The 104701-nt window shown below is 38.5% G+C and overlaps 6 protein-coding genes across 18 annotated transcripts; 3 read left to right on the top strand and 3 right to left on the bottom strand.

Moving 5' to 3' along the window:
- Nucleotides 1–18188: 18188 nt before the first annotated feature.
- LOC119483563 (homeobox protein engrailed-1-B-like) lies at nt 18189–24673 on the bottom strand. Of its 2 annotated transcripts, none has more exons than XM_037761794.1 (2): nt 23921–24673; nt 18189–19028 (listed from the first exon to the last, which is right to left on the bottom strand). In XM_037761794.1, exons 1-2 carry the CDS (start codon nt 24366–24368, stop codon nt 18694–18696), a joined length of 783 nt encoding a protein of 260 aa, XP_037617722.1. In that variant the 5' UTR covers nt 24369–24673; the 3' UTR covers nt 18189–18693. The 2 variants fall into 2 exon arrangements, with proteins under 2 accessions (XP_037617722.1, XP_037617723.1); XM_037761795.1 differs by having other exon boundaries at nt 18189–19016; nt 23921–24672.
- A 14557-nt stretch (nt 24674–39230) lies between these two features.
- Nucleotides 39231–43723, bottom strand: LOC119483567 (complement C1q-like protein 2). Its single transcript, XM_037761799.1, has 2 exons — nt 42806–43723; nt 39231–40266 (listed from the first exon to the last, which is right to left on the bottom strand). The coding sequence occupies exons 1-2, from the start codon at nt 43370–43372 to the stop codon at nt 40087–40089; spliced, it is 747 nt and encodes a 248-aa protein (XP_037617727.1). The 5' UTR covers nt 43373–43723; the 3' UTR covers nt 39231–40086.
- A 5304-nt stretch (nt 43724–49027) lies between these two features.
- LOC119483526 (metalloreductase STEAP3-like) lies at nt 49028–55882 on the top strand. Of its 9 annotated transcripts, none has more exons than XM_037761716.1 (7): nt 49108–49175; nt 49894–49950; nt 50064–50306; nt 50724–50990; nt 51070–51594; nt 51677–51844; nt 54075–55882. In XM_037761716.1, exons 3-7 carry the CDS (start codon nt 50079–50081, stop codon nt 54360–54362), a joined length of 1476 nt encoding a protein of 491 aa, XP_037617644.1. In that variant the 5' UTR covers nt 49108–49175; nt 49894–49950; nt 50064–50078; the 3' UTR covers nt 54363–55882. The 9 variants fall into 9 exon arrangements, with proteins under 9 accessions (XP_037617652.1, XP_037617651.1, XP_037617644.1 ...); XM_037761719.1 differs by having other exon boundaries at nt 49118–49171; XM_037761721.1 differs by having other exon boundaries at nt 49140–49175; nt 49894–49975.
- Nucleotides 55883–56177: 295 nt separating this feature from the next.
- Nucleotides 56178–59423, top strand: LOC119483579 (acyl-CoA-binding protein-like). Its single transcript, XM_037761815.1, has 6 exons — nt 56178–56335; nt 56656–56688; nt 56844–56861; nt 56980–57097; nt 58879–58941; nt 59059–59423. The coding sequence occupies exons 1-6, from the start codon at nt 56330–56332 to the stop codon at nt 59130–59132; spliced, it is 312 nt and encodes a 103-aa protein (XP_037617743.1). The 5' UTR covers nt 56178–56329; the 3' UTR covers nt 59133–59423.
- A 782-nt stretch (nt 59424–60205) lies between these two features.
- LOC119483535 (secretin receptor) lies at nt 60206–64361 on the bottom strand. The gene is given in 14 exon segments (XM_037761750.1): nt 60206–60641; nt 60724–60765; nt 60850–60988; nt 61124–61215; nt 61435–61504; nt 61594–61654; nt 61761–61914; nt 62025–62157; nt 62241–62350; nt 62647–62753; nt 63219–63332; nt 64119–64218; nt 64289–64333; nt 64335–64361. Coding segments are annotated over 14 exon segments (1380 nt in total). The 3' UTR covers nt 60206–60455.
- Nucleotides 64362–65565: 1204 nt separating this feature from the next.
- Nucleotides 65566–97395, top strand: cfap221 (cilia and flagella associated protein 221). Of its 4 annotated transcripts, none has more exons than XM_037761666.1 (25): nt 65566–65723; nt 67477–67655; nt 67841–67941; nt 68396–68482; nt 68588–68683; nt 68882–68982; nt 69172–69275; nt 71165–71324; nt 73218–73347; nt 73970–74096; nt 74290–74401; nt 74635–74722; nt 76530–76619; nt 77756–77851; nt 79185–79272; nt 79517–79605; nt 80001–80081; nt 81362–81469; nt 81599–81763; nt 81880–81965; nt 82178–82256; nt 82794–82894; nt 86497–86589; nt 86677–86784; nt 88636–89126. In XM_037761666.1, exons 2-25 carry the CDS (start codon nt 67526–67528, stop codon nt 88763–88765), a joined length of 2550 nt encoding a protein of 849 aa, XP_037617594.1. In that variant the 5' UTR covers nt 65566–65723; nt 67477–67525; the 3' UTR covers nt 88766–89126. The 4 variants fall into 4 exon arrangements, with proteins under 4 accessions (XP_037617594.1, XP_037617597.1, XP_037617595.1 ...); XM_037761667.1 differs by having other exon boundaries at nt 65598–65723; nt 67423–67655; XM_037761668.1 differs by lacking the exon at nt 65566–65723 and adding an exon at nt 66597–66700.
- Nucleotides 97396–104701: the final 7306 nt, after the last annotated feature.

The following is a 104701-nucleotide window of genomic DNA, read 5'->3' on the forward strand; positions in this document are numbered from 1 at the left end:
GCTGACCTGGCCTTGGCATGTTGGCAGTTCATGCAGCATGTGGCACTCCTGGTAGCATGTCTATTTATTGTTTATGACGAAGATGCTTTTTTAATTTTAATTTTAGCACATTTTATAAAGTTGCAATTAAAGACGACCTATTATACTTATTTTCATTTTCATACCTCGACGCTCTGATTGGTCAGCTGGTCCACTCTGTTGTGATTGGTCAACCTAACCAAACTCTTCGCACTCAGCACCAGCTCCACTCTAACTAGCTTTGTTTGCCAAACTAACCGCTAAGCAGGTATTATGTAGATGTGTTATTTGGTGACATCACCACGTTACGGAAGAAAAGGCATTGGCTTGGCATTGGCATTGGCTACCTAAGTCAGTGTTACATGAGTCACTCATAGGGAAGCTTTATGCAACAGGTACATTTAAGCGTCTATAGCAAGTCTGGCTTATATTTACGATAAAGACTAGGTCTATTTTATGCAACTGGCTCCAGTTTGGAGGCGGCTTTGTTTTGGGTGTGAGTCAACACAGTCTGGTCTGCGTTTTGGGAGCCAAAGTCTGCTCCGAGGGTCTTTAAAGGTCTGTGAGGTCGCTGAAGGCTGAGTCGGGCTGAACAGAGAGACATCTGTCCGGGCCTGGAAGGATTTCACGCTTTCTGGCCGTCCAGATGATTTGTTAGGCCCTCCAGGACTACCTGCTGGGAGAGGCTCCCAGCGGGTTAACCTGACACAGATGGATCCCCACGCCAGAGCTGAACACACACATGGAGAACACACACAGACACACACATGTGAGGGTAAAGACAGATGCAAGTGGTGGACATCTAGGAGCAGAAACACACTAACATACCGATTATACACACACACACTGTAGAAACAGAGAGGGGACAACTCATAGACATTTCACAGACAGGCAGATTGATGTATGTCATACCACACAGGCTGTTACTTAAAGCACAAGTGGACACAGAGAAAGGATTAAAACTTATAATGATCTCATCTGGACATTGTACCTAGATACAGTTTTTTTAATTGGTTTTGAATGCAATTTAAATTGTCTGATTAGCTTTATTTGTCAGATAGTCGATTGCAGTTAAAGAATCGATTGATTACATGGAGTAGTCGATTACATCCAATCAGCATTTTAATCATCACCGTTCAATTTCAATTAGCTACATTTTGACAGCCCTTTCTTTTAATTTATCTTAATGGGAAATAATAAGTAGTATAGTCAGTGATTGTGACCTTTTTCTTTTACAGAATTAATTTGTTTTCTGATGAGAAGATCCATACTATATCTAAAGGTAAATATGAAAGCTAAAGCCAGGCAACGGTTAGCTTAGCTTAGCATAAATACTGGAAGCAGAGGCGTTGCGTTGCGATGCGTTGCGATGCGTTGGCGATGCGTTGCGATGCGTTGCGATGCGTTGCGATGCGTTGCGATGCGTTGCGATGCAGTTGCGATCAGGTTGCGATGCGATCAGTTGCGATGCGATCATTTGCATGCGATGCCTTGCCGGTGCGATGCGTTGCGGTGCGATGCGTTGCTATGCGATGCGTTGCTATGCGATGCGTTGCGATGCGATGCGTTGAGTTGCGATGCTTTGAGTTGCGATAAGATGCGTTGCGATAAGATGCGTTGCGTTGCAGTTCCGTTTAAGAATTTTCATACAGGTTAAACATACACTCACTGTACACATATAGATAGATAGATAGATAGATAGATGTACTTTATTGATCCCAAATTGGGAAATTATTGAAGATTATACATATGACCCTTTCGTAGATGTACAAAACACATTCAAACAGTTATGCAATTAGACATATCACATTATATCTTCTGGATTCATATCTTATTTAGCAGCACACTGGATAGACTGATGTATAAAAGAATTCTTCAGCCTGGTGCATTTACATTAAGGGGACTCAAAATCACCTATTGGAGGGCAGAAGTTGGTATTCTCTGTTTAAAACATGCGAGGAGTCAGAAAAAGAATACTGGTAGCATGTACTGCAGAGCAACATGATGCTCTGAATCACTGATTTAAAAAACAGAGAAATAATTTGGCTTTCTGGCTCCAAAAGATCTTAATCTACAAAGGAAGTAAATGCACTGCATGTGTAAAATAGGTGGTGTGGCCCTTTAATAGAAGTAAAGGAGCATTTAACTACTGAAAACAACAATTATTCAATACTCAGTTTTTCAGGACACAGAACTTCAGTTTTATTTACAGTAATGTATAATATTACAACATTCTCACTAATTATTTTCTTATTATTGTTCTTACGGTTCATCGGCTCAAACTACTGCAGTAAATGGTCAAACCCTGAGCGGTGCTATTGGACCGGCTTGCTAGAGCCCAAGCCACAATAAGAGTTTGAGATTTATTTTTTATTATGACACAACCAGCCTTTAGCATTTAGTGATGTTTTAAGATGAGAAGTTATATTATATTTAGTCAAATCAAATACCACCGGTTTGAAAAACTAAAAAAAAAATCAGATTTTTTCTTTAAACGGATAACTAAATTTGTCCAGTGGGATTGATTTTCCTCGTCCCAGTGGTCTCTCCTAATTCTGTAAAAGCTGGGTATAGAACTTCCCTCGGTGGAGTGGCAGGGATCAGCAACATCTGGCCAGGACATCAGGAACGCCTCTCTCTTTCTCTCTTAACACACACAGATGAAGGCACACTGGTACTCAGACGTGCACTGACTCCAGCGAGCGTGAGCCTTCTTGAACATCTGGCTTCCCAGACTTCCCCTACAGGGAATCAACTTTTTGGTGTTTTTAACCAACTGCCTCTCATTTGGTCTCTGGTTCTTCTCTACTTAGAGTCCACATAAATTATGGACAAACTTACTGTTGTCTTATTTAGCATTCCTTCCTGCTAAACTGCAAGAGAAACACTGCTCCTGAACTGCCTGAAACGCCTCGCTTGAAGTCCCGTCCTTTTCTTACGTAACGTGGTGATGTCACCAGGTAACACATTTGCATAATACCCGCCTAGCGGTTAGTTTTTGCACGCCCTCAAACAAAGCTAGTTAGAGGGGAGCTGGTGCAGAGTCTGAAGAGTTTGGTTTAGCTGACCAATCAAAACAGAGTGGACCAGCTGACCAATCAGAGTATCAAAGTATGAACCTGAAAATAAACATAATAGGTCCTCTTTAATTGCAACTTTATAAAGTGTGCCTTATTAAAAATAACAGCACTGTGATTTCTGTTGCAAAAAATATTGGAGACTCCCAACGAGCAAATATGATTATAAACTCACATTTTCTCTGTTGTATTTTCAGTTGAGTGTCTACAAGACAAAGCTCAGAGTACCACAAACACATTCCCCCCCTCAATTACACCCCCCTGCTTAACTCATCTGCTTAATCTCGCTCCGAGTCTGTGGGGCCTATTTGGTTTCTTTGTGAAGCAAGTGAGCCAAATAAGCAGTGGAAGCGAGCCGCTGCGTCGGGCCTCCTCGGGGGAGCGCCTCGCTTCACCATTGGCCCGTCGGGGGCCTGTTTCTACACACATTAGTGGTTAATTATTATCAGCCCGCAGCCATAATGAGCGCCGCATCGACCTGTGGCTATACGTGTAGCAGTGATATTACTTAATGGAAAAACAATCAGCCAGCTCTTCCCATTGAGCAGCTTAAGGAGTTTGCATAGATAACAGTCGATTTGATTCAAGAGGAAATAAGAAAGTATTTGTGTGTTTGTGTGTGTGTGTGTGTAAATGTAAAAGGGCACTAGTGGGTATTTTGTTCGGATTCGGATTTGGGCCCCACCACCCGACTTCTTTTCTCTGTTTTCTTCCTTGCGAACCTGAACCGGCTCTAGTCTGCACGTGTTGGAAGTTTTTCGGGCCGATTCAGCGTGTTGAATCGGCGGCGGCGGCGCCCATCAGTGAGAGAAATCACTCAATCGGTGCACGAAAAGAGAAACAGACGTGAGAAAAGCAAGCCAACAAGTAAAGTCAAGAGGACACCACTGAAGGCTCTTCTCATTTGTCATCTTCGTCTCATCTGATCATTCCAATACTCGGATATTTTCACAACGACATCTGGAATGAATGAGTGGTGAGAGACAATGGTGTGAAAATGGTGGGTGAACGCGGCTTTGTTTCATGTACGCATCATGACAACAGCTTGTGTATCCGCCGTCCTCGGTCTTCTAGTTTTCCCTTTTTGAATGACGAATACAGACTACCGCCGCCTGCTGGTGTGGAGAGTTATTTCCTCTCACGCAGGTGCAACTGGCCGTCGGCTGTAGCTTTTGCCGTGTGTTCAAATGCAACTTGTCGGCCAAAACAAAGGCGACGTTAGGCGATGCAACAGGCGGCCTTCGTCGCCGCTAGTTCTCTGATGTCGGGTTGGTGTGTCCCCAGCTTGAAGCCGGCCCTGGCTGCAAGGCTGTCACTCTATTGAATGAAATTTAACTTTCTACCTGCTGGCTTATTATTCTTCACTTAGAGCAGAATGGTGGAACTAGTGAGAAAAGATGATAAAAAATATGAGAGAAAAATTAAAAAAGGAGCAATGAAATGGTCAATAAAATCAGCATACGTTGAGAACTGGCCTCCTAAACCCACTTCTTAGATACCAACACAGCCCTGCCTGCCTTCCTCCAACATATCTGTGACTCGGCTCGGTCAGAAGTCAGCGAAACTCCAAAGAAGACAAAATGTGGCCTGACTTAACACTATAATGAAAAACTGTGGCGTTTCACATCTGTCTTCAAATACAGCTCTAACCAAGAAAAGATTTTTGCAGAAAAAGAAAACAAATGCAAAATGTGGCTTCAAATGCAGCCTCGCATGCTATTCATTTCTGTCATTTGCGAAATCGGGACAAAGTTCCCACCCTGAAGCCGTTTGGCCGGCTGACGGTGAACGTGACTGGGCTGCTCTTCACATGCCAGTGATCCATTACGGCCCATCCACCCATCAACACCCGCTGACTCTCAATCTAGTCAGTATTATGACGAATATCATCATCTACATTTTTATTATGATGTTAGAACTCTCATTTTGTAAGGAATGTATTTTTCAACCACTCACACGTTTTCAATTTAATTCAACCTTTTTGCTTATTTAGGTTTACATTCAACTCCAGGCAGCTTTCATACGAAAAGCCAACGTGCAACAACAAAAAAAGAGAAAAAAATAAATAGATAAGTAAAATAAAATAAAATGTATAATATGTAATAGTGATAATAATATATTTTATTTATTATAATATATGTTAGAGTTATTTTTTTGCACATTTAAAATTGAGTTAGCAGTAAACTGTCATTGTCAGTGGTTGAATGCCACTTAATTACATTTACTCAAGTACTGTACTCAAGTACAATTTTAAGGTACTTGTACTTTTATTTTTAGTATTTCCATTTTCTGTTACCTTATACTTCTACTCCATTACAATTCAGAGGCAAATATTGTACTTTTTACTCCAATATTCTATCTATTTGACAACATTAGTTATTTTGAAGATTCAGATTAATTTTAACAAATATAAATCAACTAATAAATGATGATGTATTATTATAGATTAAACTACCCAGCAGTATATAAAATAATTAAAATGAGCTTTACTAGCTGCAACATTTATGTAATGAACACATTAATGCATCAATAATTATAATCCAGTATTACAATATATATTATTCTGAAATGGGCCATTCTGCATAATGAGTACTTTTGCTTTTAGTACTTTAAATATATTTTGATGCTTATACTTTTGTACTTATACTAAGATTTTGAACGCAGGACTTTTACTTGTAACAGTATTACACTGTGGTATTACTACTTCCTTTGCTTAAGTAAAAAATCTGAGTTTCTTCTTCCAACACTGGTCATTGTAGTTGTTGTTTTTTTCTGTTGTAGTTCAATTAGATGTATTTTGTTTTATTTTTCTGTATTTTTTTTATGCTAAATGCAGTACCTGTGAGGGTTTCTGGACAATATTTATTATTGTTTTGTGTTGTTAATTGATTTCCAATGATAAATATATACATACATTTGCATAAAGCAGCATATTTGCCCACTCCCATGTTGATAAGAGTATTAAATACTTGACAAATCTCCCTTTTAAGGTACATTTTTAACGGATAAAAAATGTGATTAATTTGCGATTAATTGCAATTAAATATTTTAATTGATTGACAGCCTTAAGTAATATCTGTAGTAATAGGAAATGCAGAATGAGTACTTTTGCTGATGATACTTTTACTTACATATATTTTTAACGCAGGACTTTTCCCGTAATGGAGTGTTTTCAAATACTTTTACTTAACGAAAGGAGTACTTGTTCCACAGCTGAACTAGACTCGATTATAATACAAACCCCTCATCCACATGCAAACCCACACTGACATGTTTACCGGTATCATATGTCCTTCTTTGGCAGACTTTGGTCATTTCGAGTTAAACATAAAGGCGTAACTAGAATGCTATTCTTGCACACAGCATGATAGAGCAGCGTCACACCGCTGTGAAGTCTGTATTTGCGGATGCCTGTGGAGACACGGGGGGAAAATGCATGTGTACAACCTCTGGATTCCCATCCACCAACCCAAAATGGCTGGCATTTTTTTTTTTTTTTTGAAACGCTGACATTTAAATTTGTCTTTGATGGGTCTTCACCGCACACTTGTCATAACACTGGGGTAACGTTCCTCTGCTGGCTCTGCAGTTAGCTATTAAAATGTATTGTTGTCATTCCTTCCTGAGACTTGTGGCTAATGCTAGGAACTGGCCAGCCTTTTACTTAGTGGATGGTGGCGAAGAGCAGTTTAACAATCAATTCTTAACAAACTATAATAACTTTTATTTCTTGTAACATTTAATGTGATTTCTAACCACCAAAAAAATCCAATTTGGACATAAAATCACTTTTTTAAATCATATTTTTCCCTCTTCTGAAGTGTAAATTTTATCCCAGTGAGTCTGGTTTCAAGCAGCGTTGCAGGAGGTCATCTGCGCACTGACACAAATCTGATCCCCGACCAGCTGTTAGAAACGGCTCATCCTCTGTCGACAAACATCTGCGGTTCATCTCCACAGTTTGACGGGAAATACAGGACTTTCAGCTCCCTTCTGCTCCTCTCTTTTTCCTCCCCTTTCGCTTCGTTCCCCGTTTCTCTCTGATGTTTTGTTTTTCGCCTCGCAAACCATCTGCTCCCGATGATTTCTGGAACACGGAGTTCAATGCACAGAAGCAGGCGGAGGCGAGAAGAAAACTAATTTAGTAGACGTTTAAAGCAAAGCGTTTTTCTTTCGTCTATTTTATGTTTTATGAATGACAAAGAAAATCGTTGCATAACTACTTGGACATTGTGTTCGTAGGGACATCTTTCACATAAACATGTCTTCCATGTCTGAACTTTGACCCCTTTGATTCGCCACGGCCCGACGTGCAGGTGTTCAGCCTCACACCTGTTAGCAAGAGGTGGGAAAGCAAAGACACACAACGTCCTTCGACCAAAACACTGATACTTTCAACCAGACAAAATCATTCTGCAAACTAGAGATGATTCATTACCACAGTAAAGACGCTGAAGCCTATCATTTGGCGGAGTATTTGAGCAGCGGTTCAGATTAACATTCCAGCATTACATGACAACATTATCAACATTTTATAGTGGCAGATTTAGCTTAAACAGGCCTCTTTTCAGATGTTAAAAGAAGCCAGAGCGTGACTTATGCTCGATTTTTGCAGCAATATTAATTGTAAACAGACACTTACATTTTGTTATGTAAGAATTGTGGACATTTTTACAGTTGAAAAATAGACTTGAAACTGGCACTATGTAACTGACGAGCTGAAGTTAGGACCGTCACCGAAAGTGCTTTTAAGATTTTGTCGGCAGCTTTCTCCATTTGTTTTTTTATGTACAGTTTTTTAAACAAACTTTTAAAATCCAATTTTCATCCTCCTTCCTTAAAACACACATTTTTTAAATATTATGCAATATGAGCAGACCTCTTATTGGCAGTTTTTTGTAGTAACTCTTTTATTTTTTTTAATCACAAACACCTCCTGTCATTAGATACACAACTTTCAGCCTTTAAAGAAAAATAATGCCCCTTAATTGTATTTTCCCACAGTTAACCACTATCCTTTTTGTTTATTTATTTCACATATTATCATACAAATAATGCTTTATTATTTAATTAAGATAATAGAACATTGCAGTACGTGATTTTAATATTTTAAAATTGCAGTAAAAAATAATTCAACACAGAAAATGAAGCAATCTAGACAAAATCTAACTACTTCCTGTTTAGGCCCCGCCCATATTTGGATGAATCCAAATTCGGATTTTTCGGACATGAACAGATAAGAGCATTGAGTTACACCGCTAACTTATATGCATGTTTCAGGACATTTTATCCCCCAAATGAACAGATGAATCACTCCTACGTATATTTAACATAATGTATAACATATAAATGCGTTTTCTGCTTTAATGGGTAAATATTAACGCATGAAAAAGTAGAGATAAATATAACTTAACAACTTAAACATGCATGATATGTGTGTTGTCACCATGAACGAACACTGCTACAATAATAACATCTACAAAATCATAACTGCAAAAGTTATGTTTTGTTGCATAGATAATAAAGGAGATAATAGATAATGAACACACATACTTGACAGCAAAACAGGATGATGAAGATGAAACACATGCACACTGAGAGACTGACACACATACACACACACACATCCAGACAGACAGACACACACACACAGTTATGCTTTAGATGGTATGTAACAGACCACACATTGTGCCGGCTGTGTGTTAAAACAGTTATTCACGGTCTCGCATTCTGCTGCACAGATCCAGAGATGAGTTGCCCTGGTAACCTCAACTTCTGGCCTTCGTGTGTGTGTGTGCACAGCATATGATAATGTGTGCATACATGCATTTAAATATGTCTTTAAGAGTACATATTTAAAAAACAAAAAACGTAATGTGCTTACTGTACATGAACTTACCTAATTGTCCACAACATCAATTGCACTCAACTGCAGCGAATTGAATTCACCGTCATAGGTGGAGCAGCCAGACTCACTGAATATGGGAAGCTTTACTGTCTTTTGTCAAGCGAGGCTTCATAAATAACTTAGACTTCCTCCTCTGGATGCCTGCCAGTAGGCTCTTCGCTATAAACCTCACAAGCTCCACGGCTTTCTCCGAGCAGCCGACTGCAAATGGACTGCCGGCTCTTTGACCCCTCGAGGAGTTCAGAGCCATATTTGAGCTAATATTTCTGTAAGGAAGAGCTAAAGCGTTCGACCACCCTCCTTCCCACTGCCTTGTGTGAGCGTGCATGTGTGTGAGAGTATCTGTACGTAACTCAACTGAGTGATTTATTGATTAATAACTATATGTGTGTAAATTTGGGGTCTTTTCCGCCATGTAATGAAACCGTGTTCATGTCATTACGGTGGAGGATGATAAAGTTGAATAGAAATTAGAATTGTCCTCACTTTGTTAAAGGAAGCTATTGTGCACATTTTTCCATTTTTCAAAAGAAATGTAGCGTGACTGGCTGCAGCACGTCATAACCCTGTCGAGCCTATGAAAGATTTTTCCCCCCTTTTTTTTAATACGCTCACATAGTGTTGGTTATGTATTAGTTAGCTATTTACAGTAAAATGTATGCCCCTTAACAACGTCCAACATTTGGGACGACCCATTGGGCTGTTGTGATTGGTCAACCAAACCAAACTCTTCGGGCTCCGCTCTAACTAGATTTGTTTGCCAAACCAGCCAATGGCAGGTATTATGCAAATGTGTTACTTGGTGACATCACCACGTTACAAAAGAAAAGGCGGGACTTCAATCAAGGCAGTTTCAGGCAGTTCAGGAGCAGTGTTTCTCCCTTTGGCGTGGACTTTGTCGACCTTTTACATGCACAAAAAACTATGTAACACACTAAAGGACAGGGAAAAGCACAAAAGCATAATAGGTCCTCTTGCCCTCTTAAAAAAACAAAAAAGTGATTATGATGTAGCTCTCTTAACACATTCTTAGCTGTTTATTGGGAAGTTAGCAGTTCCAATTTCTTGTTCATTTTGAGTTTGAATGCACTTATTGTTAAGTCACTTTGCGTAACGTAAAACTGCCTTGCATGCAGATAATGGAAGCTAGTTATTCTGAAATTGTAGCTAACTGTAGTTAGCCTAGCTTGCGAACGTAGCGTAAGCTGTTACCCTTTCATGGGTGCAGTGGTGGCATAGACTGTACATAAGAAGTGCACGTAGTCACAGTGATGTCAACTATTGGTTTGTGGACTGCCGTTTTGAAGCCTCGAGTACGGCATTTTGGCCATCGCCATCTTGGTTTTTTTTTGCAACCAGAAGTGATACGTTAAAACTTAATTAATAATTACAATTTTTACCAAATAATACACTTATTACAGTAAAAACAAACACTAAGGATCTATATACTGATGTCATAGCAAAACGTGTTCATTTTAAAAATAAACTTCAGTTCAAATATAAAGTATTTTACTTGGCTGCTGTTATTCAACATAGTGCCAATAATATGATTTATACATGCACAAATTTCACAGCATACACAAACACACACATGCACACTAAAGTGCCGCTCCACATTCATCATACCACTTGAGCAGTGATAGTGCTCCCCCCCCCCTTCCCCTTGACAGCGAGAAGTCTTCCCATACGCCGGGTGGCCGCAGAGGGCCCCACGCACGGATGACATCAGCGCTCAGCCCGGAGGAGGCCGTGACAGCCGTATGTAAATTGAATATGACTAATCGCTTCCCCGCATCACCTCCGGGCCGCCGCGATGAAAGACGGAGGAGAGAGAGGGGAGATCTCCACGAGCGCGTCCGCTTTTGAAGTGCCAGAGAGGGTATAGCAACCAGACGGACAGCAGCCATTGTTTGATTATTTTTTTTTTAAAGTCTACAAAATGACGCCACAAATAATAAGAAACACAGGTCAACAGGTCAATGCTTGTGGCCACTCAACACAGTGCTGATCTGTACCGGGGATGGTTGTCTATGTTCTCATCACTTTACGGCCGAGTTGACCAACATGACAATCTCCCCAAAATATGTGGTGCATTTTTAACAGCAAATCCTCCTTTTCTTTGAATACCTCTCAAGGGGGCAGCAGATGGGAGTGAGTTAAATTGTCAACGATGACCATCTTCTTCGCACAGCTTTGGTTTCCTCAAGTGAAGTGGTTCACACACACAGAGTAAGAAGAGAGAGAGGCGGTGGGAAGATAAAGTGCTTCCACATGTAGAAGGCATGAAGAAGAGGCAGAGGTGCATGTGACCACCCATACAACAGGGGGAATCCCAGGTGTCCTCTGCCTTTGTTCTCGCTGCGTTTTCACACAACTCTCACGAAAAATCATTTAAATTCACACATCTTTTCCTCTTGTATCTCCACACCTCCTCCGTGTTGTTTTGCAACCTCCCACTGATTAATGTGCTGCATGTGATGACTTCTTCTTTTTGACACACATGAAGCAGATTAAAAAAAAAAAAAAAAAAAATAAACTCTCGCCCAGCAGCTCGAGCCGAAGTGTTGTCTGCCACATAGCTGTGGCTGGAGATGCACTGTCATTTCCTGACGCTTGCTTTTTAATTAGAGCGGGATAGCTGTCCCCGACTGCGCCGCCTTCTCGGTAGCACGCTATATATTGGGGAAATTACATCCTTACGTTGTGGATCATCTTACAAAAAAAATATGGAGTGAGTTGAGGAGCTCACAGGGACCAAAAAACACATTTTCACCCCTATATGACATAGATTTTTGTAATTTAAGTGCTATTTAAACACTCGCTTCATGCCAGACTCCATAGGAAAAATTGCAGTTTTTACAAAAATAGAAACCAGCCCTTCATACACAAATTTTTTAACATTTCTAGAAGTTTCCCTTCTCTTTTAGTATGCATTATATACAGTGTGTTAGTGATGCCCCCCTCCACCCTCTCCACACCCACACACCCCCTCAAATCACCCCCTGTTGGGCAGAGTAAACAAGTGGCGCTGTGTATATCCTCCATGTAATCTGGATTTAGCTCGGTGAGATCGCGGCTGTTGGAGCCGAGGGCCCCCCTGGACGCTCAGCTGCATTGTGGGAGGTTCCCTCTCAATGCCACCTTTGTCTGTTTGTGCCCGTGTGTGTGTGCATGTGTGTGTGTGTTGGAGATAGTCCAGTTGACAGCCCACAATAAGTCATGAGTAAACTTCCCCACGGTGAGAACCCATCATGGTATATATGTGTAGTAGTCTGGAAAACAATCTGGGTTTTTGAAAATCATTCTGCTGATTGGTCTGACATGCGTGCTGTCCTCACACACACACACACACATACACACACTGTAAATGTTATTCTAAGTCAAGTGCAAAGAGGTCTTGACCCCTCCTTGGTTCACAGACAAACCAACACTTCCTCTTCTTCTCCCAAGTTAGAGCTGTAATTTATAGTTTCATACATTTAACCTATTGATAAATTCAGATGCAGTCTTCAGTCCCCAAGTGAAAATGCAGCATCTACATATATATATAGTTAAGACTGGAATTTGACCTTTTGGCGTGTATTTTACCATATAAGAAATTATTTTGCCGTAAAGATTTATAATTTCTGTGAAAACAGCATGCTAATCTGGTTTGGTAATCTGTGGGCCGTCACACTTGCTGCACTCTCAGCTGATAACAGCTAAAGCAAGAGAGCTACATCGTGTTAAGATAGCTGGTGAGCTAGCCTATGGAAGCCAAAAATGTTCAATATTAAATAAATAAATAGAATAAATGGAATAAATAAATTGTGTCAAATGCTGTTCATATTTACAGTTATTTCAGAATTACTTCGGCATTGTTGTTCAAGCTAACAGGTCAGGCTGTTCTCATTACACCGTACGAAAAGTAATGCACTGTAATTCGTATATATATCGCACAAAATAATTTCGTATTTAATCAATGTAATCATGAACCAGGAAGTATAAAGAGCGACAATCGCCGTGTAGGGACGAGGTCGGGGTGGATGGGTGGGTCAAAAAAACATTGGACTTTCGCCCAGGAGACCGGCGTTCATACCCCGTGTGAAACCAGAAGTCAACGTTGATTTATTTGTCACATAATGTCCGTACTTATGTTACGCCACTTCCGTAGTTATTTTAACCCAAACGTTGACTTATTTGTCACGTAATTTCCGTACTTAAGTTACGCCACTTCCGTAGTTATTTTAACCCAAATGACTATTCATGACTAGTCTTTTCCTAAACCTAACTAAGTATTTTTGCTGCCTAAACCTAACCAAGTAGTTTCCTGTGAAGACTGTACACATGTAATGAACAGAAATTGACTTGTGTTGCCGGATATATTTCGTAGGAAAACTGGTGAAAAATGAGGAATAACTTTTCATGAGATATCCTACAAAGGAAGAATTCGTTGAGCTTGCTTGTTTCAGAGGCAGGAGGCTCGTGATTGGCTGAAAGGCGATGCTGCCATGCAACAGTGACATTAAGAAATAAAGTGTGTCATTATGAAATACAAGTTGAACTCTGACTGACTGAACAGTCTGATCAACACATGAATACTGTGTTGCATCATACAGCTGGATGAGCTGCATATAATGTCACTCATTTTCTACATGTCAGTCGAGGAAGACAAAATAAATAAGAATAGCCATTCTTCTTGCTCTGCAACTGCTTTCTGTTTGTGCACAGCGTGGCAAATCGTGCAATTTTGTACGCGGTCTAAATCCAAAAGGCCAATCTGATTTGGGGCATCTACAGTAATTTAGGGAGAGAAAAAAATAGTTGAAGAGACATGAAGGACCTCTCTTTTTGTGTCCTCACTCGTCCCATTATGGAGGCAGCAGCTGGGAAGGAATTACTCTCTCTCTACTTAGCACCACCGACCGTCACAGGGCAGTGATCTAAGAGGCTCTTTGGTCTCTTTTCCTGCCTTTTTGCACATGCTTGTATGTCTCTGCATGGGTGCGTTTTCATTGTCTCTGCAGCTATAATAGTTTTCCCCCCAAAAAAACTATTATTCTACTTCCGTGTTGACATTTTCCAGCAGTGCGCATCACACAAAATAAACACTGATAGTTTGCATGGACTGGTGAGGTCACCCCACCACCAGCACCACCACCACCAGCAGCACCCTCTTTGTTTGAATGACAGGTGGTTAGCCTGCATGTTTCTCAAGGGGGCCCCAGTTTGTGTACTATTTGCTCCTGTATATCTTATAATAGGAAAAAAAAAAACATGGTGATAGAAAACTTTTTATAGCTTTTTTTGCAGTGCAATGTTGCATTTCATGAATGCAACTTTCCTAATAACACAAATCATATTTAATTAGCTAACTTCAACAGTGGTGCATGGATTCTAATGCAATCTTTGCTGCAGTTTGTGGATATTATATAACATTGTGGGTTCTGTGCATACCTGCTCCGAATCCAACTCTCCCCTTTTTAGATTTCCAGTGTGTATTCCCCTTTTTATTGCTTTCATTTGCATATAAATTAAATCCATATTGTGCCTGCGAGGCAGACTATGCTAACTATGCAAACGATCCCTGGCTTTTCTTTGTTTTACAGATAAACCCTCGGCTTTTCCTAAACGACAAGGTGGGAGGGGAGGGAGAGGGAGAGAGAGATCCTCTCTCTGGTTTCATAATTGTATGAATTTTAAATACATTGTGGTAGGCTCCTCTTCCGCATTCACAGCGGGGTGTGAAACTATCATTATAATATTAAAGCTGTAGGGTTAGCTGACCGTGGAGAGAGCCAGCCACCTCTGTTCACACATGCAGGCCAGATGGTCAAAGAGGCTGCATTTAGGAACGCATTAGGCCTGTGTGTGTGTGTGTGTGTGTGTGTTTTCTAAACATAATCACAACCTCTTATTTCTGAAGTGCGTTAGAAATACTTTAAAGTGTGCAAAATACTTAATTTTGGCATAACAAAATAGACCCATTTAAAAATAATGTTATATAATTAGATTTTGTGTCAAGCCCTATGAATATTCATTCATAAATTTCAGTTGCATTAAATTATTCCTAATATTGCAGAACCCCTGGAGGTTTCCTGCTGCAGAGATGCTGCAGGGCTGACTTTATAATATATATATATATATATATATATATATATAAATAAAAGACAGTTTAGCTGCACCAAAGCTTGACTCTGCTGCTGTATTCCATTCACGATGAAAAATGAATGCATGAGCTATGGATTATTTACAAAAAAGAAATAGCAATAGTATGATTCAAATAATGTTTTTAAGCCTTTTTTCTTTGACGATTTAATTCAATAAAATTACATTTTGCACCATTAACAGGCGCATTATTGTCTGACAGTCTTCATAAATAAATAAATAAATAAGGTCTTTTTTTTTAAAGATGAAAGGATAATTAAATCTGAAATAACCATGCCTTTTATAAACTAACAGCGACTCCCTGGTCGTCTCGTCCTTATTGAAATCAATTATTACCACGCTATGCGGTGCGCTTATTAAATCTGGTGCTCTATAGGCCGAGCCGAACCCAAACGCACCACTTGAAATAATTAAAAAGCCTGAAAACGCGGAGGCCGTGAACTCCTCCTCTCTCCGCTGCTGCTGCTCGTTAGTTAGCTCTTAATTAAATAATCCGATCCGCCATCAGTTGTACATAAGCGACGGAACAAACAGAACGTTCTAGAACGCGTCAGAGTGTGTTGCTGGTTTGGAACGTTCTAGAACGCGTTAGTGTGTGTTGATGGTTTGGAACGTTCTAGAATGCGCGCCATAAATCATTCACTTTTTCATCAATTAAACAATAAAATCAAGGTGGAATATCTTTTTCGGCATATTTATATGTGTTATCAATTAAATCTGTATCATACTGTCATGGCGAATTATTCGGCATACATATTAGAAGCTTTGGATATAAACCCTGACTTCACGGGCCTTTTTTAAATATAAATGTAAGCCTCATTTTATGCACTTGCGAGATTTTGCAATAGGAGGATGGGTTCATATAGTGTCTAAAATTAACAGGATTGAAACGTTGAATATTGGTCATAATAAATTTAAAATACATAAACGCTGAACTGGATGAAGTGAAAGTGAGGGCAAATGACAATTATAAATGCACCCTAGTAACTGACTTACAATATAATATAAATATATTTTACCACATTGCTGGGGATTAAAAGGGACAGCTTTCACCAGTAAATTAATAATAATAATAATAATAAGTGTTACTCTGAATATAATGTGTTTTTCCCTCCCACTTCCCCTTCAAAATTTAAATTAAATGAAAAAAGCTCCATGCCTTGCTGAAATAATCAATAACAGCTATAGTGCAAACAGCTTTCACATCATCATACCTTTCATAATATAAATATATATCTATTGCACCACATTGCTGGAGATTAAAAGGGACTGCTTTCAGCATTATAATAATAATAATAATAAGAATAAGAATAAGAATAATAAGAAGAAGAAGAATAATATTAATAAAGTGTTAATCTGAATATAATGTGTTTTCCCCTCCCACATCCCCTTAAAAATTTAAATTAAATGATAAAAAACTCCATGCCTTGCTGAAATAATCAATAACAGCTATAGTGCAAACAGCTTTCACACCCATCATACGTTTGTATGGTCTGCTCTCACTGACCTTGGAGTACTCTCACACACACACACTCCCAAACACACACACACGCCATGTCACAGGGTTCACCGCCAGGCTCTATCAAACCTGAACCTGAGGTCACATGAGGCCAAACGGGCCACATGTAGACCATGTTTCTCCCCTAAAGCACCAGACTGAGGACGACACTGACAGCTTTCCTCAGTAAATGTATTCATTTCATTTAAACTCCTGCAAGAGCTTCTGCATGAGTGAAAGTTTACCAGAGATGTTAAATCTTGTAAATGCCCAGAATAGATTAATAGGTGAAATGTTATCCATTATGGAGAAACAAGCAGCGTCTGATTATAGTGAAACATGAACTGTGAAACAGGAACTCTCTAGTGTGTGTGTGTGTGTGTGTGTGTGTGTGTGTGTGTGTGTGAATGTGTTGTATTTTTGTATTTCTGTCTCTGCCCCATCGTCTCAAATATTTAAAAAATATTTAAAATTAAATAATCCAGTTTTAACCATATAGTCAGCAATTAATTAATAATGTACTAAGTTTTTCTATTTTTAATTTATTGAAATTGAATAGTTTTAAGAATTTAAAAGTATGTTATTAATTACGGGTTGCTCCTTTAAATTTTCTTTATGGGAAGTCCAGTTAAACCATGCTGGTTGTGTAGTTGAAGTGACAAAATAAAAAAAATAATTAAAAATTAGATACATTTTTAATTAATAAACATAATTTTCTCCTTATTCATTTCAATCAGAGTATTCAAAAATAAATAAATAAATAAAAATCAGTCTGAACTCGACCTGAATAATAATAGTAATAGGTTTAACATTTTTTTTATCACCAAAAACGCTGTCTAATTTATTCAAAATTTTGTAATTTAAATGCATGTTATTAATTATGGGTTGCTCCTTTAAATTTGCTGAGTGAACTATATATTTTATGTTTATGTGAAGTCCAGTTAAAGCCATGCTGGTTGTGACAAAAGTGTCAAAATAAAAAAAAAATAGATTGTACAACTATCCATCATAATTTTGTCCTTATTCATTTCAATTAGGGTATTAAAATTAAATAAAAATGCACTTAACAAAAGATCAGTCTGAACTCGGCCTGAATAATAATAATAATAATAATATTAATAATAATAGGCTGAATAATAGGTTTTAACATGTTTTATCACCAAAAAGGCTGTTTAATTTATTACATTTTTAATAATTCAAAAGCATCTTATTAATTACGGGTTGCTCCTTTAAATTTGCTGAGTGAACTATATATTTTATGTTTATGGGAAATCCAGTTAAAGCTGGTTGTGTGGCTGAAGTGACAAAATTAAAAGAAAATAATTTAAAAGAATAGATAATAATTTTAATAATATAATAATCATAATTTTTCTCCTTATTAATTTTAATTAAAAAATAAATAAAAATCCACTTAACAAAAGATCAGTCTAAACTCGGCCTGCATAATAATCATAATGATAATAATAATAATAGGTTTTTAACATTTTTTATCACCAAAAACACAGTTTTGTCTGTGGAAACGAATGAAAAGAAGTCCATATATATCTACCGTTCTCTTCTTTATTTCAGTCTACATGTGAACATATTAAAATCTTTGGCTTGTTTTGAGTCGGATGTGTTGAAGGAAAAATGTGTCGCATGTAAAGTATGAAGGGGGGGGGGACCACAAAAAACCCTATAGAGCCAATTAGACAGAAAACAGACAGGAAAAGACCCGGATGAGAGGTGAAATTAAATATACTGTATACAACATGATAACTGTTTGGCTATATAAACTTTAATAACGACCGTTCATTTATATAATTATGTCCATATACTGTCACCATAAACAGAAATCTGTGTTTTTTTTAAATAGTGTTCATTTTTTTATCTCCAGAGAGAGTCCAGTTGTGTCCCCCATGCATTGGGGACATGTCTCATTCACTGTCCTCCTTGTCCTCCATGCATTGGGGACATGTCTTATTTACTGTCCTCCTTGTCCCCCATGCATTGGGGACATGTCTTATTCACTGTCCTCCTTGTCCCCCATGCATTGGGGACTTGTCCTATTCACTGTCCTCCTTGTCCTCCTGCACGGTGGTCGTGGAGTGGTTGTACAGTCCTTGCGCCATGAGCTGCAGGGCCAGGCCGTTCTTGTAGCCGGTGGCTTTTTTAATCTTAGCCCTCTTGTTCTGGAACCAGATTTTGATCTGGGACTCGTTCAGGTTCAGTTCCTGAGCCAGACTCTGTCTCCGCTGCTCCGTTATGTACCGGTTGGCCGTGAACTCGGTTTTCAGTCTCTGCAGCTGCTCGGCCGTGAAGGCAGTCCTCGGCCGCTTGTCCTCCTTGGTGCTGCTCTTCTTCTTTTTCAGTTTGCGTGTCCTTGGGCCTGGCGTGGAGACAACAAGGGGAATAAAATATTTATTCTACTGCTGGAAACGCAGCAGGCGCGTATAGTGCTCAATATCATCAAATGTAGGTCAGTTCATCATTTCACCATCATCTGCAGCGTAATCCAATGTCCATCATTTCATAGTAGCGCTGTCAATCGATTAAAATATATGTTATGTGTTTTGTTTTTTTTGTTTGCTTTGTTGTTGTTGTTTTTTTTAACTCTACTCTTTCTTTTTGTCATTATTATTATTGTTATTTCTTTTCTTGGTTTTGGTTTGGTTTTGAATGTTAAGGGTACTTGATGGGTTTGTCTGTAAAGCTCATCTACTTAAAAGCTGGTTTATAGACTGTTGTAATTACAAAAACAGTGGATTGCATATATGAAAACACAAACATTTTTTATCTGTTCAAAATGTACCTTAAAGGGAGATTTGTCAAGTATTTAATAGTCTTATCAACATGGGAGTGGGCAAATATACTGCATTATGCAAATGTATGTTTATATTTATTATTGGAAATCAATTAACAACACAAAACAATGACAGATATTGTCCAGAAACCCTCACAGGTACTGCATTTAGCATAAAACAATATGCTCAAATCATAACATGGCAAACTGCAGCCCAACAGGCAACAACAGCTGTCAGTGTGTCAGTGTGCTGACTTGACTATGACTTGCCCCAAACTGCATGTGATTATCATAAAGTGGGCATGTCTGTAAAGGGGAGACTCGTGGGTACCCATAGAACCCATTTTCATTCACATATCTGGAGGTCAAAGGTCAAGGGACCCCTTTGAAAATGACCAGGACAGTGTTTCCTCACCAAGATTTAGTGTAAGTTTGGAGCGTTATTTATCCTCCTTCACGACAAGCTAGTATGACATGGTTGGTACCAAAACTGAGCCTGTTACAACCCAAAACATTGCAAGTTGCATTAATGCATTAAAAAAATTAGTGGCCTTAAAACGAATTTGCGTTATAATTGCGTTAACTTTAACAGCCCTATTTCATAACCTTTAAAACACAAATGGAATATAGTAACACACTCCTGTTAACAGCAATAGCAGATCAATAGAAACAGAATTATAGTCTAGTTTTTAATCATTTAAAATAGGGTGAATTAGCCAGATTTGGGATGCTTTTTTTTCATTTCAGATTTCTGGAATATAATGCGATAAGAAGCCAATATATTAAATCACACCAGTACTGAAACCCCAGGATGTGTCCTAGTCAAACCAAAAAAAGAAAATGCACACTCTTAAAAGAAATGGTAGACATGTCAGTACTCTTAGTGCCAAGTTTTATCAGACAAATCTTGATTTTCTAATGTAGGACAGTCGTGTCCGATATGTGGGACACTGAAAAGTCTGTGAAAAGACCTAAAAATCACCTTAATTAATTCAAAACACTGAAGGCTAAATGTGTAACCCCATGTTCAGTAATTTAATGTTACTGCTGTTACAAAACCTAGGCTTGTAGGTGGATGTTACATGGAGAATCGAACATCAATAAAACTATAAATAATAATAAATAAAGACTATAATAGTTTTGAAGCATTTAGGCATATTAGAAAGACATTAAATATCAATAGTTTTATTGACTTTTATTCATTTTAGGAAGATCTACACCCACTGGAGCTTAGGTGTCCCACATTAGGCAGTGTCCCACTTTACGGCAACTCACCCTATTATGAATATATTGACTTTTTCCTCCGCCATGAAATTTAGGCCCACTAAAGGTCTCATTGAGACTGCAAAACCCTACATCAACGTGTGATTATTAATTTATATTCAGCTAATATTATTGAATCTGAGGAGTTCATGTGTGTGTTCATGACTTATAATGTGGAAGATAATTAATAGAAGAAAGAAAAGAAATAAATTAATATTAGGTCAGCAATGTCCTGTATCCTTATAACACCAAATGATTTTAAAAGTGTAATAGTCTGTTTTTACTCGTGCCCAGAATTAAATTGCATTCATGGATTAATAAAGTTGTATTGTATAAAAACAAAACATTACACAGTACAAAGCACAGCACACAGGGAAATTTAGCTTCTGCATTTAACCCATTATTAGGAGGATTGGTCGGTGCCTTGCTCAAGGGCAACTTTTGATTTGAATTGGAGGGAAATGGTGGAGACAGTTGCAGAAAAAAACAAAAACAAAGAAAAGTTGTTTTCATTGTTGTAATAAAGACATGTGGAGGTTTTGGTGTGTGGATGTGGTGTAGCCTCCAGGAGATGCGTTAAAGTGCCCATGCATGTAGCCAAAACAAGCGAGTCTCTCTGCAGACTTCACAGATCCACATCATCAAAACCTCTCATATACTATTAATGCTGTCCATGCAGGCCTTTATGGGTTACTTCATTATAAACATGGCTGCAGCGCTGTGTGCACAAATCAGACCGAGATGCATGCACCGAATACAGCAGAAATGTGTCATAACATACTGTAGTTATTCATCTGTATGTGTGATATTAAGACGCTGTAGTTTATGCACTGATTGTTGATTTAATGCAATATACGACACACTTAAAGGGAAGCTTGGATAAAGCGTTATAAACGCACAGTCCGATAAACCGGATAGAAAAGAAAAAAAAGAAAAATCAAATAAAAAAGCATCCCTTGTCCATTAAAAAGCACCTTCATCATGAAAAAAATATTTGTATTTATTTAATATTTAATATTATTATTATGCAAAATTATACTATCGAATTCAGACATCGTTCTGCTGTTATTTTTATAATTATTATTATTATTAAAAAAACACTTATTTCAGCTGTAAATGACGAGCTTTAACTCTCCAATTTTGTCTCCAGACACTGAACGCATCAACTGCACCAATTCAGGTTAAAAGGGGATTTTTGGAGCGAATGAAAATATATTCTAGCCTAATTGTTTTGTTATAATTTCATTGTTTTTCAAAAAATATAAACCACAACAATGACCACTCCATCACCTTTATTTAATATAGTTTTAAAACCACACTGAAAACCATTTGCATTTGATAATAAATCCTTTTTAGATCATATATTTTGGTAAAATTGGTTTATTATAAGCTAGTACGTGTGATGGTGTGACGTTTACAAATCATAATATCTGTGCAATCCAACTATTGTTTATTATTACCATAAATGACTGTTATTTTTGTTGTAATACTACTACTAAAATATCTATTAAAATATGACAGAACTGCAGTATTTGAGCCATTTTTTAAAACACATAAGACACATTATAATGCAGATGAGCAACGAAAAAAACAAACAATAGTAGCCTATTGTTATAGCTATGATATAATCCATAATTATCAGCTTTAAATATATGAACGTATGCTGTCAAAAGAATACTTCTCACCCATTATTTGGAGGCCTAATATCTCTTTTTATTACTCAAAACCTTTAAGCATAATGTGATTAATTTGTGCACCGAATTACATTGAAAATGATGCCATTTTGAGCCATTTTGTAAAACATATAAGACACATTTTAATGCATATGAGCAAAGAGAAACCAGACAGAGGAGCCTATTGTTATAGCTATGATATAATCCATAATAATGATGAAATTGCACACCGAATTACATTGAAAATTATGCCGATTTTAAGATGACATATTATACAAGCTATTAATAAATACCCTGCAACAAATATGAGACACTATATACCATAATAAGCTTTAATGTTTCCAATCGGCTTGTGCGTAAAAGTGTCTTTGTGCGTAAAAGTGTCTTTGTGTGAGAGAGAGGAGATACACTCTATTTTCATATTTTCAAATGTTTGTTCCTATTTTATTTCGTAATTGCATTTATTTTCTAAAAATAAAATCCTGTGTTTTGATTGGCTGGCCACACTTGGACGCACTTGGCTACAGAAACATTAGGGTTTCTAATTCTTAGGGTTTCTGTTTCCAATCGGCGTGTGCGTAAAGGTGTCTGTGCGTAAAAGTGTCTTTGTGTGAGGAGAAAGGAGATACACTCTATTTTCATATTCATAATCATTTTATTATGGTAATGTTTGTTCCTATTTTTATTTCAAATTTACATATAATTTTCTAAAATAAATAAATAATAAATAAATGTGATTGGCTGGCCACATTTGGACGCACTTGGCTACAGACACATTGAATATTGCTCATATGAATACATTTAATAAAACTGTGGAGGTGCGTGAAGTGTCTTTGTGCGTAAAAGTGTCTTTGTGTGAGAGAGACGAGATACACTATTTTCATATTCATAATCACTTTATTTTGGTAATGTTTGTTCCTATTTTATTTCAATATTATATATATATATTCAATTATATATAATTTTCTAAAATAAAATCCTATGTTTGATTGGCAGGCCACACTTGGATATACAGAAACATTGCTTATTTCTCACATAAATATCTTTGCATTTAATAAAACTGTGGAGGAAGTGAACCATGCGTAGAAGTGTCTTTGTGCGAGGAGGCATATACACTCTATTTTCATAATCATTTTATTTTGGTAATGCTTGTTTCTATTTTATTTCACAATGGCATTTATTTTCTAAAATAAAATCCTCTGTTTTCATTCAAAAGTAAAAGTGTCTTTGTGTGAGAGAGAGAGAGGAGATACACTCTATTTTCATATTCATTGTCATTTTATTTTGGTAATGTTTGTTCCTATTTTATTTCAATATTATATATATATATATATAATAATATATATATTCAATTATATATAATTTTCTAAAAATAAAATCCTGTGTTTTGATTGGCTGGCCACACTAGGACACACTAGGAAGCACCAGAAACATTAAATATTTCTACTATAAACAACTTTGCCTTTAATAAAACTGTGGAGGAAGAAGAAGGGTAAAGTCCCCCAGCCCTCCAGCACCCCAGTTGGTATAACTCTGTGACTATTATCGCCTTACCAGATGAGGGCCGGTCCGAGTATCTGGTACAGTAAACCCAAGCTGGCCACAACATGGGCTGGCTCTCCTTGGTCCTGGGAGGAGGAGATCCTCCATCATTCCTGCCACTCACAACCCTAATAGACGAGCTCGGTTCAGCCTGTTTGGACGAGTTCTGCTTGTTCGACGGCGAGGAGGACGTGGAGGAAGATGAAGAAGAGGAGGACGAAGAAGGTGATGAAGAGGTGCTGTCGCTGCTGCAGTTGGAGTCCAGACACGCAGCTTGCAGACGCGCACCCAGCAGGTTCTCCTTTCTGCAGCCGAAGTCAGGTCGCAGGATGTTGTCTATGAAGAAGTTGGTGGTTCTGTGGTTCTGCTGCTGTAAAGCTTGGTGGGGTAAAATCACAGGAGGAGATGGGAGGTTCATGCTCTCCTCCTCGTTGGTGGAGTCCTTCTGCTCTTCTTCCATAGCTGGGAGAGAAAAAAACTCCACTTGTTGCACCACCTCCTTCAGGTATCCAATTAATTAGAAGAACAGCATTAAAAAATATATTTTTATTATCCTAAAAGCCTCCCTGGCATAGCTCCCCGTTAGTCCCTCTCTCTCCGGTGCACCATAATATCTGCCTCCCTTCCTAAACTCTCTCCTCCTCCATGTGTGTGTTTCTTTCTGTCTCTTACACACACCCTCAGACAGGAACCACGTGTGCGAGGTTGGACCAATCAGGAGCTGAGTTCGGATTCTGTCACAGGTGATGGCGTCCAATCAGGAGAGAGCAGCAGAACTAGGGATAAATGTTACAACAGAAACTATGTTTTTATATTGAAATACTCACTTTTAAATCACATTTGGGGGTTTTTATTTTTTTTATACTTTATTTTTTCCTTTTTTTCAAGGCTGTTTTCATATATGCAATCCACTGTTTGTAATTACAACAGTCTATAAACATTTGGGTTTTTAAAGACTATTATTTACTAATATGCTAAATGGAGATTTGTTTTTAAGAAAAATATATTATTAAAATGACTTATGCTAATGAGAATTTTAAGTTTAGTTTAAGATAGTTTGGGGTTTTTAAAGGTCCCATATTGTCGTTTATATTATGAAGCGGGTTTAAGTGCTATATAAATACTGTTAAACTATCAAAACACACAGCCCGTATTCAAAAATTGTGCGTTTGAAACAAGCCGTTTCTGTCCATTTGTGATGTCACAAATATACACTATTTAGACCATTACACATTAAACGTAAACATTCTAAATGTGTCCCAGTTTATTTCCTGTTGCAGTGTATGTAAATAACATCAGCTGACAGGAAGTAAACATGGACCAAAGCTGTTGCCTAGCAACACAATTCCGTTGCAATTCCATTGAAATGTGCTAAAACGGAGCGTTTCAGACAGAGGGGTAAATACAGGTATATTCAGGCAGACAGTATGAGGAAAATAAAGGGTTTTTTTGAACATTACAGCATGTGAACATGTTCTATTAGACACAAAATACAAGTATGAACCTGAAAATGAGCACGATATGGGAACTTTAATGACTATTTTTTGCTTATATGCTAAATGGAGATTTGTTTATAAGAAAATGAAGTGTTGTTGACTGGCTAACACGGCAGGAACATTAGCTATAGGCTAAAATATTCCCCAAATTAACCTAACATTTGCACAAAATGTTGCTTTTATAAAAAGTATTAAAGCTAAAGGTCTCTAAAAAGGTCTAGTTGGTCATCTTCACTGTCACTAGCAATTTCATTTCATTTTTCGCCTCTTTGTGACGCATTTAGGGTTTAAACATCCAGATTTTGGACAATTTTGGCAGCAGGACAAAAATAAAACAACAGTGGGATAAATGACAGAAAGTATGTTTTTTCATCAAAATATTCATTCTTAAATCACATTTTTCTTTTTTAAAAGACTTATTTACTTATTTGTTAAATGGAGATTTGTTTATAAGAAAAATGTTATTTAAATGACTTATGCTAATGGGAATTTTAAGTTTAGTTTAAAGGTCCCATATCGTGCTCATTTTCAGGTTCATACTTGTATTTTGTGTTTCTACTAGAACATGTTTACATGCTGCATGTTAAAAAAAAAACTTTATTTTCCTCATACTGTTTGCCTGAATATACCTGTGTTTACCCTCTGTCTGAAACGCTCCGTTTTAGTGCATTTCAATGGAATTGCAATGGAATTGCATTGCTAGGCAACAGTTTGGGTCCATGTTTACTTCCTGTCAGCTGATGTTATTCACATACACTGCAAACAGGAAATAAACTGGGACACATTTACAATGTTTACGTTTAAAACTGTGTAACGGTCTAAATATTGTATATTTGTGACATCACAAATGGACAGAAATCCTAACGGCTTGTTTCAAACGTACAATTTCTGAATACGGGCTGTGTCTATTTCTTCATATATTGAGTGTTTTGATAGTTTAACAGTATTTATAAAGCACTTAAACCTGCTTTATAATGTAAAAGACATGAAAATCTCACTTTTTACAATATGGGACCTTTAAGATAGCTTACCAACTAATACGCTTTGACTTAGGCTATGCTCGTGTTAAATCACATTTTGGGTTTTTTTAAAGACTTTCATTCACTTATATGCTAAGAGAAGATTTGTTCATAAGAAAACTATATTATTAAAATGACTATTTTAAGTTTAGTATAAGCTATTTTACCACTTAATCAGGCTATGCTCATGTTGTTGAGTGGCTATAGGCTAAATTATTCCCAAAACTAAGCCAACATTTGCACAAAACGTTGTTATTTTAGAGAAAAAGAATGATAGGTGTGCCCTATAAAGTTAAACACCTCTAAAAGCTTTTCACTGCCACTAGCATTTTAATTTAATTATTTTTAATTATTTTTATTGGCCTTTTATTGTCATTCTTTCGCCTATATGTGACGCATTTAGGCCAATTTGTATGATTTTGGCAGCAGGACAAAAATGCACTTTTTTTCCACTAATATATTAAAAAAAATATGAGTGAAAAATAAAGATTTTAGAAACACAATGAGGCGTAGAAAACACTGATAATAAAATCTCCAGAATAAGAATAAAATTGCCACCACAGCTCTAATTGGCGATTTGAAATAATAATATTAATAATCATAATAGCAACAGCATGAAAAAGTGGGGACGTGTTGATGTTTAACACGGTGAAATCTTTATCCCACAGGCCGGAGCGAGGGATTCATGGCTACTTAATTAAATTCCAATTAGGACAGTATCAATATGGTGTTTAGCCGCAGAGCCATTGTGCGTAAATGAGCACTCAGTCTGCTCTTATCTGGGGCCCGCAAAGAGAGGCTCCTTGAGAGGGGCTGCAAAAGATAATTTATAGCTTTTAATTAGTCTTCATTCCGCCCGATCAGGCCGGCGTTCATCACTGGGAGCGGGGCTGAATAAAACCCGGGTGAAAAGCGCTGTCACCGGTCCCTGGCAGGGCCCTTAATCAAAGTGAAGCAGGGGCCACGCTACAAGCCGCGTAATTTCCAAGGTGCTGATAAAGCGCGTTGAATAATAGCGGGGGCCCTCGGAGACACCATTTACAGAAATGACTTTATTGACGGCTTAACGTTGGTAATTCATTTTGCCTTTCATGTATTGGGAGCCGGATTTGTCGCCGTAATAGGATGATAAATGCACTGACGGATCGCAGCACCAGGTTTTTATTGAGTAGCCTATATAGCCTGGTGCTTCCTAGTGCGCACACACACACACACACACACTCACACAAGGTTTATGATGAGGCTCTTGTTGAAAAGCTGTCTGCAGTAAAGGCATGACATGTGCAGACTGAACCAGAGCTGCTTCTATAATAATACAGAAGAAGAAAATTCCATATTTTTAGGTGTTTTACTTGATTATTTCCTTCCTGTGTGAAGGATTGGATGAAATAATGTATGGAAAACTGTCTTTTATATATTCTACATTTGATTTATTGACTATATCTTTGTTCTTGCTTTTGCCTTACATCTATTATAAGAGTTCAAAACAGCCAATGCTGTTGTAACACAGTTGCTTTAATCTAATTTCCTACGACTATGGATATCTAAAGAGTGTGTTTGGCATTTCTAAAAAGGTAATACATTTGTTTTAAATTTTTTCATAAAGACAAAAAGGTGTTGAGTTTAATATTAAATAAAAAACCCACACACTAAGCCCATACTTCTTATAAAAGCCAGTGCCAGGGCACAAATGAAACATATATAAGTCTAAAATATAGGTCTAATTTTAGCCTTAGCCCTGTTAAACACATTGAAACTAAAACAGGAGCTTCATCATCACAAAATATTTACTTTAATCAAATATTCGGCCTTCAAATTTAAGAGGATAAATGATTAAAATAAACTTTAAAATGTATAACCTGCAGTGAAAGTTAAACTCTGCAGCTTGTTTTGTGTCCACAAAACCTAAGAATGCTTCATGTCAGTTTGTGCATAAATAAATAAATATATTTTTTAAATATTTATTTATAAGTTTTCAGTTTTGTAAAATGCATCAAACATGTTTCATGTTTCAAATGACAAAATAATAAGGTGTGATGGTGTGAGTAAAGTTTGGAGTGGATTCTGTCTCAAGGTGCTGCAGCTGCATGCTTATGATGCCACCTAGTGGAGGAAGATGGGAACTAGTGGTCTGTTACAGTACTGAGTAATAAAGCACAGAGTATTGTGGTTTATAGGAGGCTCTGTGAGGTTCTGTTAGCACATTTTGATGGGTTTTAATGCAGTTGTTTTTAGTTAAAGTTGACATAAACAGAGGATGTAATAATGGTATTGGGTAAGGTTTGATTCTCACCTGTCCTCCTTAGTATAAAGACATCAAGGGCTTTATTAAGTTGAACAAAACTTGCATTAAATCAGTTGCTAAATCCAGATAGCGTATATTTATGGGATGTTCTGTGTGTGAACCTCTGGGCTCAAGTATCCACATCTGGAAACCCAGAAAGTCAAAGTATAGAACTCTGGCACCATCTAGTGACTCTGATGTGTATGTGGCGTAAACATTTTTAACCTGTGTTTCACTTTGGATGTGACATGTTAGTCTGTATGGCAGACATCATATACTGTAGAGTAATAAACAAACCAATCTGCTTTTTAAATTAATATCAGGTCTTTATATTAAAAAGTATTTCAGCGATACCTTTTATTTTTTTTACTTATAGAGAGACTAAATTGGAAGAAAAGATAAATAAATTAAAATAAATTCTAAATAAATTAAATATATTTAGCTTACATTAAATATTAATTAAGGCTAGGTTAAGTTTATTTGTATAGCACCTATTCAAAGTGCTTTACATCAGCTGAAGAAATACATTCAGAAACAATAAAAACAAAACAAATCTGAAAAAATATAATAAACACATTTTTTTCATATAAGTTAATATAAGTTTAACATTTTTTTAAACTAATCATGTATAATTTTATTTTGAAATATCAGTAGACCCAAATATATCCACAATAAAATGTAGATTTCAAAGGACACTTTGTTGGGTAAGATATGTTCACACATGACATATGAATACAAACATCCGAAATATTACATAATATATATTTTGTGACAGTGATACTATATATATATATATGATGGAGGTATACTGTACTGTATATCGACAAATTCTTCCTTACAATACTGTGCGTGTCCACTAGATGTCAGAGTAAAGCAGCTGGAAAAAATTAAGAAACACAATTTAAAAAAAAATCTGAATTAATAAATTAGAAACAACACTGAAGTTAAACATTTTTTAAATATAATTTTTTATTTTATTTTTCAAATACAACAACAGTAGATCTAAATATATTCATATAATATTTTCCATTATGTTATCCATTTATATCGACAATTTCTTCTTTGCAACATTGTTCTTGTCCACTACATATCAGAGTAAAGCACCTGATAAAAAACAATAAAAAAACTTAAATATAATAAAATTATTAATAAATTAGAAACAACACATAAGTGAAACATTTTTCAAATAATCATATTTAATTTTATTTTAAAATACAGTATCAGTACACCTAAATATATTCATATTATATTTATTTTGTGACAGTGAAACTGTAATGTATATGAAAATTTCTTCTTTGCAGTACTGTGCTTGTCCACTAGATGTCAGAGTAAAGCAGCTGAAGAAAGACACTGAACTGTTGTAACCATCTCACTATAACTGAGGAGACACTTACAAGCAAAAAAGAAGCATTAATCAGCAGAGATGCAAACAGGATAAACAGGCTCACGTACAAATATTCGTCTCCCTTCATAAAAGCCAATAAAACCAACAACTAAAGCATTTTCTCATTTAAACAATAAGTTATGTTGGTTTTAAAATGTCAGCGTTATAATGCCAAATATCTCAACTTGTCTGAGACGTCTAAACTACAGCATGCGAGGCTGTAAAACCATCCAAGAAACATCCGATGAATAACGACCGACTGTTTCCCACTTTTTCATTGTTTGACATTTCACAACTTTGTGCCACAAGTGTCAAATTTAAGCAGATTTGTGGCGACGCCAGACAAATGTTAAAGAGGTATCACAATCAGGGATGGATTTTAAATGGTGATACTCTCAACCCTGTCACTTTGTGCCATAGTATTGACATGCCAGCGATGTACAGAGGACATGTTTGCATACTAAACGGTGATTATCATTCACTGAGTCCTCTCTCTCTCTCTCTCTCTCTCTCTCTAAGGTTCAGCTCTCTGCAGTAATAATACATGAAGGGCTCCTCTCCTTCATCCATTAATCAGGAGGGAGGCTGAGGTAAAGGAGGGCTGATCTTTGGCCTCCACACACACACACACACTCTCACCTATCATTAATAATTGAAGGGATATTAATGCAGATAAATAATTAAGCTTGGGGGGAATCTCTTCAGAGTCCTAATGAGGAGAGGGGGACAGATTGCTCCTTAGTCTTATTACACCTCGCTGAGAAGTTTGCGAAAGCTTCAGGTGGTGATAAATGAGCCCCATTTAGTAATTGGCAAATTAAATCGATGCACTGACACTTTGCTGGGCTTGTGTTAACACAATTAACCGTCTTGCTTCATGGTGTTGCTAAAATGTGGATGATGTGTTTCTACGGCTCCAGGGATGGCCAGCGTAAATCTACAACTATGGGATGGATATTCAAATATACAGACATTCATGGTCCCCAGAGGATGAAGCCTACTGTTTTTTCCATACTTGCCAACATTGAGATCTCAAAAATAGGGAGGATTTCAAAACCAAAGTGGGGCGTCTGGGGGTTTGAGACTAACTAAGTGTGAAAATAACAAAATACTAAGTACACCGCAACAGTATTTTCTTGTTAAATAGGCCTACTTTTGATGTTACTTTTCACTCTCAGGAAAGAAAACTGAATAATTTGCCCATCTGGCGTGAATTTGTGTGAATCTCTGGTATAAAGGAGGCTAATATTCATTAATTTTTTGATGTGCTAGAGTATTTCTTTCTCTTAGTACTCTCCATTTCTCTCTCCGTCTCTCACTCACTGAAGGTCCTTTCAGACACAATGCTACAACGGCACCACTGTGCTCTGAAACCCATTATTTCCAGTGGCTGTGATGAGCGGCGAGCACAGTTCAAACCGCGCCGGGATGTCGTGAGCAGCTCTCCTTCGCCGGTAAAAAGACATTTGGCAGTAGCTTTATTGTCGTCCGGGTGGAAACAGTAGGGCAGTAAAGTCAGTGCCAGAAACAGGTTGAGATAACGGAAAGGAAATTCATTTTCAGTCGAGGCAGACCGCCGCGGTAGTGGTGCTTTTTTTTCACATTCGAATATAAATTTTCAAATTCGAATATCTATTTTTTTTTACTATTCGAATATATATTTGAATTTAGAATATTGGTTGATAGCCCGAATCCGTATATACCTGTATTCACCCTCTGTCTGAACCATGTACCATCATGAGGTATTGGAAATGTTTGGATCACACGAGTCTGAAACAATCCTTTGCAGCCACCTCTGGAATCTAATTCTACTAATGATATACTACGAATAATACTTTTGTAGAAATTATTACGATGTGCAAATCTAATTTTGACAACTTAAGAGCACACAAATCTTGGCGCACTCGCTGTGATCTTTGGCGCCCCTCTAAGGGGGGCCCAGACCTTAGTTTGGGAACCACTGGTCTAAACATGACCTAAGGGCTGTTTCATAGAGACAACATCTTTGCTCATTTGTTTTTTGATGTCATGAATTCATGATTATTATGTATTTTTCCCATTTTTTCTTTTTTAAAAACAACTCCCATCACCTCAGCGTGAGTGTATTTATGGATTGTTTATCAGAACACATCAAGCAGCAGCGTATGAAAGCGTGACTGAAGCGCTCTCAGCATGTGTGTGCTCTCATCAGCCATGCTGCCCGGGGCCACTCTAACCTTTCACTCGACTCTCTGAGGATCGCCTCTCTCTCATCTGGCATCCTCGGCCTGTCACTGTCGTCAGCCAGAGCCGAGATGAAAGATATAGTCCTCATTGGCTTTGTTACAATAAAAAGCCGCCCGCTCCAATGACTTATTTCCTTAACCTTTACTCCCCTATATTCACAAATGACAGATTGCATGACACGGGGGGATTAGAAAAAAACTCCCTTAGAGATATGGTGATAAATTAATGATATCTCGGACAAGTCGTTATCAGATTTGAAAGCAGACGGATGACAGCCATTTTGAGTAATATAAGGAGGCAATGACTCTAACAGACAGAAAGTAGAGCTTTATAAATAAGTAAACTAGAAATAAGCATCTGAATGAGGTGGATGGTGAACATATTTTAAAGGCTCTAAAACTCCTGTCTTATGATGAGCCGAGGGAGGCAGCAGGACATAAATAATGACCATATAAATGTGCGAGAGGAAGAGGGGATGAGGGGATGAGGAGACGGCAGCAGGCAGGGAGAGGTGGATGATGGTTGACGGGATAAGAGGTGTGTGTGTGTGTGTGTGTGATTGATTTCTGCGTAGGCTCTTTTAGCCTCTCATTATGGCCCGGCCCCGGGAACAAGACAGGGATGTGTTTCTGACACTTCTGCCATTTTCCTTCTCTGCCTGCAAATCATCTGTGTGCATATGTCTTGTATTTCTGGCTGCTTTCAGATCAAATGTCCTCACAAAAGATATACTGTAAATGTAATTTCCAAGAGAATATAGTTAAAGTCAGGGTTAAAGTAGTTTAAAGGAAAGGAAAAAGGAATAGTTTGACATTTTGGGGAATATTCTCATTGCTTTCTTGAGAGTTAGACGAGAAGATTGATACCACACGCTAACCATCTCCTGGCCCTATAGCTTCATATTTAGCATCATGCTGCAGTGGTACCTTCATGAGTATGACATCACATTACAGTAGAGTTATCTTCAGAAATTAAAAATAATTAGTGCAAAGTTGAGGTCCTATATAGACGATTTCTTGCCTTGCATCAGGATGAAATATCACATAATTAAATTATTTTTTCATTATGATTATGGGATGCTCCTCTCTGTCTTATTTAAGCCAAGATATGCGCATTAGGGCTGCAGTTAATGATCATTTTCCTGATTATTTTCTTACTTGTTTGCTCTAAAAAATGTCCGAAAAGAGTGAAAAAGACCCATGATGATTTCTCAAAGCCCAAGTTGACTTATTGAAATGTCTTGTTTTGTCTAACCAACAGTTAAAAGTCCAAATACATTTAGTTTATTATCATAGAGGGGGAGAAAAATCAGCCAATAGCCATATTTGAAGCTGAAACAAAATATAGAAAATGATTTAATTGATCTATTGATTATTAAAATTGTTGCCTTCGCAGCATAGCTCTCATTACGATGTTAAAATGACTCAAAGAGCAGCTTTAAATCAATGAAAATCACCGTCTACTAGCTGCCACTGCAGCCTTTAAGGTTTATTTCCCTTCAAGTGTAACAACAATAGATATCAGAGAGTCGATTATAATGACTCTGAAGTGCGCAGCATTTTGACAGGAGATATGTTCACGAGCCTGGAAGCTTATCGTCTTTGCAAAAGCACCCACAGCATCATATTATTTACCAAATAAGCTTAACCCTGAGTTTAAACCCCCGAGGACTCATTTGTCTTTTTTTGTATTCTTTTATTTACTTTCTTTTAGGAAAGTAGTTCAGTCTGCTATTTTATCCCCTTCGCTGTTTCCTTCTCTTTCGCTCTCATCTCTCTGTTCGCCAAGTCTTTCCCTCGTTTGGCCGATTAAACCACAAAAGAGATGTAATTCTCAAAGTGCAGACTGACAGATGAAGTGAGTCAGCATTAGGCTGAATCATTATCCAGCGTATGAATCGTAATACTGGGAATTTATTCCGCCGAAGCGAGATATGCATGAGCGCCTCGGTCTCGGTTTCTGTTTTGGCTGTGCATTGTTTATGTACAGGACAACTGATCTTGTTTTTCATATGTTGTATGAATATACACTTACACTGGCATACATACAAATATTATGGCAATATATTATAGAATGTATCGAATCATATTTGTCTAATATATTACAAAACATATTATTGTCGTCTTCCATATACAGTCAGCTAAATGTACTTAAAGGAACGGGTTAGACTGTTATCAGGCCATTAAATAGGCGTTATCAGCCCCATAGATGTGAGTCAATAGGGGCCTACTACACCCGCTAATATGTTTTATCATCTATTCACATGGTAGATCACTGAAAGAAGGATTAAAAGAACAAAACAGCGACCTCTAGGGACTGTAGTAGTAATTATGACAGGCTCAGTAGTAGTAGTAAACCTAAAGAAACCGTTTTGTTTGAGTTCAAAACGAAATGTTTCATTCCGTTTTACAACGTGGTAGAGCGTGTTGTAAGGTAGTAGGCGTAATAGGCCCCTACTGACCCACATCTATGGTGCTTATAGCAACTGATAACGCCTATTTAACGGCCTGATAACAGTCAAATCGGGTGCTCTATTGGCAGAAATGGAATATAATATTAATAAGTATGTTTTCTTTAGTGTATAATCACCTGAGAATAAGAAATTGTTGTGTTTTCGTTATCTTAGACGTAGCCGTTTATATCTACATAGGGCCCAGAATGGACAAACCAAACACTGGCTCGTGATAGGGACATTCACGTTTTCACGTTTTTGCGTTAGTCCCCGTAGTTCTTCTACACGCTCGGCACATGGGAGAAGTTTCAGTTGGTTGCAAAATGCAACCTCACTGGTCGATGCTGCTGGATCTTACACACTGCTCCTTTAAAGTATCAAAAGTATACATACTTATTATGCAGAATGGCCTCCTTTCAGTGTTATAATATATTATACTATTTGATTATTATTGCTGGTTTTAATGTCCCCAAAAAGAGTTAGACTTCCGACCCTACAGCAAAAAGAAAAATACATATATTAATTTGTGTACAGTCCCTAAAACCTTAGTGTATTCCTTATACAAATGCTCAAATACGCTTTAATCTACCAGACGGTATACACAGTCCCATCTCTAATGCACCGGCTCTCCACTTTTACCTCCTTTCTTTTATTTTCCGGTGAGGATGTACTCCTCTCCCAGCTGTGCGGGTTGCGAGCGCACCAGCTTGAATAAGACTTACACAACAAACAAAAGAGGGAGATAAGCAGAAGGTTTTTAGGTGTCAGATTCACCCTTCTCTGCGGGTCCCTTCAGATGTCCCTCTTTTATATTTCGCTCATGCCACGCTGGCATTTGCATCTCAGGCATGAGCAGTTACTCACGGATCAATCATCGCGGGGATAAAATCAGCGGAGTGAAAGAATGAGGAGAGGTTTTAAAAATGTCCCGATGATTGGCTGCCTGTGCAGGGAGCTTGTCGGCTGCAATTTTTCACGTCGATTCGACAATCAGGCTGGAATCAACTGAGGCGGGCTGCTTTTTACTGCTGGAGACACGTTTGGGCAGCTGGCTGGGGTGTTTTGGAGTTATCAGATTGTAACTTTTAATTGTAATTAAAGAATAAAACTTTACTGCATGTACAACAAGGCAAAACACACACATACAATGTGGTGACACATGCTATCATTACTCCAGCATGATGCCTGTTGCTCAGCTGCCTGTCAAGCTGCATTCCCCCCAACACAATATGCGTGTGTCCCACTTATCTCATCCATCAGAGAATTTCACTACTCCGTCTGTCAGTCAGCAATCCCTCACTGTCACCCAGACTAGAGGGACTGATGATCATCTATCGGGTTGTTATATTTGTGTGTGTGTGTGTATGTGTGTGTGTGTATGAGCATCCGTCTGGCAGCCGATGACACGCACTGCTGTTGATGTCTCAGTTGGTGTCAGCAGCTCCACTTTTCATCTTAAATGTGTCTGCAGTGGGGGCCGAGAGCCTTTACACGACCATCACGCTTTGATCTTTAAACAGTTTTAAAAGGCCTCTGCACGGTGACGTCATCGCTCCGGCTCACATTTGGAAACCTCCCCGAACAGTTAACATCTCAAAACAGGAACACAAAAAACTTAACACATCATGATAAGGTTGTAATTTACTTTTGCCTTATACTCATTTTTACTGAAAAGAGCCTGAACACATCATAATGATAATGCATCCTCCATTAACATTAGCTCTGTGCAGGACCGTGCTGCCCACTGGCTGCAAACAGCTAAAGTTAACTAGCTGTCGTCCTGCCGACTTCAAAACGGATTTGTTATTCATAATGTAGCATTATCTGGACGCGCCGATGGGGAGTTTACTGCGTCCTTTCGGATATTAGATGCCGTTAGTCTTGAGCCTTGGGTACTGTAGAAAAACGAGTATGTCACGTTTTCACAATTTGGGCATCGACTTGGCAGCGAAGTATCAGTTCTTGTGCATCCCTGGTGTTGTCATCTCTGTTCATCTCTGTACTGCAGCCATCTAGGATCTACTCTTGAAGGCATACTATGCCAGAATTGTCACTTATTATTTGAAAACATATCATTCAAAGTTGACCCCTTCCTCCCCCTCGGCTCAACGACACCAGAAGCGCCCGTCCCCTGACCGTAGTTGCCAGAACACAGCCCTGTGTACCACCTGCAGCATCACGTACGGCAGCCAGAGTGAAAGCCAACCCCAGATTCACTCTCGTTTTGGAACACGCTCTGTCTGCTTGGCATTTCGCCTCAATACATTTGTGTTTTTTTCGGCACCGTGTCCACAATTTTTGTAGCTTCCTTTTGGATGTGTGCTTGGGTGGAGGCTACACACCCAGTGCCAAAAGGCTGCTAAAATAGGCAGAGCAGAGGGTAGTATCTCTGCAGATACAGACACTGCAGCACACTTCTAGTGGGACGATTGAGAGGGATTATTTTTGTACGACTCTACAAAAAAAATCCTGCAAAGTATATCTTTAACTAACTTAAAGGAAAATTCTGGTCTATTCCCAATAAATGTGTCTCTATGGGTCATACTAACTTTGAACCTCAGTTGTAGAGATTAGAGAAACCAAACCAAAACTATACTATCTAAGACTAAGCCAAAATGTGTTCAAGGCTTTCACATGATGGGCTTTTTCCGTATATGAACATTAACTGTGCAATTTTTCATCATAAAACTATGATCTACCTCTTTTTGTTTTAATCGAGCAGCTCAAAATAACACGTTCCCTTCTGAGGAAGGCCGTGCTAGTTTGTAGAGTGCAGGAAAATAAGCCAACACCTTAATAGAGGTTTATCTAACCAGACATGCTAATATTTGTTTTCCATGATTTCCATTTAAATTGACAGGGCTGGTGTGTAAACAGCTGTTTTGTGCGTGTGTTTTGTGTGTGTTCCTGAGGGGGGATGGGGTAAAAAAATAAATAAACACAAAACAGCCATCATCTTAATGAAGGCTTACAGCCATATTTGAGTCGGGTGAAGCATTTGCAAATCTTAATACAAGTTAATCAGAAGTGAAACACGGGAGCCGGCAGCCATCGGCTTCTATACCCAGTTAGTTTTATAATCTGATAAGATCTGAAGAGACACATAAAGCATGTTATTTATGTTTCCTCATACTGAGGACTCACACAGGCAGCGTTTTGCTCACAATTTGGTCTTTATTGCCACTACGCCATCTTGCTGTCCTTCAAAATAAAAGCATTAAAGTTACACAAGTAGTGGTTATAGCTAAGAGATCCATGTCAAAAATGTTACTTTTAAAAATTATTCATTTGTCTTACGCAGCACCTCCTCCTAATAACTTACTATTAATAACAAAAAGCAAACTTTTTTTGTCAAACAATATTTATTTGCATATATGACAACAAAATATAACCGATTCAATATCAATGCAAGACATCCATTTGTATCTTTGACGTGTGGTTATTGGGTTATTTAGTGAAACATTGAACACGACTCAAAGCACCACGATGTTGCTCGCTACAGCAGTCAAGATGGTCTAGATTTATTGCATCTTATCTAATGCATTTAGAATATGTTCCACTGACGTAATCGGACCATTTAAACTGATCGTATCTTCTGAAACAGGTCCAGCTCATCCAGTTCAGGTGCATGACTGTGAATCGTGGGAACATATACTGTATGTACAGTACGCCTGTTTAAGTTGTTGCTCCCATTTTGCCATTACACTGATGATGTGCTTACTTTAGGGCAAAAAAAAAGGTGTCAATATTTTAGTTACCACAGTAAAGGCCTGGTATAGAGCTATAACCGGACCCAATTTCCACTGTAAAAAAATAAAACCCCATACATTATTCATGACATAACGCAGACTATAAGGTCTGCATTTTAAAAAATACATTAAAAAATTAAGAAATGCTGGGACATTGGTGCAAACCCGCCCCGATTCAAGCCGAAATTACAGCCTGGACCAGCCCCAACCCGGCGACCAATTGGGTTTGAGAAGAGAATCAAAGCACCAGAAAAATGGCACATCTGCACATCAAATATTTTGTTGTAGAGGCTTGATGACGTAGTGACGACTCGGTGAACTACTGTAGCTGGCAGGTTAACTGCTAATTAGCCTCTGAGGCTTCTAGACACCGACACAAAGAATATTGCCAAGAAGTGAAAGTCAATTGTTCGTTCCATTGCAACATTAGCGCCCAGCAGCAGATGCCATTTTGGACTGAAAGTGACTACCAGACGACAGTATACATTTTATTTAGTGGCGCCCAAGGACAAGGCCCTTTGGGGCCGAAGAGAGTCCCTCTCTGGGGGGTAAGCTGAGTGTGGGAATGACCCTGAAGCCCCGGAGCCCGGTGCGGGGGCCCTCTGGGGCCGAGGAGAGTCCCTCTCTGGGGGTAAGCTGAGTGTAGGGATGACCCTGGAGCCCGATGTGGGGACAGTAAAACGTCCGCCTCCGAAGTGCCGTACAAAAGTAACACTAAATTATTTCTAGTCTGTTGTCATATTCTACCGCAATGGCCTGTGTTGAACAATACAAATATTATAAATATGATAAGTGTTCAGTCCAAAATGGCAGCAGCGGCTGTTGTCTAAAAACACTGTAGTTGCGTCTCTTTACTTCTATACTTTTTGCCCGACAGTAACGTTGTTATTGTTGTTGCCTAGCAGCGGTGCTCTCACAACATAACCACTTGAACTCCAAGCATATTGTGTACATGACTTCCCATGTCGTAACCACAAGCTCGCAAATTCAATTTGAAGGCAGCATATGTCCCCAAAAAGGTTTACTGTTGGTCAATGGTGCAAAGGTCTGTGTCAAAGTTCACTCAAATTATAAAAATGTGAAAAATTAGCATGTATTTTCCACTGATAGTGGTGTTTTCATGAAATGCTGGTGTGACCGGGCTTCAAGTCCAAACACTGCTGCCTAAGGTGTACTCTGAAAACAGCTGATCTGACATTGATTTTATCTCTTGATTTCAACAGATTTCTTTCATCGTTTGAGCCTGAAATATTAGATTAAATGAATACACACAGTGAGCAGCCAGTAAGGCCGGTGCTGGGGCTCATTTCCCCTGAAGCATTTTAGAAATGTGTCAAAGGAACTTGACGCTTTCTCAGCTCGGAGCGCGTACGGGGTGTTACTGTAGTAAGATATACTCTGATGAGCAGTTGAACTTAATCAAACACTATACAAAAGGTCTCTCACTAAATAAACAGAACGTACAGTTGCAGATAAGCCTGTGTGTTTGTGGCACCTATTTTTAAAAAAGAGGAGAAACATATCGGACCGTGATGGAAACAGTTCTCAGTACAGTCCGTGGAGCCGCGTTAGTCGGGGTACAAGATGAAGCCGGAGAAGGTGCTGTACTTGTTGTTGTTGCCTCCGTGGGCTTTGCCGCCGTCCAGCTTGACGTAGATCTCGTCCCCGGAGTCCAAGTGCAGCACGGCGCTGTTGCTGGCGTAGTCGTAGTTCTGGTCCGCGTCCTGGGCTATGGCACTGGCCCGTACCTGGAGGGAGGGGGAACGGGGACAAGACTTCCTGTAATAACCATCAGCTAATAGGACAACAAAAATAGATGCTGAGGAGGAAAGTTCATGTGTGCCTGAGAGGCAATAACAGCAGTTGGTGCAGCATTCAAAATAGACAGTCAGAGCAGGGCATGATGGGTAAATTGGAGGTTAAAACCCCTACCAACTATCATAGAATATTAATAAATATAACTATAGAATCAAATTATCCAAGGTTGAATTTAAACCCTTTGCAGCATCTATAATGAACACTGATGATGTTAAGACTCATATCTGATCCAGCTCATCAAAAATATCACTGATGTTACCCTGAAATCATGACATATACATTCATTTTAAAGCTAGAATGAAGATACTGATGTCATATGAAACTAGAAAAACCTAATGAATCCATTGGTACCAACCATGTCATACCAGCTTGTCGTGAAGGAGGCTAAATAACGCTCCAAATTTGCGCTAAATTTTGGAGAGGAAAAACTGGCACGGCCATTTTCAAAGGGGTCCCTTGACCTCTGACCTCAAGATATGTGAATGTAAATGGGTTGTATGGGTACCCACGAGTCTCCCCTTTACAGACATGCCCATTTTATGATAATCACATGCAGTTTGGGGCAAGTCATAGTCAAGTCAGCACACTGACACACTGACAGCTGTTGTTGCCTGTTGGGCTGCAGTTTGCCATGTTATGACATATTTTTTATACTAAATGCAGTACCTTTGAAGGTTTCTGGACAATATATGTCATAGTTTTGGGTTGTTAATTGATTACCAATCATAAATATAAACATACATTTGCATAAAGCAGCATATTTGCCCACTCCCATGTTGATAAGAGCAAAAAAAGAGAGAGAAAAAGAGAAAATACATTTTGAAAAGATAATGTGCAATTGTAATGCATTGACCATAATAGTATAGAATAGAATTTGACCCAGACGCTTATCCAAGTTATAATTGAATCCTTTTGCAGCATCTAATGAACACTGATGATGTTAAGACTCCTATCTGATCCCTTCATCCATCTGGACCTTGAGACACTGATCCAAACAGGGTTTACACTCACAAACAGTGCGTGCACATATGCTTGAATTTCACCAAAAATATCACTGCTGTTACCCTGAAATGATGACATATAACTAGTAATAATGTGCAGTTATATAAGTCGTATTATAAAGAGAATAACAGATAAATCCTCATGCCATGTTGTGCGCTTTTTGTGCGTAAAATGCGTAAGTGGAATTCTACCAAGTTTGAATCTAAACCCTTTGCAGCATCTAAAATGAACACTGATTATGTTAAGACTTATCCATTTGGAGCTGGAAACACTGATCCAAACAGGGTTTCCATGCACAAACATGCTCAAGTATCACAAAAAAATATCACTACTGTTACCCTGGAATCATGACATATAAATAATAATATGAATGGTATTAATAAGCAGTTTTAAAGAGAATAACAGATAAATCCTGATGCGATGTTGTGTGCTTTTTTGTGCGTAAAAGGTTTTTTTTTGTGCGTAAAAGCCTTTTTTTGTGAGTAGAAGGCGTTTTTTTGTGCGTAAAAGGCATATTTTTGTGCGTAAAAGGCATATTTTTGTGCGTAAAGGCGTTTTTTTTGTGCGTAAAAGGCTTTTTTTTGTGCGTAAAAGGCGTATTTTTGTGCGTAAAAGGTGTTTTTTTGTGCGTAAAAGGCGTATTTTTGTGCGTAAAAGGCGTTTTTTGGTGCGTAAAAGGCGTTTCTTTTGTGCGTATTTTCTTTAATTTTACGTGGAAATGTTACTTTAGATGTCTGTAAAGGTGTTGTGCGTTTTTTTGTGCGTAAGAGGCATATTTTTGTGCGTAAAAGGCGTTTTTTTGTATGTAAAAGGCGTATTTTTGTGCGTAAAGGCGTTTTTTTGTATGTAAAAGGCGTATTTTTGTGCGTAAAGGCGTTTTTTTGTATGTAAAAGGCGTATTTTTGTGCGTAAAAGGCGTATTTTTGTGCGTAAAAGGCGTATTTTTGTGCGTAAAAGGCATATTTTTGTGCGTAAAAGGCGTTTTTTTGTATGTAAAAGGCGTATTTTTGTGCGTAAAGGCGTTTTTTTGTATGTAAAAGGCGTATTTTTGTGCGTAAAAGGCTTTTTTTTGTGCGTAAAAGGCGTATTTTTGTGCGTAAAAGGTGTTTTTTTGTGCGTAAAAGGCGTATTTTTGTGCGTAAAAGGCGTTTTTTGGTGCGTAAAAGGCGTTTCTTTTGTGCGTATTTTCTTTAATTTTACGTGGAAATGTTACTTTAGATGTCTGTAAAGGTGTTGTGCGTTTTTTTGTGTGTAAAAGGTGTATTTTTGTGCGTAAAAGGCGTTTTTTGGTGCGTAAAAGGCATATTTTCTTTACTTTTTACGTGGAAATGTTACTTTAGATATCTGTTAAGGTGTTGTGCGTATTTTTGTGCGTAAAAGGCGTATTTTTGTGCGTAAAAGGCGTTTTTTCTTTACTTTTTAAGTGGAATTGGGTTGAAACTCCTCAGTGGGTGTCTATAATCTCACCTGTCCGTTTTTGCACAGGTCGGCCCACATGCTGGTCCCGTCGCCTCCGCGCATCAACACATGGTAGGTGAAGAAGTAGATCCCGGACACATGGCAGGTGAACTTCCCGGTACCGGCGTCGTAGTGGTTCCCTAAGTTTGTAATCACGTCGTCAAACTTCAACACCTCGTACCCTTCGTGCGGGTTCTTCAAACCCACGTAGAAAGCGATCCTGAAGCTGCTGGCTGTGGAGTTAACACCATCAACTTCTCCTCCTTCAGCCGCACCACTCAGGAGAGACACTTTCCCGTCTGCGCGCTCTCCCGGTGGCCCTCTCGGACCCGGTGCTCCTTGCTCACCCGGTGGACCTCTAGACCCCGGTTTCCCCGGTCTCCCCGGCTCCCCGCGGCTCCCCTGCGGCTGCGGACTGTTCTGGATCACCTCCATGGCTGTGGCGCCTCCTGGTTTCGGTGTGTACGGATCGCAAACCATCCGACAGGTGCCCATCATCTCGTAGTAGTGCGCCGAGGTGTCCGAGGTGCGGAGCAGAAGCAGCACCATGGTAACGGAGAGAGCCAGCAGCACCATGGCGACGGCGGTTACCAGGGAGACCACCGAGCACTTCCTCCTCCGACTCCGACGGACGGACGACAGGAAACCCGCGGAGTTGGGAGTCTGGGGGGGAATTGTGACGGAGGAGAGGGACGACAGGAAGGAAAGAGAGATGGGAGTTAGTTAAGAGAGCATCTCTCGGGTCCGGGTCATCTAATTGGTGGCTTTGGAGCCTCTGGGCAGCGGCTGTGGCTGCGCGTCCTGGCTGGATGGAGATGGAGATGGAGATGGAGATGGAGAGGTGCGTCCAGCTGCAGCCAGCTGTCAAAGAGAGTGTGGATGAGACCGGAAGATAGGGGGCATAGCCTTCAAAATAAAACACTCAGGTTAAGATTGCGCTCATGAATATAGAATATGGGTTATGTGAAAGAAAGACAAAACTTGAGTAATTTAAAGGTCCCTTATTATAAAAAAGTGAGATTTTCATGTTATTTTATTATAAAGCAGGCTTAAGTCCTTTATAAATACTGTGAAAGTATCGAAACACTCAATCCACAGGGAAATACACACAGCCCGTATTCAGAAACTCTGCATTTGAAACAAGCCGTCAGGATTTCTGCTCATTTGTGATGTCACAAATATACAATATTTAGACCCTTTGCACGGTTTTAAACGTAAACATTCTAAATGTGTCCCAGTTTATTTCCTGTTGCAGTGTATGTGAATGTCATCAGCTGACAGGAGGTACACATGGACCCAAACTGTTGCCTAGCAACGCAATTCTGTTGCAATTCCATCAAAATGCGTTAAAATGGAGCGTTTCAGACAGATGGTAAATACAGGCATATTCAGACAGACAGTATGAGGAAAATAAAGTTTTTTTTTTAACATTACAGCATGTAAACATGTTCTAGTAGAAACACAAAATACAAGTATGAACCTGAAAATGAGCATAATATAGGACCTTTAAAACAGGCATATAATCTGTAGACTATTGTTTAATGACACTATGGTACTGCTAGTTCATTTTTAATAAGCATTAGGATCTCAGGTTGCACTCTCTGGGTCCTGTTTATCATCTACCATATTTAAAGGGACTGTTTGTAAGAATCAGAAATGCTTGTTAACAGCGACACCTGTGGCCGATATGTCAACGAAAGTCAGCGTCGGGCTTGCGCTTGCTCGCTCTACATCGACATGAACGAGCATCGCTCAAAACAGTGAGGCGACACACGTCAGCTAAAACCACAATATCACTCTATATTTCATCTGCTTGGCAGTAATGTTAGCTGACCAGACGAAGGTCTCTCCATAAATCACTGCTGATCCTAGTGTTGGCTTTTCCTGCCTCAGCCTCCGGAGACGGTAACGTTTCTCGCTGCGGAGCCCCGTCACTTCACAAGACACGGGAAACCTCTGTTGGTCTGGAGGAGCTGCAGCATTTATTTCTGCACAAACGTCCACTGTACATTTACTAGATATTCTCAGAGCTACTAACTCTTCTGCAGTGTGGAGTGAGCACGCATGAACGTGAGGTGGAGCGAGACATTGAGAACGCGCGCAGTGTGTGAGTGAAGGCAAGCAGGCAGAGGAACAGACTATTGAAATAACTTTTTTTAATCATATTTGCTGCATTTCTACCTACTTTAGCTTTAAGCGTACATTATATTTAGAATATTTTCACCGCTTTATCTTGCCGTCAGACAGCCCTTTCCTCCCACAAATATCCAGAGACATAATATTTAGACATAAAAAAAGATTGTCAACAAGGCTTTTATTTTGAAATGTGCAACAGGAAGTCCTGTATTTTAGTTTATGTGACTTGACAAGAGGACCAGTCTGTGCGTAAAGTTGAAGTCTGCGCAATTGTTATTCAAGAGGGCATTATAAATGTTTATTATGATTCAGCACTCAATATAAAATATCTCAATATTATTCTTGCATATATACATATACACAGCCTTAAAATGCCAAATGACTGCATATTTATTTTTCATAAATCTCAACGGTATAGAGCTGTTTATGTATTCTTATAGGTGGAATACATTAGAGGGCACAATTACCATACAGTTTATTCAGAAACAGGTCCATTAATTCCTCTATTATGAGACTGGGGATTTATTATGATAAGAAAAAATATTTATTTTTAAACCTTTTTTTTGGGGTATCATGCAACCCATTATATTCCATCCACAATGACATCCAATAGACCAATACATTAATTAATAATATCAATATTTTTATATTCAATATTAATAAATCCACCTTGACAAAAATAAAGATTAAACTTGTGATAACAGCGACTAAAAACATCCAAATATTTGACTCAGATCATGAGGGGTCTTTTCAAAGTCAGAACCAAATTGCCACAGGCATTTTCACTGTGGTGACATCAAATGACCGACTGCATTGGTCACTTAACACACTCACACATGCAAACAGAAAGGGGGGTAGCAGGAAAAGCAGACAGCGGTGGGGAGAAAGCAGATAATAAATGCAGGAAATGGACCAAAGATGTCTGACGGCTGTCGACACCTTCAGCTCCGAGCTCCCCGGCAGCTGCGGGGACATATTTGATGTCTTGTTTCACGAGGTGGGGAGAGCCACGGGCCTTGAATTTCGATTCTTCGACAAATTAAAATTCCTCCTGCGCGCAGACAGCCATTACTCTATTGCATACAGATTTGTCTTAAGCACCTCTTTAGCCTCTTTTGTTTCTTTTTTTTCCCCAGCGAGGTGCATTTGTTCTAACCATGAGCACTTCAGCTGAGCTAGAACAGCACTCGCAGACCTCCCACATAAATGGGAAAATAATGCGCCCCGTTTTTTGGATACACTCCACATTTTATTTGGTTCTTTCTCATCCTATGCTTCACCTTTTCACCAAATTTCATGAAAATCGGGTTAGTGGTTTTTCCCGTAATCCCGCTGACAAACAGACAAACAAAAACAACCTCCTTGTCCGAGGTAATGAGACTATTATTTATGCCTTTCATCAGTTATTTCCAAAGAGTGCAAGCTATTGAGACACTCAATAAAGACAGCATTTGCTCATTGAAAATAAAAGCGTCTATTGATTTGGTCCTCAAGCTCAAAAATCCCCCCCCGAAGGACCTGAAATACTTCAAAAGTGCGCGTTGGAGCCATAAGCACCTGGAATTGGAGCGCAGGCCCCACATCCACAACAGAGGCTTTAGAGCTCAAGGCGATGTTGAGAAATCTTCAGAGGCCGGAGACAAGGCTTAGCCGAAGCCCCTACAGTCACACAGCCCAACCCCCCAACCCATAAGCAATTTCAACTCGTGCTCAGCTCAGCTTTAACTCCCCAGAACATGGCTCCAGCCGTGTCTGAAGGTGAGAAAGAGCAGGACGAGTCATGAGGGCTCGGTCAAAAAATGAAATTGGGGTTTAAATTTGAGGACAGTCCTGGCAAAGCTGGAAATTAAATAAAAATCTGACAACGCACTAATCATCTGCAAAACAAAACCCTGAAAATCAGTAAGCACAAAGAGAGCATTACGCTCCGCTACATGACTGCAGAAATGACCTTTACTCAGGATTAGTACAGTGGATTGTATCTTTAGGCTGTGGTGAGCCACGCACGACACACTGTCCACATTATGCACCGCAGCCGCTGAGATTACCCGGCCCCGCGGCGCTGCCGGGCCTCTAATCAGGCTACACGTTAGCGGACCGCCGCGTCATCATACACACGAACCATACGGTGAGGCAAATGAGTCAGTCCGTCATTAGCTGCCTTTAGACTTTAAACTGTATTCAGGTAAACACTGAAACATGAAGACTGTTTGTAATAACAAAGAGGGAAATTTAAGGACAAGGAGTAGGGTGGCCCTGAGAGAGAACGGAAAAAACAACCAAATACAGACAACAGCAGTGGTGGGAGGAGTATTAAGACCTTTTACTTAAATAAAAGTAGTGATATCACAAGAAAATAATATATAATACTCTATTATATGTAAAGGTCCAGCATTCAAACGTTAATTTATTCGTCATGTAACTTCCGTACTTCAGTTGTGCCACTTCCGGAGTTATTTTAACCCAAACCACGATCTTTTTCTAAACCTAAGTAGTTGTGACGATGGAAGTTTATCTTGAAAAGACTGGATGCAAATTGACACATGTTTCAGGACATTGGTAAGAAAACTAAAAATGAGGAATAACTTTTTCCATAACTCAGACATTATTGCTGACAGTAAGTAACGCCACATGTCAGGATGTGTTCATCAGGTTTTAGAGTTCCTGGAAACTTATTTTGTTTTTTAACTTTCGTTTTGTTCTGTTCAACTGTGCAGTGTTTCATCATTTGCTTGTGTTTCCTTTACCCTCTGATTAATCTGTGACTCTAAACATACTATGATTTTATTTCAGGATGAATTATAGGCAAAACAAAGTTATTACATTCATTCAGGATCAGCAAAACATGCCGTGTTTACTCTGTGTGGGAAACACTCAGAGAGAAGACTGCAACATCAGCTCCTGTCTCAACATGTGTCCCTAATCCCCGATGAAGTCCACAGAAGACACCTCAGTCCTTGAAAGCACAGAAACAAACGTCTTCCTCTATGTAGCGTTTAGACAGTGAAGCCCTGTCAGATGTTTACATGGCTGTACCTGTCGGCCTCGGGCTAACCGTTTATGACCATGCCTTCACATGATATTTACCATCCAACTGTCTAATTGCTGAACCTGAAAGCAGCATCAAAGGTCAGGAAAGGTTAAGACACCCTGCTGTGTGCTACTATTTGTTAGTTTAACATTTTCAACCCAGATCAGCCGGCTTGTTTAAAGCAGAGTAGTAAAATGAAATCTGTCCCCACCGGATCAACTTCAATTGATTTGACTTGTAAGATTAATGGGTTACCACATCGGGAGACACCAGTAATCGATAGCTATGAATGAAAAAATCTCAAAATCAGATATGTATGTCAAGGACTGTGACCTTAAGCGTTGTAAACAAACACGAGGCCGTGGCCTGGAGAGAGGGAAAGAGTGGGTGGTGGCATGCATGCACTGTGTGTGTGTGTGTTTGAGTGTGTGTGTGTGTGTGTGTGGTGACACTGATGCAGCGCTGCAAGCCAGGGGGGTTCAACCTTTTGCAAGTGGCAAAGGCAGACTTGATGAAGTCATGTTGACAGCGCGGAGCCCGCGGTCGGACATCTTTTTAGCGCGCTTTTGCTTTTTTGTGCTGATCCCAAGGCCAGTTTATCAAACACACCAACAGCAGCAGATGGAGTCAAGGGAGGATCTAGCTATTAAAAGTCTCTAATGAGACAATAGGAAAATTATTATTATATTATTTTCCAACAGAAGACAACTAAACCAGTGATTTTTCTGTTTTAATTGGCTTCTTTATTTATTTATCTTTGTATTAATTCCCTCTTCTGTTTAACTTATTTTCTATTTAATGGATAAATACATATATTTAAAAATAAATGCAAAAAAGAATAAATACATTTAAAAATTAATAAAAAACGCATAAATAAATAAATAAAAGGTCAAATTAAACAGAAGAGTAAATAAATAAGGGAATTAATAAATAAAGAAGCACATTAAAACAGAGACATCAATTTATGTCATATTTTATAAATTAATTAATGACTACATTTATTTTTAATATTATTTTTACTATATTTAATGACATATTTATCAAGTCATTTATTTATTTATTTATTTTAAGTTTTGGCAGCTTTCATCCTCCATACAACAGTTTATCTCCTGCACACACGTGGAGGCGTGGTAGGGGCGTGGCTTGGCAGCTGCGTCATCTTATCAGGAAGAAGCGCTCCAGTTTACAGCGAGGAGAGAAGAAGCGCGGTGAGTAAGTGACTTAAAATAGCTAAAAATACCGCTTTAAGTACGAACAAACGTTATATTATCTTATATAAACTATTATTGTATCCAAATGTACCTCTATGTTTGCCTGTGTCGTTCTGTGTGTTAAGGAAAGTAACTTTATTCGAAGTTTCCACGAGTTCAGTCAAGGACAACAAGCAAGGTGGCGTCTTGTGTGTTGAATTGCATTAGGATTTCTTGCAATTTAAGGTTTATCGCTTGTCAATCGGCTTTAATAAGTGGCACAACATTATTTGAGACTGTTTCTGAATGGTGGCAGTTTTCTGGTTAATTCGGCATATATTTTAATGATTAGAAAGCAGCACTTCTATATAAAAAGTACATTTTTACTGTTTCCACTGCTACTATAAGTACTGCACGTTGAGGGTTCAAAGCATGCTTAAAACAGTGGAATTCTGAATGAAGTTTTGCATGAAGGGCAAACTTGTTAGTTACTATTATTTTAACATTATGGCATCTGAGCAAGCTGGATAGACTAGTTACAGAGTTGGCTGCTGCTGTCTTCAGGGTGTGTATATAATCCTTGGATGGATACACTGCATGCTTTGACAGTGCAGAGTTACTGTGCAGATCTAGGACATGCCAATTGAGACACAAGGATAATGGGAATCCTTGAGCAGAGATATGGCAGATAAAACTGCATGTTTTACATATTTTATCACTAATAATTAATTTTATTTTAGGTCTTATGCTGGATGAAAAAGCAAGTCTCTAAGGTCCAGACCTAACAATCACAGTCTGTAAGTAAATAAGTAAAATCTAAAGGTTATTACTTTATATTCTCCTTTCTATTGAGGTAATATGAATGCAAATAAACAGAAACTAAATGAATGATCATGTCCTTTCTCTATAGATTCATCAGTGCATTATGCCTGATGAGATGGCGAGGCCCTTAATCCGCGAACGAGGCGAAGGAGGAGGCTCCAGACGTCTCGAAGCCTCCGCGTCTGAACTCGGCGCACCAGTCATCGGCATCCTGGGCACGGGCGACTTCTCCCGCTCGCTGGCCAGAAGGCTGGTGGCCTCGGGCTACCAGGTGGTGGTGGGGAGCCGAAACCCCAAGCGCTCTGTGGCTTTGTTCCCTGAAGAGGCCGAGGTGACACACACACACACAGTGACACTGACACTCGCACTCCACCACGTAATTAATGTTTTGTTTTTGTCCCTGTGGTGGTAATTATATATTCACTCTGGCTGTATCCACAAGGCATAATAACTGTTGTTATTATCCTGAATAGGGTTGAGTTAAGTCAATTGTGGTATGGGAACAGAACAAAGCAGTTACATGTTTAAGGCTTCCCCTTTACATCATCAGACTGCCTTTATTTGCCAATAAGGATTCTTATAAATGCATTTTTGTTAATTCAGTATCAGCATCAGACAATATCTGATATTGACATCTTCAAAATATATTTATTAAGGCATTACTAGCCATTTCAATGAAAATGTGATGAACTATATCCCAATATATTTACTGAAACTGCGTATATATACTTCTATCTGTGTCCTCCAGGTGACGTCCCAGATGGAGGCGGCTAGCCAGGCCGACCTGGTCTTCGTCGCGGTGTTCCCCGAGCACCACTCCACGCTGGTGGAGCTGAAGCCGACACTGGCCGGGAAGACGCTGGTGGACGTCAGCAACGGTCTGAGAATCAACCAGGACGGGCCCTCGAACGCCGAACAGCTGGCCGACCTGTTTCCAGAGAGTTCTGTAGTCAAAGGATTCAACACCGTATCGGCCTGGACGCTCCAGATGGGACCTCGGGATGGAAGCAGGCAGGTAGGGTACATCAGCTGAGCCTTTGTGGTTTAGAGTCATACAGATTTAGGGAATCTCTGAACTCATCTTCTTTCTCCAGATTTTCCTGTGCAGTGACAGTAGCAAGGCCAAGAGCTCGGTGATGCAGCTCTGTCGCAGAATGGGCTTCATCCCCGTCGATATGGGCCTCCTCTCCTCTTCTCTGGAGATCGAAAACCTCCCCCTCTATCTATTCCCCTCCTGGCACGCCCCGGTCCTCTGCACCCTGTCCCTGTTCGTCTTCTTCTACATGTACAACTTCCTCCACGACGTCCTGCATCCCTACCTCAAAACAAAAGAGAGCGCCTTCTACAAAATGCCCATCGACACCGTTAACGTCACTCTTCCCTCCGTGGCTTTGGTGATGCTGTCGCTGGTCTACGTGCCTGGTTTGTGCGCCGCTTTCCTCCAGCTGTGGTGGGGCACCAAGTACAACCGCTTCCCTCGTTGGCTGGACCGCTGGCTAACCCGGAGGAAGCAGTTTGGGCTGTGCAGCTTCCTGTGTGCGGTCCTCCACGCCATCTACAGTCTGTGTCTCCCCATGAGGAAGTCTGCCCGCTTCAAACTGCTCCTCGCTTTCAAAAAGGTATACAAACACTGATTGTCACTACATATGTTTGCTAAATACCCTACCCTGAGGATTTAGTTGTTTATTGTGTGATGTCCAGATAAAGGAGGGGTCGGAGGAGGGCTTGTGGGACAACGAGGAGGTGTGGAGGATGGAGCTGTACGTCTCAGTGGGCATCATGGCCCTCGGGCTGCTCGCTCTGCTGGCTGTCACCTCGCTACCCTCAGTGGCCGACACTGTCAACTGGAGGGAGTTCAGCTTCATACAGGTACACACAAACACACATACAGGCAGTAATGTATGGGGGAGGGTGGTAATATATTAAAAAAAAAAATCTGAATTTCCGAGATTAAAGTGTCAAAATTACGAGAAATTTACAATTTTAATCTTGGAGATTTTTCTCTGAATATTAACCCCCGTCCCTTGGCTCCGTAATTATTATTTTTTTACCTCCTGTGGCTGTCGTAGTGACGTACTAGTTACATAAATAAAAGCAGAATTGAATGTCTCCCCCCCAGTGTCCGTCCTATGAATATATACTGCCACAAGGAAGGGTTTCTCTTCTTCCTGGGTAGAAGACAGATTAATATAGAACGGTGGCCAAAGATTGACAGACAGTCATGACACTTGACACATAAACACACTGGCAGACTTAGAGGCATCATGCTGATGTGTAGACAGATGCACACTACATGCTCACATGGCACACAGAAACACTGCGTTTGCACTCCTGCAGCTGCCCCAGATTTGGCGTTAAACTCGGGCTGTGACAAAGCCATCAGGAGCGCTGTGATTCACACACTTCCTCCTTCCCCCCGTCGCAGCCTCCGTTTCTCCAGCACTCGCGGTCCGTCGGTGCTGCCTTCTCCCCTTTCATCTCTCCGTTCAACTAATCCGGTGGCCTTCAGATTAGTCATGTGCCGACAGCCGGCACGATGAAAAGCAACTTTCTGCGCCCTGCACATCTAGACTCCGCTGCAGGACAGTGTGTTTGTGTGTGTGTGTTATCTGTACGTGTCGATGAGGTAGTGTGTGTATACTTGAAGGAATATCTGTGTCTACACATTAAGGTTCTGCTTTAGTCCCTAAAGGCAGAACATTGTCCACTTGACCTGTTCGTTGTGAATTTAAAAAGCAAAATTGAAACTCTGTTATAAGAAAATGAGACAAAGCATTTGTAAAATACTGTAAAGCAGAGGTGTGTTGAGTTTGTGTCTGTGTGTTTTAGCAGTGAAACGTAGAGACTACTTCACGTAGAGCTGTTCGCTGACGCCTCTTTTTTGTTGATCGTCATTATTTATGACACAAGGTCCAGTCGCAGTCTCGACTCATAATTCTCATAATCGGCCATTTCTTGCTTAGCTCTTTGTGACACCAGAGAACCTAATAAGGTTCGGTAAAATGCAGCATGAAAAATAAATGAATACATAAATAAATAAAAACATAACAGTAATAAAATACATTTGAAAATAAAAAAAATAATTATAATAAATAAATACATAATAAATTGAGAAAATAATATGAAAAATATATAAAAATAGTTAAAAAATAAATAATAAAAAATGATGAATTAAGAAAGAAATAATAAAATAAAAATAGTTTAAAAATACAATAAAAATAAATTAATAATAATTAAAAAATTAATTTAAAAAGAGTCCAGCATGACGTGCTGTCACCAGACTTTGATTTTATGATGATGCAGGACAAGAACTAAAAGACAACAATGTATAATTATTGTCTCTTGCTCTATACAAAATTAACCAAACTACAGGTGTAAAAATGACCTAATTTGATTGCAATGTTTTCACTTTGAGTGCTAAAATTATTAGTATACTATTTTGTGTTAAGAGATATAGTAATTGTGTCCAAAATAGTGGTCACTACATTACATAAAATACCACATATTGCCATCCTATGAAAAGTTTTACTTGACAGAAATGGCAAAAATGTGCCGTGGATTAGTATCAAGTCATACCCTAATCTCAGACCTGCTGTTCTTATCAACAAATTCCACAAAACGTCCAAGGCCGACAATACTTTCCGACCTCCCCAGTCTGTCTGTGGCTCTCAGCCGCAAGCCCATTCGCTCCACTGAAGACATACATTGTTAGAAACGGGTCACAAATATATAATTTAGTTTTTTCTTCTTTTTTTTTAAAAGGCTGAATAGTTTTCTTGGCGCCTACCCGACTCAACCTTGGCGAGTTTTTTTTTTTAATTAGTGGGCCCTGTAGGTACAGTATATAGCACTCACACACATGCACACTGGTGGGGTTCGTTCAGGTCATGAGTGTTAGGTCAGTGTGTTTCCTCGGGGTCTGCAGCAGCCTGTAACACAGTGAGATAATGGAGTGGACTGGCTGGACTGAAGAGAAGTCACTTCAAGGGAAAATCTTGCTCTCCCCTCCTCCCCCTTTTTAAACCATGTGGGTCATGTATTTGGAGGACAGGGCGATTGTAATGGTGAATCTGTGACATCCTTCTTTCACTTCCTGCAGTCCACACTCGGTTACTGTGCCTTGTCCATGGCCACCCTCCACACACTCCTCTTTGGGTGGGACCGTGCGTTCGATCCGGCCCGGTACCACTTCTACCTGCCTCCCACCTTCATGCTGGTCCTGATTCTCCCCCTCGCGGTGCTGCTGTGCCGCCTGGCCCTCTTCGTACCCTGCGTTGCCCGGCGGCTCAGGCAGATCCGCCGCGGCTGGGAGAAGAGCCGACACATCCGCTTCACCCTGCCGGACGACGACTGCCGCAACGGGCTGGAGGATGTCAGCAACGTGTGAGAAACGCTGAGATCCAGACAGAGAGGAGTTAAAGTAGAGGTCTTTATGTGTCACTCACACAGGAGATAAATGATTTATACACCGCTGGAATGTTTTGAAGACTCCTCTCTGAGGAGAGAGAGATTTCAGAGATGTGCAAGCTTCTTTTCATCAAATTAGCTGGTAGTTCCTTAGAGGTATTTAACCAGTAGAGCTGTGGGCGTCAACCTTATTGCACTATGCATCGTCACTAACGAGTATTTAGTTGGTCCTTATGCGATTTACTTTAATTTATTGTTACGTTTAGTACTCTATTTGAAGCTTCAAACCAGAACTGAAGTAGAACATTATTAGCTTCTGGTTTAATTTATGCAAAACTGTCACTGTTATACTTTTATGAATCTGCTGAAGACTTTACAACTGAAGCAGTACTACAGATTTTTCTTCATTATTGAGTCTGAGAAATAAGATTTCATCACTCCGATGATCAGAAGTAGACTTGGCCTTCCTCTTGGCTTGTGCATTCCTTTGTTATCTTTGCAATACTTTGAAATTCATTTTCTGTCGTAGTCATTCAAACTGTTAGGGACTGTATGGAAATTGTTTGGGTTGGGAGCGAGGCATAGCGTAAAGAATTATAGATGATGTGCCCCAATTTAAACATTTGACGTCCTCCACCATAATGCAAATTAGAAGTGAAAGTATCAATAATCAAATTTATAGCAAATAATGTGAACCTTTTTATATTCTAGCCAAGAGCTGCTAAATGTTAAGCTCCCGTTTTATGCATAAGGGAATTCGGTTTCATGTGCAAAGTGATATATGCAAAGAAAGCTTTATGTGTCTTGGATACAATTTGTTAACTTTGGAAGAACATATGATTAAAGCTAGGGTTGGTAATATTAAGAAACTAGCAAGAGTACGCTAGATTAGAAAATGAGCAAAAAAATTATTTGAAAATTACCAAATCTAGCTTTAAGTGTGTCCATTCATGGACTGAAAACAAGCGTCCAGAACTGATCATATTAGTTGTATGATCCAAGAAAGTCCGACTACATCCACCCGTCCCCCCCTAATAATTTGTGTGCAGTCCGTTACTCAGGTGTTGTTTATAAACTATCATGTGCCAACTGGAAACCCAAAGTCTGAAGCAATACTGCTGCAGTAGTTGCCACACTTGGCTGCTACGTGTTGGTTTGCATTGTTTAGTACAGAAAACTACCATTGACGTATTTCCTTTTTTTTGTACTAAATTGATTAGTACTTAAAATATCAATAGGCTGTTACAGAGTTTATTTTACTGTTTTCAATGTGAGTCTGAAAAACAGTTTTCTGCTGTTGTTGCGATTGTTGTTTTATTCTGAGTTTGTATTGTCTCATTTTAATGTGTTCTTGCCAAAGACGAGTCTCCGTTACGTGATCGCTTCGATGTTTTCTGAATCTAAAATGTCATAGTAGTGTACTGAGATTTAAGCAGAGGCTTTAATGTAAACAATCAAATGGACATTTCTATAAAATAGAATAAAACTACTTTTCTACAACATTTGTTTTGTATTTATGTCTTTAAAAATGTGAAATAGTTTGCACTCTATTAAATAAAAGGTAAATCTAATATCAGGCTGATTCAAAGTGTGCAACAGCAATGAACCTACCAGATCATTAAACATGTGGATGCTGCCATCTTGTGGCGTAGAAATAAACTCCCCCCTCCGTCTCCCAAAGCTAGAAACATTTATGCATTTTGGAAATCACCTGAGTAATAAGAGATGTTTGGTTTTCATTCAGCTCTGTCACCACAAAGTTAACAAGTCGTTGGATGGTCTGACAAGAAGGTGTGGTCTTCACAGACACTGTGAGTTTAAGGAACTACCTCCCACTTCATTTTCAAGACAAAGAACATAATCACAGGACGAGTTGGACGAGCATAGACTGAAAAGTTACAGCCGGGTTGTAGCAGCAGCAAGGTGTGTCAGTTTCACACGACAGTCATGACGGTAAGTACTATCTTTTCTCTTCAATTTAAGCCTACAACGTTACATAGAAGATTTATGGTACTATAAAGTTATCGCTCGGGTATGTTTACTTATCCAGATTCACAGGGAGATTGTTACAGCTTAGTTTAGCTATGTGTAAAGTCAGATCATTGAACAAAAGCTAGTTTTAGTTTAGTTAGTAAGCTAGTTTAGTTGTTGTTTTTTTAAATCTGGACCTTGAGTTTGTAATGTTTGATTGATTAACAACATTTTAACAATTTTAACATTTTAACAATTTTAACATTTTAACAATCGGCTTGTATTATCTCTCATTCTACCAGGAAATCTGTGGAAAAGCAGTAGGAGACATGAAGGTATTGAAACAAAGACCAGTGTATAAAGAACTGGGTGAAATATATGGTCTATATAAGCATTTTAACAATTTAACAATTTAACATTTTAACTTTTTTTAACAATTTTAACATTTTAACATTTCTGAATCAACTTGTATTTTCTCTCATCCTACCAGGGACTCTGTGAATTAAAGGTACTGAAACAAAGAACTGGGTGAAATATATGGTTGATATAATCAATCCACAACAATTTTAACATTTTAACAATTTTAACTTTTCTGAATCAGCTTGTGTTTTCTCTCATCCTACCAGGAACCCTTTGAAAAAGCAGTGGAGGACGTGAAGATACTGAAAAAAAGACCAGGGTACACCGAACTGGGTGAAATATATGGTCTTTATAAGCAAGCCACAGCTGGTGATAATGAAGCACGTGAGTCTCAACCTTTTTGTTAAGGTTTCTAACATTGTAGAAGTCATACGGAAACACTAAAAGAAGGCAGTTGAGACATGCTCTGAGTTACCCGGTACTTCCAATGAATGACTGCCTGCAGGGTGTGGTGAGAAAGAATCAGGTCTGACAAGTTAGGTGTCTTTGTGTGAGCGATCCCAAAACTGATAAATCTACATAATGACGTTGTTTTAAATAAAAAAACAAACAAAAAAAGACCTATTACTAACATGAATATTAAAAATGATGATTTTAAAGTGCCTGGAAACTTAGTCTGAGTCCTCAAAATTTTTAATATTCATGGCTAAATGAGCAAATATGACACACACAAAAAAACAAAAGTTCTTAAGTGGTGGACACATGAGGCTCGCGTGTTGTTGTTTTTTTCGGCATCCATGTTAACAGGTTAGAGTGGACACACTGCCCGCATGAGACGCGCGTCAGACGCATTCTACAGATGTCTAGACAGTTTACATGTCTAGACATCTGTAGAATATGTCACAGACAGTGAAAGGGATCTAGTGACAGTATATTAACTTCATACCAGCAAGACTTTACTACAGTTTAGAGGTTTATCTGTAGAATATGTTACGGAGATGAAAAAAAGTAAAGTTAAATCAACACTTCCTGCTTTCATTTCAAAATAAAAGCCCTCAGGCGTTTTTTCTATGGACAGAATCCCTTCATTTGTTAACACGAGGCTTTTATTCTGAAATATGTGCCGGACAGTGATGTGGAACAAGCAGTGACTTGGAAAGCATCATAAATGAATACAGTACAGAGTTTTAATTGTGGATTATTACTATTATTTACTAATTACCACACGTTTCTGAACCTTTCTCTGTCTAAAATAAATATAAATTATATTTATCATGAAGTTAAATGGCTATTAAAAGTCAAACTCTATGCAGAAAGAAAGGGCTGACAGCAGCAGCAGAATCACAGCTGACAGGCAGCCGACACGACATTTCAGTGACAAATTTTGAACTTACCACGTTTATTTGACAGCTTTAGTTACTTTACTTAAATTCTGGATTAAAATTATAGATACAAAATGGTTGAATTAGCTCCATCATGACTGACTACAACAGTAAAACGGTCTAGGTATCATTGGATAATCCCTAATTAATTTGTAATTTAAAAAATAAATCTGTTATTCGCTTCAAAACTAAGAAACGGAGCCCTTTTGATTTGTTTTTTGATTCTAACACCAAAAATGTGTTTTCCGTTTTGGGTTTTGAAACAAATAATAGAATTACAAATGAATTAAGGATTATCCAACGATACCTAGACCTAACACGCTGCTTAAATATTAATGCATCTGTATTAATATTTCAAAAATATAATATATAATAGCCCGATTTTTAGAAATGCTGAGTTCACCAGTCCTGTAAAGGTTTATGTTTTTAATTACATGCATTCTTTTTTGTATTTTATCAATTAAGTAAAGGGTTTCAGTTATTATTTTGTCTTAATTTCTTACTTTTATTTCCCAACATTAAGGTCTAAATACTATTTCAAAACCTAAAATTGGTGGAGAAATGCTGAATCATTTATTTACTTATTCATTAGTCTAAACTCGTCTAATTTAAATATATTGACTCCAAAGATACAGGATCAGCCTATCAAATCACATGTTCATTTTTTAATTGTAGTATGTGATAATGATAATAGTCTAACACTTATGGGGGATATTTTTCTGTATTTTTAATACTTAAAGTACATTTTGTTTCAGTTATTGATGGTTGTTTTTACATCCGCAGCGCGTCCAGGGATATTTGATCTCGCAGGACGAGGAAAGTGGGATGCATGGGAAAGAAGGAAAGGTCAGAACCTTTTTTATAATAATAATAACATGAAAGAGTATATGCAATGGATAACATGGATTTAAAATTTAGTTTTTCCTGCAAAAACCAACCGGTTTGCTTGTTTTTAACCAACAGGTCTGTCCAATGAAGAAGCAATGATCGCCTATATTGTCTTGGTGGAGGAGTATAAGAAAAAATTTGGGTTCTAGAGTCTGTTTCTCACCGATCCTGTAGCATTCGTCGCATGTTCTCATGTTGTACTTCAATAGAAATTACAAATCGGACACCATTTAGAAGCGCTCTTTTGTACTTTATTACTATGTAAGACATAATTGGTTAAAATGCTGGAGAGCACTGCAGTTTGGAGTACTTTATGATAGTCTATGCTGGTTAAAACAAAACAGTGAAAAGGAATAGCAACATTTTGGGAAATGTCGGACTATTCCTTTAGTAGCAAAAACAATGTACAATTTCAATAAAGAGCATTACTGTATACTGAACTATGAAAACTAAAGACTTGTTCTTTGGGCCTCAGAGTGAACTTGTTTCTGTTAGCCGAATATCCAACACTTTATAAATATAAATAATAGAAACACCTGTCAGTCTAACGCATTACAATTCAACAGCACCACAAACAAAAGCCTCCAAAACGATCATAGAGTTGAATTGACACCTCTCTAAAACAGTTTCAACTAAAACGTACCATTATAACCTTCATGCATGGTGGGTGGATTTATTGCAGGACTGTTGTATTACTTGTGTTAGTTTTAACTAGGTGTACGACGTTGTGTAAGTTTTACTATGCTTAAAGGAGAGTTGTGTAATGTCTTCCATGGCTCTTTGCTTCCAGAAGGTAACCCACGATTTGTGAAACTCTCGCGACATGGTTAAGGTTTGGCATTGACCTCAAATGGTTAAAGTTAGAATAGGTCGTCAGGCAGCGTGTATTGCGTGGCAACTTTTTGCACGTTTTCACAATTTGCGGGTTACCCTTTAGACACGACCGAGATTTGTCAGGTCTGGAAAAATCACCTGATGATGTCATAGTGATGTCATCAGTTATCAGTTATATATATATATACCAGGCTTAATACTTTTTCTTTTTTTTTTTTACAAAAAGCCTGCGTTACAAATTTGGGGCATTGAGTTTGAAAGACTTTTAATCAGGGTTTATGAAAAGATGCTGTTGCATTATGGGAAATGTAGGATCAAGTGTTTTTGAAGCTTTAACCATATAAGGGATAAAAGGTCAGGATATCTCTTTAACAAATCATTACCACCATTAATTTTGAGACTTTATTATAAGTACTACAAACAAGTAAGCCTGGCAGCTCGCCAACTGGGCCTCCATAGTACATTTTACATTCTTATGTCATTAAATAAAAACACTCCAGAGATTAGAAAAATATGCATTTGACAGTATTAAAACACTCAAGCTGCAGTTGCGCACTAATTGGCTGCCAGCACAAAAGCCAGGATCCATTATGTATCGACGTGTGAGAGTGAGGAAAATGAGCCAATCCCAGCTTGAATCACATCTCCACAGTATCCACGGGGAGTCCGCTGGTTGTCGGGCTGCCTGGAGAGCAGGGCAGCAGGGAAACCTGTGTGTGGGGAGACCCGCTGTGGCTGATAGAGCCGTGTTGCTGCCTGCGCCGACTGGGGAGGTGCTGAGTCAGCCTCCACCTCCTCCACCTCCTCTGAAACTCTTGCTGCACCTGTGAATGTGCACATCGTGACAGATCCCAAATTTGCAAACTTTTGGAGCCTTAAGTTTTGGCTCTAATTGGCTGTTCTTACCTCTCCGTTCATGAAGCAGTAGAGCACAGCGACCACAAAACCCTTCAGGATGTGAGGAGAGAAAGATCAGTGAGTCTGGTTTTATTTATCATTATTCTATCTTACTCTTACATGCACCTCATTTACCTGCGTGGATGACAGAGCCAGCTCTGCAAAAGTCCATATCTTAAACACCAAGCTGCTGACTTCAACGGGCAAGAACACAAACAGGATGTAATGCAGACCAAACAGAGCCACCAGAAAAAATGTGGATTTGATCAGCCGCCTGGTGAAAGAGAAAAGAAAGTAGTTTTAACTAAAGACACTGCTTTTGCATATGTAAACCGCTACTGGCTTCAACTTTACATAACAGATGTAATATACTATAGTATAACTGTGCAACAATACCACAGTGACTCACTTATACTGGCTGAATTCGTTCCTCTGTGCATCCGGCATTCTGAGTTTGTTCACCAGTATCCTCAAAATGCCCAAGAAAAAGATGAGGTTCATCTGAAATGATTAAAACACTATTGTTATTTTGTCATGTAAATAGTTTGACATTTTGGGAAATACGCTTATCTGCTTTCTTTTCAAGAGCTGGACGAGAAGATTGATACCACATACGTACATGAGTGTGGTATCAATCTTTTCATCTAACTCTTGGCAATAAGGTGAACAAGTGTATTTCCAACAAAAGAATGAAATGCAAGTAAAAGAGAAAGTTTTTACAAATATAGTCAGAAGCACTGGCACTCGAAGTATCCACCAAATCCATCCATGTCTCCTGGTTTCCCAACAGCTATGGCAATAAAATAAATCTTAAATCATACACTTTGATGATCTCGTCACAGCAAATGAATGAGTGGAACAGATTTTTAACCCACTCACCCTTCGTCTTCATAAAAATATTTGGCACATCCCCAGGAGACGATAACAATCACAGGTAAACCTGCGTGATGAAATCAAGTTTGGTTATATGGTATACTGAGCTGTGAATGTGTGTGTATAAGTGTGAAGCAAAGAGAAATGTTGTTTTTGTTAACAAGTCTCCCTACCCCAGCTCAGGACGATGTACCAGGCGAGGTGCTTCTTCAGGGAGAAGAAGGAGCGGCTCACCAGGGTGAAGAGGAAGTGGCCCTCCGCCAGCAGCCAGCTGTAGTTTGCCAGGATGGAGTAGTTGGAGAACATCAGCACGACCTTACACGCCACCTGCCGCACAGGAAAGAAGGTGAATCAGACACACCTATCTGTATAAAGTAGTAGATTAAAGTGTGTTTCAGTTGGTTATGTAAAAGGGGATGACAAGAAAGTGTCCATACCGGGTAGTAGTCGCAGTGGTAGAACTCTTCATTAGTAAATAGCAGAGAGTCTCTGATGAAGATGAAGATGGCCCTCAGGATGAAGGAGACGAACAGCTGGATGTGAATGTGGTTCCTGGTACAGTGCAGCTTTCTGAAGAAATAATCCCAGTTTTCAGGGTGTGTTCAATCACACTAAGTCTTTCTGGTTGAAGGAAACAGAAGAAAGTTTCTCACCTAAACAGACAGAATATGGTGACAGCGATGGTGAGGGTGATGAGAGAGAGCGTGTATCCGGCCGTGTACATCGTCTTTACGTAGGAGAAATACAGATGGGAATCTGAGGACTGAACAATGGAAAAAGATGTTAAAATGTTAAAATGCTAATGTTAGCTACAAAGTGAAAGAATAGAGAAGGCCATATCGGAAGTGTACAAGGAGGAAAACATCATTTTGATTCCACTCTGCAGACTGGAAGTCTCATTCGCAATTCATTTTCAATTGACAACTGTTAAGCCTCTCAACCACCTAAAGAGACACAGTATGTCTGCAGTTGGAAAGTATAGTATTTTGATAATGCAAATGCTTTTGTGCTTCATAGCTTTATATTAGATAAACTACACATACTGCATAAACCACCAACCTCTCCAAGAAAGTGGAACGCCTCATTGAAAGAGTAGCCACATGCATCTTCATGTGGGATTAGTGGGTCTGTCCAGCCACTGGCGGTGCAGTTACGATGCACTTTACCTGCAAAATAGCAATAAAATCCTACGTCTATTTCTGTTGTTTGAATGTGCATTTGAGCAAGACAGAAAAATAAATATATCCTGGAAAATGATGTCTTTATAAGGATGCTTTTCCTGCTGGTCAGTGGTGTGTAAAGCATGTAGATCTGTGTTAAAAAACCTGGATTTATTGGACAGTAAAGAGCTGCGAAACCATTACTTTCCCTCTACAGGTGCTTCAATAAACGTCTGGCTCCTCAGATAAATTATCACAACATCTACCATCCTCTCTCAACATAAACGTAGCATCCTATCCAAACATTCAGCCATAAAATGCTTGTGTACATAGAGACCCTGACAGGGAGAACCTGTCTCAGGTTCTTTATGAAAACAAAGTGGCTTCCTGGCAAATAATTAACCAGTGTGATGTGATGGAGTATAATGGCTGTCTGTTTGCACATGTGTGTGTGCAGGTGTAGTTTCTCACCATCCGAACTGAAGAAGTCTGGACACGGCTGAGAGACGGTTTCGCCAAGAGACGCAGGAGGCCAGCAGTTCAGGTCATCCCACATTCCCTTACAGTGGACACTGATATTGTTTTCTTAATGGATAGAAGATAAATCACACCTTTTATTTATTTTATTTGCTGGGATTCTATATAAAAACATACAGTATGTGGCGTAGTGAGGAGATTACTTGGAATACATTGTTCATGTGGATAGATCTTGAAGTAAAGCACTCACTATCACACAATACTGGCATACACACACACTCTTTATGTGTCTGAAAATTGATCGGCTGCTTGTAAATTACATTAGACCACGGTGCGGATTAATGTAGGAATATGTATTTGATTTGTCTTTTTTTTTTCCGTATTTTATTTGTATGTTATGATTTTTAAGGTATTATGTGTTATTTATTTATTTAATTCATTATTTATTTATTTATTTTTATATTAATATTATTTTGCATATAGGAGTTATCTGATTTGTTGATCAAAATGTGACAATGTTCATGTAAAAAAATTAAATAAAATACTAATTAGAAAAATGTATTTATATTTTTCTAATTAGTATTATTTTTTTTAGTTGCAGGATAAAACACTGCAAAATCACGATATCTGGATGAATCCTTCAGTGCATTATAAATGCATTCTGCCTAATGCAAGTTTTGGGTGCATTATGTCATGTGAACACTAGGTGTCACTAAAACATTGCATACTTTTTTTTGTAGTTTTAAAAAGGTTTAATTCAAAGATTTTATTATTAATTCAGAACTTTTTTTTCAAGTGGAAATCCACAAACTTGATTTATTATTATTTATTTTTTTAAGTATAAAATGACACAATAGGTGTAAAATACACAATTTATTAACTGCATAAACTCACCTGTTGCTTTGTGTGACTTAACAAGTAGCAGGTCTGTCATGCACTTTTCTTCCTCTTTCACAAGACTAACATGAGGATGACACCCTGATGACGATTTTACCTGTAGGTAAGGAAACACTTGTTATTAATATATAAATAAATTAAAATCAAACATGCATGTATTTTCTCACCATGGGTAACAGCAGCACTCCAAGAAGTCCAACTTTTTTCATTGTGTGTATCAGACAGGTTCCTTTTTTCCATCAAGATAGGCTCCTAAAATGCAAACCTCAAGCTGCATATCTGATTAGAATGAAAAGCGAGCATCCTGCCATGCAGCAGATATATGAGGTCTGAAAATCAAACATGGACTTATCAGAGGGTCGATAATTATGCACAGTATTCCCCAGGACAATCTGATATGCACTTATCAAGGTAGCTGCAATTAAATAGCAATTTCCTGTCGTGAATTTCAAAATAAAGTTCTTATTCTTGGCAAAATATAGTTGGTGTGAAAAATCTGACAGTAGTATAGTAAATGAATATTTAAATTAATAGAAAAAACAAACTGGGTGTTTATGAGGAAATATGGAATATAAATATATAATATATAAATATATAGACCCTCAGAAGGGAATAGATTCTTGTTTTTGAAAATCTTTGTATTTATTTTCTATATATTTATTATCTATTTATGTGTATCTTCATTTTGTTAGAGGTGCCATTTAACTGTTCAATTGTATGATTGATACTGTGATGCTGTATATTGATTTTTTGCCCTGTAAGAAAGGGAAAAGTTAAGAGAGAACGGATGGGTGTGTGGGGTATGTTATGTTTGTTCAAGATTCAAGAGTTTTATTTGCCATTTGCACCTATAAGTACATTGGAATTCTGCGCAGTTTACACCGGGTCAGCTTTAAGAAAAGAAAAAAGGTAGAAAAGGCACAAGGTAATTACAGTACAAAATAAGTAGCACATTCAACTCAACACAATAAATAAATAAATAAACTATTAAAATATAAAACGCCCTCAGTGTAGTCAATAAATAAACTAAACTACCCTCTGTACTAGGAACGATACCCCCAGAATACAAATATACAGTATATATGCTCCATGACCATGTTAAAAGACCCTCAAAAATATTTAAAAAAAGAAATAATTAATATATTTCAGACAATTACACAGTGGAAGGCAGCATATTGCACAGCATTACAGTCCATTTGTTAAAGTAAATCCTGTATAGAATATATTGCATAATAATGCTTATGTTTGCATAACAAAAAAAACAATAAAGACATTGTTAAAAAAATAAAAAATTAATAGAAAATGTTTTCAATGTATTTATGCAAGCAAGGAATGCACACATATGTTTATGGTGTATGCTTTTATTTTGAAGCTAGAATAACAAGCTTCCAGGTCTTACGTTGGGTGATTGACGTAGATGCAGCCAACGAATCTGATTGGCCCACAGGACGTTGGTCCCGCCCCCTTCAGGTCGCTAAGCAACGCCAGTGTTTGATGTGGTCTCCCTCTACAACATAAACAAAACATTTCTGGCACCAAAAAAGAGGGATTATGGCTTGTTTTAGCTGAACAACTGAATACCAGTCACTGTCTAAAGCTTGAGTAAGTTCTGAAGTTCTGTTTTTCTATGAAAAATTCATAAAAGTATTGCTACGAAGCGTATAATTAAATTAATGCCAGCATAAAGCTAGTCAATTAAGCTAACATGTGGGTTAGCTAAATTTGTTACACTTCTGTACTGTCAATATTATAAGTTAAAAATCGACTTTTTTATATATCATCTTATTAAAAATGACTTAAAATGAGCTGCCCATATCCACAATATGTAACCATATTTTAAAAGATATAACAACTTTATATTTTATTGTTTTGTTTTGTGGTAAATTGAATACAGGTAATACAAATACAGTGCATTCAGAAATTATACAGTTCCCTTCACTTTTTCACATTTTATTATGTTGCAGCCTTATGCTAAAATATTATATTTATATATATAAATATATATATATTTATTTATATATATATATTTATTTATATATATATATATATATTTATATATATATATTTATTTATTTATATATATATTTATTTATATATATATATTTATTTATATATATATATTTATTTATATATATATATATATATTTATTTATATATATATATATTTATTTATATATATATATATATATTTATTTATATATATATATATATATTTATTTATATATATATTTCCCCTATTAATCTACACTCAATAACCCCATAATGACATAAACAAAAACTTGGTTTTAGAAATTTAGCCCGGGTGACGCCTCTCACTTCTTTTGAACATCTTTGTTTCTAGACCTGATCGGAGACCAGCTGGGTCAATTCAGGTGATTAGAGTTCAGCCTGCAGGGTCAGGATTGTGTCGAAGGAGGCAGATTTTTCGGAAATAATAAAAAAATTACGCTGCATTGAAGATCCCCAAGACAAGAGCACATCATAATTCATAAATGGAAGAAGTTTGGATCAACCGGGACTCTTTCTGGAGCTGTAGTGTCTGCCCGGATACACTTAGGAATTGGGGGAGAAGGGCCTAGGTAAGAGCTCCAGCTGCCAAAGGGGCTGTACTTAACTAGGGGTCTGAATACTTTTTGTCAATGTGATATTTAAGTTTTTTCTTTGTAATAAATTTGCATAATAATATAAAATATATATAATAATGTAAATAAATAATATATTTATAATGTTATGATTATTTAAGAGTTTATATAATTTATAAATTGATATATACATATAATTATTTAGAAATTTATACTGTACATACATATAATTATTCATATTTTTATATATAATTATTTATATATATTTATTTATTTTTTTATAAATAATTGATTTAATTAATTGTTATTTATAAAACATATTTATAAAGAATAACATTATAATACATATATGAAATTACATTTTTTATTTTTATAATGTATACATTTATATATAATTATATACAACATGTTTTACTTTGTCATTATGGGTTATTGAATGTAAATTGATTAGGGAAAAAAAAAATTTAAATGATTTTAGCATTCAGCTGCAACATAAAATGTGAAAAAAATGAAGGGATCTGAATACTTTCTGAATGCATTGCAGAGGTGAAGGGAATGTGATGCCCTTGGTGCATACTTTCTGCATCTTCATATCAACAGTACGACAGTAAATTTATATATACGTGTGAATTAACTGAAAATGACTCTACAAATTGACCACATAATAACTTGATGTCCTTCCACGTTTTTCATCTTGTGTTCTGATTATAAATTCATAGGTTTGCCAACACAATATTTCCCAACACGCCACGGTCTCCTTGTCTGTCCTCCAGCCTGCTGTCATTTCTCTCATGAGGATCCAGAGCTGACCTTTTTGCCGGGATGGAGGTGGCCCTCTCTGCCACGGGGGTACTGCCGCAGCCTCTCAGGAGGGGGACCCCTCTGCCTCTGAGCCAGCTGGTGGAGGAGAGCCAGAGCGGAGCCAGGGGTCCCAATCATCTACTGGAATCAAGTACGTATTAACCCTCTGATGGGGTGCATTAATAATGTTTTCATACTGCCAGCAATGATGCCAAGTATCTCACCTTACAGTAACACCCTGTAAGGTTTTTATATGTATGGAAAACCTCTTTGCTGATGTGAAAAACCTGCATTTTCTGTTTTTACATTTCATTAATTGTTTTTCCCCCTTTATAGAAATCTATGCCAAACTGAAAAGCAACAGCCAGATCCAAGCAGAGCCTCCAGAGCTTCACTTCAGTGGGTTTGAATTGGGGAAGGATTACACAAAGATCCTGGTGAGGAAAATACCCTTTCATATTTTTTGCCATGAATTTTTGTGAATTATTTAAGAAAATATTATCAGTGCATAAGTTGTGCTTGATGGAAAGTGGTAAGGTTTTTCCACACTGAATGCAGCATCCAGGGCTTTAAGCAGAAAGTAGACCCTGGTGTTATGCCGAGGCGTCTGTTTGGTTTGTGTCGTAGAAATATTGTCTTATATATTAATATTGTCAATGTTTGGTGAAATGGTGAAGACATCGCAGTAAAGTATTGAAATAATTTTAAAAACCCTTCATACATTCATGTCATTTAGTTTTCATTTAGGCTAAATTGAATTGAATGGGCACTGATTTTCCCCAATATATGTTAGGAAGCGCTGTAGACTGGATGTAAACACAGAGAATATGGAAATTCTCAAGTGCACATGATTGGATGGAAATTAACTTTTCTCATCTTCCTCTCCATCAGAAACTAATCAACATCTCCTCCGAAGTCATGAATATTCACATCATCCCCACCCAAACCAAGCACTTCCAGACAACTTATACTAAAAAGGTATGTTTTTATCGTTACAAATTGCTGACCTGATTGTAATATTATGACTCCACTTGTTCAATCAGTGTCGTTTCTGATGATTCAACCTTGTTTTTCCTTCCTAAGTACCGACTCGTCCCAGGCCTCGCCTACACGCTGAAGGTCAGGCTCTGTCCCGATGAGTGGCGCTACTTCTACGACTACATCCGGGTTCACTGCAAGGTTAGCATCCAACAGTTTGGACGCTGTGCTGCTGTTTGTTTCACTCTTAAATCTTTAGGCATTTAGTGGAAGCTGTTGATCACAAATGAATCTCAAAGGACCTCACATTACTGGAAAGCAAACCTCTTGTATCTGTCTGATCTCCATATCTTCTCTCTCTCTGTCTTGTTCATTCAACCCTACTACACACTCTCCAAGGGGGAAGAGAACCTGTTAATTCCAGTTCATGCTTACCCTGTCATCGATGACCTGCACATCCCTCCTCGCATCGACCTATCAGCCGTACCACTTGGACAAAGGTGTGTGTGTTTGTGCGGCGTACAGTATGTGTGTTCTTCAATGGACTGTTTCTTGACCTCCCATCTGCCCGAGGGCTCGGCTGTCTCTTTGTATTCTTCCGTACAACCAAGCATGCTTCCGTTCACCCGTTGGTGTCAAATCAGGAAAAAATAATCTTTTTTTTTTTTTTTTTCTCCACCTGTCTGTAGTGTTTGCCGCGCTATTCCTCTGAGATGCAGCTGCCCCATTGATTTTGAGTTCCAGGTGTATGTTGTTCAGCCCCACGAGGCCTTCTCCATCCACCCACTTACAGGTACGGACTGGTGAAAGCACTTAACATCAACCTGCTTTTTCATTGCATTGCACAGGATTTATACGGTACAATTTGTATCTGATTTTTTTGTCTTTTAAGGGGAGACACCCCAGTTGAACAGGGTAAAACATTTTAAGACAATTATGTTTTGTAATTCACGTAGGGCCGTCAAGTTTTGATTTGAAATTGTTGGCAAGAAAAAACTGTTATTGTTATTTTCAAAGGGGTCCTTTAACCTCTGACGTCCAGATTTGTGAATGTAAATGGGTTCTATGGGTACCCACGAGTCTCCCCTTTACAGACATGCCCACTTTATGATAATCACATGCAGTTTGGGGCAAGTCATAGTCAAGTCAGCACACTGACACACTGACAGCTGTTGTTGCCTGTTGGGCTGCAGTTTGCCATGTTATGATTTGAGCATATTTTTTATGCTAAGTGAGGGTTTCTGGACAGTATTTGTCATTGTTTTGTGTTATTAATTGATTTCCAATAATAAATATATACATACATTTGCATAAAGCAAAGACATCTGTCCACTCCCATGTTGATAAGAGTATTAAATACTTGACAAATCTCCCTTTTAGGTACATTTTGAACAGATAAAAAATATTTTAATCGATTGACAGCCCTACTTTTTACAGAGAGGATTTTGGATAGCTCTTTTTATGACTCCATAAATCAAAAAATACTGTCAACAACCATAAAAAAAAGATTTTCGGCATGTTTTTAGGAATAAAATGTTCTATAAATCAGGCTATGAATTATATATGAACAAACCCCTCTGTGAAAACCTTCAGAATATAGATAGGAATAATACTAGAAGGTTTGGTGGATGTAAGTGCTACTGAAGTGGAGATTTGAGGCTCAGAGTCAGAGAAAATTGAGAAAACGGGCATTAAAGATATGGATTGTAAAATGTTATACATTTTGAAGACACTACAGGTGAAAAGGGTAAAAAGATTAACTAACAGATATCACCATGAAACTTACCCAGTTGATTACTTACATTAAGACAATTATTTTTTGGATTACAAGCTTTGTAAAATTGTATGTTTAAATATGCAAATGCGGCATTCTCTTATGCTAACTTTTGGTGAATTTAGGAGAAATCTACATACAGAAATAGACAAATTAGTAAAATAAACACCTAAATGTGTATTTTGGACGTTTTATTTCCACTAGCAAAATAGCTCAAAATTGACCAGAGCATGAAAACAATGTTTTTGCCTGGGGCGTCTACCCCTTAACGATAACAATTTGACATTCTGCATTTTTTTATGCTTTACCTAACTGTGAATGTGGATGAATTAAGTAATTTTTCCATTGATAGCCTCCCAGATTAAGGAGAGAAGGTGTGCTGTGTTTTCTCAAAACCTGTGACTGGTTGTGTATTAAACAAGTCGCCACAGAGCTTGAAGGATGCCTCCAGTTTTCCAACACAGCGATACTAAGCAGCATTCACGGTCTGGGAAGCATCATAACACACGGCGGAAACCAGCACTTAGGATCTGAATTACAGCTGCAGCTTACAAAACTGGAATGAGAAGAAGAAGAGATACAAATGAGTGTCTTATTTTAGAAGTGCTTTTGTCTTTTTTTACCCTCTACACACAATACAAATGCCTGCAGCGTACAATATAAAAACAACCATTTATCTGTTATTTTTAGCTAACTACTTCAACCGTTTAATCAGTACTTTTTGTTCACTATTTCAACATTTTACTAATTACTTTTAGCTGACAATTGTTACGTTACAACTTAGTTTGGGGGCATAATTTACTCTGCATTTAGCCAGTTATCACTGGTATCTTACTGCAGAAATAAGGTAAGCAACATACATACACAAACACCCATTCATCCCTATTGTCTTCTCTTTGCTTCTCCAGGTGTAATACCAGCCAACGGTGAAGAGAAGATCACTGTGACCTTTAGTCCTTTCCAGTATGAGACTTGTCAGGTCACCATCCAGCTGATCATCTCGCAGTTCAACAGCAGACCCTACCTGTGTACCATCACTGGGAGCTCCGCCCCTCACCTAGCCCTCAGGTAAATAGAATCCACCGTTCCATACTATAAATTGACTTATTTAGCCAAAAAGACAATGCGGCAGCTCTGTAAAATATCAAGATTTTAGGTCTTCTTTCTAGTTTCACCACTCGCATTAAAGGGATAGTTTGGGTGTTTTGAAGTGGGGTTGTATGAGGTACTTCTCCATAATCAGTGTATAACCTACAGTAGATGACGGTCGACACGCCTCCAGTTTGGAGAAACAGACACGGGAGCAAAGCAATGTACTGCTGTGGACAGGGCCGGCAGCAAAATGTATTTTAGACTCCTGTGCTGGTACTCTTGTCTGTTTCTCCAAACTGGGGGCGCGCCGACTGTCATCTACTGTAGGTAATACACTGACTATGGAGAAGTACCTCATACAACCCCACTTCAAAACACCCAAACTATCCCTTAAACGGTGCACAGATACCACTATCTCCGCTGACCAGGACCCAGCAAAAATGATTTGTTTAAGAGGTAGTGATGTGTTTTTCTTGCACTGTAACACATCTGGTCGTTTTTCTTGCTATCTTATGGTACTGTGCTATCTCATAACTGTTGCTTTTACTCACTCCACAAGTTCACACCCATTCTATTGACATCTTCAGCTAAAGTAGTAAATTAAAAAGTAAAGTCAAGCCCAGTTGACAGTACATCACAAAACTTAAGTTACAGCACATATTGCTGTTATATAACGGTGTGAAAATATTTGATTTATATGACATAAATAAGTTAATCAACTACAGTATATAACTAACTTAGTTCTTCCCCAATGGTGCTTCATTTAGTCTTCATGAGAAATTAAATTCTTGCTCTCCAGTAATGAGAACAGCTCTCAGGTTGTACAAACTAATTACCAAACTCTGTTTGGGGTTAAAAGCATGCACCCAACTGGATTCAGAGAAAACAGGCTTGTGTTGTGTGCTCATTAGAAGTTCAGTTTGTTTTCTCCAGCCGGTGTAAAACCTAATGTGTAACTGCGTTCCCATGAGAAAGACAGTGCCATCCATCACACAGCGGCAGCTCCATCCACTGCACTGTCTCGGTGTTATCTCGGCCCAAAGTTAATAATTCATGAAAATAGCTCGGTGGCTGGCGCAGCGATATCAAGATGGATATGCCTCCCGATGGATGTTTAGCATATTATAAAACATCCTCCCTCTTGTTTGTCATTCCCCGCAGTGGAACCAAATAAAAGATGAGATGTGTGCAATTGAAAGATTTAGAAATATATGCAAGAGCTCGTTGCTTAGTGTCCCCTGCCTGACATAGACGGAGGCTATTCTTACATTTTAATATCTTAAATGATGTTGCTTCTCTGTTTCCATCAATCTAATACCTTACAATAAATCCTTAAATAAACCTTGTAAATCTGTGTGACGCTTGTAATGTTAAGCTCTTGTTGACACTGTGTCAGAGAAGTGTTGAGTCAACACTGTGGTCATTAAAGGCCACACTGTTAGAGGTGTCTTTTTTTAATTATTGTCCAGCCCGTTTACTTGAAGGGGACGCTGACAGCTGAAGAAGTGCAAATATAATGAAAATTCATTATCTGGCTCCTGACCTCATTGCTCAGCCTACCTGTCCATATATCATCGTATAAACACCCAATTTAGAGCCATTCTCTCTCTGCTACGAGAACGCATCCCGGACCTCAAAACAGAAATGAACCAATTACTGTGGCCGCCACCACCTCCCCACTGTTTCATTTCCCCCCATCCACCGTGTTTGTTCATGCAGATTTTTCCTCCAGCGACCTCAAATTAGTCGCAAAAATGTCACTTGCAGTTCTATACTGATGAATCTATTTCAGTCCTCACTAATGTGTGCAGTTCTGCCATAATTAAAGCAAGTTTTACTCCATAAGGTGCTTGTTTTTCTGCATTATAGTGAGCTGGGAAGAAAGTCGGGTCACGGTGAAGCAGTGTCTGCAGAATACAAAGATGCTTCTCCTGCCACCCAAGTACCGCCTCGAAGTAAAACCAAGTACAGGTCGACTAAGGAGGCTGACAAATCAAAGGTAGTGTGTGTGGTTCAGTATCAGTCTGATATACTTTTAATGCTTATTTACTTATATGCAAACTGGAGGGGGATTAAGAGGTTAATTCATTCATTCTTATGCTGAAAATAGCAATGAGAGGCTCTCTTGCCCCTTCATAAAAAATTTAAAGGTCTTTAAGTACAAAATGAATTCATTTTTGGAGGAGAATTAGGAGAACCTAATTTTTGAGATTTGATGCACAATCTTGAATATTCTCTGAGATTATAGTGGTAAATTTACAAGAAAAAAAACAAGAAAAAAACTTGGATGTTCTGTGTAAAGTGGTAAATTTACAAGAAAGAAATTCACATATTCGTGACAGAAAATCAGCATATTGTTTTCTTGAAAAAAAACACTTTTTCTGAAAAATGTTCCTGTATATTTGCAACTTTAACCTCAGAATATTCTCGGTTTTTATATTAATTTACCACTTTACGCCTACAATGGCCCTAAATTAGGTGAAAAACACTTCAATTTGGGACATTGGTTGTCCAGTCTGGGACAGTTATGGGAGGAAAAAAGTTAATTTCAAGCCCTGGCACGAATACGCCGTCGTAGTTCTCTTTTATTCCTTGCTGTTATTTCTCTACCCGTCCTCTAGACATTAAGAGATCAGGTCGGTGTTAAGCCTGGATCGAAGCCTCTGCTAGATGTCTGCACCCCTGCAGGGGTGGCAAAGATGCTGATCAAAGACACCGATAAACTGAGCTTTAAAGACCTGAAGGAAGGTAGATACAATGATTTTACTCTGTCAGTTGTAGTGTTTTTGTGTTGCTGTATCTTATGAATTAATGTTGTTTTAGGATCCTGTTATATTCTCCTTTTGTACAGTATCTTTTCCAACTTTTTGCTAATGAAATTGCATTTCAGATACGTATAACAAAGTATGTCTCTTGTTTTGCCGGTATCCCCTACACTCAGCTATATCCTGTGGCAGTACGGTCGGTCTGCAAAACAAGCAGTTGAAGGAGGCGCTCTTCGTAAAAAAGGTCCAACAAAACGTGAAGGAGGAGCAAGCCAACCACCTCAGATGGTAGGTCAAACTCAAATAGGAAATTTTAATTAAATCCCAGTGATAGTTGCATTAACCTATGAAAAATTAAAAGCATCACATTTATCACAAGCTAAATATAACCATTGATGTCAAATGTTGGAGTAGATGCAGTTTTTGGTTTAGGTAATAAAGGTAATCTCTTAGCTTGCTTATATTGTCACTTGTTATTTTCAACATGACAGCTTAATTAAAGATATCTATGTTTCATTCAGGCAAGTTCATCTTGGTAAGGACCCCGTGTCAGAGCTCTCCAGGAGGCAGATAGCGGAGGAGAGAGAGATCGCACTACATGAATACATGGTAAGATTTTCCACTAGGAGTTTTGGAACCACAACTTGAGCCCTGTTTTTAGCCTATATTTGTTCATATTTTGGGAAATTAGCAATATTAAAAGTATGCAAAATTAGCTCACAGTTGGGAGGACCAAAACCCTGCAGGACACTGACCCTCAACGACCAGAACAGAGTATCATCTTGTTTAGTCTATGCAGGTCAAATCCTGATTGTTTATACTAGAACAGAGTTTTCTGGGTGCAGTAGTCCGTTTCATGTCAGGCGTTTGTTTTTCTCGTTTCATCCAACATGACATTTACCGGATATGTTTGGTAGTTAGACACCGTATGCATACCAATGTCCTAACCTGATTCAATTGTTGCATTATCATCTCCACACTATGACTGATTTTTATTGAGAGTCACGGAGGAAATGTGCAGACTCAGCCAAAGTAACATCAGTTTTGAAATATGAGTATATGAGTGTGTATGTGTGTGTGTGTGTTTCCTCAGAAAAGTTATTTGAATAGTTGACAGAACTCTCACAGACACTTAACAGCGCTTCCTCCCCCGTCTCCTCTCCACCTGCACTGTTTATAATGCACACACAGCCATACACTCTTCGTTTACAGCCTCATATCACCACACTCTGGTGTTTTTTATGGTTTGTTTTTATGATAGAAGAGCTGGTATCTTCCATATGCTGTCTCTGGAGTCTTGCCTGCAGGCCAGGAACTTAAATAACTCAACAGCGAAACCATCCTCGTCTGTTTATATCGCAGTGATGGTTCACAGCTTTGTGACATTATCATTTCATCACCCCATGTTGTTTAAAGGGATAGTTCGGGTGTTTTGAAGTGGGGTTGAATGAGGTACTTATCCATACTCGAGGACGAGGGCAGCAAAACGTATTTTAGACACCTACATAAAGTGTACACTATATTCAGAGTATTTTCACCATTTGCCTTGGCGTCAGGCTATGGAGGACAGACAATCAAAAATAAATAAATAAATAAATAAATACTCAAATAAATAAATAAATGTCATTAAATGTAGCAAAAATAATATTAAAAATAAATGTAGCCATTAATTGATAAAATGTGACATAAATTGATATTTTTATTTTCATTTGCTTCTTTATTTATTTATCTTTGTATTAATTCCCTCATTTATTTACTCTTCTGTTTAATTTTCCCTTTTATTTATTTATGTATTTATTTTTTTGCATTAATTTTTTGCATTCTATTTATTTCCACAAACTTATTTATTTCTGTATTCTTTTCTTTATATAGTGTACACTTAGACTGATATAGATTTTTTTATCTGTCTAAAATATGTTTTGCTGCTGCCCCCGTCCACAGCCCCTCCCTCATACAACCCCACTTCAAAACACCTGAACTATCCCTTTAATTGTGATTTAATTGCTAGGACAAGAATCGGGACAATGACATTAGATTTTTTTTGTCAAAACCATAACGTCACTGTCAGTTTATTTAATGATACATTGATATACCATTCCTATAAACAAATGAGACCATGCCTCACAGGATTAGTTGCCATGGTTGCTATTGTTTGGCAGAATTACAACAAACCCCACAAGCCCATTTCTTCCTGAGACAAAGAGTGTTGCCTCTTCAGCCAAAGGATTTCAAGGCGTCCTTACTATAGAGGATAAACATGTTTTTTTGCACCATCTGTCATTGCCAGAACTCTGAAGGGGTTTAGCAAAAATAGAAAGAACAGCGTCTTCTTTTTGCTTTCTTGCCATATACCAATCCAAGCCCCTTTTTCCCAGATACTTACAGACCTTCATCATCCTGACTGATTTTGTTGCAGGTCAAAAGGGGAGATGTGAGGGACGAGGAAGACTTTGCTTCTGTACAACCTAAACTTTCCTCCAGTCGAGTGCTGTGTGAAGCAGGACAGGTAAACCTCTACTGTGGTGTGTTTACTAATCTCCCAGTTAGACTCACAACATTTCATGCTCATTGCTTTCAAATAGATCCTCCTATCATCATTAGATTAAAGGGCGGGTCCTTTATTATTATAATTTTTTTTAGGTTTTTATATCATTCTGAAGTACATATGCATCAAATATTAGCATCAAAATATTATTTTCCCAAGCTCTTCTAAAACCTTTTTCCCACGTGACCTGACGTAGGTTTCTGCACGATGAAACTGCTACTTATACAGTATATATACATCCTGATAGTCAGTGCATTAACGTTAGGTACAGTAACTTAGATGGCGGTCGGCACGCTAGTTAGTTTGGATCCGAAAGTCACACAATAACACAGATTAACCGATCGATGCAGCGGTAGACCAGCAACTCCTGTATTCTGCAAGGTAAAATTACTGGTTTTGTGAATGGAGTCTGGTTTGGTGGCTAAGAAGATAGCGATATGTTGGCTTCAGTTACCAGTTCAGCAAAAACACTTGCCGTCAGACAGCCCTGTTCTACGAGGATACTGAAGCCGTTATATCGCTCTCTGCAAAGCCACCAGACTACATTCACAAAAACAGTAATTTTACCTTGCAGAACGCGGGAGTCTCCATACAACCCCACTTCAAGAAATCCGAACAAACCCTTTCAGTTATTTCCAAACTTTGCACAGCTAAGGTTGACTCAGCTTGTGCTAGCGTTCACATTATTCATAACCTCATCGATTAGCATCAATTAGCTTACTTTGGAAACCTATGTCACTGCTTTTTGCAACGGCTGAGTGGGCGTTTCCATTTGGAACATATTTTTGCATGTGCGTTCCCAATGGATCTGTATTTTGTCTTAGTAAATGTATGGAAAAGTCATAACACAGGTGAATAATGCATTTTGTTGTTTGTAGAAAACACCACACGCTCTCAACGGTATTTAATTACGTGAATCTGTTGCTTACAGCCCCTCCTGCAAATTTAATTCAATTTAACATTCACTTTAATTGTCCTACTGTCTTTTGTCCTGTAAATACTCCAGGCTGAGCAGCAACCTCATGAATTTTCTCTTTATAGTCCTTTTCATACGATGCCAAATGAGCATATGAAAGTCAGCAATAAATGTCTTCCAGGCCCGCGAGGGAGCCCCGTCCTTCCAGTTCTACTCCAGTTTTCGCTGGGAGCTGAGACAACGAGCCCTCAGACTGTTCCAGCAGGCAGCACGCAAGGTAAACACATCCAAGCACTGTATCGTCACCGAGGCACATACAGTATGCAAAAGCATACATGCATACACGTTAGCTAAGATGCACAAATGACTCACACATGCCTTCTTCGCCCCTCAGGAGAGGGCAAGTACCCCTGTTCCCTTTAGTTCAGCCATGTGTAAATCCTCATACTAAATGTGTAATATTCTTACAGTACAGGACATTTTCCTTGAGTGCGTTCCAGTAAAAGCAGAAACAGCATGCTTCCCTTTTGTGACAAGTAAAGGTCACTTTTTTTCCTCACGGAAAAGTTTGAAAAACTTTTATTTTGGCACAAGGGGAAGTTGTCTCTCACAGAGTAGTTAGGCATAACATTTCAATCTAATGGCTGATTTGGTAAAGCAATTATCAAACAAGTTAATAGAGCTATGAGATGATATGATATGATAATCAAAGCCTATAGATTGAGCTGTGGGGTTCCCATAATCTTGACCAAATCAAAATGTTCCATGAAAAATTCCTGATGTGACTAAGACGATTATGTACCTATGCCACCTGGTTGTTGTTTCTTTTTTTATTGTTATAATGTATCCTCTGACATGAATTTATCAACTGTATGTCAACTATATCCTATGAATTTATATTTGTCATCAGTTATTTTATATGTTTTCTGCTCTGTTTCATTTATTATTATTTTGTTTGAATTATTTTTGTATTTTTTTTTCTCCTGCTTTATTTATTATTATTATTATTTTATTTATTTATTCTTATTTTTTTCCTCTGTTTTGATTATTATTATTTTTTCTCCTGTTTCTTTGATTATTTTATTTTTTTTTATATTTTTTCTCTGGTTTTGTTTATTATTATTTTATTTAAATTTTCCAATATTTTTTCTCCCGTTTCATTTATTATTATTTTTTTTAAATTATTTTTTTCTCCTCTGTTTCATTTATAATTATTTTATTTTATCTTATTTGTGTTTTATTCTATTTTGTCTTATCCTCTGTAACTAAATAATTTCTTAAAATGCAAATAATAAAAAGATAAATAGAACCATTATATATATTTTTGTATTTTTTTGCTTAGCCCCGTGTACAGAAGTAATCTGTCTAAACTAACTCTTAGTTAAACAATACTTGCTAAGTTTGCTACTTCTAAGTAGCTGTTGAATATTTACCAGTGTGCTTGTTTGTTCATTTGTATAGTTATATTTATATATGAACAACAAGCATCCACATACTTTACATTTCTTTTGTTCTTTATGTGTAACTACGTCCCTCCCTTTGAGATTCAAATATGTGGATGTGAACGAGCAGTAACACCCCGTCCTCTTCTCTCCCTTCCTTCCCTCCAGATAGCGATCCGATGTCGCATGAACCTCAGACTGACCTGTTTGAAGAAGCTGTCAGACAGTATGAAGAACTCGCCCTCAGCACAGAAAGGTATAATCTCCTCATTCAGGAGTAATCTCATTATGCCGTGTCAGTAAAGCATGCTTAATCGAGTTCATTCCTAGAGGTAAAAGTGAAATCCCCTCTGGTTATTATGAGCTTCTTAGAACATACATGCAGGCCTCGGGGACGGTGCTATTTATGGTGCTGTGCATTATTAGTCATACATTGACCCTAACAAATAATGTTCTGTTGAAATGAATGAATTAATTATTAATTGTGTCACCTTTTTCAGTTGAAGCGGAGACGTCTTGTGATCTGATCTCTCCAGACAGAATCTTTCCATTCGCTTTCCCCGTTTACTCTAATGAAGATGACCCACAGGTGAGTACATTGCATAAAACACCTGACAGCCTTACCGCAGATTTACTGTTTAAAATATACTTCAATGTAATCTGCAGCCTGTCAACAAAATAGCTTAACCACTTCTTTGCAAATCTTGTTGAAGCCCATTGAAATTAAATCCTAAACTACCTAAATGGGCTCTGACATACAGAAGATGAGAAACCACTGTAAAGTGCAATTGTCCTGCACATGAAACAATTTCCATTCATTATTTCCCTTGAAAGACGTCTTTGATCTAGCCGTGGAATCAAAGAGGATGCTCCCGTTTCCCACCACTTTGATTAAATCTCTCATTTTCCCCGACGCCCCGCAGAGAAAAAGGCCTCGGCGCTCAATTGAACAAATAACGCCATTTGTCTCGTTGATATTTCCAGGCTCGCAATGATTTGGTCCCGGAGCCTGTGGATCCCGTCGATGTGACTGTGACAACACGGATTCCTTTCTTGAAGCTTCAAGTAGGTGTTTACTGCAGCACCTGCTCACCTGAACATCAGGCTAATAAATCAACACGTATGTGCCTCCCAGCAGCAGTGGCGGGAAGTACTCGAGTACATCTTTTCAAGTACTGCACTTAGGTACAATTGTATTTCACAAGTGTATCCATTTCATGCCTCCTAATACTTCCTCACTCACTACATTTCAGAGGGAAATATTGTACTTATTACAGAACAACTCGACTAAAGTACTGAACTGCGCTACCTAAAGTAGTTAAAAGTAGTTTAATCTTGACCAGCGACAGTAGTAAAATGCTACTTGCACATATTTTAGTTGCATCAATATATGATACGATACGATATTTGCCGATATCACAAATTCTGCCAGGATAACATTTTGATCCGATTCAATTCAGTGGCCTGTGATCGATATGAGACGATATCATATACCCATTAACACAGTTACATTTATATAAACTCACAAAAAGCAACTAAATTTGACAACTTTATTAACATTTATTTTATTTTTTTTATTTTTTTTTCTCCTGTTTCTCTGATTATTTTATTTTTTTATTATTTTTTTCTCCTATGTCTCTTTCATTATTTTATTTTATCTTATTTTAGTTTTCTTCTATTTTGTCTTCTATTGTAGTCCAGACATTTAAATGAAAAACAATCTATTCTTTTTAATAAAAAATGAATAAATTAAATAAAGCTCCTGTTCACTATGAAGTGCCACATTTCTGCATGTTTAAGAATTTCAAAATAAAGGCGTATCTTAAAGATGACGATATGTATAAATGCTATTGGATCGTTGATCATTGAATCGTTTACACCCTTAATCAATATTAACATTATCTATTTGTCATATATAATAATATGAGTTACGGGGGCCATTCCACTGTGAAAGTAATATTTTTACTTTTGATACTTTTAGTACATAATACTTTATGATTTATACGTGTAATGGAGTATTTTTACATTGTTGTAGTGGTACTTTTTTTAACCCCGGTGCCTCACTTTAAATAAGTTGCTCTGATTTCCTTAGAGGACAAAAATGTCAGCGTAAAAACTGCCTCAACAATTATATATTAATATTATTTTTAAGTTGTTATGAAGAAAAACTTTCAGCCTGTGACCTCATATTTGAATGTCTATATGAAATGAATGCTATATTGAGGGATTGAGAAGCTATTGTACATACTAGCTCTGTGGGTTCCTCATCTCTCTGTTTTTATCTGTTCGAATGTCCTGTTGTTGTTCTAACTGTATTATTTGTTGGTATTGTTTTGTCCCTCTAGGTTCCCCAGCACTATAAGCTTATGGGCTACCAGCATGTGTCAGCCTTGGACGCATTTAACGCTTACATCCCCGCTACGTTGGCAAGACCACTTCGCACTGGAGCTCCGGTAACTCTGCAGCACCTGAAACATATCCAATATTACAGAAATATATTTATTTCTTCACTCATTCACTCATTCACTCTGATCTATCTACCTTTTTAAAATTCCTCTCACTGCGTTGTTGTCATTTTTTAGGACGAGCCGGTGCCCAATGAGGTCGCAGCCCAATCTCCCACAACAGCGGAGCTCTCAGCATGTGAGGAAGAGCAGCATGACAACGAAGAGGAGGCTGCCTGTCTCTCCTTCAGCGCCCCTGAAGCTCTGCTCACACCGTTTCCAGCGAACCCACTCAGGATATTTGTAAAGCTTTCATTCATCATTATTAATCCAAAGTCTGAAATAGATACACGATGCATATTTATATGACAGACAGTATATTTAAACTGCTATTGTTTCCGTGTTTATTTCATCTTTAGAACCCTGCTCCAGGCCTGCAGACCTACAAACCGACCCCCAAATACCTGGAGAGTGACATGGAGTTCCACCTCTGCCCTCTGCCCAGGTAAAAACAACACATTAGTGAAAACATGTTCATGGTGAGGGATGTCACGAGACCAGAAATCTAGTAGTCAATACCAGGGATTTATTCAAGTTTCTTGCCAAAAACTATGTTTTACAGGATTATATTTGAACACATCATGATAACGTTAAAAAGCACCTTCGCCCGATACTCATTTTTCAGATACTCAGACAGAAAGTGCTCTCTGTGTGCAGGTATACGATCCCTGAGAGCAACAAGAGTGGCAGAGGGACGCCAACCCCGAACACTCGGAAGAAGTATCCGGACCGCAAGGTGAGTTCTTTTCTTTGGGATGCTTGAAGCACTTGAATTTTCAGTACATTATTAGTACATCCAGTATTACTTTGATCATTTTTGGATATATACATAGAGGCATTTTATTGCTGGAGTAAAAGGTGTAATGATTAAAACATGCATTTTTGAAATGTGAGCAATCCCTTTAAATTAATTAGGGCTGCAACTAATGATTATTTTCATTGTCGATTATTTTCTCAAGTTGTTTCCCAAAGGCCAAGGTGATGTCCTCAAATGTCTTGTTTTGTCCACAATAAAAAGATATTCAGTTTACTGTCATAGAGGAGTAAAGAAACCAGAAAATATTCACATTTAAGAAGCTGCAATCAGAGAATTTAGACTTTTTTTTTTCTTAAAAATGACTCAAATCAATTATCAAAATGGTTGGCGATTAATTTAATAGTTGATAACTAATTAATTATGAATCGCTGCAGCTTTAAAGTTGATATTGTGAAACTAGCTCCTTTTTATCAGATTGGACTGATTCAAATGTCTTTTATTCTTGACCAACAACAGGAAATGATCCCAGGACTCATGACGTGGAAGGATTTCGGCTCGATTACCTCCAAGTGTCTGTCCAACCAACCAGCTCTCAACAGCGACTGTTACCCGCGCAGGTAGGTCACAACTAAACTCAATCACTGACTGTGTACAATATAAACGTGTGCCAGTTCCTATTTCTCCTTTTATATTACTGAACAAGGCAATAAGAGTGCCTTTTATACTGTACTGACAGCAGCTACCCAGAAGTTAAAAGTTCTCATGTAAAACCACAGAGAAGCTCCAACTTCTGAAACAGTACCACTACATGTTTACATGACTTGTTTACAGAGTGGATAGTGACTGTTTTTCATTTCCGCTGTCCATATCTTTGCAGCCCGTGGAGGAATTTGAACTTATGACCGCAATTTATTGTAGCTTCTCCAGCTTTGTCAGAAGTAGCATTTTCATACACTACATAGAGTGACAAGTGGGAAGGTCGCATCTGTTGATCTAAAGCTGCAAGCTCATATTACTGGTTTAACAACTGGTCACTTGGAGTAGACATCTGTGTTCTTGGTGTAAATATTTATCCTGTCAACTTGCCAAGACAAAGCTTGAATATTTAATAGCTTGGCATTGCATCCATCATCTCACATTCTGTATTACAGAAACATAACTTCTTGCAGTCTTCTGGTATTTTGCACTTCTAGCAGTTTGATTTTGAGTTTTTATTTATTTATTAGGATTTGGCAAATCTAGATAAGAATGCTGCACAGTAGGTTTGTTCTTCTTGCATTCATCACTTCTACTTTTGTAAAATAGTCCCTAAAGTTTTCTATTTTTTAAAACAATCTCGAGTGTTGAGATTAGCTTTCTACCTCAAACACATTTTCACTCGAGTGCAATGCAAATGTCCACATTTCAGTAGTTTTGGATTGAAGTTGTGTGTGTTGATACTGCAGTGATTTGCCTTAGTTTCACTTTTACTTATTTTATGTTCAAAATGTACCTTAAAGGGAGATTTGTCAAGTATTTAATACTCTTATCAACATGGGAGTGGACAAATATGCTGCTTTATGCAAATGTATGTATATATTTATTATAAATACTAACAACACAAAACAATGACACATTCACAGGTACTGCATTTAGAATAAAAATATGCTCAAATCTTAACACGGCAAACTGCAGCCCAACAGGCAACAACAGCTGTCAGTGTGTCAGTGTGCTGACTTGACTATGACTTGCCTCAAACTGCATGTGATAATCATAAAGTGGGCATGTCTGTAAAGGGGAGACTCGTGGGTACCCATAGAACCCATTTTCATCCACATATCTGGAGGTCAGAGGTCAGGGGACCCCTTTGAAAATGGCCATGACAGTTTTTCCTCGCAAAAATTGTGCTTAAATTTGGAGCGTTATTTATCCTCTTTCGCGAAATAGTTGGTACTACTGGATTCCTTAGGTTTTTCTAGTTTCATATGATACCAGTATCTTCACTCTAGCTTTAAAACTGAGCCCGCTACAACCTAAAAATGGCAAGTTGCGTTAATGAATAAAGAAATTAGTGGCGTTAAAATTAATTTGCGTTATTATCGCATTAACTTTGACAGCACTAATAGAAACTTCTTCTCATAAAAGCCTTCTCTTCTGTAGTACTATTGTAAAACTCAAGTGAAATACTTTCTGTGTGCAGAATCTAGGTCACATGGAAGCAGAGAGCTCCGCACACTGTCTTCACTTCCACTGTGAACTAATGATTTATTCAGTCTTTAGCCTAAATGGACAGTGAATAAATGATGATATTTTGATGTAGTGTATTAGTGAACACAGTGTGCGGCTGTCCTATGGGGTGCAGCTCTGTCACAGCGAATACCACTCAGGTATGCAAAACACTTCTGACCCTTTTCCAGAAATTAGCGTCATGTGCATCGTAATTTGTCTGGCATGATAGTGATTTAAAGTTGCAGAGCTAATGAAGCAATGTTCCCCGCGAGATCTAAAACAATTTCAAGTCCTTATTTGACGAGACGCCCAAGTAATCTGGGCAGCCAGTGTTCACATGATGTACTCGCAAATGCGTGGGTTTATCTGACTCCGCTTCAGCTCCCTTTCTCCTCACCTTTCTGTCTACTTCCCGTTTCTCCTCACCTTCCCCACGTTACATAATCAGATGTCTGGCGAGGCAAAGTATTCTCTTTATGCCTGTCAGCACTGATCTGCAGGATAACTGTAGATATATTCTTCTTTTGTCATGCAGGAGATGACTTTCACCCAGCCTCCCTGCTCAGCCTTATTAATTTTTCTATCTCTGCCTCAGCGGTTACATTCACAGTCTCTCCGGTTATCTTGCAAACACAAACAATACGATTTATGTCAGGCGGTTATAATAGAAGATGAGAATGAACTTGACAGCAACTTGACAGCAGGAGAGAGAGAGAAATGTGTGTTTTCCTTTTATACAGTATGTGTGAATGATTAAAAGGATTCTGTTGTACCTGGAGTACCAACACACTTTAAAACTGTAACTCTCTGGGTACAACTGAAACCTATTATACATGAGAGTTTGACTCAAATGCTTATTTTTGACTCTGTATTTTGATTACAGAACACTGTACTGTTTTATAGCACAGACTATTTGAAGTCCCCTGAATATTTCTATAATAATGCCATGACTATGTGAAAACAATACGACAGTGTGAAAGGGGTCGCTTGTGGTGAACCTACAGAGAATTATCACCTGAGTCTGCGGCTCCTCTCAGCTTTATAGTGAGTTTCAGCTTGTTGTTTAGCTCTCTGGTTAAACTTTACGGTTTTAGTTCGCTCTCACAGCGTTGTTTTTGGCCAGAGCGGGCATTTGTTTTCAGTGAAAAAGCTCTAAAAAGTACACTACCTACTCATCTACCTACTCAGCACCAAACAGCAGACAGTACAGTTAGCTGGTGAACATAGTGGAACATTTAGTAGTTTAAGAGCCAGATATTTCCCTCATGAGATTGTGGAGACCAAAAAACCGAGCTAAAAGGGAGTCAATATTAGACTTTAATTCATCAGCTGGACACAAACATGACTCTAAATGAATGATAATGTTGCTACGTAACTGCCGGAGTGAAAACAAGAAACTGTTTGCTAACAACATTGCCATGTCAACTTAAAAGATGATGATGTGTCAATGTTGTTCCCAACATTTGTGTTCGAAATCGCATACTAACTTAATGCATGGTAACGCACTGTATGCCTACATAATGCATGGTAACACACTGTATGCCTACGTAGTGCATACTAATGTTGTGCATGGTAACGTAGTGTATGCCAACGTAGTGCATGGTAATGTAGTGCATGATGAGTTGGCTATCTCACAAAACTAATTTTAGCTTGCTAACATATGACCCATTTAGATTGAGTAAAAGAGATGATGTGAAATATGATAATGTTTAATAATAGTATCTCAAAATGACCTCAAATTGCAAACCATTATGAAGTTTCTGTTCAGAGCCTGAAGTGCCTCCAAAAGCAAACCTGTGGCTTTTCAATCTTTTAATTCTATTTTGCCCGTAAGTGGTATCAACTTTCACTCTGGAGATCTTTTATCATTCCCGTTCAAACGCCGATTTCAAACAACCCGCAGCAGTCCTTTCATCTAAGTAAGATGGAGTAGATATGTGACCATTATCTCGGTTCGGTAATGTGTGGTCTGGCTCTTCAGGGGAAAAAGCACTGTGTGTGTCCTCTATAGGTCTGTCGACTACAGCACAGATATACTTCCACTCGCAGCACCTCCTCCTCTCACCGGCCCTCCTGATGATCTGCCTCCACTAATGGACGAGCCGTAAGCACATGCTACATTGACATCTATTGATCCTCTTGTTAAAGATCTCTGCTTTCATGCTCTGATTACGTGCGTTTGTCTGTTCAGGTGTGAAGGCTCAGGAGTCCAACTAACACCAGAGATTATCAGAGCGGAGTTCCTGTCTGGGGAAGCTCTGGTCTCCAATGGCAACCTCACCAGAGGGACGGCAGCCAGGTGAGTCTGCTAGCAGGATGTGTAACTCATGCATTCACAATCAAGTAGAGAAGCAAGGAGTTTTTAGGTGCTTATTTACATGAAAGAAGCACATCCACATACAGATATTACAGAACACTTTGTACTTTAGTTTCAAGAGGGGGAGTGCTAAATGAAACCAAACATGAAGTTAATGATCGTGTACCTGGAGTTCCTTCCAACAAAAGCTTCCTGGGAGCAAGAACACTCGGCATGATGACACTTTTTTTTATAACAATGAAATTGTTTTTAATCATTATCTTTGAACATTAATCAAGATTGTGTCGTTGGTTGGCGTTTCGGCCTCGTATAATTCTAGCAAAGACTCTTAATTGAGGATGAACTGTATATGAACTCGGTTAACTCGCCTAACATGCATTCTTATCTCACATAAATTCATCATGTACGTCATTCTATTATCATTCTAATTATATGTTGCTGTGATACAGATGTAATCTGATGGAAGTGTGCTGGATACTGTAACATACAATTACTCAATATGTGATGAAAATGTCCCTGAAAATTACAAAGACGTATTAGGGCCATTGTAGGTATAAAAAATAGTAATTACGGAGCCCAGGGAGGGCGGTAATATTCTGTGAAAAAAACGAGAAAAACAATTTATATTATATATATTCTCTGAGATTAAAGTGGTAAATAAACGAGAAAAAAAACCTCATATCAGTTTTTCGCTTTTCTTCTGAATAGGCCCAATTCACTGCAATGCTGATGGTAATCTGGTGATTCTGCTCTAAAATCACGAGTATTTCCTTATAACTAAATCTGATTGCAAAGTATAATTGGATTAGGTCATTCCCTGCTGACATAATATGGCAAACGGTGGCGTCTGTGGTGTGATGAGGTTGATCCGACCTTGCAAAGTGAAGCAGAGTGGTTTCTTCACACAAAAAAACAAAACACTATTTTTCTGTTATTTTTCTCGTAAATTTGTGCCTTTAATCTCAGAATTAATGAGGTTTTTCTTGCAAATGTACAACTTTAAACTCAAGAGAATATTCAAGTTTTTCGCTCGTAAATTTGTGACTTTAATCTCAGAGAATTTCTGAGCTTTTTCTCACAAATGTACGACTTTAAAAAATCTGAGAATATTCATATTCATATTCATTTTGTCTATTAAATTTGAGTAGTTTCTCGGAGATTTAGGCTGCGACTTTAATTGCTGAAATTCAGAGTTTTTTTTCTTGGATTACCACCCTCTCCCCCAGCTCTGTATTTTTATTTATTTATTTATTTATTTATTTTTTAATTTTTTAATTTTTTAATTTATTTAATTTTTTTTATTTTTTTATTTTTTTATTTAGTTATTTATTTTACCTTCAATGGCATTGTAGAAAATGAGTGTAATATTTAATGACCCCTTTTAATTTTACAACATAGTCATCTTTTTAGTGCATTTTTCTAGGAATTTATTACATTTTTGTTTTCAGCTCTTTCTGAGAGACATTTTTTATCATAATTTAACCGATTAATAAATAATGTGGCAGAGATTACTTTAAATTAAAACTGCAATTAAGAAATAAATATATTTTTCTATTTTAATGCTGTATTTTAATGTATTTTCATCACAAGTTTCTAGGATTTTCTTAGATTTGAATTTTTCAGAGGGACATTTTTATCATATTTTGACAAATTAATACACGACTTGGCTAGGATTACTTTAATTTGAGACTGAAACGTAGAAAATATATATATTTTCTGAAATTTTAATGCTGCATTTTAGTCTGAGACGCTTTATGGTGAATGCTGAACTAGGCTCTAGTTTACCAGTCAATCCTTTTAACCAGTTCTGTATGTTAAATCTGTGTGTCACAGGCACCAAAAGGAGCTTCAGATGGAGGCGACCTACAGGTCCGAGCTCAACCAGATGGGAAAAAGAGTGACGACCAGGTTGAAGCAACTCGGAGTCACTGACATAACACCAGGAGAGGACTGCACTGAATAGACAAAACACCTCCAAATAGGCTCTGTGTACACACTTAACACATGAATAAACACAATCGCAAGACTACAAGTTTATTGCCTCCCTCCCACCTACTCAAACCTACCAGTAAACGCTCCTCCTGTGCTCTTACAAAGCCTGGGAATTCGTTATCCCTCCACCCACACAGATCCATATATAAGCACAGCCACAGTAGATTCTAACAAGCTGCATCACATTACTACCTTCTGTGCTGTAGTTTATGGTGTCATAGAAGCAAAGATTCAATGTTTATTACTATTTAAACTGTATTATATTGTAACAGTCACATGCTTAAATATGATTGACCCTGTTTGATTTAAATGCATTAAATGCTTTCCATTGCTTTGACATGAGTCTTGATTATGTTTTGTGATGATTTCCATTGTTTGAAATGCTGGCGTCATCTAGGTAAAAGAAAATAACAATAGTTAGATGGAGTGAAGATACTGGTATCATGAAACTAGAAAACCTAAAGAATCCATTGGTACCAACCATGTCATACTAGCCTGTCGTGAAGAACGCTAAATAACGAAGTTACACAAATTTTGGTGAGGAAAAACTGTCATGGTGATTTTCAAAGGGGTCCCTTGACCTCTGACCTCCAGATATGTGAATGAAAATGGGTTATCCCCTTTACAGACATGCCCACTTTATGATAATCACATGCAGTTTTTTGAATGCAGTATAAATGTGTGATGTTAGTCTCCATAGTAACCATTTCATTATAGTGAGACCATTTTTTTTTTAAACGTGACCTCACTGTGTAAAATGACCTGTGGTGACCTCTAGGATAATCACAGCCTCATGAAACTTTACAGCCACAAACTAGAGACCTAGAGCATTCAGAGGATGGATGGCTTTCCTAGCTACATTGACAATAAGGAGGTTTCTGAGAAGTTTACACAACAGAAATGCTCGCCATACAATCGCTGAAAAATGCAATTCTTGCAGAAATCTCCAAATGTTTTTGAAACCAGATCACAGCATGGCTTTTTCCATGATGTTCCTCAAGGTCTTGGTGTCTTAATGTGGTGTTTTGGAGGGATTAGTGATCATTTTTATTGATTCTCAAGTGGTAAAAAATGGATAAATTTAGCACCAAATCTGTGTAACAAATGGTATCAAGCCCAAAAATTGCTGCAACAACTTGTGAGACATAATAGAGCATGGGGATGACCATCATATACTTGTATCATTATGTTGTAAGTCCTTAACTCACGTTTATTTCAAGAATAACTTGACACACAGGGCTGAGCTGCACCTCAAATTAATCTCCAGGTTCCCAGCTTTCAGATGATGTACACCACTTCTATGTGACATCTACTGTTGACCTGCTATCTCCCCCTAAAGACCGCATAAAAAAACACAAAAAGGGGGGAAGACTTTAATATTGACAACTTCTAATTTGTGTAACCACTCGCTGATTTGTAGCCAGCCAAGGGGGTATTATTTCTACATTTATTTGAAACATCACTTCAACATTTTTAAAAGTGCATATTTATGTGGTTGTAAAAAGAAATCTGCTCAGGTCAGGATTTAATTATCAAAAGAGCTGACATGCCGTGAACTCACTGGGATGAAGTCCAGCGCGGTATGTGCCTCCTGTCACCCCTAGAGGGAGCTCCAGCTCTGTGAGTTTTACAGTTAGATTTCTACACTTATTTCTCCTTCTGTGTGTGTATGTGTACTCACTTAATGGCAGTAGAAAAATACAGTGCAGAGAGGACGTTGCTTGTTTGAACATCCCTTCTACAGACACTTAATAAAAAAAGGTCACATTTTTTTGACATGGGGTTGAATCCACGCAGAAAGCCTATAGCCAGAGCACAGCGACGTGACAGCAGAGGGTGGATTATAAAGGACACATCTCTTGCTTTCACTGCAGCTTAAAAAAAAAGACAAATCCCATTGAGAAATTAATTGTATTATTAACGCTCATGTCATTATAGTTTTGTGCGTTAGTATAGGTTGAGCTTCGTATTCAATTAAAGCCACAGCAAGGATATGCGTTGAATAAGTAATAGACGGTGTAATAATAGTAACAGAAATGTGTGTGAGAGAGAGAGACGGTGTATGTTTGATGTGTGTGTGGAGAGACAGTGAGGAGATACAGTGCATCAGCCTGTTACTGTAGGTTTGTATAATTCATTCACACAGCAGTCGGCAACTACCGTTTCCAGTAAAAAAAAAACGTTTCCTTTTATAGTATCGTAAAGCTTTCACCCCCTTTTCTCCGTCCTGATTGAAAAATAAGGCAAAAACAGGCAGTTTTGATTCAGTCGACCCATTTATCCGTCACCCAATGGCAAGAAAATCGCCTCGCCCCGTTGACGTGTTTGCCACAATCCTGAAATATCTCCTAAAATTAGGACATAACGAAAAAAGAAGAGGTCGTTCGCCAGACATAATCCGCCTCCGTTGCTGTCTCCGAACTCCCATCGGCCGCTATTTACAACTCAATAACCTACAGCAACAGATGTGATTGCAACTTTTAACGGCATCATTTTGTCCCCCCCGTCCCTGGCTCGCACTCGCAGTCTTCCCTTCTTCACACATTTCAATGAATTACTCCCTAAAACTTCCTGGGAGAGACATTGTGTCGCGGTTTTGGTGGAGTAATGGCCCCTCAGAGATACGACGCTCTCCCTGAAATTGTTTGACTGGCAAAGTTCTGTGAAAAAGCTGAAATACATTTGGTCCGACAAAGTGTTGTGTGTTTGGAATTGCTTCAAGTGGAGCTTTGAATGGCTTCAAGACCTGACTTGTTTAGCGCTACTTCTTGAGGTTTTTAAAAGGAATATTTCCTTTTTTAAAAATAATTTAGAGTCTGTGTCTTCAACCAAAGAGAGAAAAGAAGGAAGAGTGGAAGCCAGTGAACATAAAATCTCCTCCGCCATAACACCATGTCAGCTGTTTATCCACCATAAACAACTTTAGCTCTGAATAGCAGCCCTGACATCTTTCGCCGACTATTTCTGAGCGTCAGCTGAGGGTCATGCAAATGTGGAGTCTGCCCCACAGTACGCCTTGTCCTCGATGATAGAGAGGCGTAATGGCTGCAGCAGTGGCAAGGTGCCCTGAACTGTTGGCAGAGCGGAATCACTGAAAGGCCCGTCTAAATTAAGCAATATAGCGCTTTCTGCTTCTGTCAAAATTGGGAGCATTTAAGTGGGAGGAACAACCGAGTCGGCACAACACAGACATGTCTGTGAGATGCCCTCTTAAGCGGACTTATCAGAGAAGCTACAACAGGTGAACCGAGTCTTTAGTCGTGCTATTGCCGCTGCTTTTACACCTACTCAGAATCAAAGCCCCAAAGGTGTTCAGTGGGTTTCTTCTACATATAATTCACTCCATCGAAAAGTTTCTTCAAGGCTCCAATTGCAGGTACTAAATGGCGCTATGCATGACAATACTACTACTTTCACTAATGGCCAATATAGTTTAATAGTATAGGTACATGATTGGTCCATGTAAAAATGATTATGCAATAGAAAGGTTTAATTTTCGAGAACACAGCTTGTAAAATTTGCAGTAACTACAAAATGGAGCCGAGAATGACAGACTAAGGCGACATCCACACCAATACGTTTTAAAATGCTGTTTTAAAACGAAAACGATCTCCGTCCAGACGAGCATATCACATGACCATTCACGTACACTGGGCATGCGCGTGCCAGTGTAAACAGGAATCAGTGCGGTTGGTTGTTCAGTTGCAGAAAATACAACCAAGGAAGCTCAGCAACGCTTGTAACTCCATGTTGAAATTAACCACTGGTGTCGTTTGTTTTCTTTTGGAAAAGGGTCATGTGATTGGGCGTGACGAATCTTGGAAGAGCACGTTGTGACTGATAAGACCCAATCAAGAAGCAAATGTTGGCGTCTGCATCTCCGTTTTCAAAGGTCTCCGTGTCTGTCCGTCCAGACTAAAACACAACCTCAGAGTTTTAAAACTAAAACGAGGTCAGCAGCGTTTTCAAACGTCTCCGGTTTAGCTCAAAAATGCCAGAGTAGTGTGGACGATGCAAGAGGACTGTGTCTATGTTCCCTCAGATCAGTCACTGACAGCCCATTATTCCGAAACCCCAATAGTCCGAAAATGTCCTATTGGACCGAAAGCCCATTTGTCCGACAGCCCATTATCACAAAATCAAACACCCATTGTTCCGAAGGCCCATTGCTCAGAAAATATGACAAACAGAAGCTAATTCTCATGCAGAATGACATCATCAGACCTTACCGGTTGTGATTTTTTTCCTACTTCGGCGATGGCATTACCCACCATACTCTACCTCAGATTGGCTTACCATGACATTCATAACCCTAACCATCTCACACCTAAACCTAACCAACCCAACCAAAATAGACAATGAGTACAAGCCAGAATGTTATCTGTTATCTGTAATTGAAAGATGTTGATTTAAAACAAACATTCATCTTGGTAATCCAATTTTAGCAGAGCAGTAGCATCACCATCTCAGCTTTTAGTCTAGTGGAATTCTTATTTTATGTGGCTACGATACCTTTAACTCAGACATTAAAATATGTTAAATTGTAAATTAATTTGGGTTAATGATTTCAGTAGATGAGGCAAACCGATATACATTTAATTTCTATAATCTATGTTCAGTAAATAATCAAGATAAAGTCATTTTTGTAGGAGTTATGGTGACTCGGGGTGAAATAATCTTTTTATCTGTTGGGTACATGCCTGGTAGAAATATTCTGTACAATCAGAAGAACATGTACTACACATGATTTCTTTTAAATTATCGATGAACCCTTTCAAATGTACTTTCTCAGAGTGCTCAAAGTGAACAATTTTGCAGTCTTTGGGAAAATCAGAAGCCAGAATCTCAGCATTACGACTTGGACCCAGATTGCTGTGTGATTTAAAAAAAATACCAATTTAGAGTCTTTCTCGCTTGTGCACTTATTTTGGTGTGAAAAGCTTTTTTTGTTTTTTAAATGCCATCGCTCCATAGGCTGCAGTATTTTTTCATGAGTCACCTTTGGGTGAGCTTTTACGGAGATGCTTCTGTGTTTGACGCACACGTTATGTGTTGAATGCAAAAGTAAAAAATGTGTTCTGTTGTCTTGTCCGCCCACATAGCTATCTTTCCTATAAATGTCTTCTACTACTTTGAATTACTCTTGATTACTTCCCATTCTCTCCCTAAATTGCATTTAATTAGCCTCCATCACGGACGCACTTTTGTGTTCGCAGTGTTAATATGTTGTGTTTTTTAAATGTCAGCGTGTCGACCTTTGACCGAGCCTGAAGCGATGCAAAATTGCTGCGTTCTGACTCATCTCTGAGCTGTTTGGATGCTATCGGTCTCTGTTAGCTTCATATAATGATTACTCATTACTGTTAGCTTCTACTAAATGCTATCAGATAGAGCAATATGTAAAAGCTGCAATTAACTAGGAGGAATGGCGAATACAATGGGGATGTTTCCTAATAAATGAAAGCTGAATGGGCTGAGCTCAAACCAGCCGCTGTGCTCTCCTCTCCGCGGTGGATACGGCACATTAACAAATCTCCATCTCTCACTGAGGAAATATTTCCCCCTGCCAGTGCATTAAAATGTTAAGTCAGAGAGGCAGAGCTGTGATGGGATATATTCCTCACTCAGCCAAGCTACCGGGTGTCTTTGGGGGGGAGAAATAGAGAAGACTCCAAACCATTGTTTGATTCAATTTCCCGTAAAGACCGGTTTAAACTTAACCCCGATTAGCCTAATCAAAGTAGCGCAGGATGAAGCTGAGCCAGAGGGGATAGTCTCAGCTGAACCTTTACCTTCAGTAAAAGCATTATGTAGTACGGCTGAGCAAGAATCTGGCGATACGTTTCATGATACAGGGGTTACGATTTAATATATTGCGATATATTGACATTTTTTAAATCTAATTTTTGGAAAATTGTCATAATATAAAAAACACGCCGCCATATTAATGCAAATTTGTTTTAACGCCACTAATTTCTTTAACGCATTAACGCAACTTGCGATTTCTAGGTTGTAGCGGCTCAGTTTTAAAGCTAGAGTGAAGATACTGGTATCAAATGAAACTAGAAAACCTGATGAATCCATTGGTACCAACCATGTCATACTGGCTTGTAGCGAAGGAGGCTAAATAACGCTCCAAAGTTATGCTACATTTTGGTGAGGAAATAATGGCATGGCCATTTTCAAAGAGGTCCCTTGACCTCTGACCTCAAGATATGTGAATGAAAATGGGTTCTACGAGTCTCCCCTTTACAGACATGCCCACTTTATGATAATCACATGCAGTTTTGGGCAAGTCAGCACACTGACACACTGACAGCTGTTGTTGCCTGTTGGGCTGCAGTTTGCCATGTTAAGATTTGAGCATATTTTTTATACTAAATGCAGTACCTGTGAGGGTTTCTGGACAATATTTGTCATTGTTTTGTGTTGTTAATTGATTTACAATAATAAAATATATACATGTATTTGTATAAAGCAGCATATTTGTCCACTTCCATGTTGATAAGAGTATTAAATACTTGACAAATCTCCCTTTAAGGTACATTTTGAACATTAATCACGATTAAATATTTTACTTATTATGTAGACGCTTGCTTTCAAACCCCACCTTTATCTGACAGGATTTTACTCCCAAGAACTTGAAACTTAGATCACAGAGATTACCGCTGGGTGTTTCTTTAGGCTTAACACCCCATCTGAAAGTGGAGAATAACAGGAGGATCCAAATAGGAAAAAACCCAACAGGCAGATGTCACATTACCAAACAAAGTCGGACTAATACTCTGGATTCTGAGAAAAAAGGCTAAATGTAATCTGAGTACTCTTAAGTACAATTTTGTGACAAGTCTAAGGGTTGGATTGTCCGTCTAGTACTCATGCTATGTGTACATATACTGTAGAAGTACTGTAGGAGTAGTAGTTGCTTGAAAACCTGTCCACCAAGTGGCACTGCAGTACCCAGAACTACTTTTGCCACACAGGTGAGCCCCATTTCTTTTTCTGTTGTTGTTCTCTAGTGGATCTAATTCAGGGTATGACGGAGCGGAAATATGATTCATATCAATACCTGGAAATGCATTTCCAAAAACAGCACTATCCAAGAATCTGAATTTGGAATACTTGTCAGCGTGATTGGCAGTGAACATTTTCCGGCTACATAAAGAGCAATGCTTTCATTATCGGGCTGTGAGGGGTGTGCACTGTAGCATTAAATAGGCCACCGACACAAAACAGGGACCACATAAATCCCCCTGACATTTCTGCGGACGGAAATACAAATGTTTATTTTCGACGGGGGAAAAAACAAACAGCAAATAAAATCCCTTTTTTTGGTCGAGGAGAGTGGGCAGGCCTTGCTTTAGTAGATCCAGCAGCTTTCAAGGTTGTATCACTGGTTTAAAATGTTTGATTTGACACATCTAAATATTCACTATTCTGGCTTTCTTCGTCAGAGATAACTTTCATTAAACAATCTCTATTTCTTGATCTTCTCCCAAGAGCTATTTTAAGCTGTTTTTCTGTGAACGCATTTTCTATTTAAGGTAGAGCTTTACAAGATGTCAGGGTCAAGACCCAAATCACCGGCGCTTGCGGGCATGTGCAGTAGTTCCCGCTACCTTATTAAAGAATCTCCCGTTCTCCTCGCATCATACGTGTCAGTAAATTAAAGGGTTGTCACAATATCTGCGCCTCGAGCCCCTGAGACAATTTGCAAATCTATTTCCAATACTTGGTAAATGAAGTGATTGCGATTCAGAGCGGGCCTTGTGCTATCCTTTGGATGTTATTATTAAGAAGGCCAGGTGGGCGACAGAGGGATGGAAACAAAGCAGAAACTTGCAGCACACATTACACGCAGACATTGCAGTGGATATATATAAATCCACTTGAAGGGAGATCTGTGGTGCAAGACGTCAATATAAAAGCCTGTAGGCTATTTATTTCTAAATGGGATTCAATTGTCTGATGTCTGAACCTCTATGTACCTAATAATTGATCACTACCAGTAACCTCACAGATTAGGAAATGTAATGAGAGTGATTTAGATTAAGAATCTTAATGCAGATTATAAAGAGTTTGATAAAGCAGATGCGATACATAAGCTGTTGAAATACTTAAACAGCAGGGGTTGAAGCGGCAGTTTCAAATACGAATACTGAAAGAAGTTGAATTAGTGGTTAAAACGGACGTTTCAGTTTAAGCGTCGGCACTAAATGAAGTGTCTGTTTAAGTGCGAGCACTAAGTGATGATGAAATGAGTAAATTGTGTCTGAACAGTGGAAGTTGTGGGAATTAAAAGAGCTGAAAGAGCTTTTTGTTGTTTGTCAAAAGTGAAGACCTGAGACCTGAAAGGGTTTGAAGTGTTAGTTGAAGTGTAAGCACCGGAAGAAGACATGAATGCAGTTGAAATGTTAAAAAAGTGAAGTCATAACACGTGCAGTATGTGGCACTTTGTCACATAACAAGCTGTACTGTTTGAAAGCCTCTTTTCAACAGATAAAAACTGGCATCCAGATATCATGACTGAACTGTTTGTCTTTGCTCTCCATTTCAGAGTTTAACACCGAGCCTCGTCGTCTGCTGCTGTAATCATCAAAAGTAAGCTAATTGATTCTAATTGTTATTTATATAGATTTTGTTGGGTGTACAATAAGATTTAATGCTGATGGTGCTGCGTCTGCCATCTATGTGTGTGTGCATGTGGTTTATGTGGCCGCCGTGCCAGACACGTTAAGTGTCATTGTTAACTTTACTAAGCCTGTTGGTGCCGGTGCACCTCCGTCCATACGCTTGATTAATGATCCTGTTGTCAGCTGTGTGTGTGAATATGTGGCCGCTCTGCCACGCTGTGAGATGCTCTTAATGTTGTTGGAGCCTGTAACATTACCTCTGATGATGATGGTGATGTATAGATCAATTCACAATGTATGTGAATGGCATAAGCTGACAGGAAGTAAACATGGATCCAAGCTGTTGCTTAGCAATGCAATTCCAGTCTATAAAGCTTGTATGATTAGACTGTGGTGCATTCAGATAAGTCTATTTGAAATGGCCTATTTTGGTTAACATGTGCGTTTCAGATCCTATTAAGTAGCCAATGATTAGTCTTGATTTATGCTTATGCCACTGAAGTAAACATGTTACAACTGAAAGCAGTTGAATTGTCATTTAAAGTGATGAAAGCACTTGATATGTCAGTCGACGAGTAAGAGATAAAAACACTTGAAATGACAGTTGAGTAAAAGATTAATGCAATTTAAACATCAGTTGACGCTTAAGAGATAAAACCACTTAATATGTCAGTCGACGAGTAAGAGTTAAAATCACTTGAAACGTCAGTCGACGAGTAAGAGATAAAAACACTTGTCAGTTGAATAAAAGATTAATGCAATTTAAACGTCAGTCGACATGCAAGTGGTAAAAGTAGTTGGAATTTTAGCTGAAGTGAAAGCAGTGAAAGTGTGCGTGCACTCTATATTAGGGCTGCGGCGATATGTATTGCGATTTTTAAGTATTGCGATTCAATTTCCTGAATTTATCTATTTATATTATGATTTATTGCGGGTTAGGGGTTAATTTTGGTAACTTTTTTAACACTATACCATGGGAAAAAGTTGAATCATACACTTCTAGGGACTTTTACTTTGAATAATATCTAAATTAATAAATTTAAATGTTTGATTTTCAGCATGTTTGTAGTCAGAGATGTCCTGAAGTCAAATATATCAGGATCATTGTCAGGCATTATTTAATACTTTTTTTTTATATTACAAAGAGTAAAGACATTTCCCTAAAAAAATAGTGCTATTTTCTTTTTAATTTATAAGGGACATGTAATGTTTTATACTTCTAGTGAATATAATCCTATCAATCTTATTTCCATAGGTGTATTTTGTATATATAGTTCCCTTTGTTAACACCTTATTTTGAAAAGTAGTCACGTGTATACTGCGTTGTTAGCTCTCCTCGTCAGCTCCGTTTGAATGCATTTAACATAAATGTCAGTATCTGGGTGCTCTACAGTTGTAGCGTCGGCCCATTTGACCACGGAGATGAGAGTGACGGCCGGCTTGACCGCACAATACCGCGATACGATAAAGTTTCCTGTCCATGACAGAGTAAGCATGCAGCTTTAGCCGTGATGTCTAGCTCTGCTTTTCCTGCAAACCCAAAGTGTTTCCATACTTTACTGGATGTGTAGTGTTTACCACTTTGGATTTAAAATGTGAGGGTTCAAGTCGTATCTACGCAGACCCTACAACTTTTGTACTTCTTGTTGCGGCCGGCTGCGGTTTGTTTTGGTTGACGGATACGGAACAGATCTGACGTCATGTTACTCAGACTACAACAATAAAAGCGGTAACTTCCTTTTTCCTCTGTATGGCTCAAATGAAGCAAATATATCAATTCTGGCATTAAAAAATATCACGCTACATAGGTGAATCGATTTTGTTTCCCACCCCTACTATATACATGCAGTTGAACTGTAAGTCAGCATGTAAATGAGCTGAACATTTAGAAGTTTGAATGAAGTTTCTAGGAAAAAGAAATGTGCAACCTCCCCAAAACATGTCCATAATAATAAGAGAGTGTGCTTTGCTGAAAGTGAGTACACTAATTATAGTTTTCTCCAATGGCACAGCACCACTGTCATGTTTCTGTAATATCCTTGATAGCCCTTTTTAATTAGGGTCATTAGAGAGACGTGAACCTGCAATTCTTGGCACAAATCCGGCGCCGCTGACAGGGTTAATCCTTTCAAAAGACCGGGAGGATATGAAGAAAGAAATACTCCTCTTTTATCACGCTTGGTGTGAAAGCCCTGCTTTCAGTTGCCATTGTAGTGTAAGATAATTAGAAACCCTAAGTGGTCTCAACATCGGTGTCTTTCAATTAAAGCCAGCCCTCAGTAACTGAAGATGACTCCATACACCGTTCAGCCATATGACTCGAATACTCACACATGCTCACAACAATACCCAAGAGAGTCGCCAACACTTAAGGACTCAAATCGCTCCAGCGGAGAGCCTGGAGGGGTATGCTGTTTTCAACAGCAGTTACCAATGCATGAGTGCTGTAGGACAAGCTGTTTTTTTTTTTTTATGTAAGACACAAAACAACATAAGACAAACAGAAGGGCGGTTACTAGCTGCTTGTTTACCGCTAATTAGCTTAGTAACCACAGCACAAACACAGTGAAGTACGCTTTACAGGCTCCAAGCCATCTATCCAATTACTGAGCTGGAAAAGCCCATTGTAGCCAACTGTATTCCCAGTGAGTGTTTGTAGTACTACAACTTTTTAAAAATCCTTCTTCATCCTCATTTCATGTCTTTGTATTCAGGGTGGTTCCTTTGAGATTCGGTTTGCTTTCAAGGGAGACCTGGTCAAGACAAGAAAAAGAGAGAAAACAGGGTAGTTGGTTGTTTTGAGACAATTGGTTTGACCAGAATAGTTTATCCTGCTCGGTCTTCTTAACACCGTGTACCTACATTTGAGGAATCCTGTCAAATAAACTGTGAAACTTCAGAGTTTATATTCGCCCATTGTTCCATCAGATTTCTGATCTGCGTTTTATTCTCCAGTATTGGTGCATTGCTTCTGTAACCAGGCGGGGAATGTGTGGATTTAGTTGCAAGTGGCTATGCACGTCACCGAAAGTGAGAATGTGCCAGATGTTGCTGCTTCCAGCTGCTGCCGTTGAAAGAGTGCATGCTGTCAAGATTAATTAAGCTTAACATAAGGAGATGAATGTGAGACACATATTCTAAAGGTAAAATACAGTGAGGCATTTAATTGTTTCAAAAGTTTTTTTAAGTGGGACCACAATACTTCCGGTGGCGGTAGTTTTTTCTTTCCCTAACCTGAAAGGTTCTCTATACGATATCCAGAGCATTAATATAGCACTATTTGCTATGTAAAGATATAGAGGTTTGCGTGTGTTGTAATCCGAGCTTCTCTGTGCTTTGTTGACATAGTCGGGCCGGCCATGCACACTTTTAGTGCATATTCGTTGGCGATTAACACTGTTAGCTCTGTCAGCACTGTTGCTTTTGTTTTCACTGTTAATGCAGTTACCTAACCCTAACCATACCTATATATTTTATATATACTATATTTTTATATGCCATAAACATTGTCTTTCCTTAACCTTTACCATACCGTAGTGGCAATGCGCAGATATTATAGGCTGCGAGAATTTAATAAATGTTGGAATTGGATGTAAAAAAACAAAAGACACTGCAAATGCACTGTGTATTGAACCGCACTAATACAGAATATTAGATTCATACAGTTTAATTTGCCGTGCCCTTGCCGTGGCCTCATATTAGCTTTGTTTTCTCAGGGTAGAAGAGGCGATTAAGTTAAAATATCTCTTTTTGTCTCACCTTACCGACAGTCACCCTCCAATCATTTTGTGACAAATGAACTGGTTCATATCCGCTACGCTCCACTGCACATATACAATGTGGCAAATGCACAGAATATTAATGCATGAATGTATTATAGTGCTAATATACTCCTCCAACCTGTGTAAAACAGCCAAGTTATATTCCCCAAATTAATTTAATGCACCATCTGATCTACTGATCATCATCGCGGGTGCACAAGGTCAGATCCCTCGCAGTGCTGATTGTCATTGCAATCACTGAACCTTAAAATGATGTGAAAAATAAACCCTTGTCAGCTCGGGCACATCTTGGTTGCGTGCCTGGTACAAAAATGACTATTTTGCTCTGTGTTTTTTATGTCTGGCTCCATTCCTCGCCTCTCCATCTGACGTTTTTTTTTAGCTTCATTTTAACCACCGCCAGATTTGTGGATCCTGCTATGCACTGGGCATTCTGCCGTAATCAGAGATCACAGTGCGTTTGTTGAACCTCAGAGTAACTACATCCTCTACCTATATGAGAGGCTCTCACTTTTGATTTTTATCAGAGACACAAGTTGGAAAATCATTGGAGACTTAAGCTCTCTACGCTGCTCAGTTATATTCAACTTGACCTTGACAAGTATTTTTCCTTATTCTGCGTTCCTATTTCCATAATTGATTTTTACACAAACAAAAGCAATTTGATTAATAGACCTGTTTCCCAATTCTGAGTTGCTGCAGTAATAGCAAATTGTTCCAGCTATCAAAACTGCCAAAAATCAGAGTTAATTAGAGCACTAACTGTTGATAACTCCCTTCTGTGTAATTGTTCAGGCGTCTGTTTTCACAAAATGAAATCACACTGTGGTTCCAGAGGAGCGTATACTGTATAGTGAGAAGTAGAAGCTTAATTGTAATCTTTTAACAATTCAGCAGTGTAGTGCTGTCAAACTGTGCTCCCATACAGCTTCAGTAAACACACCACTACTTTTAGTTTTGCAGGAAATCCAAAGTGAATGCGGTAAATGAGACTGCAGATTGTTTAACTGTTATATAGAATAAATAGGACTAGGGTGCGTTTGTGGCATTAGCCCTCCTTGGCTGCTCTCCTCTGCAGCTGTACAACTGTACTATATGGATACCCCCCGGGGTACGAGTACCCCTGGTGGGAAATCACTGCTGTAGAGGCTCCAAATAGTCTCAAGAAGAGCCAATTAATAAGATAAAAACACGGCCGCAAATTAAAGAGATACTGTATATTTGACAATTCTTTTTAAAAGTCAAAACAAGTTCTAATAAATAATACAGTTTTATTGAGACTTGAATAAAATGTACCGATATTCAAGCTATTGTATGTGTGACATAAATATAATTAGTATTTCCCCACTTAGTATGTGTTACAGTTAATAATGTAGCGAGCGAGGGAGAGCGAGCTGTACATGCCGTTCAGCGGTGTATATTGTAGCAAACGACGGAGAGCAAGCTAGCATGACATTTGGCGGTGTAACAGTTAATATTGTAGCAAGCGACGGAGAGCAAGCTGTACCAAGTGGGCAACCTCTGGGTCTGAAAAGTGAAGTAACATTTTGGTCGCCTAAAAACGTTCGGTTGTACTTAACTCCACCCTCTCGTGTCACTTCTGGTTGCAAGAAACCAAGATGGCGACGGACAAAATGCCAAAGTCAAGGCTTCAAAACGGCAGTCCACAAACCAATGGGTGATGTCAAGGTCCACTTCTTCTATACAGTCTATGGCTGTACCCACCATGCCATTCAGCGGTGTAACAGTTAATATTGTAGCGAGCGACGGAGAGCGAGCTGTACCCAGCATGCCGTTGGCGGTGTAACACTTTAATAGGGGTCCCCTCTCAATTCTCCACACAGTGCATCCATAACACACTACTAATGAATATGTCCCATATATCTCAAGAGCTCACACTCGACACTGTACTTCTTTGAGTCCTCTGCAGAACACCCACCAAGTGTCAAGTCGATCGGAAGAACAGTTGTCGAGAAAATCGAAGGACATACAGTCATACACACAGAAACTCTTTCCTTTTTAGTTAGATATTTTTAGTTTTATAGATATTGAGTTAAGAATCCATGCCCCTGAGGTTTCTCGTGTGATAGAGGGACAGACGGTCGGTCAGATAGCCCGGTGCTGGCAGTCCCTCAGCTGATTTCATCGAGAAAGGCAATTATGCTTGTGCATTATCATCTTAAGATATCAACAGGCTCCCAGGTCTGGACTCATTTGAATTACGCCTGCCCTCTCCTGAGCTGTGGCATGCTGTCACAGCAGGCTGTTGCCCAGTATCCAGTAAATCACTGAAATCCCTGTTCTGCCATGCCCGCCTCCATAATAATATATCAATAATGTTTAGCAGCTGAGAAAGAACTGACATGAAATATGACAAAAGACAATATGATAAATCAAACTTTTCAGCAATTATTCAACAAATGATTCATAGAGTGAACAAACAAACAAGGCAGGTAGAATAAAATAAGCACAAATCCATTGCTGTAGAAGGCGAATATCAATAAAAAAAGGCTTTACAGTAATATGGAAGTCATAAGAAGAGATTTAAAAGACTATCTCGATTCCGCCAGCCTGAGTTCTTCAGGTAAGTTGGTCTTACATATAATCGGGAAAACTTTTAAATCAATTATAAAGTAGGCAAACAGACCGCAGACTGTATATAAAGATGGAGCTGCGGCATCGAGGTCCTGCCCACACACCCGCCCAAGCCAATCACAAGCTAAACACGGTCACAGTTTACAAGCGTGAGCCACCTATCTGCTATGTTACGCCGACTGGTGACGGGTATGGAAAGTTAAAGTGACATCTCCTCTTGAGCCTCTGGCTGCTCGACTACTTCACTCAGAGCAGCTGTCAATCACAGCCGTCAATCATGACTCCTCAGCCCCTTTTTATAGCATCAAATAACTAATTAAAACCAAATTATCAGAAAAATTAACACTTGAACATACACCAGCGTGATAAGAACTACCTTAAATGACAGAAATCACCTTTGGGAAAAATGTAGTTGACGTTTACTTTGACTTTTTAGTTTGGCCCATCTGCTAACATCCTCCATGTTTAGGCGGTTTATGATCTATACTGCAGCCAGCCACCAGGGGGCGATCAAGATGTTTTGGCTTCACTTTTGGGGAGCTACAAAGCTAAAGTACATCAATAAATACCCCACTTTATATATCTTAAGTAAGGCGGTTGCGAACAAGTGGCTAAATAAGACTACTAAACGTCATCACGCCTATGTAATATAGCCTAACGTTAGCTTTTCACTTCTGGCAACTGCATTCACTCATCCAAAATCATAAAAGTGGTGTTAATTTGTGACGTTTTATTACAACAAAACATGTAAGTATCATAAGCGTTTGTTTACCACGGAGCTTATTTTCTGCAATAATCCAAAACCCGATGGAAAAATCCCATTGGAACCATTGTGATGCAAACTCCCTGGTTAGCCTACAAAAATACGTCATATACAGTCTATGGTGTAGATATCCT

This window comes from Sebastes umbrosus, chromosome 24, assembly GCF_015220745.1.
Source record: "Sebastes umbrosus isolate fSebUmb1 chromosome 24, fSebUmb1.pri, whole genome shotgun sequence".
Classification (NCBI taxonomy): domain Eukaryota; kingdom Metazoa; phylum Chordata; class Actinopteri; order Perciformes; family Sebastidae; genus Sebastes; species Sebastes umbrosus.

What these genes read in the sequence shown, in the direction of transcription:
- LOC119483563 (XM_037761794.1), bottom strand. Translation starts at nt 24,368, where the DNA reads ATGGAAGAAGAGCAGAAGGACTCCACCAACGAGGAGGAGAGCATGAAC. An exon ending in CTCGGACCGGCCCTCATCTG is followed by an intron (nt 19,029 to 23,920) that starts GTAAGGCGATAA and finishes TTCCCCTTGTTG; the next exon opens with TCTCCACGCCAGGCCCAAGG.
- LOC119483567 (XM_037761799.1), bottom strand. Translation starts at nt 43,372, where the DNA reads ATGGTGCTGCTGGCTCTCTCCGTTACCATGGTGCTGCTTCTGCTCCGC. An exon ending in ACCTGTGCAAAAACGGACAG is followed by an intron (nt 40,267 to 42,805) that starts GTGAGATTATAG and finishes CCCTCCCTCCAG; the next exon opens with GTACGGGCCAGTGCCATAGC.
- LOC119483526 (XM_037761724.1), top strand. Translation starts at nt 50,079, where the DNA reads ATGCCTGATGAGATGGCGAGGCCCTTAATCCGCGAACGAGGCGAAGGA. An exon ending in TGTTCCCTGAAGAGGCCGAG is followed by an intron (nt 50,307 to 50,723) that starts GTGACACACACA and finishes TGTGTCCTCCAG; the next exon opens with GTGACGTCCCAGATGGAGGC. An exon ending in TGCTCCTCGCTTTCAAAAAG is followed by an intron (nt 51,595 to 51,676) that starts GTATACAAACAC and finishes TGTGATGTCCAG; the next exon opens with ATAAAGGAGGGGTCGGAGGA.
- LOC119483579 (XM_037761815.1), top strand. An exon ending in AGCTGGTGATAATGAAGCAC is followed by an intron (nt 57,098 to 58,878) that starts GTGAGTCTCAAC and finishes TTACATCCGCAG; the next exon opens with CGCGTCCAGGGATATTTGAT. An exon ending in TGCATGGGAAAGAAGGAAAG is followed by an intron (nt 58,942 to 59,058) that starts GTCAGAACCTTT and finishes TTTAACCAACAG; the next exon opens with GTCTGTCCAATGAAGAAGCA.
- cfap221 (XM_037761666.1), top strand. Translation starts at nt 67,526, where the DNA reads ATGGAGGTGGCCCTCTCTGCCACGGGGGTACTGCCGCAGCCTCTCAGG. An exon ending in ACATCCGGGTTCACTGCAAG is followed by an intron (nt 68,684 to 68,881) that starts GTTAGCATCCAA and finishes ACACTCTCCAAG; the next exon opens with GGGGAAGAGAACCTGTTAAT. An exon ending in ACCAGAGGGACGGCAGCCAG is followed by an intron (nt 86,785 to 88,635) that starts GTGAGTCTGCTA and finishes TGTGTGTCACAG; the next exon opens with GCACCAAAAGGAGCTTCAGA.